Here is a 144179-nt window from a genome sequence, read left to right as displayed (position 1 = left end):
CACAACCAACTTATCTCATCCTCGAACCGTGGTTGTTATTAAGCACATTATTATTATTACTGTTGACTCATAATGTGACCGACACGAATTGGGCCCTTATCCGCGGGCGCGGCTATCGATAGATTTAATATACACTCTGTAGAGGTTAGTACACTGTACCCACACTACGGAACCCATGGCCTCGCACTCCCATTCGGGTGGACCAACGGCGTTTCGACAAAACCGATCTATTGTCATGACACTCTCCCGGCCACTTCGACCCACTCCCAACTGGGCTAGTCCTGGGTGGCCCCATGTCTACCAAAGACACAATGACCACCGTCGTGGCCGAACATCGCTCATGGGGACCGGATCCATAACAATAACAACAACGGGCACACAAGGTTATGTCTGCTTACCGGGCCAGGGTACCGCATGCCCATAATCTTCCCTAGTTGGAGGCACCGGCGAGAGGCACGACAATAGACCCAGTTAGGACCTTCCCATAAAGGTAAGCGTGGTTGCACTGGTCAATTCGATATGGTGGCACCATGACTCAGCCAACAGGTATTCAAGTTCAATCTAATCCAGTTAAACTTGAATGCAAATATGCTGAGACATGATAAAATAACATGATACAATTACAATGCATAAGCATGATATCAAGATAGTCATGAGGGTACAACATAACTAGCCACCATATCAACAATGAATCATTTCCAACTGAGCATGGCATAATGAAGAGCATGAATATTAGCAGTACAACACTACTCATGAGGCCAATCCACCACAAAGCAGGAGTAGGGTTTTACACCGCAAGGTGGCCCGAACCTGGATAAACTGCCATGTTCATCTTGTTCACCGCTCGCACGAACTCGAGGAGGCTTGGCCGTGGGGTGGTGACCTTGGGGCTTGAGCTAGTTGAGATCTTCACACATGCCCTAGAGTTCGAATCTTCTTGGGTCTACAGAGCCCTGAATCCGACACTCGGCTTGTCATTGTGGTTGTGCATAATTAATACTTTGAGTTAAGAACACGGAGCATGAGAGGACTATATGATTTTGTAGGGATATTGTTCTTTAGCATTTTTATTTTGAAAGGCATAATTGTTTGTCAGTATGCCTGATTATTGGTGTATTTATATCAAATTATAGAATATTGCTTTGAATGACTCGTATCTTAATATTAATGCCATGATTATATTATATGATCAAGATTATGCTAGGTAGCATTCCATATCAAAAATTATGTTTTTATCATTTACCTACTCGAGGACGAGCAGGAATTAAGTTTGGGGACGTTGATACGTCTCCGTTGTATCTATAATTTTTGATTGTTAAATGCCAATATTCTACAACTTACACATACTTTTTGAAACATGTTATATTATTTTTGGGATTAACATATTTATCCAATGCCTAGTGTCAATTCCTATTTGTTGCATGTTTTTTGTTTCACCAAAAATCCATATCAAACGAAGTCCAAGCACCGTAAAAATTTAAGGACAATTATTATGGAATATATGTGCTTTTTGGGAAAAAAGAATCAATGTGAGACGATGCTCGAGGGGCCCACAAGCTCAAGGGCAAGCTTCAAAATATCGGATATCGTGTACGTATTGGTTTGGCTTTGATATATGGATGCCGGATATCGGGGGATATATGAGATGATATGTAGATATATCGGAGAAAGCATGTCTAGTTTTTTCATTATTCTTGTTCAAAAATGTATTTTTAGTTAAACAAAACGTATGATGTTAACACTTTAACATAACACTTATGAATTCCTAGTTCATTAACTTGTTACTTAAGAAACTATTATGGAGTGATTCAAAACATCTTTACTTTATGGTTAAAAACAATACGATATGCATTTGTACGAACAATGTGTATGAGTTTGATAATATATGATGAAGTTGTAAATGCATGATCTTATTTCACAGCTTTTAGATAAAGAATTGATGTAATCTATGTATTAGCCTATAGCAGTGAACATATCTGCCCCGATATCGGCCATACTAGTCGATATTTCGGTCCATATCGAATGAGATGTTTGAAAATGATATTTACAAAATAATATTTTATGTTCATATCGGTAGAGCCCCAAAAGTGATATATCGGCCTATATATCGGTCGTATCGGCCAAGATTTAAAAGCTAGCTCAAGTGGCACACCCTCCTACCCTAGGCGCGCCTAGAGGGCTTCTGGCGCCCTTGTAGGTCGATTGGAGATGTCCTTTGCTACCTCTTGAGCATGCGTTGGTTTTTCCCTTGAAGAGGAAAGGGTGATGCAGCATAGCAGCATAAGTATTTCCCTCAGTTTTTGAGAACCAAGGTATTAATCCAGTAGGAGACCATGCGCAAGTCACCTCGTACCTACACAAACAAATAAGAACCTCATAACCAATGGGATAAAGGGGTTGTCAATCCCTTCATGGCCACTTGAAAGAGTGAGATCTGATAGAGATAATAATAGTAAGATAAATATTTTTGGTATTTTTATGATATAGATTGAATGTAAAGATTGCAAAATAAAATAGATTGGAAACTTATATGATGGAGAATAGACCCGGGGACCATAGGATTCACTAGTGGCTTCTCTCAAGATAGCATAAGTATTACAGTGGGTGAACAAATTACTGTCGAGCAATTGATAGAAAAGTGAATAGTTATGAGAATATCTTGGCATGATCATGTATATAGGTATCACATCCGTGACAAGTAGACCGACTCCTGCCTTCATCTACTATTATTACTCCACACGTCGACCGCTATCCAGCATGCATCTAGAGTATTAAGTTCATAAGAACAGAGTAACCTTTAAGCAAGATGACATGATGTAGAGGGATAAACTCATGCAATATGAAATAAACCCCATCTTTTTATCCTCGATGGCAACAATACAATACATGTCATTTCCCCTACTATCACTGGGATCGAGCGTCGCAAGATTGAACCCAAAGCTAAGCACTTCTCCCGTTGCAAGAAAGATCAATCTAGTAGGCCAAACCAAACTGAAAATTCAAAGAGAGTTGCAAAGATAACCAATCATACATAAAAGAATTCAGAGAAGATTCAAATATTTTTCATAGATAATCTTGATCATAAACCCACAATTCACCGGATCTCAACAAACACACCACAAAAGAAGATTACATCAAATAGATCTCCAAGAGAATCGAGGAGAACTTTGTATTGAGATCCAAAGAGAGAGAAGAAGCCATCTAGCTACTAGCTATGGACCCGAAGGTCTGAAGTAAACTACTCACACATCATCGGAGGGGCCATGGAGTTGATGTAGAGGCCCTCTATGATCAATGCCCCCTCCGGTGGAGCTCCGGAAAAGGCCCCAAGATGGGATCTCTTGGGTATAGAAGGTCATAGCGATGGAATTAGGTTTTCATGGTGCTCCTGGATGTTTTCAGGGTACGCAAGTATATATAGGAGGAAGAAGTAGGTTGGTGGAGCCACGAGGGTGGAGGGCGTGCCCCCTGCCTCATGGCCGCCTCATTGGTTGCTTGACGTCCACTCCAAGTCCTATGGATCATGTTTGTTCCAAAAATCACGCTCCCGAAGGTTTCATTCTGTTTGGACTTCGTTGGATATTCCTTTTCTGCGAAACACTGAAATAGGAAAAAAAACAGCAATTTGGGCTGGGCCTCCGGTTAATAGGTTAGTCCCAAAAATAATATAAAAGTGTAAAATAAAGCCCATTAACATCCAAAACAGATAATATAATAGCATGGAACAATCAAAAATTATAGATACGTTGGTGGTGTATCAAGCATCCCCAAGCTTAATTCCTGCTCGTCCTCGAGTAGGTAAATGATAAAAACAGAATTTTTGATGTGGAATGCTTCCTAACATATTTCGCATTGTAATTTTATTTATTGTGGCATGAATGTTCACATTTGAAAGATTCAAGATAAAAGTTTTATACTGACATAAAAATAATAATACTTCAAGCATACTAACTAAGCAATCATGTCTTCTCAAAATAACATGACCAAAGAAAGTTATCCCTACAAAATCATATAATCTGGCTATGCTCTACCTTCATCACATAAAAATATTAAATCATGCACAACCCCGATGACAAGCCAAGCAATTGTTTCATACTGTTGATGTTCTCAAACTTTTTCAACTTTCACGCAATACATGAGCGTGAGCCATGGACATAGCACTATAGGTGGAATAGAATGGTGGTTGTGGAGAAGACAAAAAGGAGAAGATAGTCTCACATCAACTAGGCATATCAATGGGCTATGGAGATGCCCATCAATAGATATCAATGTGAGTGAGTAGGTGTAGGTGTCAAAACCGGCGGATCTCGGGTAGGGGGTCCCGAACTATGCGTCTAGGCCGGATGGTAACAGGAGGCAGGGAACACGATGTTTTACCCAGGTTCGGGCCCTCTTGATGGAGGTAAAACCCTACGTCCTGCTTGATTGATATTGATAATATGGGTAGTACAAGAGTAGATCTACCACGAGATCAGAGAGGCTAAACCCTAGAAGCTAGCCTATGGTATGATTGTATGTTATGGTTGTTGTCCTACGGACTAAAACCCTTCAGTTTATATAGACACCGGAGAGGGTTAGGGTTACACAAGGGCGGTTACAAAGGAGGAGATATCCATATCCGTATTGCCTAGCTTGCCTTCCACGCCAAGTAGAGTCCCATCCGGACACGAGATGAAGTCTTCAATCTTGTATCTTCATACTCTAACAGTCTGGCCAATAGAGATAGTCCGTGTAAGTGCATCTAGTGCCACCCCTAGTTGGTTTTGTAGTATTGACGACAAACCTAGTTGAGGGACTAATGTGTTAGTGAGAATTGCAGGATAACATAGGTAGAAGTCCCTCATTGATTTGGTTTTCCTACCAGAGATGACCCCTAAAAATGTATGAAGACATTGAAGTCAGAGGTGGTATGTGAAGACATTCACATTGAAGACTATGATAAGAGAAGACATTGCGTGAAGACTATGGAGCGCGAAGACTTAACAGTTTCGTCGTTCTGTGTTTTTCTTTGTTGAGTCATAGGAACCACCGTACTGTTAAGTGGGGTCCATGAGAACCAGTCAGAAGGATTGAAGTGATGCTTAACCAAAATCCTATGTCTTCGAGTGAAGACTATGATAGAAAATCTTGTCCAGAGTTGGATAAGTCAGCTTTGCTTGTAGTCCAAGTAAAGTTGCAGTGTGTGTTTGAAATCTGACCATTGGAACACGTGTCAGTTCCTTAGTGACCAAGGGTCATTTCGGACAAACCAGGTCGGGTTGCCCAGAGGCTATAAATAGCCCACCCCCTACAACCATAAACGGTTGGCTACTCAGAGTTAGAGTACGGCTTTTGTCGTTTGAGAGCAACCCACCTCGAAGCCTTTGAGAGAGAATTCCTTGCGAGGATAAAGCCCTAAACACCCAGAGCCAAAGAGTGTTAGGCATCACTTAAGTCTTCCTGTCTGTGTGATCTGAAGACTTATTACACTTGAGGACTGTGAATCCTCCAGCCGGTTAGGCGTCGCGTTCTGAGCATCCAAGAGTCATTGTGGATCGCCGGTGAACGAAGTCTGTGAAGGTTTGGAAGTCTACCTTGAAGACTTACCAGAGTGATTGGGCGAGGACTGGGTGTCCTTAGCTCAAGGGGAATAAGGTGAAGACGAGGTCTTCTGAGTTGAATCTCAGCCTCCCTAACCAGACGTACAGTTGTCACAGCAACTGGAACTGGTCCAACAAATCATTGTCTTCAACGAGTCACTGGTTTCATCCTTCCCTTCCCTTTACTTACTGTTGGTCCTTGTGAAGTCATTGTATGATTGCATTATCTTTTGTCTTCACTGAGTGACTGCTTGTTCTGATTGGCTTCACAATATCTTCCTACCTGATCTTTACTGCCTAGCTGCTATTAGTCATTGTGCTTTCACTTCATTGAATACTTGACTATGGTTTGCCTAGTGTAGTCTACCTTCCGCTGCATGGTAATAGGTTTATTTCTATCGTTTGTCTTCGAAACTTCCATGTTTTGAAGACTTTCATAAAAATCGCCTATTCACCCCCCCTCTAGTCGATCACTAGCACTTTCAATTGGTATCAGAGCAAGGTACTCCCTTGTTCTGTGTGATTCGGTTTAACCACCTGGAGTTTTAGCTATGTCGACTGCAGGGATAATTAAAGTCTCCGCTGCATGCCCCGTCTTCGATGGAACTGAATATCCCTACTGGAAGAATAAGATGCGCATGCATCTTGAAGCCATTGATGTCGACCTATGGTATGTCGTCAAGAATGGCGTTCCCAAGGCTGGTGAAGGTGTCACCGCTGCTGATGTCAAGAAGTTCGTTCAACTGGACTCCACTGCCAAGAACATCATCTGTGGTCATCTGACCAAAGGACAGTATGGCCGCGTGAGTGCTTTGGAAACATCTAAGCTAGTCTGGGACTGGCTCTCCAAGGTCAATGAAGGCGTCTCAACCCAGAGAGATCAGAGAATCAGTGTCCTTCGCAACCTCTTCAACCGCTTCAAGAGAAATGACAATGAGAATGTCCAGCTCACGTTTGATCGACTCACTGACATCACAAATGAGCTTCAAGCTCTCGGCGCCACTGAGATCACCAAGCATGAAGTCGTCAAGACACTCCTGAGATCACTTGACAGCTCGTTTGACACCCTAGCCCTGATGATTCAAGAACGTCCTGACTTCAAGACACTCGATCCGTCTGACATACTTGAGAGGCTCAACACACACGAGTTTCAGCTTTCTGAGAAAAGAGACATCTACGGTCCCAACTATGGGCGAACTCGTGCCTTGAAGGCAAAAGCTGTCTCCTCATCTGAAGAAGAATCTGACAGCAATTCTGATGATCCTGAAGACATTGGAAAGGAGCTTGCTATGCTTGTGAAGAAGTTCCAAAAATTCACCAAGAAGAAAGACTTCAGAAAGTCTTCATGATCAAGCTCAAGGAATGATGAAGCTTCTGCTCATGACTACAAGAAGAGAACATGCCACAAGTGCAAGAAACCTGGCCACTACATCTCTGAGTGTCCGCAGTGGGACAATGAGAACAAGAAGAAGAAGAGCAAGGAGTATGACTCTGACGACAAGAAGAAGAAGAAATACTCAAAGTCTTCTTCCAAGTCTTCCTCAAAGTCTTCATAACACAAGAAGAGCTCATCTGGCAAGGCACGTGCGTTTGTTGGCAAGGAAATGGATTCAGAGGAGGAGTCCGCTTCTGAGGAGGCGGAGGTGGAGTCTGAGGAGGAGTCCGATTCTGGCGTTGCGAGTCTGGCTACAGCATACGTTGCCAAGTCCATCTTCAACACTGAAGACAATGACTTCATCACCGACAGCGATGCAAATGACAAGGACTACTCCGCTCCTACCTACTACTTCATGGCACACAGTGCCAAGGTAAATACACGCACTACTCACTATCAAACATCTAGTGAAGATGACTCTGATTGTGGTTCCAAACCCAGCTACAAAACACTTGCTAAAATTGCAACTGAACAACAGAAAGCTATGGAACATATTCAAAAACTATTAGACAAAAGCGATGATCTGTTAGACGCTGAAATGACTCGATCTCAGTCCTTAATTGAAGACATAAAAAATCTTCACGTTAAGTATGAGGAACTTGAAAGTCGTCATGAAACGCTCTCAACAACTCATGAAAAGCTTTCCTATGATTATCTTCAAAGGAAGCAAGATCTTGAGAAATTGAGAGCGGCTCATGAAGATCTTCAAAAGGAAAACGAGTCACTTCGCGCCGAACAGATCAGTTCAGCTCAGGAAGGATTTGAACCACCATGTCTTAAATGCATCGAGCGTGACAACGCTACTTCTGTTGTTGGGTGTTCTACTGCTGCTACTATTGCAATATCTTCAACTGTTGATGTGGTAACTAACCCCTCTGCTGAGGATACCACTGCTATTGCTGATGAGAATGCTAGGTTGAAGACATTGCTTGAAACAGGGATGTACAAAAGTCTCAAAGGGCATCAGACACTATGTGATGTCCTCAAAAGGCAGATCCTGAACCGAAACCCTAGGAAAGAGGGTGTTGGGTTCGAAAGGAAAATGAATGCTGATGGCTCTTACTGGAAACCTGAGCAGTACCCCAAAACCACATGGGTTTCTGCAAAGGAACCTTCAACGGATCCATCCACCCTATCTGGCTTCACTTGTGCTAATCCCATTGTTATTGATGAATCCTTTGATGCAAACTATAAACTGTTTAAGAATCAGAATGGTGAAGTGTTTGCCAGGTATATTGGTAGTAACTGCAGGAATGGGCCGCCTATGAAGAAAGTCTGGGTGCCGAAAAAGGTGTTTGGAGAATCTTCCTGTGAATGTCGTCATGACACCACAAGTGAAGAAGACAAACCCCAGACCACAGGCTTCATATGGTCCAAAGGCTTCATACAGACAGAGGACTCACCTGAGTCGCACTAACGCAAATGTTTTGCAGGGAAACCTTACTCAGGCCTATGAATATGAGCGTGTTTCATCAAACCGCCATGTTCATAAGACCAAAAACTATTCTGCTTATCCTTATGAGTACTATTGTCCACCTGCAAGACTTTTTGCTAGGGCTCCAAAGCCAAAGTTCTCAGATGCTGCACTTAGACTCATTGCTTCGAAGCCACCCTTGAAGATGTGGGTGGCTAAGAAAGCTTAACTCTCTTTTGCAGGGAAAGGTCTCCAGCCGAAAACCAAAATCGTCTGAAGCCATTGCTGGGGACCTTAAACATCTTGTAGGGCGCAAGATCAAATGCCCAAATGGTCTTATTATGTATTTTGTTCCTGAGTCGCTTGCCACTTGCCCTATCAGTCCTAACCTCGATCTAAGCTTTCATAATCCACTTGCTCGTCAAATGTTTATGCTTCACAATTCACTTCGTGAAGCCTATCCCCCTAACTGCATTGTAGGGTACGACACCAGCTGCTTCAGAATGGATTATTGATAGTGGGTGTACTAATCACATGACTGGCAAGCAAAGCCTTCTCATTGACTCAACCTTACGTCCATCTGACAAAAGTCACATCACATTTGCTAACACTGGTAAAAGCAAGGTATTGGGTCCAGGTAGAGTTGCAATCTCAAAGGATCAACACATGGATAAAGTCGTGCTTGTTGAATCCCTTGGTTTCAAGTTAATGTCTGTCTCAATGCTTTGCGATTTAAACATGATTGTGATGTTTGGAAAATAGCGTTGCCTTATTCTAATGGAATCTGACAAGTCTCTAGTGTTTGAAGGGTATCAGAAAGATGATTTGTACATGGTAGATTTCTCAGCAGGACAACAAATTGCCGTATGTCTTCTAGCAAAAGCTTCTGAATGCTGGCTCTGGCATCGGAGGCTAGGGCATGCTGGCATGAGGAACCTCCACACCCTTGCAAGGAAGAAGCATGTCATAGGCATCGAGGGCGTCAAGTTCAAGAAGGATACTTATGAGGTGCCTCTGAAGCAGGAAAGATGACGAGGGCCAAGCATCCCTCAAAGACAATCATGACAACGACTCAACCCTTCGAACTGCTCCACATGGACCTTTTTGGTCCCACTCATTACTCAACTCTTACTACTACTGCTTATCTCTATGGCTTTGTCATTGTTGATGATTATTCAAGATATACTTGGGTGCATATAATCCTCTACAAGACTGAAGTGCAGGATGTCTTCAGACGCTTCGCCAATCGAGCCATGAACAACTATGGCGTCAAGATCAAGCACATCAGAAGTGACAATGTCACTGAATTCAAGAACACTGGTCTAGACACTTATCTTGATACTTTGGGCATTACACATGAATTCTCAGCTCCGTACACACCGCAGCAGAATGGCGTCGTGGAACGCAAGAACAGAACACTTATTGAGATGGCCCGGATGATGCTTGATGAATACAAGACTCCAAGAAAGTTCTGGCCTGAAGCCATTGATACTGCATGCCATATCATCAACCGTGTTTATCTTCACAAGCTTCTCAACAAGACATCCTATGAGCTCCTTACTGGCAAGAAGCCAAATGTCAGTTACTTCAGAGTATTTGGTGCCAGGTGCTGGATCAAGGATCCACATCACACTTCAAAATTTGCACCAAAAGCACATGAAGGTTTTATCCTTGGATATGGAAAGGATTCGCACTCCTACAGAGTCTTCAACCTTTTTCACTATAAAGTAGTTGAAACAGTGGATGTGCGGTTCGATGAGACTAACGACTCACAAAGAGAGCACCTGCCAAACGTGCTAGATGAAGTTCCATCCAGTGAATTAATCAAACTTATGGGAACTGGAGAAATCATACCATCTGAATCTCAGCCTGAAGAGGAACTTATCATCTCCGCACCTGATCAAACTGAAGACAATGCTCAGCCTGAAGACAATCCTTCTAACGATGACAATGATCAGCAAGAGCAAAATCTTCGTCTCGTACATCCTCGTGTTGCAAATGAAGTATAGATTGAGAGAATAATTGATAGCATCAATGCACCAGGTCCACTCACTCGCTCGAGGACAACACAGCTAGCAAATTTCTGTGGGCAGTTCGCATTCGTCTCAATATCTGAACCCAAGAAAGTTGAAGAAGCCTTCATGGAATGTAACATCCCAAATTTTCAATTTGGAATGTTATACATTAGATCATCATGCATACCTTTTTTTTCTTGCATTTTGGTTGATCCTAGAAATTTCACGCAACTCAAGGACCTTCGGAGAGAGTTGGAGATTTCGTTATTTTCATATTTGACAGTTTTCTCGAATTTGAAAAGAGGATCATTTGATTTATTTATTTTATCTTCAATTATTTTTCCGGTGTCAAAATATATGAGAGAGGGAATAATATGAATTTCCCAAATTTAGGAAAAATGAAGATTTAATAAATAGATCACTTTTGGTTTTTGCCGGAGTTTTGTTTGCGTTTTATTTCGATAGGGAAAAATGCGTGTTTTCAAAAATTGCATTTTAGGTCTGGAGAAAAGTTCATTTTGTTCGGCTCATTTTTAGGAGTCGGGGAAAATTTACTTTAGAATTTTTGGAGTTCGTTTAGTTCTCTTTTTGTTTTTTTTCCTGCACCCTGAACCAGTAAAAAAAACAGTCCCCCGCCAGCCGGGCCAAAGGCCCAGCCAGCCGCCACCCCCAGCCCCCTGCCGCGTGCGCAGCCAGCGCCAGGCAGCCAGGCAACCGCCTCGCCTCTTGCCTCAGGCCGAATCCTTTTAGGATTCTAGGCCGTAGCCTCCCCCTCTTTCCTTTGTTTTGTTTTCCTATTCCTAGTCTATTTCTTGTCCCCTACCCCAAGTAACCCCCTCCCCTCACCTATATAAATACCCCCACACCCCCCCTCCAAAACATCAAATCAAACCTTCTCCTCACATCAAACCCCAAGCCCCACACCACCCCACGCCTCCCCAAGCCGCGCCCCACCCCGCGCTCCTCACCCACGCCACGCCCCTCATCACCACCGCCGCCGCCGCCTTAGCCGCCCCACCCCGCACCACCCCTCACCCGCCGCCGCCGCACCTTGCCCACGTCATCGCCGCCGCCGCCCAACGCCGCCGTTCGCCGGAGCCCCTCGCCGGAACCTCGTCGAGGTAGCCGTGCCTCTCCTTTTCCTCGCCTCGGATCGTTTTCTTCTAATCGTTCCGATTCTTTTCTTCTCTTCCGATTCGTTTCCTTTCCGGTTCTTTTCCTTTTCTTCCGGTTTTGTTTCGGTTTTCTTCCGAAACCCTAGATCGGTTTTCCGTTTCTTTTTCGGCTTCTTTTCCGAAAACCCTAGATCGGTTTTTGTTCTTCTTTCGGACCGTTCATCTCAACGAACGTGATCACCGATTTTTCCCCCGTTAACGACGTCCGTTCGTTTAACCGTTCTTCATTTTCTTTTTCGTCGGATTTATTCCGCGATCGCGATCTCAGATCCGATCTTCGTTCTAGTTTATCTTCTCGCCCGTTTTTTGGAATCAGGTGATTCAAGCGCCTGGAGTTTCGTCTCGAAACCGCCGTTCCATCTAATCAACTTGAACAAGCTTTTGCTACGGTAAACTTTGACCTAGTTTCAACTTGCTAGAACCGAGTTGTTTTCTTCCGCCGTTTGTTTTCCGTCGTTTGTTCGGTTTGTTCTTTCTTTGCAACCGGAGTTCTTAAATTGAACTTTCTAGTTCGTCCTCTCGTTCGAGTTTTACTTGTGCATTAGATGAGTACTTATTGTGTGGTTACTATTGCTTGCTTACGATAGATTGACCAGAGTGTGACGAGTAGATCTATCACAAGTTTTGAGTGCGAATCATCTTCATCAACATTGCAGGCAAGTTCACACTTTGATCATACCTTTTCTACCACCTAGTTTTATTGCATTAGATAAATCCTCACACATTGGATGATTAGGATCTAATTAAATTGTGGGATGGGAAGTAGATGAGGTAGTACCTATTACCTATATTATTATGAGACCTTTGGGAGTTACTTCTACGTTTGCTATTTATGCCATGCTATGCTAGCAGACGTGGATTGGGTGAGTGATATCCATGACAGATGTGAGTTGATAATTTTTATTGGTTTATCTAAGGTGGCCACTTAAACACACATCTGGGTGGATTGAGGCACCTGATGTCTATCAGGACTTGCCTATTTTTTTCAGACCGCCACCCAGGCTCAAAGGGATCATAAGATAATTCATGCTAGAAACTTCCGTGTGCAGCCACATGCTACTATGGGCTCTAGCATAGTTGACTAAGTTGTGCGAACTCTTAAGGGGTGGACTAGCAGATGTAGGGGTTATAGGTGGTATGGTCTACCCCACATGTAAGGTGCTAGCGCTTCTGAAAGACTATGTCTCGGTCATCCGTTTCTCAAACACCTTGTAGTGCGAGAAAACAAACGGAGGCGATCGAGTCATGTGGGGAAAAGTGCGCAAACCTCTGCAGAGTGTACAAACTAATCATGATTAGCCGTGTCCCCGGTTATGGACAACTTGAGTATCTAGTACTTGAATATCATGTGAATCTCAACATGTTACTTCTAATTAATGTTGTTGGGTTTTAATTATTTTTAATTGGGATTGAGAATGCTGTCAACCATTCTCAATGTTTCACAACCACCATGATAGTAATTAAATTTATTCCTTTGTAGTAGGGAAAAATTGGCTTTACGCAAAAACCTTATAACCATAGAGCTTTTCCACCAGCCAAATATGCATGTAGTGATAGCCATTGTTCATCATTCTCTATGGTGTGAATTTGCTAGTACATTCAATGTACTGACCCGTTTCGGGCTGCAACGTCTCATGTTGCAGGTTTCTTATGACGAGTAAGTGGTACGTTAGGGTTACGATTTCTACACTCAACTTTGTCGTTGGTGTTGATGGGAATCCACGACCTTGTTGCTTCCGCTATATGGATTGAGGTAATAGTATTTACGTTACTTTATACATGTGATTTACCTCTGTTATAAATCCTTCGAGTACTGTGTGTGTCAGCATACCGATCTAGGGATGACACGTAAGCACAGAGACTTGACCCATTCGGGTCGGGTCGCTACAAGATGGTATCAGAGCACATGTTTACTGTAGGACGTGACCCTAGAAACTGGCAAGCCCATAGCAAAGATTTTTTTTCTACAACTTTCCCTTTCAAAAAGATCTTTTACCTCTCTTCTCTTCTGAGCTTATTCAAAAATTCTTTTTAGTGAGACCATACCCCTTTCCCCTTTTGACCCCTCGAAGATTCCACTGATGAGACCACTCCAAGAAGTACAAGATATCGGATAACTAAGACCACTTCGGAATGAAGAGTATTTTCCGTGCATCGGAATAATGGAAACTACAATGGTTGAAGGCCGAAGACAAGTAGAATTGCAAGGCTCTGGAGAATTCCCAGATTTGTATAACCTAGGAAGGCTACCCTTATGGAACTTGGCAGACTATGGAAGTTGTCAATACCCGAGATCAAGTTGTTGGAGAAAGACCGGAGCATGTAGAGTTAAGAACTCAAGGATTTGTCAAAGAAAACGCTAAGGCCGGAGATATCAACTATGGAGTGATAACTCATGGAAATGACAAGAGAACAACCACAACTATCCAAGAAGTTATCTCGCGCTGATGCTATTGTCACCATGCTGAGATAAGGATGCGTGTCATCAGAATGGATTTGATGGAAGAAGGTTGATGGAGCACCTATTAGTAAGATGAAGTTTTAACCTTAGCCGGTGTATCACCAGGATCTGGAGTAGTACATAAAGAAGTTTAAGGTGGAGCTCCATGAAAGCATATTAGACAAGTAAGCATTTCGTGAAGAACTTAAGACCAGAAGTTGAAAGCAGCCAAGCTAGAGAAGTAAAACCTTGAGATACAGGAGATTTGTCAGGAACTGAAGGACAGTATGACCATGGCTCATGCCAAGGATGTTGAAACCTAGAAGTTTGGAATGCAATTCCAGAATATTCAAGGATGTCACGAGAGACTTCACGTCAACCGAGTTGATCTGGCAAAAGAACTTGAGAAGACAAGCATGATCGGAAGAAGCCATTGGAGGCATGAACAAGCCTTGAAGAGTTTGGAGACGTTGAAGATTTATTGACCTTTAGAAGACCAAACCCCTGTTATATACCTACGTTAGATGCGACGATTGTGAGCTGTCATTTGTTTGATGTTTTTCGACAGCCACAACAAAAATCTGTCTTTTCAAAACTTTTGTTTGTATTGTGTGCATTCCTCTCTCTTGATCTCTATTATCTCACCCCAAACCCATGGACCCAATAGAGGATGAATGGAGATGAGCTTGTATTTTCTGGACCGATGAGTCAATTGGAGACAGACCGATGGATTCGGAACATGGAGGATCATATGGAGAACAACCCTATAGTCGGAAAGGATATGGCCCAGGATGCTCTTCAATGCTTTGAAAGAGGTGCTGCTACTTGGTGGAGGATGTACCAAACCATGAATGGATGGCAAGGAGTAACCACTTGGAGAGAATTAAAGTTGACTCTACAAAGATATCACCTTGTGTCCCAGAAGTTGAAGTCTTATGGAAAGGATATAAGGAAACCTTGTGCATGCAAGATTTGTGGAGAAATAGGCTACACCCATAAAGCAAACAAGGATGAATGCCCTAACTGTGAAGGAAGTCACCCAGTTGAAGAATGCCCAACTAGGCAGATCACTTGTTTCTTGTGTGAAGGGACTACCCACTATCCTGATCAGTGTCACATTTACCCCATGGTACAAAGAACCATCCAGCAGAAGGAAGAAGCAATGAAAGGAGCTCTTATGGAAAGTTTAGAAGAACCTGTGATGAAGGAAGAAGTGGAGTACACACCCAAAGAGGAACCAATTAAACCCTACACCAAGTCTTGCTATTCATGTGGAGAAGGAGGACACATCTCCCAGAATTGTATGAATGGGAATCTAGTAGAATTCCCGGCTGAGGAAGTAGAGTATGACCCACAGGAAATAGAAGTCCTGATTGGAATGGAAAAGTCCAGAAAGAGAAACCGATTGGATTCCAGGAAGGACCTAAGTCATATCACCTGTTATAGGTGCAAGGAGTCAGGGCACTACCTCCACAGTTGCCCAAAAAGGAAGCCAAGAACCCCAGGAGGCTATATAATCACAAGGAAACCTCGAAACTTGTCAGAAGTAATATGTTTCCGTTGTAATAAAGCAGGGCACTTTGCCAGAGTTTGTCCGAAGGAGAAGGAGACTTGTGATAAGTAGTTGAGTTTGTACCAGAAGAAATATAGTCGTAGTAGTGAGGACATTTTCCTTTATATTGAGGTGGTGAGTTGAGACTTGTAATGGAAAAGCAAGAGATTGTAATCATTGGAGAATGAATAAAGTAGCAACGTTGGTACTGATATGGATTTTATGAGTTGTTGCTCTATGAAGAAGGATTTTGACCATTTTGAGGATAAGAGAAATATGGTCTATGGAAGGTTTGGGCATTTTAAGGGTGGTAGTACCTTGTAAGAACCATTGACCCCTGGAAAAGATAAGGATACTCCACTGAGTGGATTTCGGACAAAATGAATACGAGTTTTGTCTCGATATGTGTGATGCCCCAAGAGTATGTAGGATGAAGTTGGAGACCGTCAGTTGTTTGGACCAAAGGTGATCAAAGGAGTCAGAAGAGAATGTTAAGTTGATTCAAGATAGACTGAAGGTAGCTCAGTCCAGGCAGAAGAGTTATGTAGACTCAAAAACTCAAGGAGGTAGTCTATGAAATTGGAGACAGAACATGTCTTCATGTGTTCCCTCTGCGAGGAGTTAAACGAATTGGAGTTAAGGTAAAAGTTAGCCCCGAGATTTGTAGGACCATACCGAGTTTTGGAGCGTATGAGAGAAGTGGCCTACAAGTTTGAGTTACCGGAAGGACCGTTAGGAGTTCAAGATGTGTTTCACGGTTCCCAGTTGAAGAAGTGCCATGCAGAGATGGCCAATATTCCCGTGTAAGGACGCTTGACCGCAGAAAGGATAATGATGTTCCACGAAGTAGAGTATGGACTTCATAAGTATAAGTTTTTTTCCTCGGTATGAGGGATATCCCACGAGGATGAAGAGATGAAGTACTATTGGATATAAAGGAGGTATGATGTTGGTAATATGGAGCAATGGCAACCCCATGACAAGTCTGAGTACTCATGTCTTGGTTTGGTGCCAATAGAAGTAAGGAAGACAGTACAATTGGATGGATTTAAGAATACTAGGAAGTTGGAACAATGATCAGTTGCCCGATGATAAGTTCAAGGACTACAAGTGATGAGATGGGCTATAACCCACAGGCTCCAGAACCTGCCAAGAAGCAAGCACATACTTGCTGAAGGAAGGACCCTGGAAGAGGATATACCTTTGCCGATAGACGATCTTATAGGAGTTACGCAAAACCTGAGGGTTGGGAAGGAACGGTAGATGTTTGTTTGGCTTGCAGAATCCATGGAATTTTCCGAACTTAGTTCGTCGACAAGAAAAATTCTGCAATGCTTGTGAGGAATGACCAAGTGTTAGTATGCGAGATTCGCTAAACTGTGTACATGGTAATGATTTGGGTGCGGGATGAATTGATCACCATACCGATTTACTCTTATTATTCGCCTTGCTATATGGGATGGTAAATCTGAGTGACTTACCTATAGTAGAGAGACGGCGATATTAAACCTTGTTTAAGCCTTAGAATGGTATAGGTATTTTTTTCCCTTGTACAAGGCAGCTTTGCCAACCGTAGGTTATACGGTGAGGATCAACAAGACCCATTTCCTGCAGGAGAAACCACAAATTGTTGACCACCATGATATATCGATAGTTGTTTAGTTTTGGCGCCAGACCATCAGCTAAGAAGACCCAGTCACAGAATAACCTTACTAAGATGAAAGGACAAAAGAATTGAGGAAAAGGTTATGCCGTTACCGGAAGAGCTCAGAGGAGAAATTTTCTCGAGGATCTGAGAAGACCGACACTGTCAAGAATAAGGATGGAGTATATGAGTTTTGATGGAACAGTAACCATGCTTCTAAGGGTGGTAGCACCCCAGACACCGTGTGAAGATCGATGGATTTTGAGAAGACCCCCAAACCCTAACCTTTTCTTGCTAGCCTCTCCGAATCTCGAGGACGAGATTCCTTTTAAGGGTGGTAGGTTTGTAACATCCCAAATTTTCAATTTGGAATGTTATACATTAGATCATCATGCATACCTTTTTTTTTCTTGCATTTTGGTCGATCCTAGAAATTTCACGCAACTCAAGGACCTTCGGAGAGAGTTGGAGATTTCGTTATTTTCATATTTGAGAGTTTTCTCGAATTTGAATAGAGGATCATTTGATTTATTTATTTTATCTTCAATTATTTTTCCGGTGTCAAAATATATGAGAGAGGGAATAATATGACTTTCCCAACTTTAGGAAAAATGAAGATTTAATAAATAGATCACTTTTGGTTTTTGCCGGAGTTTTGTTTGCGTTTTATTTGGATAGGGAAAAATGCGCGTTTTCAAAAATTGCATTTTAGGTCTGGAGAAAAGTTCATTTTGTTCGGCTCATTTTTAGGAGTCGGGGAAAATTTACTTTAGAATTTTTGGAGTTCGTTTAGTTCTCTTTTTGTTTTTTTCCTGCGCGCTGAACCAGTAAAAAAAAGCCTCCCCGGCCAGCCGGGCCAAAGGCCCAGCCAGCCGCCGCCCCCAGCCCCCTGCCGCGCGCGCCGCCAGCGCCAGGCAGCCAGGCCGCCGCCTCGCCTCTTGCCTCAGGCCGAATCCTTTTAGGATTCTAGGCCGTAGCCTCCCCCTCTTTCCTTTGTTTTGTTTTCCTATTCCTAGTCTATTTCTTGTCCCCTACCCCAAGTAACCCCCTCCCCTCACCTATATAAATACCCCCACACCCCCCCTTCAAAACATCAAATCAAACCTTCTCCTCACATCAAACCCCAAGCCCCACACCACCCCGTGCCTCCCCAAGCTGCGCCCCACCCCGCGCTCCTCACCCACGCCGCGCCCCTCATCACCACCGCCGTCGCCGTCTTAGCCGCCCCACCCCGCGCCACCCCTGACACGCCGCCGCCGCACCTTGCCCACGTCATCGCCGCCGCCGCCCAACGCCGCCGTTCGCCGGAGCCCCTCGCCGGAACCTCGTCGAGGTAGCCGCGCCTCTCCTTTTCCTTGCCTCGGATCGTTTTCTTCTAATCGTTCCGATTCTTTTCTTCTCTTCCGATTCATTTTCTTTTCGGTTCTTTTCCTTTTCTTCCGGTTGTGTTTCAGTTTTCTTCCAAAACCCTAGATCGGTTTTCCGTTTCTTTTTCGGTTTCTTTTCCGAAAACCCTAGATCGGTTTTCGTTCTTCTTTCGGACCGTTCGTCTCAACGAACGTGATCACCGATTTTTCCCTGGTTAACGACGTCCGTTCGTTTAACCATTCTTTGTTTTCTTTTTCGTCGGATTTATTCCGCGATCGCGATCTCAGATCCGATCTTCGTTCTAGTTTATCTTCTCGCTCGTTTTTCGGAATCAGGTGATTCAAGCGCCTGGAGTTTCGTCTCGAAACCGCCGTTCCGTCTAATCAACTTGAACAAGCTTTTGCTACAGTAAACTTTGACCTAGTTTCAACTTGCTAGAACCGAGTTGTTTTCTTCCGCTGTTTGTTTTCCGTCGTTTGTTCGGTTCGTTCTTTCTTTGCAACCGGAGTTCTTAAATTGAACTTTCTGGTTCGTCCTCTCGTTCGAGTTTTACTTGTGCATTAGATGAGTACATATTGTGTGGTTACTATTGCTTGCTTACGATAGATCGACCGGAGTGTGACGAGTAGATCTATCACAAGTTTTGAGTGCGAATCATCTTCATCAACATTGCAGGCAAGTTCACACTTTGATCATACCTTTTCTACCACCCAGTTTTATTGCATTAGATCAATCCTCACACATTGCATGATTAGGATCTAATTAAATTGTGGGATGGGAAGTAGATGAGGTAGTACCTATTACCTATATTATTATGAGACCTTTGGGAGTTACTTCTACGTTTGCTATTTATGCCATGCTATGCTAGTAGACGTGGATTGGGTGAGTGATATCCATGACAGATGTGAGTTGATAATTTTTATTGGTTTATCTAAGGTGGCCACTTAAACACACATCTGGGTGGATTGAGGCACCTGATGTCTATCAGGACTTGCCTGTTTTTTTCGGACCGCCACCCAGGCTCAAAGGGATCATAAGATAATTCATGCTAGAAACTTCCGTGTGCAGCCACATGCTACTATGGGCTCTAGCATAGTTGACTAAGTTGTGCGAACTCCTACGGGGTGGACTAGCAGATGTAGGGGTTATAGGTGGTACGGTCTACCCCACATGTAAGGTGCTAGCGCTTCTGAAAGACTATGTCTCGGTCATCCGTTTCTCAAACACCTTGTATTGCGAGAAAACAAACGGAGGCGATCGAGTCATGTGGGGAAAAGTGCGCAAACCTCTGCAGAGTGTACAAACTAATCATGATTAGCCGTGTCCCCGGTTATGGACAACTTGAGTATCTAGTACTTGAATATCATGTGAATCTCAACATGTTACTTCTAATTAATGTTGTTGGGTTTTAATTATTTTTAATTGGGATTGAGAATGCTGTCAACCATTCTCAATGTTTCACAACCACCATGATAGTAATTAAATTTATTCCTTTGTAGTAGGGAAAAATTGGCTTTACGCAAAAACCTTATAACCATAGAGCTTTTCCACCAGCCAAATATGCATGTAGTGATAGCCATTGTTCATCATTCTCTATGGTGTGAATTTGCCAGTACATTCAATGTACTGACCCGTTTCGGGCTGCAACGTCTCATGTTGCAGGTTTCTTACGACGAGTAAGTGATATGTTAGGGTTACGATTTCTACACTCAACTTTGCTGTTGGTGTTGATGGGAATCCACGACCTTGTTGCTTCCGCTATATGGATTGAGGTAATAGTATTTATGTTACTTTATACATGTGATTTACCTCTGTTATAAATCCTTCGAGTACTGTGTGTGTCAGCATACCGATCCAGGGACGACACGTAAGCATAGAGACTTGACCCATTCGGGTCGGGTCGCTACATGGAACCTGAATGGATTCAAGCTATGCAAGAAGATCTTCAACAGTTTGAGCTGAATAATGTATGGGAACTGGTTAGGCGTCCTGATCCTCGCAAGCACAATATAATAGGCACCAAAAGGATATATCGCAACAAGCAAGATGAGCATGGTCAAGTTGTCAGAAACAAAGCTCGTCTCGTTGCTCAAGGGTACACTCAAGTTGAAGGGATTGACTTCGATGAAACATTTGCTCTTGTGGCTAGACTTGAAGCCATACGCATACTGCTGGCCTATGCAAATCATCATAACATTCTTCTATATCAAATGGATGTGAAGAGCGTTTTTCTCAATGGCAAGATTGAAGAAGAAGTGTATGTTGCACAACCGCCTGGCTTTGAAGATCCAAAACATCCTGACATGGTGTACAAGCTCAACAAGGCACCGTATGGCCTCAAACAAGCCCCTCGGGCTTGGTATGACACATTCAAAGACTTCTTGAAGAGCAAAGGCTTCAAACCTGGTTCCCTTGACCCTACTCTCTTCACGAAGACATATGATGGTGAACTGTTTGTGTGCCAAATATATGTGGATGACATTATCTTCGGCTGCACCAATCAGAAATACAGTGAAGAGTTTGGATATATGATGCAAGAGCAATATCAGATGTCCATGATGGGTGAGCTGAAGTTCTTCCTTGGTCTTCAAATACGTCAGCAACACAACGACATCTTCATATCTCAACAGAAGTACCTCAAAGATTGCCTGAAGAAATTTGGGATGCAAGACTGCAAAGGCTTCACAACGCCAATGCCAGCCAAACATCATCTGGGTCCCGACGACAATGGTAAAGAGTTTGATCAAAAGGTATACCGCTCCATGATTGGTTCTTTACTTTATCTATGTGCATCTAGGCCAGATATTATGCTTAGTGTTTGCATGTGTGCTCGATTCCAAGCGGCACCAAAGGAATCGCATCACTTAGTTGTGAAGCGAATTCTTCGATATTTAGCTTACATCCCAACATTAGGATTATGGTATCCAAAGGGCTCAGAGTTTGATCTGGTTGGATTCTCGGATGCTGATTATGCTGGTGACAAGGTGGATCGCAAGTCTACATCAGGCACATGTCATTTTCTGGGACGATCACTTGTATGTTGGTCTTCAAAGAAGCAGAACTGTGTATCTCTCTCCACTGCTGAATCTGAATACATTGCTGCTGGATCTTGCTGCGCTCAGCTTCTATGGATGAAGCAAACACTCAAAGACTATGGCATTCATCTGAAGCAAGTGCCACTCTACTACGACAACGAAAGCGCCATCAAGATTGCCAACAACCCAGTTCAGCACTCGAAGACAAAGTACATTGAAATTCGCCATCACTTTCTCAGAGATCATGTTGTGAAGGAAGATATTGATATCATACACGTCAACACTGAAGAGCAATTGGCAGATATCTTCACCAAGCCGTTGGATGAGAAGAGGTTTTTCAAGTTACGGTGTGAGCTAAATATCTTGGAATCCTCAAATGTCCTGTGACCAGGCACACATCCTAACACTTATGCATATTGATGACTTAGATGTGCAACACACGAAGTAAAGTATATCTTCAATCGATGAAGACTTACATTCTAAGTGTGAATACATTAATGTGGAATTTCACTTCGGAGCGCCACGATAATTGTGCGTCGTGTTTGGGTCTAATACTTCCTAACGGTGGGTAACGCCGCCACCAAATTTTTCTGTTTGAAGTGTTTCACTCATGGCGTTACGTTTGGTATGTCTTCACATTTGCTTTGGCTTCAATCTCAACTATGTTGATTTGATTGTCTTTCTCATATATATATATGTATGTATATATATATAGTAGTGTTCTGTCCTCTACAGCATTCACTTATAGCTATGCCTTCTTGTTGAATCTTTTGAACTAAGTGAATGTGATCAGACCCTAACCTCTCTATGCTTTCTATCTCAAACTCTATCTCTCCAAATCATATGCATTCTATTGAAACTGTCGAATATCTTCTCTGCGTCCTTGTCAGCAGAAGATATAGAGACAAACATTAAGTCTGTTTTCAATGCTAAATCCTTTCACCTGAAACCCGGAGAAGTGGGAACGACCACCCGACAATCCAGGCGTGCGTGGGAACGTGGAACAACCTTCGATATGTTGCATGATAGCCACGTGCCCTTCAGATGTGAATCGCCAGGGGCACCTGTGTAATAACACTGTGCCGTCCCTGTCCCTATAAATACACGCCTCACCTCAGTCATTATCCTTTCTTCCACTCTCGCACAAACCCTAGCGCCACCGCTAGCCCTCGATGACGCCGGCGACGAAGCGCTTAGCTGCCGCGACCTCACCGACACCGTCTTCACGCCGGCCGCAGACATCGTCTTCTCCGCCGTTGCTGTAGGTGTCCTCCGTCGCCATGTTAGGGCACGGATGATCGAACTGCTCGACCTCCTCTCCCACTCCGTCTAGCAGTTCTTCATGTGGTAAATAAAACCTCCTTTTTACGGCCCCTTTGATCCTATAGATTCATCACTTTCTACCACAAGCAGTTTCTGTTCACACAAGTTGGATCTATTTCATACTGCATCTCATAATATGCCTAGTATGTTCACTTATGCTTCACAAAGTAGTTAGATTCCTCACTTGTACTTATTCGTGGATTCGTACAAATCTAGAACCAACTCTCTATCTATGAGTGAATATCTTCGCACTATGAGGTCAATGTCTTCTAAACTGATTTATCTTCAAAATCTTCTGAGAATGCGTATGACCTCTTCCCATTCCCTCGCACCTTAATGCTGTCACAGGTACATGTCCGTGGGAGAATCCCTTGGTTCTCATAGTCCGCATTCATTTGCATAATTCTTGCAACATCATATAAATTCTCCCGAAGCCAGTTCCTGTTTGACCAGCAGGCGGAAGCCTTTGAAACCTTTGAACGTGTTGAAGCCAGTCAGTTTGAAGTTCATGGCTACAGAGAAATCTACAAGGAAGGAGGCAGACAGCACCATGGAAACACTGCTAAGGACCTGCCACCTGATCTCTATGAGCTATACAAGTCAGATCCAGAAGAAACCTATGGAGAACGCAAGAACCGAATCCAATGGATTCGAAGACATTGGGCAGAGGAATGGTTCAAGTACAGATTCGTCACCGACGAATATGCTGAGAAGAGTGCCATCAAGGGCCCATGGGGAGATATCATATACAAAGGTCTTCAGCCCAAATCATAGTTCGAAACTATTGCTCAAGGCTTTTACCCCTGCATGCTTCGTGGACCTCAGCCTGCTAATGCCGACCCATCCTCTCTGTTATGGTGTCGCGAAGACAATCTCTTCAAGCGCAACTATCAGTTTGCACAGAACTCTGCCAAGGAAAACAAGAAGTCATTGGGATTAGACTTCAACCCAGGCCCCTCTGCGCCACGTGCTGATGGCACACGAGAAGCTCAACCCAATCTGGTTGGTGCTGAATCTGACGAAGCACCTGCACCACCGAAGCCAACGAAGCTGAAGAAGCCTAAAGCTTCAAAGTCTGCCTCAGCACCAAAAATCTTACGGGCGAAGCCACTGGCTACTGCACCTCCTGAAGACAGTGTGCAGTTTGAAGATCTATCACGTATCTCCAAGAAGACTGAGATGAGAAAGAATACTGATCAGGCACTGACTGCTGCTGCTATTCTGCGCAATGACGCCATTGATCTGTCCAGCGATGAAGATCTTGCAGATGACGCTCTTGAGCAACTGATCAAGATCAAGGAAGAAGCAGAGATCTTCAATGATTTGCCTCTCTTTGATGTGGCAATCATCCATAACTTCATTGATGAGTGGTTTGACACGCCCAACCTCAGCTTTGAAGATCTGCAACTTCCAATTGGCCTTAGTGTCGGCTTCACTGGCGCCATTGCTTTTGAGCTAGCTCTAGCTCAGCGCATCGTTGAACTGAAGCAAAAGATCGACTATGAGAAAGCTCAGTTCAAGAAGCACATGGCCAAGTTCAGCATGCAAGATGTGAAAAACTTCAAGATTATGCTGCACGAGCTCAAGGAAGCCTTTCTCAAGAAGCGTTAAGAAGCTAAAGGTTCTCGTGAGCGCATGAAGAGCCTGGCTGACAAGTGTGTGCAAGCTTACAATGAGGCTGAGAAGCGCAAGGCTCTTGGTCGTCCTGGCATCGACCCAAGAATGGCTGCAAGGAAGAAGAAGCCATCAACAGACCAATCTGCACCTTCAAGGCGGGAAGAGCCATGCATAGTCTTTCCAAGCAGCATGACTGGCTCGAAGCCAAAGGTCCGTCAACCGCTTCGGAACTGAAGAAGACGAGGACTGCCGAGGCTGAAGCCAGAAAGAGGAAAAATCCTGATGCTTCTGATGTCGCTCCCTCCAAGAAGAAGCGCAGAACCAAGAAAGATCGGGCTGCTCCCACAGAGCCCCTTGTTGTAGAACCCATCTCTGTTGCTCGCCCTGATTTCTCGCATCAAGAACAACGGATAGTAGTTCATGAGCCTGCTTCCATAGAGGCTCCTGAAGTTGAAGACATTCCAGCAGTTGACCCCACCGCTGCTGAAGACATTGGTCACCATGACAATGTTGAAGATGATGAAGTCCTTCCTCAGATCGAGCACCAATTGGTATCATCGCCTGTGCTCACGCACAGCGAACTCATCAGCATTGGTCATCCTCTGACGCCAACTGCTCAGGATGCATCATGGGCTGATCACCCACAACAACAAGACACCCCGAGTACTCCCCAACAACAATAAGTCACACCATCAGTGCAAGAAGAGGATGACTTTGATGCCCAGCCAAATCCATCTTCACAGGCGTCACCAGTGTTACGCGGGCTTCACAAAGGACCAAGGCCCCAAGTCACTCCCACAATGCACGTGTCCGAATCCGAAGCCAAAATGGCTGAAGATGTTCCGGCGGCATCAGCCGATGAAGAAGAAGCCCCAAGAGTTGCTACACCCCCGTCTCACCAAGATGTTGTTCTCGAGGAGAACGTGACTGACCCTCCAGCTTCTGAAGTGGAGGTTGAGAATCCTGAGGCTGCCACCACTAACACCACTGAAGGCAATGACGTGGTCATGGCTGAAGACACTGTGGAGTCTGCGCCTAACACTGTGCCAGAGGTCAATGAAGCCAATGATGCACCTGCAACAGATGTGTAGCCTGACGCCTCTGTTGATGCCACTGCTCCTGTTCCGCCCCCAAGGCCACACACTATCGAGCAAGCATTCAACTATGGCCAACATATCACTGTCAAATGGCCTTTTCTAACTCCTCCGCCTGCTGCTGGTCCTTAGTTTGACTATCACGTTGAGCACAGGCCTCAGGTTCAGAAGCCAATGCCAAGGTTGCCCAGGTTTCCAGGTACTGCATCTGCACCCGGATCTTTTAATATCAATGGCTTCAAGGCACACAACACCTTCTTTGATAGCGCCAAGAACCCCTACACCAAGGCAAGAATATCTTCTGAATGGTTCTTGAGCTATCAGCAGCGCAGTTATTACTCATGCATTCTGTACAATCAAGGTTGCATTTTCCCACATATGCGTCTTGACACTGAAGCCATAATTGGTCTGCCTTGTTTGGAAGAAGCTCTGGATTGCTTCAGAGAGTCTGGATTGTTGCCGTTTGTCACTGACAAGGAGCACTGGAACAAAGAATTGCTGCTCCAATTCTATGCCACTCTTCATATTCGTGGCTACAACAGAGATCCGAAGACTTGGGTCCTTGAGTGGATGACAGGCAATGTTCATCACGAAGCCAAAGCCTTTGATATCATTGAGCTCACTGGTCTGCCCACTCTAGGAGATCTTTATGAACCTGGTTGTCAGCTTCATAGTGCAGCTATGGAGAGCATTTTTCCCAAGCCTGAACCAAACATGAGTCAGATGCTTAGCATGATGAAGCCTTTGCCTCCAGATGCTGCATATCCTAAGGTGTTCTTTGTTGAAGACCTTGAGTATCTGCCACGCACTATCTATCACATTATAAGGCGAACTCTCTGGCCCATCAAAGGACATTCTCCACATGCAAAGTTGGAAGGTGCAATGAAGACTTTGGTCTTCCATATTCTTCACGGCAAATGCTTCAATGCACAAGACTTCTTCATCCGCGAACTTGCTGCATCAGGATCTGATCTCTTTGGCTTGAAGTTTTATGCTCCATGGATTATGCGGCTGATCAAACTACACTCAACTGTCACCTATCATCCCTCTGCTCGCAATCATTGGATCTTTATGCCTAACGTCGATATGTCAGTTGAAGCCATCTATCCAGAGCCTGCCAAGGAGCCCCTTAGTCTTCAGAATGCTGATAAGCAAAGTTTCTCACAACACATTGACAGAGATCCAGCGGTCGCTCGTGTTTATCCTCTAACTGGTACTACCCGTGCACCTCATCGTGCCCTCACTGAAGCCACTGAAAGCACCATTGCACAATGGCCCAAGAAGCGATCCCGTGTTCTCAATGACCGAGAGCTTCTAGTTGCCCTTCATCAGAAATAGGATAAGCATCATGACTGGCTGAAGTGCCAAATGCAAAGCCTCTTGGTGGACATAAACAAGATTCACAACCTTGCCACCAAAAATGCCTTTGTTGCCCATGAAACCTGTCGGCGTACATGGAAAGGGCTGAAGCTTATGTGTTCTGAAGATGATCTTCAAGAGGATGGCTTCTCTGAACGCTTCAAGTTTGGCTCAACACCTCCAAGAAGGACTATGCTATGGCGTACTCCGTCTCTTGAAGACTCTGAGTTCTCCTCCTCTGCTGCAACAGTGAATGCACGTGTCATCGATGATGAAGACGATGCTACTTCACCACCTTCAGCGCGAATCAACACTGCACCGAGTTCGTCTGCACCGCCAACCAACACCGAAGACCCTGCTGCTTCACCAATTCCTCACGGGGACGAGTAGGTGCTCTATGTCTTCAAACCTTTTTGGTCCTTACTGACAAAAGGGGGAGAAGCATATGAGTTTGATAGTCTTCAAGCGGGTTCATATGAGAAGTAGTTTTATATTTTGCCTAGTGTTTACAACTCTCGCGTCTTGATACATTTGGTTCTTTGAGTTGTAACACTCAAACTCGATGGTCGTCTGCTACTTATTTGCTATTCTGTGATGCGATGATAAATTCCGCATGTGCGACGATAAATTCCGCACTTAGATCATTTTACAAACGTCCATTTTCATTATGCATATCATCATCTTCGTCACGTCATATCTTGCATAATGAATTTTCATCATAAGTTGAAGAGGATCTCCACAAGTACAACCTGCCATGTGCATTTGCATTCCAAAAGCAAATTACTTATAAGCACATCTTCAGGGCGAGCCCTTGCAACTTATGAAGAAAATCCCCTATCCTTTACAATTTCACATATTATATTCCCCATTGAAAACTTCAACTAGTTTGTCATCAATCACCAAAAAGGGGGAGATTGTAAGTGCATCTAGTGCCACCCCTAGTTGGTTTTGGAGTATTGACGACAAACCTAGTTGAGGGACTAATGTGTTTGTGAGAATTGCAGGATAACACAGGTAGAAGTCCCTCATTGATTTGGTTTTTCTACCAGAGATGACCCCTAAAAATGTATGAAGACATTGAAGTCAGAGGTGGTATGTGAAGACATTCACATTGAAGACTATGATAAGAGAAGACATCACGTGAAGACTATGGAGCGCAAAGACTTAGCAGTTTCGTCGTTCTGTGTTTTTCTTTGTTGAGTCAGAGGAACCACCGTACTGTTAAGTGGGGTCCAAGAGAACCAGTCAGAATGACTGAAGTGATGCTTAACCAAAATCCTATGTCTTCGAGTGAAGACTATGAGAGCAAATCTTGTCCAGAGTTGGATAAGTCAGCTTTGCTTGTAGTCCAAGTAAAGTTGCCGTGTGTGTTTGAAATCTGACCATTGGAACACATGTCAGTTCCTTAGTGACCAAGGGTCATTTCGGACAAACCAGGTCGGGTTGCCCAGAGGCTATAAATAGCCCACCCCCTACAACCATAAACAGTTGGCTGCTTAGAGTTAGAGTACGGCTTTTGTCGTTTGAGAGCAACCCACCTCGAAGCCTTTGAGAGAGAATTCCTTGCAAGGATAAAGCCCTAAACACCCAGAGCCAAAGAGTGTTAGGCATCACTTAAGTCTTCCTGTCGGTGTGATCTGAAGACTTATTACACTTGAGGACTGTGAATCCTCCAGCCGGTTAGGCGTCGCGTTTTGAGCATCCAAGAGTCATTGTGGATCGCCGGTGAATGAAGTCTGTGAAGGTTTGGAAGTGATTGGGCGAGGACTGGGTGTCCTTAGCTAAAGGGGAATAAGGTGAAGACGAGGTCTTCTGAGTTGAATCTCAGCCTCCCTAACCAAACGTACAGTTGTCACAGCAACTGGAACTGGTCCAACAAATCATTGTCTTCAATGAGTCACTGGTTTCGTCCTTCCCTTCCCTTTACTTACTGTTGGTCCTCGTGAAGTCATTGTATGATTGCATTATATTTTGTCTTCACTGAGTGACTGCTTGTTCTGATTGGCTTCACAATATCTTCCTACCTGATCTTTACTGCCTAGCTGCTATTAGTCATTGTGCTTTCACTTCATTGAATACTTGACTATGGTTTGCCTAGTGTAGTCTACCTTCCACTTCATGGTAATAGGTTTATTTCTATTGTTTGTCTTCGAAACATCCATGTTTTGAAGACTTTTATAAAAATCGCCTATTCACCCCCCCCCTCTAGTAGATCACTAGCACTTTTAGTCCGGCTATCCGGAGACCCACTAATCTAGGACTCCCTTAGTAGCCCCTGAACCAGGCTTCAATGACGATGAGTCCGGCGCACAGTATTGTCTTCGGCATTGCAAGGCGGGTTCCTTCTCTGAATACATGATAGAAGAACTTGAATAGGAGGATAGTGTCCGACCCTGCAAAATAAGTTCCACACTCCACCGTAGAGAGAATAATATTTTCACAGATCTAATTTACTGGCTTGTTTTGGCAGGGTGACGTTATGTCATGGCCCGGCGATTATTCGAACCGTTTCTTTTAACCAGCCCCGCACATAACGCGAGGCAGTTTTTCGACATGTCTTGTCAAAGCAGAGATCGTGCCCCCTTATTACGGGATTCTCATCAATACGGGCGTGGGTAACCCAACCGTGTTTAGGACTCCTAGATTATAGGCAAGTCCTAAATGGCTACGGAGAGGACGCTTGATATTCACCCTCTTTATAAAGGGACAAGGTTTTCACTTTTTCCGTCTCGTGCTCAACCGAACCCTTCCCTTGCCTCGAGTTCTAACACCCAAAGCCCAGGTTGGGTGCTCCGGATCTTCAATCATGTCCGGATCTAGCCTCCAAGGCCAATGGATGCCCTCCTTCGTTACGGAAGAGGACACTAACAAGTTGAGGGAGGCCAGATACCTGACCGCCAAGGTTTCGCATCGGCTGCCTGCTCGAGGGCAGATCGTCCCTACTCCCGAACCCAACGAGAACGTCGTGTTTGTCTCCCACTTCCTCCGAGGTCTAGGCCTCACTCTGGATCCCTTCGTCCGGGGTTTGATGTTCTATTACAAGATAGATTTCCATGATCTAGCTCCGGACTCCTTTCTCCACATCTTGACATTTATCGTCGTGTGTGAGGCCTTCCTCCGCATTACCCCTCACTTCGGCTTGTGGCTCAAGACCTTTGAAGTGAAGCCGAAGGTGATCGAGGGGCAACATGCAGTGTGCGAAGGTGCATCAATAGGCAAGATGGCAGGAGCTCCATGGCTGAATGGTTCCTTTCTAGAGGTGTCCGAATTATGGCAGCAAGAGTGGTTTTACATCACAGCTCCCAGAAGTGCCAAGTGGGCGGCTGCCCCCGCTTTCCGCTCGGCCCCCTCACCACAACTGATGTCATGGATTAGCAGAGGTCTGAGCTGGGGTCCAGCCAAGGATGTGCCTATACTGCAAAGCCGCATCCGAGATCTCTTCGAGGGAGATTTTAATTTGGTTGCGGTAATACAAGTTATGCTGGTTCGTCAAGTCTAGCCTTGCAAACGCCGGCCCCTTCGCATGTGGGAGTTCAACCCAGAAGGACCGTGTGCCATTCAAAGTTTCCTCGGCCTGACGCACGAGGAGATGTACAAGTTATTCTTCGGACCTCAAATAGAGTGTCCGGATACTACCGAGGATGTGGGCGTGAGTAGTAACCGCGCCGCCGAACAAGTAAGAAATCCTCTAGCCGAACAAATTGTCTTTTATTCATCACGAAGTTATTCCTGAGAGTTCATTCTTTGACCAGGACTGGCTAACAAAGACGAAGATGATTCGGTGTTTGGCCCCCCTCCCCGAGGGTTCAGAAAATCTGGTGTTGGAAAAGATGCTTGACCTCGCACCTTGCCCGGAATCTTCGAAGGAAGATACATGGGGGGATAATACGGGCGGACGCGGGCCCCCATCTCTGCCAGTTCCAACCGAGGGAATGAGCGCCTCCATGAAGGAGGGTGGCCGGGGGAGGAAAAGGACTGCTTCCGAAGATCCGGAAGCCGAGGCCTCCAAACGGGAGAAGAAGTCTCCCACAAAGGGTCCTGCCTCGGGGGTGCTTTTTCCACACAAAGTCCGCGGGGGGATCAACCCTCCAACGAGTCGTAAGTGATCCAAAATACTTTAATAGTAAAGGTATGCTATCTTTTTTCTGAGAAAATAACCACCGCATATATCTTGCAGTTCGGGCCTTAGCCCCTCTCAGCTGAGCTCGTCTTCGAGGGATCTTCTTCCAGAGATGACGGAGAGCGAAACGCCTCCACCAGACTCCTCCGCTCAAGAAGCGGGCGACCCCGAAGTGTCGTCACGGAGGGCCTCTCCGGATCCGGTGAGGCCAGAAGATAATCCCATAGACCCCCGAAGTCCCCAGCGTCCGGCTCCCGAAGAGAGCAGACAAAAGAGTCCGGCACCGTCTGGTTAGCGGTCGGACGTTCTGAGGGAGGTGGTGGGGCGAGTGGCTATCTCAGAAGAACACAGTACACTGATGGGTACGGTGATGGAGAGAATTTCGTCCACCGAACGCGGATTACATGAAGCCTTTATGAGTCTACTGACAGGCTTTGAGGTACGTGAGATAATACGTGATAGTACTGCACATGTTAGGTGTGCCCTGTGTAGATAGTAGCCCCTGAGACTCTGTTTGTCATCGAGAACGGCGGCGAATAGAGGATCATGGTCCCAGGTAATAACCGGACTTCCTTTATGTGCAGGCGGTGGAAGCTCCGGTGGCTAGCCGGACTAGTGAGTTTGCCAAATTAAAATGGCAACTGGATGCGGCAGACGCCGACATCGAGCTTGTTAACAAGAGGCTTGACGAGGCATAGGGTAAGTGTTATTATCTGGTGAATGCCACATAGTAAGAGCAACATGATGCTAGTATCTTTAATATGTTGTGACTGCAGATGGAGCTACCACCGTGGAAACCTTGCGGGCGGAACTTGCCCGAGCCAAGGAACAAGCGAGGATTAGCAATGTGGCTGCTTTGAAGGCGGCCGAAGAGTTGAAAGCCGAGAAGGCCGCACATTGTGTGAGCCAAGATAAAATGGACCAGATGGCCATAGAACTAAAATACACTGCCGACCGTTGCCAGGTCCTTGAAAAAGAAAACCGGGCGATGGCAACGGACCTTGAGAAGGCCATGATGGCGGACAAAGATACCCGCTCTGCTATGAGAGCAAAGAAGGAGGAGCTGCGGGATGCCGGGGATATTGCGGCTGGGAAGCCCTTCATGTCGCAGAGGAAGCTCAGTGATCCACAGTATGCCCCTCTGGATCGGCTGTGGAGTTCAGCAGATGCGTATATGGACTTGGCGGCGAGCACTGCCAATGCGGCCATGTACTTCCAGGGTCAAACAGATCGTGAAGTGGACAAGCTGTTCTCGTCGCAATTCAACATTCCAAAGCGTCCGCTTTCATTGACTGACTAGCTAGCCGAATGGGCCGAACTAAATAGGTTGTTCGGACTGGCCATGAGGTCTATTGTGGATCAGTTATGGCTGGAAGAGCCAAAGCAGAACAACTATTTCAGCTTAGTGCAACATGTCCTTGGTGCGGTGTCGCGCATTGATGCGACGAAGAGGTCGGCATGCATAGAAGGCTCGTGGATGGCCCTTGCCCGTGTTAAAGCATACTGGGCGGAGATGGAAGCTACCGTTATTGCGGCGCAGGGTTCGGCCATAGGCCAAGTGGTTGCCGAGCACTATTTCGAGGATGTTCTCGAGGGTGCTCGTTTGATAGAGGCCCAGTGCTCGAATAATATTATGTTTGAGTGACATGTATTCTCATTGTAGACACAATGTTTTTATGAAATTTTATAAGGCTGTGTTAATACTTTTGCCCGAAAGTAATATGATGCCTCATGTGCGGCCGTTTATGTATACATGTGTATAACCTGAAAGATTGCAGTCGTCGGCTTCAGCCGCCACGCATATAATGTGGAGGTGCTCGCAAAAAACTCTGTTCACACTTTACCCAACGTCTTGGTCCTATTAAGGAGGTGATAGCGCATCGAATGAGGCAACCGGACTATAATGCTTTAACACTTTCACTTAGCCATAGGAATTTGACAGTGGGGCTACTATATAGCCCCTGGTGGCTCGCACACTCCCGATCTCAGGGTGCGTACATGCCTGGCCGGGAAATGGCCCTTCGTTAAGGTGGAGGAATTCTAACATCCCTATAGGTCATCGAGTGGTTGACCAGTCTCACGCTATATCATGACAGTCAGTTTTTGGCTTTCTCTACTGAGGTGCTTGTCCGGATGAACCAGGGCACAATCGCAGTAGTTCTCCTGGTGCAGCCTTAGTCGGTGAAGCGGAACATAAGGCACCAAAACACAGGAGCCGGGAAAACCCAACATTTGACCAAAGACAATGATTCGTATCTGATGCCTATAAGGCCAAACTCGCGATGCCAAACACTCCCTAAGGTATTCGGTCTTTATGGTATAAACCGGGCCTAAATAGTGCCCTTTGTAAGAAGCCCCTTTTGTCCAGGTACGTGCATTATTCTGACGTGGCCACATGCCAAGACGTCAGCATCCTTCTCAATTGTGCTGAGAAGTCGGTGGATGTGTATCAACAAGAGACAGTAAAAAAGGTTTACGCAGGGTCTTAATCTAAAAAGAATCCTTGGAGCAGGTCCCTGCTACACGTCTGCGCCTGTGTCTTCGTTGTGCCGTATCTTGGACGGGTGTAGCACGATGATCATCTGTAAAAGAGAGGAACTTAGGTGAAAAAGTTGTCGTGCAAAAAGATAGTTTTTAAACAAACCATGTATAATTCAAGATGAGTAAAAATTGCCACTTGTATGCGCGCGTTGAGCCCCTTGTGTTTGTAATAGGGGTGTGACCATCGATTCGGTATGAATTACATATAGCTGCGCCGGACTTGTCTAACCTTGTACGAGGTCTTGACGACCTGATAAATGATTTAGTTGGTCGGGCCGTTTTTAGTGTGCGGCTGCCAAGGCAGCCGCACTCTCTTCGGCGCGCAAAGATCGCTTAATACTTCCGTTCACTGTAATGATGCCACGTGGGCCGGGCATCTTGAGTGTGAGGGAAGCATAGTGCGGTATTGCATTAAAGCGAACAAAAGCTTCGCGTCCGAGTAGTGCTTTGGAGCGGAGCGATGTGGAAGGTTAAATGTTCGCTACAGAAGTTATCAGGGAAGCCGAATATAACCTTTAGTAGCAGGGATCCCGTGCAATGAGCCCCTGGGCCTGGCGTTGCTCCTGGCAAATTTTTGTTGGGACTATCCCCATTTCGTAGATTGTGTCCTAGTATATCAGGTTTAGACTGCTGCCACCGTCCATCAGGACTCGTGTGAAGTGGTACTCGTCAATTATTGGGTCTAATACCAGGGCAGCCCATCCTGCACGCCGGATACTTGCTGAGTAATCACGATGGTCAAAAGTGATCGGTTGAGACGACCAGTGGCAGGACTCCGCGATGATAGGCCCTTGGGCATAATTTTCTGGGAGTGCAATTTTGTTTCTCCCCTTGATCACGTGTAACACGTTTACTATTTTGACTTCTGGTGGAAATTTCTTTTGTTCCCCAGGGTCTTGCTTGAGAGGCTCATCCTCGTCTTTGCTTGGTGTATCTTCCCCCTTATGTACGGCGTTGAGCTTGCCGGACTGCTTGAAGACCCAACATTCTCCGTGGGTATGATTAGCGGGTTTACCTGGGGTGCTATGGATCTGACATATTTTGTCCAGAATTTTGTTTAAGCTGGACAGTTCATCTCTGGCGCCTTTAGAGGGCGGCTTTTGCTGACCTGGCCGAGAGATTTTGAATCTGGCGTTTACTGCTATCCTCTTCGTGCTGTCTTCTTTATTCCGGCATTTGTTATTGTTGTTGCGCCATGATTTCCCGTTTCCATCTCTAACTTCAGATGTACTGGGGTCGCTGGTGCTGCATCTGGCTAGCCAGTTGTCCTCACCCGCGCAAAAGCGGGTCATGAGGCTTGTTAACGCTGCCATTGTTCTCGACTTTTCTTGGCCGAGGTGTCTGGCAAGCCATTCATCACGGATGCTATGCTTAAAAGCTGCCAAGGCTTCGGCGTCCGGACAGTCGACGATTTGGTTCTTTTTAGTAAGAAACATGTTCCAAAGTTTTCGGGCTGACTCTCCGGGCTATTGAGTTATATGACTCAAATCGTCCGTGTCCGGAGGTCGGACATAAGTCCCTTGAAAATTTGCCCAAAAAGCGTCTTCAAGCTCTTCCCAGCTTCCAATGGAGTTTTCGGGGAGGCTTTTAAGCCAGTGCCGAGCTGGCCCTTTGAGTTTGAGGGGTAAATACTTTATGGCATGGAGATCATCTCCCCGAGCCATATGGATATGGAGGATATAGTCCTCAATCCAGACCCCAGGGTCTGTTGTTCCGTCGTATGCCTCTATGTTTACAGGTTTGAATCCCTCTGGAAATTCATGGTCCAGCACCTCATCGGTGAAACATAGGGGGTGTCCGGCACCCCTGTATCTGGGTGTACCGCGTTGTTCGGATGTTTGTTGTGTTGCATCGTATGCTGGAGCACGCTTGCGTGGTCCATAGATGGATCTGGTTTCGCCGTCCTTTTGATGCGAGCCCTCGCGTAGACCGCGTATTGGCTTATGTGCGGTGTTGCTTGCCGCTTTATGTTGGCCGTGAGGTCGTCTATCCGGCCAGATGGCTGTTTTAATTTTTGGTTGTGGGGGGTCTACGGCCTCCTCATCGAATTCAGGTAGCAACTTCCACTTTGGGTAGCTCTTGGTGGGGCGATTGCCGTCTTACTTCGCTGCTATGTTGAGTGCTTTACTCCATCTGATTTGGAGTGTGTCCTGTGCAGCCTTGAGCCTTTGCTTGTACTTTTTCAGACTCCTCGCGGTGGCAACAAGCCTTTGACGGGCATTCTGCTGCTCCGGGTGTCTGTCTGGTGTTATGTCGTCCTGACTATTATCTTTGACAGAATTGGTTTGTTCGGTTTGATTCTCTGTGTTGTCGTGGTCTGGCAATGCCTCTCCCTGCTCTAGCGCTGGGTCTGTATGATCGTTGTTTCTGCCGAGGCGGAATTTAGGGCGGCGCTTATGCCGCCGCTTTGACTGCTTCTCGAGGAGACAAGCCTTTGGTGCGTCCTTCTGTTCCTCGTCGTCGTCATTTGGTGTGTCCACCATGTATACATCATATGATGGGTGTCTTTCCAGTGCCCTATAGGCGCTGGTTCATGTTCGTCTCTTGCATCGTCATCCATACCGTCGATGTTTTCGGAGTCGAAGTCGAGCATGTCGATTAAATCATCCACAGTGGCTACCAAGTGGGTGGTGGGTGGGCGTCGAATTTCTTCATCGTCCGCATCCTAATCCTGCTGGCCATAATCAGGCTAGGGCTCTCCTGACAAAGAAAGAGACCTTAGTGAATTCAGAATGTCGCCAAGGGGCGAGTGCTGAAAGATATCCGCAGTGGTGAATTCCATGATCAGCGCCCAATTGGATTCGATTGGCAAGGGCGCGGATGGTTCGGAGTCCGGAAAAGAGTCCGGCTCCTTGGAGTTTGGGCTGCGCAGAGGTTTAGGCTGGTGTTCGGCTCAATCACCGTTGAGACTGCAGTCCCTGAGGCGGTGTCCAACCACCCGTCCTTTACTGGCACAGTTGGCTCCGAGCTAAGGGTCGGATCTGATGCGGGCGTAGCCTCTGGGGTACTGTTCGGCGGCAGAGCTAGGTCATACCCATCGCGACAGTGTGGCGCACTCGGCTACGGCTTGAATCCGTCGAAGATCAAGTCTCCGCGGATGCCGGTCGTGTAGTTCAAACTTCCAAATCTGACCTGATGGCCAGGGGCATAGCTTTGAATCTACTCCAGATGGCCAAGCGAATTAGCCTGCAGTGCAAAGCCACCGAATACAAAGATCTGTCCGGGGAGAAAAGTCTCACCCTGGACCACATCGCTATCGATGATAGTAGGAGCCATCAAGCCTAACAGCGATGACACAGAGGAACTTTCAATGAAAGCACCAATGTCGGTGTCAAAACCGGCGGATCTCGGGTAGGCGGTCCCGAACTATGCGTCTAGGCCGGATGGTAACAGGAGGCAGGTAACACGATGTTTTACCCAGGTTCGGGCCCTCTTGATGGAGGTAAAACCCTACGTCCTGCTTGATTGATATTGATAATATGGGTAGTACAAGAGTAGATCTACCACGAGATCAGAGAGGCTAAACCCTAGAGGCTAGCCTATGGTATGATTGTATGTTATGGTTGTTGTACTATAGACTAAAACCCTTCGGTTTATATAGACACCAGAGAGGGTTAGGGTTACACAAGGTCGGTTACAAAGGACGAGATATCCATATCCGTATTGCCTAGCTTGCCTTCCACACCAAGTAGAGTCCCATCCGAACACGAGATGAAGTCTTCAATCTTGTATCTTCATAGTCTAACAGTCCGGCCAATGGAGATAGTCCGGCTGTCCGGAGACCCCCTAATCCAGGACTCCCTCGGTAGGGATTCCCATGCACTGGATGCACTAGAGCTATAAGTGTATGAAAGCTCAACAAAAGAAACTAAGTGGGTGTGCATCCAACTTGCTTGCTCACGAAGACCTAGGGCAATTTGAGGAAGCCCATCATTGGAATATACAAGCCAAGTTCTATAATATAAAATTCCCACTAGTTTATGAAAGTGACAACATAGGAGATTCTTTTTCATGAAGATCATGGTGCTACTTTGAAGCACAAGTGTGGCAATATGACAAGGATGAAGCATGTCATAACAAATGGAATGGTGGAAAGTTGCATGGCAATATATCTCGGAATGGCTATGGAAATGCCATAATAGGTTGGTATGGTGGCTGTTTTGAGGAAGGTATATGGTGGGTGTATGATACCAGCGAAAAGTGCGCGGTAATAGAGAGGCTAGCAAATGTGGAAGGGTGAGGATGCGTATAATCCATGGACTCAACATTAGTCATAAAGAACTCACATACTTATTGCAAAAATCTATTAGTTATCGAAACAAAGTACTACGCGCATGCTCCTAGGGGGATAAATTGGTAGGAAAAGACCATCGCTCGTCCCCGAACGCCACTCATAAGGAAGAAAAATAATAAATAAATCATGCTCCGACTTCATCACATAACGGTTCACCAAACGTGCATGCTACGGGAATCAAAAACTTCAACACAAGTATTTCTCCATTTCACAACTACTCAACTAGCATGACTCTAATATCACCATCTCCATATCTCCAATCAATTATCAAGTATCAAACTTCTCATGGTATTCAATGCACTTATATGAAAGTTTTTATTATTCCTAAAAGTAAATTACCATGTTGTTCTAAAGGACTCTCAAAATAATATAAGGGCGTGTTTGGTTGCCATAGTGAATAGTAGTTGCACTACATAGACATCTCAACCCAGCCTGGCTATGAAAAAACAGCCTCATATGCGACATCTGTGAGTTGTTTGGTTGCCTGCATATGGACTTCCTGAATTAGGGGATCAACTTTGGCACGTTGTTTGGTTGCCTGCATTGTCTCGGCGCATGCAACTTTACGCTATTTGGTTGCCCGCATGGTGTATGATTAAGAGCTAGCACTTGCACTTAGCACACAGGGTTAAGAGATAGCAGAGAAAGTGGGAGAAAAAATGCAGTGTGCGCCGGACCATGGTGACTGCGGTGGATAGTGGCCATGGCGCCATGTCCGACATGATGAGCATGGAGTCGTGGACGAGTGACCTGTCGGCAGCACGGCAAGCGACACCGTCGATGAACTAGTCACGGTGCTCGTGCAAAGGAAGTGGGCAGAGGAGGAGAATGCAGTGCTCGCGCCATGGTATCGTCCGTGCAGTAGGACGAGAGAGGAGGCCGAGATGATCGACGCCAGAATGACTCAAGTGTAGTGGGACGAGAGAGATAAGGCCAAGATGATCGACCCCTTCGGTGGCAGAGAACAGAAGAGAAGAACTCCGTCAGTCTGCGCGCCATGGCGGCTGAACTGCAGTAGGATCATGGAGAGAAGGCCGAGATGAATGACAGTGACGATGACGCTACCGTAGCAAGATGCGAGAGAGGAGACCGAGAGAAACCACGCCGACTAGAGAAATAATTAAGCAGTGTCTTAAATCCCAGTACACATATCCATATGTACAGCCATGAGAAATATATAGATCCTCTCGTCTACGATTGTCGAAACAGGAAACTTGCAACACGAATGTTGTGTAGAACGGCAAGATTAGGCTATTAGTCAAAGGAAATTTCAAACAATTGATCGTGTGCGATGAATCTGACAAAATTCGTTCAAAACAGCTCCAAACGGGAACAAGAGATTGAGCATGTACGGTCAACGAAACTACAAACCGATTGCCTGGAAGGAACCATAGCATCGATGTGCATCTTTTTCGTGTAGAGCTTACCTCGAATCGAAGCACCGTTGTGTAGATTAGAGCGACATGGAAGAGAGGGGATTAGACAGGAGTTTACTGGAGTTTGAAGAAGACACGAGGTAAACAGCTCGCATCCCTCCCGTTTCTCCTCGTGCACGGGTCCGCTCGCAGCGCTGCCGCTCAGCTTGGCTCTAGAGAAACTGTCGATTCCTGGGTTTCCAGCCAGCCAGGCCAGAGGTGCTTTAAGAAGCATGCGATGCAGGCCCAATAGTATATGCAGGCTACCAAACAGGTCAGATCCTTCCCGCACGGGCCTGGTTGGACCTTATGCGGGCAACCAAAACACGCCCTAAGTGAAGCATGAGAGATCAATTATTTCTATAAAATAAAACCACCACCGCGCTCTAAAAGATATCACTACTAGGGAAAACCTTATACACAGAATCTTAGCAGCAGCGCGGCATAAAAACAGGCGCTGCTGCTAAGTAGTAGCAGCGCGGCTACGGAAAGCTCGCTACTGGTGCAAACTTAGCAGTAGCGCGTGACGCTTAAACCGCGCTGCTACAAAAATCCACTGACAGTAGACAACAACATAAGTTTACCAGTAGCGCGGCGCCAGGGAGCGCGCTGCTGCTAATGCCATAGTAGCAGCGCACTTTTTTGTCACCTCACTGCTGCTAATTTTGAAATTGTGCACAGGGTTGGCCCGTTTAGCAGTACCGTGTGACAGGAAAGCGCGCTGTTGCTACGCTCTTAGCAGCAGCGCACTTTCTCTCACGCGCTACTGCTAAGACGTAGCACCCACCACCTTTTCCACCTCCCCTCCCCATCTCCTCTCCTCCCTTTCCCCTACCTCCCACATCCTCCCTCTCTCACTCTTCTTCTTCCTCAATACTTCTCCCCCCATTACTCTCCCTCTTCTACCTACCTTTCTCTCTCTTCATTACTCCTAGCTATAACTACACCACCTCCATTAATTCATCTCCTTTCTCTTTTTCCTCCCCCTCCACTAGTTGAAGTTGTCTCCTCCCAAATTAGCTAGCTAGGTAGATGTAGAATTTAGTTAAGTGACCTATTTGCCCCCTAACTAGATCTTTCTTTGTCAAGAAGAGCTTTGTGCACTTTTGACCTCCCTACATCATCATCTCCACCGTGTGCTCGATCTCGAGATAGAGGTGTGATTAATATTTCATGCTTTTGCAAAATGGAAATATATGTTCCTATTTTGTATACGCACTTAATTAGCCATTATTATGCATGGGTCCAATGATGTAATATATATATGTTCCTATTTTGTATACACACATAGCCATTATTATGCAAGGGTCCAATGATGTAATATATATGTTCCTATTATGCTGAGGAAAAGAAAAAAGGGAAACTGGGTATAGCAGTAGCGCTTTAGTGAAAAAGAGCTACAGCTAGTCAAGGTAGCAGTAGCGGTTTCTGCAGAAAATCGCTATAGCTGCTCGTAATAGTAGTAGCGCGTTTCGTGTAAACACGCTACTGCTACGTCCTCTTAACCCAAAATTCTCCCTCTCCCTGCTTCATCCCGCCTCTTTTCCCCCAAATCCCCACTCTCTCTTCCCCGGCCCCGTCGCACAGCCGCGCCCGCCCCCGACCCCGCCGCGCCCGACCCCGGCGCGCTCGCCCCCGACCCCGCCGCCCCCTACCCAGGCGCGCTCGCCCCCGGCGCCGGCGCTCGCCCCCGACCCGTCGGCCCTCGCCTCCCTCCTCTGCTTCCTCCCCTCCCAACCTCGGCCGTCGTCGGGCCTGCCTCCTCGCCCTGCACCCTCTGTAAACCACCCCCCTCTCTCTCTGCTAGCTAGGGTTAATTTACTTAGGTTTTAGTTATGTTAATTAGGTTATCTATTTAGTTATGAATTTAGATAGGTTTCAAAATTTGCTGAATTTATATGCAAATTTGAACTGGACATGTGATATGTGGATATGTCATGTTTTGGACATGTCATGTTTTGGTAAATGATCCGAGTTGCCTATGTTACGCCGGAATGTTGATTCATTTCCGTTCCGGTGAATTTCAGGCGCTCGATATGTCCATTTTTTAGCAAAGGTCATGCCGAAATTTCCCGTGAATAAAGGCATGATCTGTGCTACATAGTTGGCATATCGAGTGCTGGCACATAGATTTCTTTTTTATCTCATTTCTCATTTATTCATACTTTTAGAAATAAATGAGGACACTTAATCATAGGAAACATGTCGAACAACGAAGAAACTGGGCCTTCTGACCAAGATGCAGACGAGATGGATTATGAGGGTGAACAAGACTACCTCGACTTTTTGACTGCTAAGCAAGGTTTGCAGGTCCGCCTCGATGATGGTACTGACGCCGACACCGACACCGACGGCGCCGGCACCGATGGCGGCGCCGAGACCGGTGGGGAAGGTACCGCCGGGGAAGATACCGGCGCCGATGCCGGTACCGAAAAGAGGCATAAGAAGCAGAGGATACGAAAACCTAACAAACTAGGGATTGGACGACTTGTGATCACAAAGATGGCACCTGGCAAGTTTGAGCCGTTAGAGCCGGAAGAACCTCGCAAGTGCTATGGGAACCAAGTAGGATGCATCCTACGGGAATGCGCGAGCATCAATGACGATGACTTAAGGAGTAAAGAACATTTGACGCAGTTGCTCCTAACGAAGTTGCACAAGAGATTCAAGTTCCCCGATCGGGATGATAACATAGAACAACCGTGGGATGATCCGAAGATGAAAAAGATTAACAATCACGCCATGGGCATGTTCAGCAATGATTTGGCCTCCTGGAAATCGAGGGTGAAACGAGCTATTGAGGCTGAGGAACCCCTGTCCAAGATTCTGGAGGAAAATCCGACACTTACGGAAGAGGAGTTCGAAAAGTTCAAGGACACTTGCGCTACCGAGGACGCCAAGGCTAAGGCTGCGAAATTCAAGAGCCTTCAGCAAAGGAACACGGGGAAGCATCGCCTCGGAAGCCGTGGCTACCTCGGTAAAAGGCCCATATGGGATAAGGAGGACGCGGAACGTGAAGCCGCGGGTCTCCCAGACCCCTTCGCGAAGTTCACCAACCCCTTGGAGCATGACTTCATCAGGGCCCGCTACAAGTGGGACAAGGAGAAAAAGGTTTTTTACACGGACAAGATCACGAGGAAATTGATTAGACTACTGGAGAAGCAACACCAGCTTGCAGCCGAAAACCCTACTTCTCCGATGAGGCCCAAGTGGGACACCCCTCTCAACCGGGCCTTGAACGAACTTAAGGGAATCCTTTTGGGCTAGCGGCCGCAATATGGTCGTGTGCACGGCGCTGGAGATGGCGCCACGTGGAAGGTGTTTTACAATGAGGGCCCGGAGGCCAAGAAGCAGAAAAAGAAGTTTAGTTAGGCGGACATCGACGCGAAGGTGAAGCTTGCGGTCGAGAAAAAAGCAGTTGAGGACGCGAAAAAAGCAGCCGAGGACAAATATGAGTTGTTACAGCAGGCAGTCAATGCAGCTGTAACTGCCTGCAGAAATGATTTCGCTACTAACTTGGTTCCAGTTATCATCAACTGGACGAAGGAAAATCCAGACAAGACGGTACATGATTTCCCATTGCCCAATTTCAACGGGAGCAACTCCATGAACAACAACATCATCGCACCATCACTTGCCCACGCAACTGGGCCTCCTCTCGCAGCCGCTCCCGCTCATAGCAGCCCGTCCTTAGTCTCTGGCGCGCTCGGTGGGCCTTCGTCTTTGGCTGAGCTCGACGCCATCACGGTAATTACATGTCGCACCACCATATATATATATAATATTCCATTTTTGTTGCCTTTCGGATGTTTTACGCCACAGACATATGTGTTTGCAGGCGAAAGAAACCCCGTGCACCATACTCTACTTGATCAAAGGCCAGAAGGTGGACGTGGGAAAGGGGATGATAATGGACCCCTTGCAACCCACGTTCCACAACCAGCCGATCCCTGCTGGGCACTTCAGGGTTAGCTTGTCCAGTGTGAAATCGGGGCACGAGGATTTGCCTCCTCCAGTACAGCATGTGGGAGCGGACGACGAGACCCCGCCGCGGATTGGAAGCTGCAAGGGTTGGGTGCTGCTATGGCCGAAGAATCTTATTCGTCTGGAGCCGGCCGAGAGCACACCAATAACCACACATCAACAAGCATGTGCGGAGACCACCACCCCGCCTACGCAATTACCAGCTCCTGTAGTGCCGGGTGAGAGCGGCGGACGACATGATGAAGGGGGTGCAATAGTGCTGGCTGATGTAATTTGTCCTGTAGAACAGAGAATGGATGATGAGACGGAGGTCGACCCTATGGATTTCCTCAATACAAACGCGTATGACTGTGACATAGAATTGATGAGTCAACCATATGACGAATCGGGCTATCAGCTTGCTAATGAGGATATGGATGATATGCCCGGGCAGGAAGGTCGTAGCAGGGATTGCAAAAAGTCTCTCTTCATGAAATCCTCACAGGACACGCCTGAAGATGCCGCCTCAACACAGGCTCAACTATCCCAGCGCGAGGGTCGTACAGTACTTAGCCCGGGAACACTGGGGCAGGGGTTAAGGAAGGGTCTAGAAGGTGTGCCCAAGAAAAAGGAGAGAAAGAGATCGGGGAAGATAGCTGCCTCCAAACAAGCCAGAGCACATAGCAGCCAAACGATGCATTCTGAAGAGCGTGTACCCGTGAAAGGTGCGGCCATGTTCCATCTCACGGGCGAGCCGATGCTACCGCCGAAACCGCTGGAGGCACTATCAGGGGATCTCAGGAGACTGCACGACCATGTGCTGTCGACTGAGAAAAGCCTACTAGCCTCAAAGGATCCAGGATATCCGACATACGCGGCTCGTGTGCCTGAGGGGAAGTGCTACGTCGAGACACGGCCCGCGGAGGTGTTCTTCCTGCGGTTTGACCATATCTTTGAGATGTTTCTGACAAGGCGGCTCGATTTTACAATCGTCCGCCTTTTTGCGCTACATATGAGCTCTGTCATGAACAGTGAAGAAGTCTCGCAAATCTGTGTGGCGGATCCGTACTACATGCACGAGTCTTTCTTGAGTCTCGGCGACTTTGAGCGTGAAACTGCTAGGGACTACCTCCAAAACTTCATGGTACAGAATAAGGACCGGGAAATTGTCCTCGTGCCTTATCATCCAAAGTAAGTCAGTTTCGAACAACCCTTTCATACATTTCAATCATTCCTTCTCTCTCTATGGGGAATAATTTGAGGTGTCTTTTCCCCGCAGCAACGGGCGCGCCGTCCTTATCGTTCTTTATCCGCAAGTCTCCCACGCCGTGTATTTTGACCCTTCCAGAGACTACGAGAAAAAAGACTACACCCACATAATGAATATTCTAGATGATGCTCTCCAAGGCTTCAGCTTTAGAGGTGGCCACATGCAGATCAGGAAACAAAGGAACAAGAAGATGGGTTTCGCGCATAAAACTAACTTCTCCTGCATCCAAGTCCCAAAACCAAGCAAGAAGGATGGATTGTACATCCTCCATCTCATGATTCAGTTCAACACGGATCACCAAAAGCTTCGCATGAGAAGCAGAAATGATGATCATATCCACAAGTGGCTAGAATCTCATGGAGAAGCGGATTATAAACTTAGAGATGACTTCTTTCGCATCCAAAGCGACATTGCGACGATCATCATGAAAGAATTCGTCGATGAGAAGGGGATGTTCCACCACGGCCCTATATCGCGAGCTGACGTCCGAACTCGCATAGGCATGCAACGTCTAGACCTCATGCCGTTCAAGAAGCTAGGGTCCATCCTCGATGATATGGAAGGATGGAACTTCTAATGATTTATGATGCCGATGATGATGATATGTGTCGGTTGAACTTGTATACTATTTGTAGCGATGCAACTTTGTGATGTCCATGATCCCTGCCGAACTTGCGTAACGCTACTTTTTTAGTTTGCGTACGATGACCTGCGTACCTCTAGTTAATTAATTTGCATACTGTATATTGCATCTAGTTGCTAACCCTTTCTTTTTCGGTGTTCTCTAGTATATTTTGTTGCATATATATGATTGTACATCCTCTTCATGAACATGCATCTCTAACAGGTACCTAGTTTCTTGATGGCGAGATGGAACTGCTATGTCATGTATAAAGGGAATGTTCCGGGGGTGTACCACGAGTGGCATGAGTGTCAGGCGCAAGTGAATGGGTTCTCGGACGCCAGCCATAAAGGCTTCGAAAGCAGACAAGAAGGAGAAGCTAGTTACTTGAGGTTCACGCTAGCGCGAGAGAGGACTCGTAACCACCATCTCATGTACTGCATAGTTCCGCTCTCACTCATAGTGATAGCTCTTCTTGCGTATACCTTTGTTTAGATGGATGATGTTGTAGTTGCAAGTATTGGAGACTTGCATGTATCGCTATTTTCGAGATGATGACAAGATACCACTTTGTGTTGGATGATGATTATGACGAGACTATTTGTATGTATATGCTATGATTACATTTGTGGTCTCGCAGGCATTTGTATGTGTATCATGATGACATTTGTATGTGCTAAAGATTCTTCTATAAAGCCTGTTCAAATACAAAACAAATATTGCGAAAAAAACAAAAAACTACTAAAATTAGCAGTAGCGAGTGGAGAAAAGTTAGCAGCAGCGTGGTTGTACCAGTAGCGCGCACAGGGGAAGCGCGCTATAGCTATTAGCAGCAGCGAGGTTCCTTTAAGCGCGCTGCTGCAACACTTGTGTAGCAGTAGCACGGGTGGACCAGCGCTACTACTATACGTTAGCTGTAGCGCCTTATTAGTAGCGCCGTCCCCCGCGCTACTAAAAGGCCGAAAACCCGCGTTGCTGCTAGGCTTTTCCCTAGTAGTGTATAAGTGAAGCACTAGAACAAAAACTATATAGCTGAAAAGATATAAGTGAAGCACATAGAGTATTTAACTAATTTCCGATTCATGTGTGTCTCTCTCAGAAGGTGTGTATAGCAAGGATGATTGTGGTAAACTAAAAAGTAAAGACTCAAATCATACAAGACGCTCCAAGCAAAACACATATCAGGTGGTGAATAAAAATATAGCTCCAAGTAAAGTTACCGATGAACGAATACAAAAGAGGGGATGCCTTCCGAGGCATCCCCAAGCTTAGGGTCTTGCCACTCCTTGTTCCATAATCCATCAAATCTTTACCCAAAACTTGAAAACTTCACAACACAAAACTTAACGGAAAATCTCGTGAGCTCCGTTAGCGAAAGAAAACAAAACTCCACTTTAAGGTACTGTAATGAACACATTCTTTATTTATATTGGTGTTAAACCTACTGTATTCCAACTTTTCTGTGGTTTATAAATCCATTACTAGCCATAGATTCATCAAAATAAGCAAACAACACACGAAAAACAGAATCTGTCAAAAACAGACCAGTCTATAGTAATTTGTAACTAACGCAAACTTATCAAACCCAAACAATTCTAAAATAAATTTTTGAACGTGAGTAATTTATCTATTAATCATCTTCAAAAAGTATTAACTAAATAGCACTTTCCAATAAAAAATGGCAGCAATTCTCGTGAGCGCTAAAGTTTCTGTTTTTTTTACAGCAAGATCAAAAATACTTTCCCCAAGTCTTCCCAAAGGTTCTACTTGGCACAAACACTAATTAAACACAACAAACACAACCAAAACAGAGGCTAAATAAATTATTTATTACTAAACAGGAACAAAAAGCAAGGAATAAAAAGAAAATTGGGTTGCGTCCCAACAAGCGCTATCGTTTAACGCCCTAGCTAGGCATAAAAGCGAAGATAGATCTAGGTATTGCCATCTTTGGTAGGCAATCCATAAGTGGCTCTCATAATAGATTCATATCGTAATTTAGTTTTCTTTCTAGGGAAGTGTGCCATGCCTTTCCTTAATGGAAATTGGAATCTAATATTCCCTTCCTTCATATCAATAAATTGCACCAATCGTTCTAAGGAAAGGTCTACCAAGAATAATAGGACATGAAGGATTGCAATCTATATCAAGAACAATGAAATATACGGGCGCATAATTCCTATTTGCAACAATAAGAACATCATTAATTCTTCCCATATGTTTCTTAATGGTTGAATCCGCAAGGTGCAAATCACGCAAAGTTTTTGAGATCATGGAAACACTAGCACCCAAATCACACAAAGCATAGCATTCATGGTCTTTAATTTTTATTTTTATTGTAGGTTCCCACTCATCATAAAGTTTTCTAGGGATAAAAACTTCCAACTCAAGTTTTTCTTCGTAAGATTGCATCAAAGCATCAACGATATGTTTAGTAAAAGCTTTATTTTGACTATAAGCATGAGGAGAATTTAGCATGGATTGTTGCATCAAGGTCTAAAAACTCCGAATCATTGGTGTCAGGACCCCGATTCCAAGTCACATCGATCTAGCCGGTAACACCTCATATCACTTTGCGGCCTCACGCACGGTATCCCACGGGTGTCGCCTTACCATGGCCCGGGACCGTTTGTGCCTTTTGGTTCACGTATATGATAGTGTCACTAGCATCCATATGACAAAGAACCCGGGCCGACATGGCTAGTCGTGAACCCAAAGCGGCACAGACCTATGGAGACAGGCATACATGAATCACATCGAGCTTGTCGGTCATCAGCGAGTGATTCCAGGCTGTAGCACTGGGCTAACAGGACTCCGGGGAAACCTGGGCTATAGCAGGCTAGGCAGGACTCCGGATGTCACCACGTGACATTTCCCCGATGGGGCAGACATAGGAACGACGTGAATCACATGCCGGCCAGTCAAGTGTCCTGAGCAGTAGTGCTGGGCTAGCAGGACTCCGGTGAACCGGGCTGTAGCGGACTACTATGGCTCGAGGAGCACTAGACTACATTTCCCCATAAGAAAGGCTGCCAAGGATAAACAACTAGATTGTCGGATCCCACTCATACCAAGCATTTCAATCATACAGACAATATGCCTGATATGAGTACATACAACATGGCATCACAACAAAACTCTACAACTCAAGTACTTTATTTAAAGGCTCCAGAGAGCCATACATAACATGTTCATATAGATACGGGTCACATGACCCGACACTCAAGTCATACAATAATACAAGCACAAGCGGAAGCAGCTAGTCTGAGTACAGACACTAGAAAGAAAGAAGGCTTCTCGAAGCCTGTCTATCTACATAGGGCCCTCCATGGCCAGGATCACCACCTGGGTGGCTAGTCACTCGTCGACATCAAGGTCTACATAATACCCATCGGAGGGGGCGGTGCTATCGTCTGAAAACCATAAATAAGAAAACATGAGTACAAGGTACTCAGCAAGTCTTACATCAGAACCTAATATACATGCTCATTCTCAAGAAGGTGGTGGGGTTTTTTGCAGCAAGCCAGCTTTAACTCTTGGCTAAGCTATCCTACGGAACTTCACTAGTAAAATAGTTTTCGCACACGAGTCCACTACTCACCAACACAATACTCCACCGGGGATCCTCCCTCGTCATCCTACGAGAGGGCCAGACTCGGTACTCACACTTATCTTGAGTCTTTTAGTACTATGCATTAACTTGTCTATGAACTGTATAGGCAACCAGGTAGTCCTTTACCGCGGACGCGGCTATTCGAATAGTTTTATACCCTGCAGGGGTGTACATCTTCATACACGCTTTCACCACTTACCTCCGTTTACATGACATGTACTCGGCAACCTTCAAGCGGAAGCCCAGCGAGGGTGTCGGCCACGGCCTACCTAAAATAGGTTTATCGCCTATCCAGGTTCCATCCGCAGGGAGTCCGGCCGAGGTTTCAACTTACGGCCCCGAACAATGTGAACAGGGTTCCCGAGGCACCAAACGGGTGACTCGGTACACCGTGCCACGGTGTATCTACCGCAATATAGCCCACCCCTAGGGTCAGCGCTACGCACGGCCACCAACACATAACCTACAAACACCAAAAACTATTTGCAACTCCTGGACAGAGTACTAGGGTATTTAAGAAGCCGAGAGGGTCAATTCAGGATCCCAATGCATGGTAGTAGCTGAATCTTAAATCACACAGACAGATCTCAGTTCTTAGGGACGGCCTCAATCAAACAACCCACCATGTACTCCTACATGGCCTCTCATCGATACCTTCACCAAAACATGTTCCACACATCCCTCACGTTACCGACATAATCATTTCACTCTAGCCCATCACCCAGATGAACCAGACCTGACACAACTCTAAGCATAGCAGGCATAGCAAGGTAGGAATCACATACATGGCTCAATCAACTCCTACACATGCTAGTGGGTTTCATCTAGTTACTGTGGCAATGACAGGTCATGCAGAGGATAAGGGTTCAACTACCGTGGCACACAGCAGTTTGAATCGCGTTGTCTTAATGCAGTAAACAAGAGCAGAAGCGAGAACATGGGTTTGTATCGGAATGATCAATGGGTTGCTTGCCTGTTGTAGAGGTAGTAGGGTACTGCCCTTCAGACGGATACTCGGGGTTATCCTCGGAAGCAGAACCTACCACGAAAGTCATGTGACACTCCAAAAATTTTAATTTGGTTTTTATCAAAAACCTTGTGGTTTTCTTTGAAAAGAGGCCATTTAATTTTTTCTTTCAGAAAACCTTCCTCTTAAAAACATCCTTTGCTTTGGCAAGGATTTTTTTTATTTTTCTTTCAAACTTTGGTGTTTGAATCTTTTAAAACTTCTTCTCTGTTGGTTCCCTCTCAAATTCATTTTTGGAGTTTAATCTTTTTCTTTTAAAAAGAAATCTATGAAAAACTTGGGATTTTCATATCTTGAAAACCACCCATGACTTGGCATTTTTGCCCATGTGGTAAAACCCCTCCAAAACCTCCCCTACACCTTGTGATCAACCTAAGTTCTCTGTCCCAACTAATCCAAACAAGTTTTGGATTTTATTCTAATTATTTTTCCTCTCAAATCAAATCTGAGAATTATTTGGAGCCTGAGGGATTTTCAAAGCAAGTACTCTTTTTCATTTGAGTTTTGACCTCAAACCAACTCTCCTGGATAGTCCTTTGTACCCACAACCGAGAACCATCTTGATCCACTCCTCCTCTTTTCAAATTTTTCAAAATTCAGTCTCTGCAAGTTTGGACCAGATTTGCCAAATTTGATGAAATTCATATCTACACTCCTCCAAAAATTCCACCAAAATTCAGGCAGCCTTCTTGAGCAATGAGAAGCCACTCCACCAAAAATAAGCTCAAGGAAAAATCTCCAGAGGCCAAAAACATTCTGTCGAACACCTGAACTGCACTATCCCTTTGCAAATTCAGAAAGTTCAGAGATTCAGTTATCTTTCTTCCTTCGTCAGATTCGGTCACGCGGCCACAGTGCGCCCTGGCGCGTTGCACGCAGCCTCTTCTCCCTGGCCAGCACCCCGCACGCACGCTTGGCCGATTCCTGGCGTCGGTAGCAGCGAGCCTCGCCGGCGTTGGGAGCTTCTGCGGTGGCTGCACCTCCCGTGGCGGCCAACAAGGGCCCGAGCCCTCTCGCCACGCCACCCGGCGCCACCCAACACCCCCTGGCTCTCCGCGTGTCCCTGCCGTGCCAGCGCACGCCCGTGGCACCGTCGCCGTGGCCCGGCAAGCACGGAACGTGCTCCCTGCCGCCGACGGGCCGCGCCACCCCCGTTCCGTCGAGCTCACCCATAGCACCAAGTCCCAGCCCGTTTAGCGCCTAAATGGGACCGGTGGACCTCAACGACGATGCCCAAGCCCCTAATCCCACTGCACATCCCCGGCACCGCCGTAATCACTCGCCGGAGATCCCCGTTCACGGCAACCGCCTCGGGCCGCCTATAAAAAGGGCCCCCGAGCTCACCCTCGTGCACGCCTCATCCCCACTCCTCACCAACGCCACGCCAGGCCACTAGGGGGACCCCGAGGAGGTCTCCCCCCCCAACTCCGGCCGCCCCGATCCGCCTCGGCCTCCACCACGATTCGCTCCGGTGAGGCCATCTCCGGCGCCCAAACCCCGTCCGTTACCCTCTCTAGCTACCAGGAGCCTAACCCCCTCTTCAATTTGACCTCTGCAGCCCTCTCCGACGAGCCCCTCGACCACCCGAGCCGCCGTCCGCCGGAGCAAAGCTCGCCGTCGACGTGGTACTCGCCGGCGACCACCACCACCACCAACCGACGCGGAACGGCGCCCTGAGCACGGAGGTACCCTCCGATCCCCCTGCCTCGTCGTGGATCGCCACCGGCGACCACCGCGGCTCTCGGGCGCTGACGAGCTTCGCCCCCCCTTTTTGAAGTTCAAACCTGACGAGTGGGACCCCACCGTCAGCCTCTCTGCCCTCTCTGGTTGAATCGTTTTCTGGAAGCGCCTTCGGGCAAAATGCGTTTTCTCTTTGGGCTGGCGTAGTTCTGCCGAAACGTTTTCTGTTTTTATAAGCTAGCCCCTGGAAATCTTCTGTTTCATTACAGATGAGTCCCTGGACAAAAACCCTTATAACTTTTAAACAAAAAAGTATTTTTGATTGATTCTTTTTTTGTTATCTTTGAAATTTTGTCTAGTTTTTTATCATATTTATTTGAAAAATATTTGGTATACTTTCTGTGCACTCCTTGGTATTTACGATAGCGCATATATTTTCTTTATATCATAGATACCGAAGGAGGTGACGGAGCCACGAACTTCACCGAGCTAGGTTCCGACTACTTTGAACCAGGCAAGCATGTTTGAAGTTTTGATATGATGAGTGTCTTGGCATGTTTTGCATTTAGTTAGTTTTATGGCATATTGAGAAGCATATCGATGAACCTTATTTTATGTGATAATGAGGTAAGTGAGTTCGATGATCCATACGTGAATGGATGTGAGGATGAAGGGCCATGTGTTGGCATGAGTATGGGTGAGATGGCAGTGTTGTAGGATGCCAGTCTTACGCCAGACTATGTGACTTCAGTGTCAAACCGTATCGGTCCAGTTCCTCTCATTTCCTTCCCTATACTACCACATGTTTTCCGCAAGGAATATGGTTTAGTAAGTTGCAAACCGCTTTTCTGGTACACACCAAAAGGAGAGGCCGTGATGATGGTTCTATGGCCCTGGATTAAAGCCAGTCATCCGGTCAGGGGGCATGGGTGTTTCCGGTTGGGACCGAGAGGGGGCACCCCTTAGAGCGCGCGTATATAAATTTGATCCCATGCTATTCGAGATTGTGATCTCCCCGTCTCAAAAGTTTTTCTTGGACGATGTCTAAGGTGATTCCTAGCATCGAGAGGTAGGATGGGTGTGTACTGGTTAGCTGTGTTTTCTTCCGAAATACCATAAACGGAACTAGTCCTTCGTGACTACGGAAATCCGTTGGCTGTGGGAAAAAATTTGTACAAACTCTGCAGAGTCATATATTCCTCCAAATCATCTATTCCCTGTCCCAGGTCGATATTATCTTGTCCTAATCAAATGTCAGTTTTGATGGCAGAGACTCCGGTGATTCGTTCGAATGCTAACTCCGGTTAAATGATTATCCCTGTGGATGGACTAACCCATTTATTCTTATGAATTAAATGTTTATTATGAGTATTATTTACCTGTGAATAAAAGCCCTTTCTGCGATGTCGCTCAGACGTCCGACTGTGGCATTTCTTTTCAAGCCCTTTCTGTGATGTCGCCCCGACGTCCAACTGTGGCATTTCTTTCCAAGCCCTTTCTGTGATGTCGCCCCGATGTCCGACTGTGGCATATCTTTTCAAGCCCTTTCTGTGATGTCGCCCCGACGTCCGCCTGTGGCATTTCTTTTAAAGCCCTTTCTATGATGTCGCCCCGACATCCATCTGTGGTATTTCTTTTTAAGCCCTTTATGTGGTGTCGCTAAGACGCCCGACTGTGGCATCATTTCCTTATATTTAGTTGTTCACCTTTCGAGGTGTCGCTTCAGACACCCGATCGGTAGTTATTTATGTTCTGTTGGGATTTCAGGCGGACTACCGCCGTTTCCCTTTTTACTTACCTTGTTATGCTAATTTTTGAAATGTACATTGGTGAATTATTCATGACGCATCCATGCATGCATTTGTTATATCTTACGTCCGAACTGTCTTGCGAGTACTTTCAAAGTACTCACTGGCTTGTTGATTTGGCCAGATGCTGATGAAGGCGATCTCATGGATGAAGAGTTTGATAGCGAGTCTGACACCTAGAGGAGTCCCAGTCAGTCTCGTGCGACCCTGGATTTGGTCACTGTTTTACATCCGCTTCCGCTACCAAATAAATTCATCGAGCCTCACCTCGACGCTCGATGAGATGACAGACTTAGAGTCTTGTATTTCTCTCCCTGCTGTGTTTTTCCACCACCGCCCTATCCTCGAGTCAGTAGTATGCCTCCACACCACTGTGTCATGTCCGCCATTATGTATAATTATTGGCGTGCTTGTAATAATTTGGTTGAGCAACCGTAGTTCGACCCTGTAATATATTTTATGCTACTGGCTTGTTGTAACAAGAATTTGTCTACCAGTGAGGAGGATTTCTCTCATACTGGACTCAAAAGATTGGTTTCTCAATAAATATTTTTATTGGAAAACCGGTCGTGACAAGTCACACCAAACATAATTAACACATGGCAATATACAACAATATGATGCATGCTATGACATGGCAAGATGAACGTGTCTTGGCCTAATGCAAGCTAAAACAGAAAGGGATGAACTCATTTGAATCAAAGATTCAAATATTAGCTCATTAAATATGGCCTTATTAGTGCATTACCTTATTCTGCTTAAACATCAAGTTTAACTTGTTTTGTCATGCATGAAACCATTACAGATGGATAGATTGAATTTTTCTGATCATTTTTCATATATAAATCTTTGCATTTGGAGCTATGGTTGATTTTCTATCATTTTTAGAAGTTTTCGATATTTTCTGGAATTCTCTATATAAAAATAAATCCAGAAATTAGTTATTGCGTCAGCAGTGCGTCAGGGTGACGTCAGTGGTCAACGGGGACGTCCAGGTCAACCTGACCAGTGGGTCCCGTGTGTCAACAGTTATTTAAACTAACTAAATTTAGTTAAAATTAATCTGGGTTAATTAGCAGAGGGGGCCCACTTGTCATAGACACAGGGAAGTCAACCTGGGCCCACCCAGGGGTCAAACAAAGTCAAACTCGTCGGCGTTTAGCTGCCGGCGAGGCCAGACGCGGCGGAGGGCTGCGGGTTTCGTGCTCCGGCAACCAAAACGACGGCAGAGAGCATCTACACATAGCTGGGAGCAAGCCGCATCGAGTGGCGGCAGTGGGTGGAGCTAGGGTGGCCCGAAACGTCGTCGGCGACGACCTTGGCGGCCGCCGGAGTTCGGGCGAGGCCGAAACCAAGGCTGCGTGGCACGGCGAGGCGCGTGGAATGGTGCTACGGGCTCCTGCGGGTGTGGTGAGTGCGTTGGTCGCAATGGTGTGGCCGGTGGGTGGCCGGAGACACGTTGGCGACGAGCTCAGCGGCGGCAGGTGCTCGGGTGAGTGTGGTACGTTGCACAAGGTGCAGGAGGGGGTTAATGGAGAGGGGGAGGACGGAGCTGGGCTCACGGTGGTCACGTAGAAATGGACGGCGCCGTCGGGGACGAGCTGATGCGGTGGCGACGATGAAGAGGATCTCCGGCGATAGCGGAGTCGGGCGAGGTTGTTGCAGAGGCTGCGGGGCAAGAGAGTGCTCGGGGCTCGGCTTGCTCGATGGAGTGGAGGGCGGCAGAGCTTCTGGACACGGTGGCTCGGCGCGGGGACGATAGAGGGCGCGACTACGGCGGTGAGACGGCGGCAGGTGCATCGGCCATGGTGTGGGAGAGCGAGGGAGAGAGGCAGGGGGCGAGTGAGGTGTCCGCGGGGTCGGGGCGGCAACGTGGAGCCAATCCAGCGTCCAGGAGCGTGATGCGGCAAGCTGCTGGCGCCGTGGCGAGCTCGTGCCCGCCGGCGTCAGCTCTCTGCCTGCCTGGCGGGGACGAAGCAGCTGGCTCGCATGGGCCAGCACAGCGCTGGGCCGCCAGGTGGGCCGGCTGATGGGCTACAGCCAAGTAAGTTCTCTCCCTCTCTTCAAATTTTTGTTTTTCTATTTTTATTTATTGTGTAACTTTAGGGCTTTATTAGAAATACTAAAACGTTTCCAAAAATCCTGAAAATAATTGTGGGCTCTGTTTAGAATATTTCCAACAGCCCACACTTATTTCCAGAATTATTTGAGCATTTAAATTATTTTATAGCATTTAAATGCCCAAATTCAATTACTTATGATTTAATTTAATGACCTTCTGTTGACCTAGAAAATTGTGCACCAATTTTGCCAGAGGTTCTAACCCAAGACAAAGAGAGTGAACTTTTTAGAAGGGCATTTCAAGTTCATTGAAAATAATTTTAGTAAACCCTAGTTGTTTCCAGGGGGGTGCTGGGGGTTCTGTCTTCCCCATTTCAAATTTAAGAGGAATTTAAACATCATGCACACTCTAATGCTTGAACTAGCTAGGGTGTGACAACTCACCCCCACTCAAAACAATCTCGTCCCGAGATTTAGGATCCTCCGGAAAGAAGGTGGGGTACTCGAGTCGAAGACGATCCTCCCTTTCCCAAGTGGCTTCTTTCTCGGAATGGTGTGACCATTGAACCTTGAGAAACTTGATATTATGACGTGGAGTGGTACGCTCAGCTTGATCAAGGATACGAACGGGATATTCCCGATGTGAGAGGTTATCTTGTAGATCAACCGTTTCATGGTCCACTCCACGGATAGGACTGCGAAGCAACGCCTGAGTTGAGAAACGTGGAAGACATCGTGAACTCTGGAAAGATGCAAAGGTAGTTCCAATTGGTAGGCAACTTCTCCTCGTTTGGCAAGAATGCGAAAGGGTCCAATGTAACGAGGAGCCAATTTGCCTTTGATACCGAAACGATGGGTTCCCTTTAACGGAGTAACCCGAAGGTAAGCCTTCTCGCTGACTTCATAAGTTATAGGCTTATGTTTACGATCATATTGACTCTTTTGACGAGATTGGGCTGTTTTCAATTTCTCACGAATAACACGAACCTGCTCTTCTGCTTCCTGAATCATATCCGGGCCAAAGAGTTGTCTTTCCCCGGTTTCTGACCAGTTAAGAGGCATTCGACATTTTTGTCCATAGAGAACTTCGAAAGGAGCCTTGCCCAAGCTAGTTTGATAATTATTGTTATAAGCAAACTCCATGAATGGAAGGCATTTCTCCCAATTCATTCCAAACGAGATGACAGAAGCTCGGAGCATATCTTCCAAAATTTGATTGACTCGCTCTACTTGACCACTTGATTGAGGATGGAAGGCGGTACTAAAAGAGAGACGAGTTCCCATAGCATTTTGGAAACTTTCCCAAAATCGAGAGGTGAAGAGACTCCCACGGTCTGAGTTAATTTCCAATGGAACACCATGAAGAGACACTATTCGGGAGATGTATAAATCGGCTAGCTGGCTAGCGGTGATACTCTCACGAACAGGTAGAAAGTGGGCTACTTTGGAAAGTCGGTCGATCACGACGAAGATGGCATTATTCCCTCTCTTGGTACTGGGAAACCCAGTGATGAAATCCATACTGATTTTATCCCATTTCCACTCGGGAATAGCCAAAGGTTGAAGGGTGCCAGCAGGCCGTTGATGCTCTGCTTTAACACGACGACAAACGTTGCAATTAGCAATGTATTGAGTGATTTCTCTCCTCATCCTAGTCCACCAAAACCTCTGGCGTAGGTCTTGATACATTTTAGTACTACCGGGGTGAATGGTGAGAGGGGATTCATGAGCTTCCTTAAGGATCAACTGGCGTAGATGTTGTTTCTTGGGAACCACCAAACGGTTCTCGAAGAAGACAGCACCTCGCTCATCCATGGAGAAACATTTAGCAACTCCGCTAGCGATGTTTTCCTTAATCCGGGATATGCCCTTATCATACCGCTGGGCGGTTATGATTTGATCCATAAGGTTAGGTTTCGCCACCAGGGTGGATAGAAAACCTCGAGGAACAATGTGAAGATTAAGCTTACGAAATTCCTCATGGAGAAGTGGTTGACTTTGTTGTAACATCAGGTTGTTACAATAGGACTTACGACTTAGCGCATCAGCCATGACATTGGCTTTGCCCGGGGTGTAAGTTATTCCTAAGTCGTAATCCGAGATCAACCCGACCCAACGTCTTTGCCGGAGATTCAAATCTGGTTGGGTGAAGATATATTTCAAGCTTTGGTGATCGGTGAAGATCTCGCAACGATTACCGAGAAGGTAATGTCGCCAAGTTTTAAGTGCATGGACTACAGCTGCAACCTCTAGATCATGCGTGGGATAATTTTCCTCATGTGGGTGTAATTGCCGTGAAGCATAGGCAATTACCTGATGATCCTGCATGAGTATGCAACCTAGTCCTTGTCGTGAGGCGTCGCAATAGATAATAAAGTCCTTGGAGAAATCTGGTGGTACCAGTACGGGAGCAGATGTCAGGCATCTTTTCAGTTCCTGAAAGCTGAACTCGCACTGTGGATTCCACTCGAACTTTTTATATTTCTTGAGGAGTTCAGTTAGAGGTTTAGCAACCTTGGAGAAATTCTCGACGAAGCGGCGGCAATAACTCGCTAAGCGAAGGAAGCTCCAAACTTGCTTGACCGTCTCAGGTGGAGTCCAATCAAGGACGGCTTGAACTCGCTCGGGGTTGACAGCAATACCCTTACCAGAGATTACATGGCCTAGATAGGTCACTTCTGGCAACCAAAATTCACACTTGGAGAATTTGGCATAAAGGCGATGCTCTCGAAGTTTCATCAATAGCAGCCTTAGATGTTTGGCATGTTCCTCTTCAGTCTTGGAGTAGATGAGTATGTCATCGAGGTATACTACGACGAATTTATCCAAATACTCCATGAAGACCGAGTTCATTAACCGGGAGAAGGTAGCTGGGGCATTGGTTAAACCGAAGGACATAATGGTGTACTCGTATTGGCCATAACGAGTAACAAAGGCCATTTTCGGAATGTCCCCATTTTTGATTTTGATCTGATGGTAGCCTAACCTCAAATCCATCTTGGAAAAGACTGAGGATCCAGCAAGCTGATCATACAGATCATTGATCCTAGGAAGCGGATACTTGTTCTTGATGGTGACCAAGTTGACAGGTCGGTAATCTACAACCATTCAATCCGTTCCATCCTTCTTCTTGATGAAGAGGACAAGGCAAGCCCAAGGAGAGGAACTAGGACGGATGAAACCCCTTTTCAAGGACTCATCGAGTTGGTTCTTAAGCTCGTCTAGTTCTAAGGGTGCCATCTTGTAGGGTCTTCTAGAAATTGGAACGGTTCTTGGAACAAGGTCTATCACAAACTCGACATCCCTGTCAGGTGGAACACCTGGCAGTTCTTCTGGAAAGACATCCGGAAAGTCTCGGACTACCGGAACATCCTCAAGGTCTGGAAGGGGGTTGGCATTTAGGGAGTAAAGTTGACGCTTGGCCACTCGAGTTAAGACATTGACTGTCTTCCCCGATGAATGAGTAAGTTGAACGGTTCTAGTGGCACAATCAATCTTAGCATAATGGGCTGACATCCAGTCCATACCCAAGATGGTGTTTATGTCCGAGGACTTGAGGGCTATTAAGGATGCAAGGAAGACAGGTCTATCGATAAGAATTTCGTTCCCATGGCTTACTCTAGAAGTTTGCCATTTGGAACCCGGAGTTTGAATTACCATAGAAGTGGGCATGTCATAGAATGTCGTGTTATGCAATCGAGCATAGTTCTTGGATATGAATGAATGAGACGCTCCAGTATCGAAAAGAACAGATGTCGGATGGCAGTTAACAAGGAGCGTACCAAGGATGATGTTAGGATCCTCATGAGCCTCCTCGGCTGAAACATAGTTGACATGGCCATGGGCAATGGTGACCGGATTGGCGTAGAATGTCTTTCCTGCGGCCTTACCACGGCCAACAAACTTTCCAGTTTGATTGGGGTTGTTGTTCTGGGGACACTCTCGGCTATAGTGACCCGGCTCTCCACACTTGAAACAAGACACAACATTGGGGCGTGGAGCAGCATTAGCAGCGGGGCCACCATAGGGCTTGGGCGGTGCAAACTGCTGGTTGGGACGAGGTGCCTCAAAGGATGGCCTTGGGATGAACCTGGGTGGTAGTGCCTTGCTTGGGATCCACACCCGGCGCTTCTGAGCTCCAGAGCCGGATGAAGAGCCAAAATCACGGGAGTGCTTGCGTGAAGCGTCATAATCAGTCTGGCTTGTCTCAGCACTGATGGCCTTATTGACCAACTTCTGAAAGGAGGTGCACTCATGCAGACGAAGATCATGGTGAAGCTCAGGGCTAAGTCCCTTGCGGAACCTTGCCTGCTTCTTAGCGTCAGTAGATACCTCTTCAGGGGCATAACGTGCCAGATTCCCAAATTCACGACTATATGCATCCACAGTCAGTCTTCCTTGGGTGAAATTGCAGAACTCCTCCCTCTTGCGATCCATGAGACCTTCCGGAATGTGATGCTCACGGAAAGCCTCACTGAATTCAGCCCAAGTAGTGATTTGGCCGACCGGGCGCATAGCTTCAAAGTTTTCCCACCAGAGGCTAGCAGGGCCTTCGAGATGGTAGGCAGTGTAGGTAACCTTGTCGGCTTCGGCTACGTTGGCAGAACGTAGCTTGTGGGTGATGTTGCGAAGCTAGTCATCCACGTAGAGGGGCTCGACGGAATAGTTAAACTTTGGTGGGTATAGCTTGATAAAGTCATTGATTGACACCAAGTCATTTCGTGGATGGCGTGCAGTGTTCTACTCAATCCGCTCCAGCAGGCGGTTAGTCTCACGCTTGTTTCTTTCCACCTCCAGCATTACTTCGGCCAGAGAAGGAGGGTGAGGCAGATTTTCACCCCTAGCTGCACTGGCTTCCCCCTGCTCCGGGGTTGCAGGGTTGCTGCGGGTGTTGACCATCCTAGGAGAAAACAAGACAACGGTTTAGATAAGAATGGCTCAAACTTAGCAAGGAAGTGCAGAATGTAATGGATAACACAGAATGCAGAGATGTTCATCCGTATGTCATGGTAATATAAAACTGCCATATATATACCAACGGTCATACACATCATACATAGTTTAGTACAAACCCAGGCTACAGTACAACTATGATGAAAGACGTTACATCTCATCAGAGGCATTCCAAGCTCCTATACATTATTTGTCTACACCTCCGGAATTGATTACACACAAAGTCATATTCCACAAGTCACGTAGGACAGTGAAGATACAACTATTACAATACTAGTGGTACTACTACTAACTCAGACAGCTCCGTAGTAGTCCTCATAGAAGTCACCTCCATAGCCTGGAAGTTCAACGTGATCATCCGGGAACAGACGGTCCTGAGGAGCTTATGGACCATAGGGGCTAGGATGAGGTCTTGGACCAACAAACGGTGGCCTGCGGGGACCACGGGGTGGGGTGATGCCTCCCACATCACGCCAATCCACCATGTCTGGCAAAGCAGATCTCGCAGGATACAGATCCCTTGTATGGCCAGGATCACCACCTGGGTGGCTAGTCACTTGTCGACATCAAGGTCTACATAAAACCCATCATAGGGGGCGGTGTTGTCGTCTGAAAACAATAAATAAGCAAACATGAGTACAAGGTACTCAGCAAGTCTTACATCAGAACCTAATATACATGCTCATTCTCAAGAAGGTGGTGGGGTTTTTTGTAGCAAGCCAGCTTTAACTCTTGGCTAAGCTATCCTACGGAACTTCACTAGTAAAATAGTTTTCGCACACGAGTCCACTACTCACCAACACAATACTCCACCGGGGATCCTCCCTCGTCATCCTACGAGAGGGCCACCCTCGGTACTCACACTTATCTTGAGTCTTTTAGTAGTATCCATTAACTTGTTTGTGAACTGTATAGGCAACCAAGTAGTCCTTTACCGCGGACACGGCTATTCGAATAGTTTTATACCCTGCAGGGGTGTACTTCTTCATACACGCTTTCACCACTTACCGCCGTTTACACGACATGTATTCGGCAACCTTCAAGCGGAAGCCCAGCGCGGGTGTTGGCCACGGCCTACCTAAACACTTAAGTCTCTAGTCCAGGTTTATCGCCTATCCAGGTTCCATCCGCAGGGAGTCCGGCCGAGGTTTCCACTTACGGCCTCGAACTATGTGAACAGGGTTCCCGAGACACCAAACGGGTGACTCGGTACACCGTGCCACGGTGTATCTACCGCAATATAGCCCACCCCTAGGGTCAGCGCTACGCACGGCTGCCAACACATAACCTACAAACACCAGAAACTATTTGCAACTCCTGGACAGAGTACTAGGGTATTTAAGAAGCCGAGAGGGTCAATTCAGGATCCCAATGCATGGTAGTAGCTGAATCTTAAATCACACAGACAGATCTCAGTTCTTAGGGACGGCCTCAATCAAACAACCCACCATGTACTCCTACATGGCCTCTCATCGATACCTTCACCAAAACATGTTCCACACATCCCTCACGTTACCGACATAATCATTTCACTCTAGCCCATCACCCAGATGAACCAGACCTGACACAACTCTAAGCATAGCAGGCATAGCAAGGTAGGAATCACATACATGGCTCAATCAACTCCTACACGTGCTAGTGGGTTTCATCTAGTTACTGTGGCAATGACAGGTCATGCAGAGGATAAGGGTTCAACTACCGTGGGTCACAGCAGTTTGAATCGCGTTGTCTTAATGCAGTAAACAAGAGCAGAAGCGAGAACATGGGTTTGTATCGGAATGATCAATGGGTTGCTTGCCTGTTGTAGAGGTAGTAGGGTACTGCCCTTCAGACGGATACTCGGGGTTATCCTCGGAGGCAGAACCTACCACGAAAGTCACACCAAAAATAATCAACACATGGCAATATGCAACAATATGATGCATGCTATGACATGGCAAGATGAACGTGTCTTGGCCTAATGCAAGCTAAAACAGAAAGGGATGAACTCATTTGAATCAAAGATTCAAATATTAGCTCATTAAATATGGCCTTATTAGTGCATTACCTTATTCTGCTTAAACAGAAAGGTTAACTTGTTTTTTCATGCATGAAACCATCACAGATGGATAGATTGAATTTTTCTGATCATTTTTCATATATAAATCTTTGCATTTGGAGCTATGGTTGATTTTCTATGATTTTTAGAAGTTTTGGATATTTTCTGGAATTCTCTATATAAAAATAAATCCAGAAATTAGTTATTGCTTCAGCAGTGCGTCAGGGTGACGTCAGTGGTCAATGGGGACGTCCAGGTCAACCTGACCAGTGGGTCCCGTGTGTCAGCAGTTATTTAAACTAACTAAATTTAGTTAAAATTAATCTGGGTTAATTAGCAGAGGGGGGCCCACTTGTCATAGATGCAGGGAAGTCAACCTGGGCCCACCCAGGGGTCAAACAAAGTCAAACTTGCCGGCGTTTAGCTGCCGCCGAGGCCAGATGCGGCGGAGGGCTATGGGTTTCGTGCTCCGGCAACCAAAACGACGGCAGAGTGCATCTACGCATAGCTGGGAGCAAGCTGCATCGAGTGGTGGTAGTGGGTGGAGCTAGGGTGGCCGGAAACGTCGCCGGCGACGACCTTGGTGGCCGCCGGAGTTCGGGCAAGGCCGAAACCGAGGCTGCGGGGCACGGTGAGGCGCGTGGAATGGTGCTACGGGCTCCTGCGGGTGCGGTGAGTGCATTGGTCGCAATGGTGTGGCCGGTGGGTGGCTGGAGACACGTCGGCGACGAGCTCGGCGGCGGCGGGTGCTCGGGTGAGCGTGGTATGGTGCACACGGTGCAGGAGGGGGTTAATGGAGAGGGGAAGGACGGAGCTGGGCTCACGGCGGTCACGTAGAAATGGACGACGCTGTCGGGGACGAGCTGATGCAGTGGCGACGACGAAGAGGATCTCCGGCGATGGAGGAGTCAGGCGAGGTTGTTGTAGAGGCTGCGGGGCAAGCGAGCGCTCGGGGCTCGGCTTGCTCGATGGAGTGGAGGGCGGCGGAGCTTCTGGACACGGTGGCTCGGTGCGGGGACGACGGAGGGCGCGACTACGGCGGTGAGACGGCGGCAGGTGCGTCGACCATTGTGCGAGAGAGTGAGGGAGAGAGGCAGGGGCGAGTGAGGTGTCCGCGGGGTCGGGGCGGCGACATGGAGCCTATCCAGCACCCAGGCGCGTGACGCGGCAAGCTGCTAGCGCCGTGGCGAGCTCGCGCCCGCCGGCGTCAGCTCTCTGCCTGCCTGGCAGGGACGAAGTAGCTGGCTGGCATGGGCCAGCACAGCGCTGGGCCGCCAGGTGGGCCGGCTGATGGGCTGCGGCCAGGTAAGTTCTCTCCCTCTCTTTAAATTTCTATTTTTCTATTTTTATTTATTCTGTAACTTTAGGGCTTTACTAGAAATACTAAAATGTTTCCAAAAATCCTAAAAATAATTGTGGGCTCTGTTTAGAATATTTCCAATAGCCCACACTTATTTCCATAATTATTTGAGCATTTAAATTATTTTATAGCATTTAAATGCCTAAATTCAAATACTCATGTTTTAATTTAATGACCTTCTGTTGACCTAGAAAATTGTGCACCAATTTTGCCAGAGGTTCTAACCCAAGACAAAGAGAGTGAACTTTTTAGAAGGGCATTTCAGGTTCATTGAAAATAATTTTAGTAAACCCTAGTTGTTTCCAGGGGGTGCTGGGGGTTCTGTGTTCCCCATTTCAAATTTAATAGGAATTTAAACATGATGCACACTCTAATGATTGAACTAGTTAGGGTGTGACAACTGGGACGCCTTCTAACTGAAGTTGATTCATCTCCAGTCCCATCACTATCAAGATTCATATTGCAAAAGAAAGATTTAATAGGGGACACATCAATCACTTTTAGATCTTCATCCTTATTATCATGAAAACTAGAAGAACACGCTTTTATGAAGCAATCTTTTTTAGCACGCATCCTAGCGGTTTTTTCTTTGCTCTCATCAATGGAAATTCTCATGGCTTTGATAGACTCATTGATATCATGCTTAGGTGGAATAGATCTAAGTTTCAAAGAATCAACATCAAGAGAAATTATATCCATGTTCCTAGCCAACTCATCAATCTTAAGCAATTTTTCTTCAATCAAAGCATTGAAACTCTTTTGCGGACTAATGAATTCTTCAATATTAGAATCAAAATCAGAGGGCATCTTATTATAATTTCCATAAGATTTGTTGTAGGAATTACCATAATTATTAGAGGAATTACTAGGAAATGGCCTAGGATTAAAATTACCTCTATACGCGTTGTTACCAAAATTGTTCCTACCAACAAAATTCACATCCATAGATTCATTGTTATTCTCAATCAAAGTAGACAAATGAATATCATTAGGATCAGTAGGAGCACTCTTATTATCAAACAATTTCATAAATTCATCCATCCTTCCACTCAAAACATTAATCTCTTCAATTGCATGCACCTTTTTACTAGTAGATCTTTCAGTGTGCCATTGAGAATAATTAACCATAATATTATCTAGGAGTTTGGTAGCTTCTCCTAAAGTGATTTCCATAAAAGTGCCTCCCACGGCCGAATCTAAAAGATTTCTAGAAGCAAATTTCAATCCGGCATAATTTTTTTGTATAATCATCCATAAATTTAAACCATGTGTAGGGCAATTACGTATCATTAATTTCATCCTCTCCCAAGATTGTGGAACATGCTCATGATCAAGTTGCTTAAAATTCGTAATATCATTTCTAAGAGAGATGATCTTAGCAGGAGGAAAATACTTATAGATAAAAGCATCTTTGCACTTATTCCATGAATCAATACTATTGTTAGGCAAAGACGAAAACCAAGCTTTAGCACGATCTCTAAGCGAAAACGGAAATAGCTTAAGTTTAACAATATCATTATCCACATCTTTCTTCTTTTGCATATCACACAAATCAACAAAGTTGTTTAGATGGGTAGCGGCATCTTCACTAGGAAGGCCAGAAAACGGATCTTTCATGACAAGATTCAGCAAAGCAGTCTTAATTTCACAAGATTCAGCATCGGTAAGAGGAGCAATCAGAGTGCTAATAAAATCATTATTGTTGGTATTAGAAAAGTCACACAATTTAGTATTATCTTGAGCCATCGTGACAAGCAAGAAATCCAACGCACAAGCAAACAAGAAACAAGCAAAAGAGGCAAACTGGAAAAGAGAAGGGGAACGCAAAACGAGGGCGAATAAAATGGCAAGGGTGAAGTGGGGGAGAGGAAAATGAGAGGCAAATGGAAAATAATGTAATGCGAAGGATAAGAGTTGTGATGGGTACTTCGTATGTCTTGACTTGGCGTACCTCTTGAGCATGTGTTGGTTTTTCCCTTGAAGAGGAAAGAGTGATGCAGCAAAGCAGCGTAAGTATTTCCCCTCGGTTTTTGAGAATCAAGGTATCAATCCAGTAGGAGACAACGCGCAAGTCACCTCGTACCTACACAAACAAATAAGAACCTCGAAACCAATGCGATAAAGGGGTTCTCAATCCCTTCACGACCACTTGCAAGAGTGAGATCTGATAGAGATAATAATAGTAAGATAAATATTTTTGGTATTTTTATGATATAGATTGAATGTAAAGATTGCAAAATAAAATAGATTGGAAACTTATATGATGGAGAATAGACCCGGGACCATAGGTTTCACTAGTGGCTTCTCTCAAGATAGCATAAGTATTACGATGGGTGAACAAATTACTGTCGAGCAATTGATAGAAAAGCGAATAGTTATGAGAATATCTAGGCATGATCATGTATATAGGCATCACTTCCGTGACAAGTAGACCGACTCTTGCCTGCATCTACTACTATTACTCCACACATCGACCGCTATCCAGCATGCATCTAGAGTATTAAGTTCATAAGAACGGAGTAACGTTTTAAGCAAGATGACATGATGTAGAAGGATAAACTCATGCGATATGAAATAAACCCATCTTTTTATCCTCGATGGCAACAATACAATACGTGTCATTTACCCTACTGTCACTAGGATCGAGCACCGCAAGATTCAACCCAAAGCTAAGCACTTCTCCCATTGCAAGAAAGATCAATCTAGTAGGCCAAACCAAACTGAAAATTCGAAGAGACTTGCAAAGATAGCCAAGCATACATAAAAGAATTCAAAGAAGATTCGAATATTGTTCATAGATAATCTTGATCATAAACCCATAATTCATCGGATCTCGACAAACACAGCGCAAAACAAGATTACATCGAATAGATCTCCAAGAGAATCGAGGAGAACTTTGTATTGAGATCCAAAGAGAGAGAAGAAGCCATCTAGTTACTAGATATGGACCCGAAGGTCTGAAGTAAACTACTCACACATCATCGGAGGGGCCATGGAGTTGATGTAGAGCCCTCCGTGATCAATGCCCCCTACGGCGGAGCTCCGGAAAAGGCCCCAAGATGGGATCTCTTGGGTTCAGAAGGCTGCGGCGGTGGAATTAGGTTTTCATTGTGCTCCTGGATGTTTTCGGGGTACATAGGTATATATAGGAGGAAGAAGTAGGTCTGTAGAGCGACGAGGGGCCCATGAGGGTGGAGGGTGCGCCCAGGGGGTTAGGCACACCCCCTGCCTCGTGGCCGCCTCGTTGGTTGCTTGACGTCCACTCCAAGTCATCTGGATCACGTTTGTTCCAAAAATCACGCCCTTGAAGGTTTCATTCCGTTTGGACTCCGTTTGATATTCCTTTTCTACGAAACACTGAAATAGGCAAAAAAACAGCAATTTGGGTTGGGCCTCCGGTTAATAGGTTAGTCCCAAAGATAATATAAAAGTGTAAAATAAAGCCCATTAACATCTAAAACAGATAATATAATAGCATGGAACAATCAAAAATTATAGATACGTTAGAGACGTATCATCCTTTGGCCGCAAGGAAGCTAATATCGGCATAAAAATCCCCTCAAAATTTCAGCCAATCAGAGTTATGGATATCCGGGAATTTAAGAAACGGTTTTCGGCTAGAAATCAGGAATGCAAAACAGAAGAGAAGAGAGGGAGATCCAAACTTGGAGTGGCTCCTGTCCTCTAGGAGCCATGGCAGCCATGGACTAGAGGGGAAACTCTCTTACCATCATGGGGAAGACCATGGAAGAATAATAAGGATGGGGGGCTCTCTCCCCCTCTCACCCGGTGGCGCTGGAGTGCCGCCGGAGCAACCATCATGACGGCAATCTACACCAACAACTTCCACACCATCACCACCGAGTCTCTCCCCCTTTATGCAGCGGTGTAACACCTCTTGTTCCCACTGTAATCTCTAATTAAACATGGTTCTTAATGCTATATATTATTATCCAATGATGTGTGGCAATCCTATGATGTTTGAGTAGACTCGTTTTGTCCTGCGGGTTGATTGATGATCGCAATTGGTTTGAGTTGCATGTTTTATTTTGGTGCTATCCTGTGGTGCCCTCCTTGTTGCGCATGCGGGTGGGATTACCACTGTAGGGTGTTGCAATAAACTCACAATTCACTTATAGTGGGTTGCGTGAGTGACAGTGTCATGGTGGGACGACCATCTATGGGGCCACCAAGCCCATTTATGGTTCGGCTAGGGAGATGCGCTAATGCAGAGAGCAAAATCAACAGAAGGCACAAGGGGTTTTCCTAGGTTCCGGCCACAGTGAGGTGTAAAACCCTACTCCGGCTTTGTATATTGTGTGTGTGAGCACAAGTACAAGGAACGCTTCCCCGACAAGGTGAAGAGGGAGAGTAGCTACGCATGTAAGTTGTGCAAAGGGTCGATCCCTGTAAATGTTGCCTTGTCCCTCCTTTTCTAGCTTAAGGGGTTACCATAGTGGAAAATAGTAATTACATGTTGATTAGATAGCAAACAGTGGTACCATACCTAAATCTACCGGACTAGTAAAAAGCATTAAATGTTTTGTTAGGTGTCGTGTGGAGGAGGAGCCCCGGCAAGGTTGCTGCACCGCTTGCCCAACTACCTCCTATTATCTTGACACGCCTTCTAGACGGGTGTCATTAAAGGATAATCCCCTCCCAGCATGATGCCACGTGCCCGAAAAATCCCGCTCAGCTTCCTGCGGGCTCCTAACCTTGTCGATACTAACTTGATGCCCGATGAGGTGGAGCGCTGGTGGCTAGCGATAGCTTGACGGCCACAGAGCTTGTCGGGCCTTCGCCTTGCCGGCTTGACATTGCTGGCAAGGGTTGCTTTTGGTGCTAATCTTGATACTTCATCTTGTTCTTCTCTCCAATTAGCTTCAACAACCGGGTCTTGAATCCTGGTCTTGGCAATCCTCGGCAAGCCTAGTCCAGCAGAGAAGTTGCTATTGTGTGTGCATAAGTCAGGGTATAAAGTACCAATGCTTTATACACTGACAGGAGCTTCCAGACCTGGCCTAGATGCTTTGTCGAGACTGATGCTGCAAAATTTCTTGTCATGATGATATCTTCCTTCTGACATCTTCTTTGCTTCATTGTTAACTCGGATCTATGTCCATCCTTGGACATCTTCCACCTAATCCTGTCGTTGGGTGGGCAGCTACTGCCTGTGCACAAACCGGGTGTGAGCACACACGCGAGGTGCCATTGGTCCCTGCCCGGACAGGCGTATTGTCACGCATGGTAAAGAATAACTGCCACTTCCGTCATCACTTCTCCTTTTACAGCAGCCCCCACAACGCGCGTTGCATGCGAGGCGTAGGATTGGTGAATATGGGCGGTTGTCGGAGTGGCACGCCGAGCAAGGGATGCAGGGCGCTAGATTACTGAAGTGGGGCGGTTGCTGGAGTTATGTGCCTAGCCAGAAATGTAGGGTCTAGGAATGGCGGGACGGGGCGGTCGCCCTGAAACGTTGAAGTGCCTGCCCCTGCGCCACCCTCCTATAAAGAGGCAGCTCTAGGGAGACGATGCCCATCCACCTCTCCTCATCCCAATCCCCCAGCTACCGCCATTTTCTTCTTTTGTCTTCCCCCCACAATCCACTTCCATCATGGCGAGCGGGAAAGGTCAAGCTCGCGCATCTGTTGTTGTGGCGAGAGCTTCTCCTTGGCACCACGCTTCCGTCTTGGCCCCACTTGTGGATACCCGCACATGTGCTCGAGGAGGGAACGTAGCTCGGGGTCGTGAGAGACGCGGTGCCCGGGTCCGAGGATGCCATAGTGGGGCACTTGTCGTTTCTGAAGCAAATGTGCCCTAAAGGCAATAATAAAGTTTTTATTTATATTTCCTTATATCATGATAAATGTTCATTATTCATGCTAGAATTATATTAATCGGAAACTTGATACATGTGTGAATACATAGACAAAACACGTGGCCCTAGTATGCCTCTACTAGATTAGCTCGTTAATCAAAGATGGTTAAGTTTCCTAACCATAGACATGTGTTGTCATTTGATGAACGGGATCACATCATTAGGAGAATGATGTGATGGACAAGACCCATCCGTTAGCTTAGCATAATGATCCTTAATTTTTATTGCTATTGCTTTCTTCATGACTTATACATGTTCCTTTGACTATGAGATTATGCAAATCCCGAATACCGGAGGAATACCTTGTGTATTATCAAATGTCACAACATAACTGGGTGATAATAAAGATGCTCTATAGGTATCTCCAAAGGTGTTTGTTGGGTCGGCATAGATCGAGATTAGGATTTGTCACTTCGAGTATAGAAGAGGTATCTTTGGGCCCTCTCGGTAATGCACATCGTGATATGCCTTGCAAGCAATGTGACTAATGAGTTACTTGCGGGATGATGTATTATGGAACGAGTAAAGAGACTTGCCTGTAATGATATTGAACTAGTTATGTAGATACCCACGATCTAATCTCAGGCAAGTAACATATCGATGACATAGGGAATGACGTATGTTGTCATTACGGTTTGACCAATAAAGATCTTCATAGAATATGTGGGAACCAATATGAGCATCCAGGTTCTGCTATTGGTTATTGACTGGAGAGGTGTCTCGGTCATGTCTACATAGTTCTCGAACCCGTAGGGTCCCCACGCTTAATGTTCAATGACTATTTGCATTATGAGTTATGTGTTTGTTGGCGGACATGACAAGGAGTCTCAAAATGGTCGAGAGGTAAAGATTGATATATTGGATGATAGTATTCAGACACCGGAAGTGTTTCGGAATGTATCGGGTACATATCGAAGTACCGGGCGGGTACCGGAACCCCCTGAGGAAGATGTGGGTCATATGGGCCATAGGAGGGAGGCAAGCCAACCAACAAGGTGTGGCACGCACCCCCAAGGGAGGGGTTCGAATTGGCATAGGGGAGGGGGTGGCGCCCCACTTTCCTTCTCCTTCTCCCTCTCCTTCCCCGTTTCCCCTTCCGGTAAAAGGAAAGGGAGGGCGAATTGGACTAGGAGCCCAAGTGGGACACCTCCCACTTGGGTCGCGCCTATGACGGACTCCTTCCCTCTCCCTCCTTTATATACGGGGGTGGGAGTGCCTCTAACACACATCAATTGTTCCAAGCCGTGTGCGGTGCCACCTCCACAGTTTGCTCCTCCGTTCATATTGTAGTAGTGCTTAGGCCCTACGCGGATCACTTCACCATCACCATCAACCCAGCTTTGTGCTGATGAACCTCTCCCTCGACACTTTGTTGGATCAAGAGTTCGAGGGACGTCATCGAGCTGAACATGTGCAGAACTCGAAGGTGTTGTAGGTTCGGTACTTGATCGGTTGAATCGAGAAGACATTCGACTACATCAACCGCGTTAAGTGAACGCTTGCGCTTTTGGTCAACAAGGGTACGTGGACACACTCTCCCCCTGTCGTTGCTATGCATATCCTAGATAGATCTTGCGTGATTGTAGGTTGAAATTGCATGCGATGTTCCCCAATAGTGGCATCTGAGCCAGGTCTATGCGTAGATGATATGCACGAGTAGAACACAAAGAGTTGTGGTCAACCATAGTCATACTGCTTACCACCAACGTCTTATTTTGATTTGGCGGTATTGTTGGACGAAGCATCCCGGCCCAACCTTACATGACCATGTTCATGAGACTGGTTCCACCGATAGAAATGCAACTTGTTTTGCATAAAGGTGGCTGGTGGGTGTCTGTTCTCCAACTTTAGTTGAATCAAATTTGACTATAGTCGGTTCTTGTTGAAGGTTAAAAAAGCAAAGTTGACGAAACATTATTGTGGTTTTGATGCGTAGGTAAGAAGGATTCTTACTAGAAGCCCGTAGCAGCACGTAAAACTTGCAACAACAAAGTAGAGGACGTGTAACTTGTTTTTGCAGGGCATGTTGTGATGTGATATGGTCAAGTCATGATGTGATATACGTTATTGTATGATATGATCATGTTTTTTCAAAGTTATCGGCAACTGGTACGAGCCTTATGGTTGTCGCTTTATTGGATGAAGTTGAATCACCATGTAATTGCTTTACTTTATCACTATGCATTAGCGATAATTGTAGAAGCAATAGTTGGCGAGACGACAACGACGCTACAATGAAGATCAAGGTGTCAAGCCGGTGACAATGGAAATCATGACGGCGCTTTGGAGATGGAGATCAAAGGCACAAGATGATGATGCCATATCATGTCACATATTTTGATTACATGTGACGTTTATCTTTTATGCATCTTATTTTGCTTAGTACGGTGGTAGCAATATAATCCCTCACTAAAATTTCAAGGTATAAGTGTTCTCCCTGAGTATGCACTATTGCGACAGTTCGTCGTGCTGAGACACCACGTGATGATCAGGTGTGATAAGCTCTACATTCACATACAATGGGTGCAAGACAGTTTTGCACATGCGGAATACTCATGTTAAACTGGACGAACCTAGCATGTACAGACATGGCCGCGGAACACTGGAGACCAAAAGGTCGAACATGAATCATATAGTAGATATGATCAACATAGAGATGTTCACCATTGAAAACTACTCCATCTCACGTGATGATTGGACATGGTTTAGTTGATATGGATCACGTGATCATTTAGATGACTCGAGGGATGTCTATCTAAGTGGGAGTTCTTAAGTAGTATGCTTAATTGAACTTAATTTATCATGAACTTAGTCCTGATAGTTTTTGCATATCTATGTGGTATATCAATGGCTCGTGCTACCGTTCCCTGAATTTTAATGCGTTCCTAGAGAAAGGTAAGTTGAAAGATGATGGTAGCAACTACATGGACTAGGTCCATAACATGAGGATTATCCTCATTGATGCACAGAAGAATTATGTCCTTGATGCACCGCTAGGTGACAAGCCCCGTCCCGCTAAAGTAGACACTTTGAACGCCTGGCAGACGCGGTCTGATGACTACTCTATAGTTCAGTCTGCCATGCTTTACGGCTTAGAATCGGGAATTCAAAGACGTTTTGAACGTCATGGACCATATGAGATGTTCCAGGAGTTGAACTTAATATTTCAAGCAAATGCCCGAGTTGAGAGATATGAAGTGTCCAACAACTTCTATAGCTGCAAGATGGAGGACAATAGTTCTGTCAGTGAACACATACTCAGAATGTCTGGGTACCATAACCACTTGACTCAGTTGGGAGTTAATCTTCTAGATGATAGTGTTATTGACAGAGTTCTTCAATCACTGCCACCAACCTACAAAGGCTTCATGAAGAACTATAATATGCAAGGGATGGATAAGACAATTCCTGATCTCTTCGCTATGCTCAAAGCTGCGGAGGTAGAAATCAAGAAAGAGCATCAAGTGTTGATGGTTAACAAGACCACTAGTTTCATGAAAAAGGGCAAGGGAAAGAAGGGGAACTTCAAGAAAAATGGCAAGCAAGTTGTCACTCCCAGGAAGAAGCCCAAGTCTGCACCCAAGCCTGAAACTGAGTGCTTCTACTGCAAAGGGACTGGTCACTTGAACCGGAACTGCCCCAAGTATTTGGCGGATAAGAAGGATGGCAAAGTGAACAACGGTATACTTGACATGCATGTTATTGATGTGTACCTTACTAATGCTCATAGTAGCACCTGGGTATTTGATACTGGTTTTGTTGCTCATATTTGCAACTCAAAACAGGGGCTACAGATTAAACGAAGGTTGTCTAAGGACGAGGTGACGATGTGCGTCGGGAATGGTTCCAAGGTCGATGTGATCGTCGTCGGCACACTACCTCTACATCTACCTTCGGGATTCGTTTTAGACCTGAATAATTGTTATTTGGTGCTAGCGTTAAGCATGAACATTATATCTGGATCTTGTTTGATGCGAGACAGTTATTCATTTAAATCAGAGAATAATGGTTGTTCTATTTATACGAGTAATATCTTTTATGGTCGTGCACCCTTGAATAGTGGTCTATTTTTGTTTAATCTCGATCGTGGTGATACACATATTCATAATATTGACGCCAAAAGATGCAAAGTTAATAATGATAGTGCAACATATTTGTTGCACTGCTGTTTAGGTCATATTGGTGTAAAGGGCATGATGAAACTCCATGTGGATGGACCTTTGGAATCACTTGATTATGAATCATTTGATACTTGCGAACCATGCCTCATGGGCAAGATGACTAAGACTCCGTTCTCCCGAACAAAGGAGTGAGCCACTGACTTATTGGAAATAATACATACTGATGTATGCGGTCCGATGAGAGTTGAGGCTCGTGGCGGGTATCATTATTTTCTGACCTTCACAGATGATTTGAGTAGATATGGGTATATCTACTTAATGAAACACAAGTCTGAAACATTTGAAAAGTTCAAAGAATTTTAGAGTGAAGTGGAAAATCATAGTAACAACAAAATAAAGTTTCTACGATCTGATCGCAGTGGCGAATATTTGAGTTACAAGTTTGGTCTTCATTTAAAACAATGTGGAATAGTTTCACAACTCACGCCACCTTAGTTTGATAATGTTTTGAAGAACTTCAAAATGGATCAGTCGAAGAAAGGGTTCTTGCCTATGTTACAAGGTGTGAAGTTGAGTCAGACTCAATGCCCGACCACTTCAGAAGCAAGAGAGAAAATGAAAGTCATTCCCTATGCCTTAGCCATAGTTTCTATCATGTATGCAATGTTGTGTACTAGACCTGATGTGTGCCTTGCTATAAGTTTAGCAGGGATGTACCAAAGTCATCCAGGAGTAGATCACTGGACAGCGGTCAAGAACATTCGGAAGTACCTACAACAGACTAAGGATATGTTTCTCGTTTATGGGGGTGAAAAAGAGCTCGTCGTAAATGGTTTTGTCGATGCTAGCGATACTGATCCGGATGACTCTAAGTCGCATACCGGATACGTATTTATATTGAATGGTGGAACTGTCAGTTGGTGTAGTTCCAAGAAAGTGTCATGGCAAGATCTAGTACATAGCTGCTTCGGAAGCAACAAATGAAGAAGTCTGGAAGAAGGAGTTCATATCCGATCTAGGTGTAATACCTGGTGCATCAGGTCCAATGAAAATCTTTTGTGACAATACTGGAGCAATTTCCTTAGGAAAGGAATCCAGATTTCACAAGAGAACCAAACATATCAAGAGATTCTTCAACTCCATCTGTGATCAAGTCAAGGAGGGAGACATAGAGATTTGCAAAATACATATGGATCTGAATGTGACAGACCCATTGACTAAGCCTCTTTCATGAGAAAAACCAAGACTCCATGGGTGTTAGAATCATTACAATGTAATCTACATTATTGGCTGTAGGGCAAGTGGGAGACTGAAGGAAATATTCCCTAGAGGCAATAATAAAGTTGTTATTTATATTTCCTTATATCATGATAAATGTTTATTATTCATGCTAGAATTGTATTAACTGGAAACTTGATACATGTGTGAATACATAGACAAAACACAGTGTCCCTAGTATGCCTCTACTAGACTAGCTCGTTAATCAAAGAGTGTTAAGTTCCTAACCATAGACATGTGTTGTCATTTGATGAATGGGATCACATCATTAGGAGAATGATGTGACGGACAAGACCAATCCGTTAGCTTAGCATAATGATCGTTAAGTTTTATTGCTATTGCTTTCTTCATGAGTTATACATATTCCTCTGACTATGAGATTATGCAACTCCCGAATACCGGAGGAATACCTTGTGTGCTATCATATGTCACAACGTAACTGGGTGATTATAAAGATGCTCTACAGGTATCTTCGAAGGTGTTTGTTTGGTTGGTATAGATCGAGATTAGGATTTGTCACTCCGAGTATCGGAGAGGTATCTCTGGTCCCTCTCGGTAATGCACACTGTGATAAGCCTTGCAAGCAGTGTGACTAATGAGTTAGTTGCAGGGTGATGTATTACAGAATGAGTAAAGAGACTTTCCGGTAACAAGATTGCACTAGGTATGAAGATACCGACGATCGAATCTCGAGCAAGTAACATACTGATGACAAAGGGAATGACATATGCTATCATTAGGGTTTGACCGATAAAGATCTTCGTAGAATATGTGGGAACCAATATGAGCATCCAGGTTCTACTGTTGGTAATTGAACGGAGAGGTGTCTTGGTCATGTCTACATTGTTCTCGAACCCGTAGGGTTCACACGCTTAACGTTTGATGACAATTTGTATTATGAGTTCTGTCTTTTGGTGACCGAAGATTGTTCGGAGTCCTAGATGAGATCACGGACATGACGAGGAGTCTTGGAATGGTTGAGAGGTAAAGATTGATATATTGGACGATAGTATTCGGACACCAGAAGTGTTTTGGAATGTATCGGTATGTATCAGAGTACCGGGGGGTTACCGGAACCCCCCGGGGGAAGATATCGGCCATATGGGTCATAGGAGGGAGGCAGGCCAGCCCACAAGGGGTGGCTTGCACTCCCCAAGGGAGGAGTCCGAATTGGACTAGGGGAGGGGGTGGCACCCCCCTTTCCTTCTCCTTCTCCCTCTCCTTCCCCCTTTCCACTTACGGTAAAAGGAAAGGGGGCCGAATTGGACTAGGAGCCCAAGTGGGACTCCTCCCACTTGGGGCATGCCTATGCCGGCCTCCTCCCCTCTCCCTCCTTTATGTAATGGGGTGGGGGGCCTCTAACACACATCAATTTTTCCAAGCTGTGCGCCCCTCCACAGTTTGCTCCTCCGGTCATATTGTCGTAGTGCTTAGGTGAAGCCCTGCGCGGATCACTTCACCATCACCGTCACCACGCCGTCGTGTTGATGAAACTCTCCCTCGAGACTTTGCTGGATCAAGAGTTCGAGGGAAGTCATCGAGCTAAAGGTGTGTATAACTCGGAGGTGTCGTAGGTTCGGTACTTGATCGGTTGAATTGAGAAGACGTTCGACTACATCGACCACGTTAAGTAAACGCTTCCGCTTTCGCTCTACGAGGGTAAGTGGACACACTCTCCCCCTCTCATTTATATGCATCTCCTAGATAGATCTTGCGTGATCATAGGATGTTTTTTGAAATTGCATGCTACGTTCCCCAACAGTTTCACCTCCACTCGTTTGCCCCTAGTAGAAGGCCACATGGACGACACGGCGCTTGGGTTCATCATGGAGCTGCGCGACCGGCTAGGAAGCCGGTTGCGGTTCCCTCACCCTTTTGCTTTGGTGATGGAAGACAGTCATCCGTGTGTCTTGTGGCGGTGTGTAGTTGGTTGCTGGAACGACCCTGCCTAGGTGACCATCGAATTCTCCATCAACGGCATCATGTATTTCACGTGCGGGTGGAAATCTTTGTCCACATTCACTGTCTGGGGCAAGGACATCTTTTCCACTTCTGGTCGAATCTGACATGCTCGTCATGAATTTCTTTGGGGCATCAGGGGCTGGCCTAGAATGCTGCGCGGAATGCTTGAGCGGCAGCGATACCGCTTCCTCCATCGAAAGCGACAAGGAGGACAAGGACGACGGTCCTCCAAGTGTGAAGATCGAGGACGACGGCTCTGGCTCTAGCTGAGCGCCAGCAACACCATCATATGGTCCTCCGGGAATGAGCTGCGCCTCACCTAGGCGCCCCTTTTGCCCTGCATTGCAATTGATGTAAACCCTAGTAAAAAGGGCTAAGAAAATTTTATCAAGCATTCCTTAATAAATATATACTATTTATCATGCTCAGATAAATGTGTGCCATTTCCCTTATTTGTTTTTGTCTTTGTATAATATTGATTCCAGACGCTATGTAGTTTAGAAGCTTGCTGGTGTGCACACTTGCCACGACGCTTCGAGGAACTAGTCCTTAGCGGCACGCTGGAAGTGCCGCCACCAGCCAGAAAACTTGCCGGTCTCATCGCAGCTACAAAATCTTACCGAGCGGACTCGAGGCAAAATCAGAGTGTGAATGAATATGACAAGAGTCCCTCGGGCGCAGGTTTCACATACAAACACAAAGCCATCCATGGAAAACTGCAAATGTGTAATAGAGAAATTTTTAATTGAAAATTCCTCAACTTAGCTTTTCTCTGTTGTACTTCTTCTCATATGAAATGATCGTGTGAATGCCAACGCTATTTAAGTGTTACTCCCCCCGCCCCCCTGGGAAACTTGGACGCGAGGAATCCTTTTGTCTTTTGAGAAAAAGAAAGAAGAGAAGAGAGTGGTTTGGAGACCTTGGCAGTTCATCACCTATCTCTAACGAGCCAAAGAGTAATCACAACACCACATGCATTTATACATAAATGAACACATACAAAAGGTTTGCGAAACACTTAGATTTATTCACATATGCAGAGGGTATGCACTAGCTTTATACAAAGCGTTACCAGTCTTGCTGACAAAACTTGTACAAAAGACGCTACCAAGAGCAGAGCCCTGCATCTGCGCCTCATGGGTAGAACTTTTGAAGATGCTCGACGTTCCATGAGTTTTGCACCTTAATGCCATCTTCGTTCTCCAGACGGACTGCACCAAGTCTGGTGACTCATACTACCCGATAAGGGCCCTCCCACTTTGGCATCAACTTGTTTGATCCCTTGGCGACCGGATCCGCTGAAGGACAAGGTCACCTTCCTCAAAGCTTTGGGCATGAACTTTTCGGCTATGGTAGCGGCGCAAAGCTTGCTGGTAGCATGCAACTTGCATAGCTACCCGAAGACGATCCTCCTCAAGGAGCGTTGCATCCTCTTGCCACAACTTCTCTTGCTTTATCTCATCATAGGTAGGCACTCAAGGCGACCCATATGTGAGTTCCATAGGGAGAAGGGTGTTTTACTAGTAGCTCGATTCGATGTTTTTCTGAGTGACCAACGGACCACCGACAACTCGTCAATCCAACCCCTCCCGCACTTGTGCAGCTTGTCGAAGCTTCTTGTTTTAATACCATACAACACTTTAGCATTTATATGTTTTGCCTATCTATTGCTTCTTGGTTGAGCAACCAAGGCATAACAAATCTTGCTTCCAAGGTCTTGGACGCACTATACAAAGGTGCGGCTCATGAACTGCGTGCCGTTGTCAGTGATGATTCTGTTAGGAACCCCTAAACGGCAAACTAGTCCTTTGAAGAACTTGACGGCTAACTATGCTATAACCTTCCTCACAGGCTTTACTTCAGGCCAGTTTGTAAACTTGTCAATGGCAACGTACATGAACTCAAAGCCCCCTATAGCACGGGGGAAGTAGCCGAAGATATCAAGCCCCTAGACCGAAAAAGGCCAGGAGAGAGGGATTGTTTGGAGAGCTTGAGTTGGCTGATGTGTATTCTTTGAATGGAACTGGCATGCTCCACCCTTGGTTACTAGCTGAGTTGCATCCTGTAGGGCTGTGGGCCCATAGAAAACTTGCCGGAAAGCCTTGCCGACAAACGCCCTTTGATCCTATGTGGGAGTCACATATGCCTCCATGTATCTTGATATGTCTCCAACGTATCTATAATTTTTTATTGTTCCATCCTGTTATATTATCATTCTTCGATGTTTTATATTCATTTTATAGCAACTTTATATCATTTTTGGGACTAGGCTGTTCACATAGTGCCGAATGCCTGTTGCTGGTTTTTGCTTGTTTTTTACTATGTAGAAAATCCATGTCAAATGGAGTCCAAACAAAGCAAAACTTTTTGGATATTTTTTCTGCCCAGAAGACAACATGGGAGCCAAGGAAGTGCACGAGGGAAGGCCCATGGGGCCCACCCCCCACCTGTGCACAGCAGAGGCCCCTAGCGCGCCATAATGGGTGGTGCGGGCCATGAAGGTCCTTTCCGTAGCCTCTCGGCTCTATAAATTCCCAAATATTCCAGAAACCTTAGGGGAGTCGACGAAACAAATTCCAGCCGTCGCAAGTTCTGGAACCACGAGATCCAACCTAGAGACCCTTTCTAGCACCTTGCTGGAGAGGAACATGATCACAGAGGGGTTAATCATCCTCATTGGTGCTCCTCTGATGATGCGTGAGTAGTTTACCACAGACCTACGGGTCCGTACGCAATAGCTAGATGGCTTCTACTCTCTTTCTGATTTTCAATACAATGTTGTCCTCGATGTTCTTGGAGATCAATTTAATGTAATGACATTTGTGTTGTGTTTGTTGGGATCCGATGAATTGCGAGTTTATGATTAGTTCTATCTAGGAATATTATTTGAGTATTATCTGATCTCTTATATGCATGATTATTATAGCCTCGTATTTCTTCTCTAAAACTTTTCTTTGGTTTAGCCAACTAGATTGATTTTTCTTGCAATGGGAAGAGGTGCATTGTGATGGGTTCGACCTTGTAGTGTCCTCACCCAGTGACAGAAGGGGTAGTGAGGCACACATGTATCATTGCTATTGAGGATAAAAATATGGGGTCTATTCCTTCATGAATAGATCTTGTCTACATGATGTCATCGTTCTTATTACTTTACTCTATTTCTCCATGAACTTAATACACTAGATGCATGCTGGATAGCGGTCGATGTGTGAAGTAATAGTAGTAGATGTAGGCAGGAGTCGGTCTACTAATCTTGGACGTGATGCCTATATACATTATCATTGCCTTGGATATCGTCATAGTTATTTTCTCTTCTATCAATTTCCCAACAGTAATTTGTTTATCCACCATATGCTATTTTCATGAGAGAGGCCACTAGTGAAATCTACGGCCCCCAGGTCTATTTTCTGCCATATTGTTTTCATATCTATTTTTCCAAAAACCCAAAAATACTTTGCTGCACTTTTTATTTAATTATTTTATTTTTTGTTTTTGGTAGATCTATTTATACAATCTCATACACTTTTATCTATCTTAATACCGAGGAGGGATTGATATAATTTTATCTATTTATAAAATCTCATACAATTTTATCTACCTTACGTGTCGGGTTGCAAGTATTTGTTCTTTGTGTGTACGTACCGTTTATATAGTGTTGCTTGGTTCTCCTACTGGATTGCTAACCTTGGTTTCATAACTGATGTTAATACTTACTGTTTTTGTTTTGCGTCATCCTCTCCTCTTCAGGGAAATACCAACGCGGATACAAGCAATCAGGAAGAATTTCTGCGCCGTTTCCTAGGAGACATCATCAACATCTAGGAGATTCCTAATCAAAAATCTCATCTCCTAGCAATTTATATTATTTGGCATTTCCCTCTCATTTTCATCTCCCCCACTTCACAAAAATATTTGCCTTCTTTTTCACTTTCCTTCTTTTTTGTTTACCTTTTTCTTGTTTGATCTTTTGTTTGCTTGAACTTTTCATCATGAGTGACTTCGGTATGGCACAGAAAAATGATGGAAGAACTCCAAAAATTGGATGTTTTGGCATCCTGGATGCTAAAACTTTTGTTTTGGGACATGGGAACGTTATGGGAAAAGGGACCATCCAGGAATTCTTTAATTGTGTTGGAACTTTGACTTGTGATGCTGCTCCTATTCTTAAAAGGACTAAAACTTATGCTGAAGCTATTTCAGCACTAGTTCTGAAACTTGGAACTATATTTATCCTTACTCATCCTACCTTGCAAAGATTGTTGCATGAGCTACCTGTTATAAAGGACCCGAAAGCTAAAAAGATAGCCACCCTTGTTCTTATGAATGAATTTGATCACATAGTACGGAAAGCTAGGGAAATTTTTGATTTTTATGGTATGAACCGTGAAAACTAGTAATAGATGAGATCCTTTACAATAGTGATTACATGTTTAGACATTTTCTTGGTAATAATCAAATTGTTGATGAGAACCTTAAAAAGGAAATTCCCGTTTTGGATACGATCCAACAAGTTTTCAATGATGTTAATCAAGAATATTCTTGGATCGTAGCCGGGAACCAAAGGGGATACAAAGATGGACAGCTTGATAATGATAAAATTTCTATGAACAACGTATTTCAAGTTATTTTTGAAAAACCTCCTAGCAAAAACACATCTATGAAGGAGAAAACCAAAGATGACAATACTTGAATCTATGCATTATGCCTAGCTAATGGCATGAAACGATAGCTCTTGTTGGGAGGCAACCAAATGAATAAAATTTATTTTCCCCTTTTTATTTATGTTTTTGTGTGCTCACACAATTATTCTAGAGTTATGATTGTGTTTTTTAGGTTCCAATTAGTGTTTGTTCCAAGTGTAGTCTTCTGGATCATGTTCGGTGATAGTTGATTTGATCCTATTGAAAAACATAAACTTTTGCGTCTAGTAACTGAATTGTTAGAAATCACAGAAGCGATAAAAAATTCTTAGTTTTATATAAAAGATTGATTTACAAATTACATACATTTTCCTAATTTTCCAGAATTTTTGGAGTTACATGTAACATCCCAAATTTTCAATTTGGAAAGTTATACATAGATCATTCTTGCATATCATATTATATTGCATTTCGTCTCGCGATCATCGAAATCCTAAGCAACTCAAGGACCCTCGGAGGGAGTTGGGGATTTCCCCCATTTTCAAATTTGGTTTTATCAAATTTTGAAACGAGGATTTTTGGTTTTAATTATTTTTCTCCGAAAATATTTCAAATTAAAATATATGAGAGGAGATAATATGACTTCTCCAAAATAATTGAAATATTGGAGGAAAAATATTAAAATCAATATTTGTTTTTATTTGGATTTTATTTGCAATTTTGTTTGCATTAGAAAAATTGCATGTTTTCAAAATTGCATTTTAGGGCCAAGAAAATGTTGATCTCGTTCTAAATATTTCATTTATACGGTGAAAATTTGTTTTGGCATTTTTAGATTTTTATTTTATTTTCTACGATTTGCTTTGTTCTGGCGGAATTATTTTTAAAAAAAGTGCGCAGGCTAACCGGGCTGAAGCCCAGCCGCTGGCCCGCCTCTCCCGCGCGCCATCTCCTTCCAGGAGACCGGCCATGCCGCAGCCGCCCCGACTCGAGGAGTCCGAGCTGGACTCCCTCCCCCAAGGCACACCCCCTCCTTATATACCCCCCCCCCCGCCGCCACCACCACCCAGCCCCACCGCCCCGCCTCGCCCCACAGCCGAAGCCGCCGCCCAAGCCGCTGCGCCGCCGCCGCATGCCGCTGCCGCGCCGTGCCACCGTCGCCGCCTCGCCGTCGCCGCCGTGCCTTGCCGGACAGACGAGGTAGCTGCCATTTTTTTTAAGAAAACCGATCCGGTTTTTTTAAAGAAAACCCTAACCCTAGTTTTTTTCGGTTATCTGGTTTTTCCCAGTTTTTCATTTTACCGGACGTTCGTCCGTACGTTGGTTTTAATGAACGGTTTTCGATCGTTAGTTACAAATAACGAACGCTCGTTCATTAGCCTGTTCGTCAGTTTTCTTTTATCGAATTTTTCCACGGTTATTTCTGATCGTGATTTCTGATCCGATTTTCGTTCTAGTTTATCTTTTCGCACGTTAGTCGGAATTAGGCGATTCAAGCACCTATATCTTCGTCTCAAGACCCTCTTTTCGCTTAACCAACTTAAGCAAGTTTTTGCTACTGTAAAATTAGACCTAGGTCTAGATTAGTAAACAGATCTTGTTTCTTTTGCCGTTTGAGTTTTGTTGCTTCGTTCGATTTGATTCTTTTTGCAAAGCGGAGTTCTTAAGTTGAACTTTCTGGTTAGATTTTATTATTTGAGTTTTACCCGTGCTTCTTTTCTTGATTGCTTATGTATGCTATTGTTTGTTTGCGATAGAAATTCCCGAAGTGCGAAGCATGTTATTTGGAGTCTCTAGGTGACGCGGATGGTCAGCAAGGCAAGTAACACTTTGATCATACCACTTTATCACCCAATTTTTATGCATTAGTTCCAATCCTCAAAGATTGCATGGTTAGGATGTCATTAACATGTGGGTTGGGAAGTAGTTTCTGAGGTAGAACCTATTACCCTGTTACATTCAAACCCCTGGGAGTTACTTCTACGTGTTTCTTATATTGCTATGCTATGCTCGTAGATGTGGTTTGGGTGAGTGAAATCCATGACTGATGTGAGATTGTTAATTAATGGTTCAACATTAAGGTGGCAACTTAAATACACATCTGGGTGGATTGTGGCACCTGGAGTATCCAGTGTTGCCTGTATTTTTTTGGAAATCCCGGAGTACTCGTGTGATCTTCCTATGGACCGCCACCCAAGCTCAAAGGGAACTGATATGATTCATGCTAGAAACTTCTGTGTGCAGCCACAAGCTATTATGGGCTCTAGCATAGTTGAGTAAGCTATGTGAAGCTCTTGAAGAGGTGGATCAGCAGGTAGTGGGTTGTTGGTTTGGTATGGTCTACCCGGAGTAGAGAGTTAAAGTTTCTGAAAGACTGTGTCTCAGTCATCCGTTTCTCAAACACCATGTAGTGAGAGAAATCCAACAGAGGCGATCGAGTCTTTTGGGAAAAGTGCGCAAACCTCTGCAGAGTGTACAAACTAATCATGGTTAGCCGTGTCCCTGGTTATGGACAATCTTGAGTATCTAGTACTTGGAGTATCTTAAGTATCTCATCACTCTAAATTAATATTGTTGGGTTGTTAATTACTTTAATTGGGATTGAGTTGTAGAAACCTTCTCAATGATGTTTCAACTGCCATGATAGTTAAATTAAAATCTATTCCTTTGTTGTAGGGAAAAATTGGCTTTTCGCAAAAACTATAACCATAGAGCTTTCCACCAGCCAAAGATGCATGTCGTGGTAGCATTACTCTGTTCTTGCTCTACTGTGTTACTTTGCGAGCACATTCCATGTGCTGACCCATTTTCGGGCTGCAACGTATTATGTTGCAGACTTTTCAGACGAGGAGTAAGGTTCGTTAGGTCATTGCCGTGCAGCTCAGCTATGCCGTTGGAGTTGATGGGCTCACTTTATCTTCCAAGCCTTCCGCTGTTATCGTATTAGATGGCCTTAAGCCATATTTATTGTAATAAGTTCTCTTTGGAGACATTCGATGTAATAAGTGTGTGATTTCTACTCTATAAATCGTCGAGTACTGTGTGTGTCAGCATTACCGATCCAGGGATGACACTAAAGCACCGAGACTTGACCGTTTGAGGTCGGGTCGCTACAAGATGGTATCAGAGCACACGTTGAGTGTAGGACACGACCACTAAGATAAAACCATAGATCACTATTCTCTCCTCATTTCTGACTCCACTCCATTTCTACTCTTTAGGATGGCGGACGCAAGGAACAAGTTTGCACAACTGGATGAAGAAGCACCTTTTGGACGACACTTGAAGGAAGTCACTAGGTACCTGAACATAGGAATACCAAGCTTCACCGGGACCTACAATGACACTTTACCAGAAGAGGAGCGATGGATGATTCAAGTTCAAGTTCCAAGAAGAACCTTCATGCCAGTCACTAAGCCCATAGAGTTTTCCTTCGATGCACCAACCTGGAGTTTAGGAAAGAGTATGGCAGCTCACATCACCATGGGACGCATTGGAGAAGTTTGACAAAAGGAGCTTAAGGATACTATCTACCAGATCTGTGGGCGCCGAGATGAGCAATGGGACATGATCAGCACCAGGAAGGATAGATCAATTGCAGCTTTCATCCAGGAACTAAACCAGCACATTCGACGCCAGGAGAATCAGATGTGCGCATGCATGATAGATCTGAAGAAGGCAATGACTAGGATCGCAGAACTGGAGGAAGAACTCAAGGCTACACGTGAAGATTATGAGGAGGAATCGTCGTACTAGTGGAGAAGAATGATGACCTGATTAAGAAGAACGGAATATTCATGGGAGACCCCACACCAGTAGAAGAAGACGAAGAACCCAAGGAGATTTGCCTGGAAGATTACATCATCATCAATGACACCGACTCTGACCTTAGGGATGATGACTTTGAAGACGAAGCTGGAGCAGATATCATGGAGTCTGCAACCGAGGAATATTTTTAGTAGACCACCACATCAGTAGTAGTATTCCACCATGTAAATAGAGTAGTCTGAGCACTTTTGCGATAGTTAGACCGATTGTATGCCTTCATTGATTGATTGAGTGAAAGGATTGTATTTGTCTCATGTGCATATGGGTAGTCCTTTCTCATTAGACCTCATTCTATTCTAATATCTCCCCTCTAAACCCATTAGATGCCTCCGAGACGTGACCCCAGATTTGCCTTCCCACTGGAGCTCACTCAGTTGATCCAGTAGCAGAATACCCTGATGTAGTTGTTAGTTCAGAACCAAGGCAACAACAACAACAATCGACCACCACCACCACCGCCAGTGGACAACTTAGCCCGTTTTCTGAGGTTGCAGCCGCCGGTGTTTTCCAGTAGCACCGAGCCTATAGTAGCTGATGATTGGCTCCGCAGGATTGGAAGGGAGTTAACCATTGCAAGATGTACTGATGCTGAGAAGGTGCATTTTGCCGCACATCAGTTGGATGGACCAGCAGCATCATGGTGGGAGAATTACACTGTCACCTACCCTATAGCCACAATGACATGGGACCAATTTCAGCAAGCCTTCCGTATAGCCCATGTCTCAACTGGAGCCATGAATTTGAAGAAGCGTGAGTTTCGCAACTCACGCCAGGGGAACCGTACTGTGGCTCAGTACGCGGATGAGTTTAGCAAGTTATCTCGCTATGCCCCTAATGATGTGGCCACAGATGCCGCAAAGCAGGAGAAGTTTATGGAAGGGCTGAATGATTAGATGAGTATGCAGTTGATGGTGGCAACATTCACCAACTACCAGTAGTTGGTAGATAAGGCTCTTGTGATTGAAGGGAAGCAGCAGCAGATTGAGAGCCGTAAGAGGAAGTATGGACAAGGCAAGTATAACTCAGGAGCTCAGCAGAAGCCTCGTCTTACCCCGAACTCAGGAGGACTTGTTCATAACCATGGAGGCCACACCCATAATGGAGGAAGTAACCATAATCATACTGGCCCTGGGAATGGGAATGGGAATGGAGCGAGCAACAATCGGAACCGCCCCAATCCAGCCAACCCCACCAAGAGAGACCTAAGACACGTTACTTGTTTCAAGTGCGGGATGACTGGACACTACGCCACGGAGTGCCCTGAAGAGAAGAATGGAAACGGAAATGGGAATGCTGGGAAGAAGCCCAATCCATTCAACAAAGGACAAGTGAACCACGTTAATGTGGAGGAGGTTGAAGAGCAACCAGACGCGGTTATATGTAAGTTTTTGGTTAAGTCATTTACCGCTCTTGTTCTTTTTGATACTGGTGCATTGCATTCATACATATCAAGGGAATTCGTGGATAACTTTAAACTACCAACCCAAACCCTTAGGACCCCTCTGTTAGTAAGCTCACCCAGAGCAGAGTATATGGCTAGTCGATAGTGTGACTAGATATCCTTAACCATTGGCAACCATGTTTTTCCGTCTGACCTAATTATCTTGGATTCACAAGTATTGGATGTGATATTAGGAATGGACTGGATGTCAAAGTACGGAGGAAGCATTGACAGTGTTAGTAAGTCAATTTGTCTCACCACCCCAGAGGGAAAAAGGATCAAGTATATATCTAGGCATGCGCCAAGAAGTAGCAAAGTAAATACCCTCACGGGAGTTGTTCAGGAGGAAGTTCCTGTAGTAAAGGATTACCCAAATGTTTTCCCTGAGGAGTTACTAGGCATGCCACCGGACCGAGATATTGAGTTTTTGATAGAGCTATTGCCAGGCACAGGGCCAATATCCAAGAGACCCTATAGGATGCCCGTGAATGATCTGGAGGAGATTAAGAAACAGATCAAGGAGTTATTGGAGAAAGGTTACATTCAACGGAGTTCATCACCATGGGGATCCCAGTGCTGTTGGTTGAGAAGAAGGATAAATCCCTAAGAATGGTTGTTGATTATTGAGCCTTGAATGAAGTGACGATTAAGAACAAGTACCCATTGCCGATGATTAATGATCTGTTTGACCAGCTGCAAGGAGCTAAGGTGTTTTCGAAGATCGATCTGCGATCAAGATATCATCTATTAAAGATACGAGAGAAGGATATACCAAAGACAACCTTCACGACACGGTACGGGCTATATGAATATACGGTCATGTCATTTGGACTTACTAACTCCCCTGCATATTTCATGAGCATGATGAACAAAGTGTTCATGGAATATTTGAATAAGTTTGTTGTGGTGTTCATTGATGATATAATGGTATATTCGAAGAATGAAGAGGAACACAAGGAGCATTTGCATTTAGTTCTCGAGAAACTCAGGGAACATCAGTTGTATGCCAAGTTCAGCAAATGCGAGTTTTGGTTGAAGGAAGTCGGATTCCTTGGACATGTTACATCAGGAGAAGTTATAGCAGTAGACCCCACCAAGGTTCAGTCAGTCACTGAATGGTTGGCACCCACTTCAGTTAGCGAGATCCGCAGTTTTCTTGGACTCACAGGATACTATCGGAGATTCATTGAGAATTTTTCCAAGATCACGAAGCCCATGACAGAATTATTGAAGAAGGATACCAAGTTTAAATGGACGGAAGATTGTGAGGCAAGTTTCCAAGAGTTGAAGAAACGTTTGACTACAGCCCAGTGCTGACACTGCCAGATATACATAAGGATTTTCAAGTGTATTGCGATGCCTCACGCCTAGGACTTGGAAGCGTGCTTATGCAGGGCGGAAGAGTTGTTTCGTATGCCTCACGACAACTAAAACCACATGAGTTAAATTATGCCACGCATGATTTGGAGCTAGTAGTCGTAGTTCATGCGTTGAAGACTTGGAGACATTACCTTATTGGAAATCATTGTGATGTGTACATGGATCATAAGAGTTTGCAGTACATTTTCACCCAGAAGGAACTGGACCTTAGGCAGAGAAGATGGTTGGATCTTATAAAGGATTATGACATGAAGCTTCACTATCATGCAGGAAAGGCCAATGTCATAGCAGACGCTTTGAGCCGGAAGAGTTATGCTAATACCCTAGAGAGCACAGGATTGCCGAAGGAGTTAGCAGAGGATCTCCAGGAACTTTGCTTGGAGATTGATAGAGGTTTTGTCGCAACAATGGAGGTACAGTCTACATTGGTGGGGAAAATTCGAGAAGCTTAGAAGGATGACAAAGAGATTGCCGAGATAAAGGAGAAAATGAGCAAAGGAAAGGCCAAAGGTTTTCGTGAGGATGCACACGGCACCTTATGGTTTGAGGACCGTGTTTATGTACCCAATAACATCGAGATCAGGAAGTTAATACTTCAGGTGGCTCATGATTCACCATACTCGACACGCCCTAGAAACACCAAGATGTATTTGGATTTGAAGGAACGTTTCTGGTGGACAGGGATGAAGGATATCACCGAGTATGTGGCCGTATGTGATGTATGTCAGAGAGTGAAGGCAGAGCATCAAAAGCCAGCAGGATTGCTACAGCCTATGCCGATACCCGAATGGAAGTGGGATAAACTTGGCATGGATTTTATCACTGGACTACCCAGGACCAAATCAGGATATGATTCAATATGGGTAGTAGTTGACCGTTTGACCAAAGTAGCACACTTTATCCCAGTAAAAACAACTTATACCAGTGCAAAGTTGGCGAAGATATGTATGACCAGGATCATATGTCTGCATGGAGTTCCGAGGACCATCGTATCAGGCAGGGGAACCCAGTTTACCTCAAAGTTTTGGCATCAGCTGCACCAGACTTTGGGAACGAGATTGGACTTCAGTACAACATTTCACCCGCAGACGGATGGACAGACCGAGAGAGTCAACCAGATTCTGGAGGATATGTTGAGAGCCTGTGTGCTAGATTATGGGTCTAGTTGGGATGACAATCTGCCTTACGCAGAGTTCTCATACAACAATAGTTACCAAGCCAGTTTGAAAATGGCACCGTTTGAAGCCCTGTACGTCCGAGGGTGCAGAACACCGTTGATGTGGGATGAAGTTGGAGACCGATAGTTGTTTGGACCAGACTTGATCAAAGAGTCTGAAGAGAAGGTTAAACTGATTCAGGATAGACTGAAGATAGCTCAGTCCAGATAGAAGAGTTATGCGGATTCGAAACACAAGGTGGTAACCTATGAAATTGGAGACAAAACATATCCGCGAGTATCACTTTTGCGAGGAGTGAAACATTTTGGAGTTAAGGGAAAGTTAGCCCCGAGATTTGTCGGACCGTATCGTGTTTTGGAACAGATGGGAGAAGTTGCCTACAAGTTGGAGTTACCTGACGGACTGTCAGGAGTTCACGATGTGTTTCACGTTTCCCAGTTGAAGAAGTGCCATGCTGAGATGGCCGAAATACCGCTAAGAGATACCGTACCCTTGGAGGCGATTCAGTTGGACAATGACTTGACTTATGAGGAGAAGCTAGTCAAGATTTTGGAGTTTGCTAGTCGAGTCACCCGCAGCAAGGTTATTAAGTTTTGCAAAGTTCAGTGGAGCCACCATACCAAGGATGAAGCCACATGGGAACGAGAGGATGATCTCCGCAAAGACCACCCACACCTATTTTCTAGCCAACCCGAATCTCGAGGGCGAGATTCATCTTAAGGGGGGTAGGTTTGTAACATCCCAAATTTTCAATTTGGAATGTTATACATAGATCATTCTTGCATATCATATTTTATTGCATTTCGTCTCGCGATCCTCGAAATACTAAGCAACGCAAGGACCCTCGGAGAGAGTTGGGGATTTCCTCGGTTTTCAAATTTAATTTTATCAAATTTTGAAACAAGGATTTTTGGTTTTAATTATTTTTCTTCGAAAATATTTCAAATTAAAATATATGAGAGGAGATAATATGACTTCTCCAAAGTAATTGAAATATTGGAGGAAAAATATTAAAACCAATATTTGTTTTTATTAGGATTTTATTTGCAATTTTGTTTGCATTAGAAAAATTGCATGTTTTCAAACTTGCATTTTAGGGCCAAGAAAATGTTCATCTCGTTCTAAATATTTCACTTAGACGGTGAAAATTTGTTTTGGCATTTTTAGATTTTTATTTTATTTTCTAGGGTATTTTTTTGTTCCGGCGGATTTTTTTTTAAAAAAAAGTGCGCAGGCTAACTGGGCCGAAGCCTAGCCGCCAGCCCGCCTCTCCCGCGCGCCTCTCCTTCCAGGAGACCGGCCGCGCCGTCGCTGCCCCGACTTGAGGAGTCCGAGCCGGACTCCCTCCCCGCTGCCTTTGCCCCTCCCCCAAGGCACACCCCTCCTTATATACTCCCCCCCGCCGCCACCACCACCCACCACCACCGCCCCGCCTCGTCCCGCAGCCGAAGCCGCCGCAACCGCCGCCCAAGCCGCCGCGCCGCCGCCGCCTGCCGCTGCCGCGCCGTGTCGCCGTGCCTCGCCGGACCGATGAGATAGCCGCTGGTTTTTTTTAAGAAAACCGATCCGGTTTTTTAGAGAAAACCCTAACCCTAATTTTTTTCGGTTCGCCGGTTTTTCTTTTTAGCGGATGTTCATCCGTACGTTCGTTTTAACGAACGGTTTTCACTCGCTAGTTACAGATAACGAACGCTTGTTCGTTAGCCTGTTCGTCAGTTTTCTTTCATCGGATTTTTCCGCGGTTATTTCTGATCGCGATTTCTGATCCGATTTTCGTTCAAGTTTATCTTTTCGCTTGTTAGCCAGAATCAGGCGATTCAAGCGCCTAGATCTTTGTCCTTAGACCCTCTTTCCGCTTAACCAACTTAAACAAGTTTTTGCTACAGTAAAATTTTACCTAGCTCCAGATTAGTAAACGGATCTTGTTTCTTTCGCCGTTTGAATTTTGTTGCTCCGTTCGATTTGATTCTTTTTGCAAACCGGAGTTCTTAAGTTGAACTTTCTGGTTAGATCTTCTTATTTGAGTTTTACCCGTGCTTCTTTGGTTGATTGCTTATGTATGCTATTCTTTGTTTGCGATAGAATTCCCGGAGTGCGAAGCGTGTTACTTGGAGTATCTAGGTTACGTGGATCGTCAGCAAGGCAAGTAACACTTTGATCATGCCCCTTTATCACCCAGTTTTTATGCATTAGTTCCAATCCACAAACATTGCATGGTTAGGATGTCATTAACATGTGGGTTGGGAAGTAGTTGCTGAGGTAGAACCTATTACCCTGTTACTTTCAAACCCCTTGGAGTTACTTCTATGTATTGCTTATATTGCTATGATATGCTCATAGACGTGGTTTGGGCGAGTGAAATCCATGACAGATGTGAGATTGTTAATTAATGGTTCCACTTAAGGTGGCAACTTAAATAAACATCTGGGTGGATTGAGGCACCTGGAGTACCCAGTGTTGCCTGTATTTTTTTGGAAATCTCGGAGTACCCGTGTGATCTTCCTATGGACCGCCACCCAGGATCAAAGGGAACTGAGATGATTCATGCTAGAAACTTCCGTGTGCAGCCACAAGCTATTATGGGCTCTAGCATAGTTGAGTAAGTTACGTGAAGCTCTTGAAGAGGTGGATCAGCAGGTAGTGGGTTGTAGGTTTGGTATGGTCTGCCCGGAGTAGAGAGTTAATGTTTCTGAAAGACTGTGTCTCGGTCATCCGTTTCTCAAACACCATGTAGTGCGAGAAATCAAACGGAGGCATCGAGTCTTGTGGGGAAAAGTGCGCAAACCTCTGCAGAGTGTACAAACTAATCATGGTTAGCCGTGTCCCCGGTTATGGACAATCTTGAGTACCTAGTACTTGGAATATCTTAAGTATCTCATCACTCTAAATTAATATTATTGGGTTGTTAATTACTTTAATTGGGATTGAGTTGGAGAAACCTTCTCAATGATGTTTCAACTACCATGATAGTTAAATTAAAATATATTCCTTTATTGTAGGAAAAAATGGCTTTTTGCAAAAACTATAACCATAGAGCTTTCCACCAGCCAAACATGCATGTAGTTGTAGCATTATTCTATTCTTGCTCTACTATGTTACTTTGCCACCATATTCCATGTGCTGACCCGTTTTCGGCCAGCAACATATTATGTTACAGACTTTTCAGACGAGGAGTAAGGTTCATTAGGTCCTTGCTCTGCAGCTCAGCTATGCCATTGGACTTGATGCACTCACTTTATCTTCCAAGCCTTCCGCTGTTACCGTATTAGATGGCCTTCAGCCATATTTATTGTAATAAGTTCTCTTTGGAGACATTCGATGTAATAAGCATGTGATTGCTACTCTGTTATAAATCCTCGGGTACTGCGTGTGTCAGCATTACCGATCCAGGGATGACACTGAAGCACAGAGACTTGACCGTTTGAGATCGGGTCTCTACATTACAGAAGTATGGTCTAAGTCCAGATTACTACAAACTATTTTGTTTTTGATAGATTCAGTTTTCTTTGCATCGTGTGCTTATTTTGATGAATTTATGGATTGTATTGGAGGGTATAAGCATGGTAAAGTTAGAATACAGTAAGTATTGCAATAATAAAATATGAATGAGTTTGCAACAGTACTTAAAGTGGTGATTAATTTTATAATACTAACGGATCTCAAGAAGGTTTTGATACGTTTTGTGATATTGAAGGTTTGAAGTTTTGGGTGATATAACGATGGATGAAGGAAGAAGGAGCGAAAAGAGCCTAAGCTTGGGGATGCCCGTACCACCCTAAGGAAATATTTAAGGAGAACCAAGGAACTAGCTTGGGGATGCCTCGGAAGGCATCCCCTCTTTCTTCTAACAAGCATCAGTAATTTTACTTGGAGCTATATTTTTACTCGTCACATAGCATGAGTTTTGCTTGCAGCATCTTGTATTATATGAGTCTTTGCTTGTTTTTGTTTTTAGTTTGTCGCAATCATCCTTGCTAGACACACATATTTGAGAGAGACAAAGTGATGCTATGATTCATTAGATTTGCTCTATGTGTTTCACTTAAATTTTTTAAGCTATGGAATCATTCTAGTGCTTCGCTTATATCTTTTTTAGCACAGTGGTGCTTTAATATTTTTGAAGAAATTCCCTCATGCTTCACTTATATTATTTTGAGAGATAATTTTTTATGCTCATGATCTTCACAAAAACTTATTTGAGAGCTTGTCATAAGCAATGGTAATATATTAATCTAGTCCCAAAGTGATGGATATCCAAGAGGGATATAATAAAAACTTTCATAAAGATCATTGGACAAAATAAACTTGATTCTTTCTAATGTTTTTGGATATGATGATAGTAATATGTGAGTTATGTTGGTGAGTAATTATGCTTTAGCAAGAATATTGGTTTTAATGTTTGTCATTCCCTATGCAAGCACGAAATCCAATAGTTATGCAATGAAATTACACCCTACTTGTGGTGCATTATTCGGTGTTAGTTATGCTCAATGCTCGTTTATGTGAATCGTTTCTTGGTTGGTCACATCTCAATCTATTTGCTAGCGTTTCCTTGTATTAAGTGGGAGTACTACTTTTGCATCCAAAATCCATAAACCCAGATGTGCCAAATGATTCGACCATACCTACCTATATGTGGTATTTCCATGCAGTTCCAACTAAATTTGTATGGCGGTAATAGGGATGCCCAGTCCCAAAATGAAGAAGAAATTTACTTTATGTTGTCAAATAATAAATTCCTTGGAAAGTGTTGGTATGGAAGGCACCCGTGGATACTGCTAGCCATGGATTGTGAAAGAATGGTGGAAAAAGGAATAAACTTTGGTTTATGTTTGGGAACCGTCTCTGATGTGTCTAGCATGGAAAGTATTGGGAAATACTTAGTCGTTTTCGTTGATGGGAAGAGCATGCCTCTCAAAAAATTTATCTATCAATTTAAGCTTTGAGCTCTGGCACCTCTACGAATCTCTGCTTCCCTCTAAGAAGGGCCTATCTATTTACTTTATGCAATTTTTATTTTTATTTGAGTCTCCATCTTATCTTATAAAGCACCAACTAGGTAGCACTATGATCATATTTGTGCATTGGATGTAGCTAATATTCGAGTGTGTTTCGTGAATGGATCAATGATTGAGCATGATGGGCTAGGGATAACTTTCTTTAGTGTTGATGTTTTGAAAGAGATGGTTTCTTGTTGATATGCTTGAGTATTGAAATCTTCATGTCAAATATAGACTATTGCTTTCAATGATCTAAAAGTCAAAATGTCCAAGCTAAAAAAGAAAAGAATATGTGATGAACATGTTCATCAACATTCCACATCAAACTTCTAGTTTTATCATAATTAAGCCTAGCGATGCTAATACATCTCCAATGTATCTATAATTTTTTATTGTCCCACGCTATTATATTATGATTCTTGGATGTTTTATATTCATTTTATAGCAACTTTATATCCTTTTTTGGGACTAACCTATTGACATAGTGCCCAGTGCCAGTTGTTATTTTTTGCTTGTTTTTTACTTCACGGAATATCCTTATCAAACTGAGTCCAAACGCAACAAAACTTTTTGGAGATTTTTGTCCGCCCAGGAGACGACTTGGGAGCCAAGGAAGTGCACGAGGGGAGGCCCATGGGGCCCACCACCCAACTGGGTGCGCCAGAGACACCTAGCAAGCCCTGATGGGTGGTAGGGCCCATGAAGGTCCTTTCCACCGCCTCTCATCTCTATAAATTCCCAAATATTCCAGAAACCCTAGGGGCGTCAACGAACCGCAATTCCAGCCCCCGCAAGTTCCACAACCAGGAGATCCAATCTAGAGGCCCTTTCCGGCACCTTGCCTTAGGGGAAAACGATCACGGAGGGGATCGTGATCCTCATTGGTGCTCCTCCGATGATGTGTGAGTAGTTTACCATAGACCTACTGGTCCATAGGCAGTAGCTAGATGGCTTCTTCTCTATTCTTGATTCTCAATAGAATATTCTCCTCAATGTTCCTGGAGATCTATTTGATGTAATGATTTTTTGTGGTGTGTTTTCCGGGATCTCATGAATTGCGGGTTTCTGATCCATCCTATCTATGAATATTATTTGAGTCTTCTTTGATCTCTTATATGCATGATTATTATAGCCTTAGGTTTCTTCTCTGAAACTTCGGTTTGGTTTGGCCAACTAGATTGATTTTTCTTGCAATGGGAAGAGGTGCTTTGTGATGTGTTCGATCTTGCGGTGTCCTCACCTAGTGACAAAAGGGGTAGCGAGGCACGCATGTATCGTTGCTATTAAGGATAAAAGGATGGTATCTATTCCTACATGAATAGATCTTGTCTACATCATGTCATCATTCTTATTGCATTACTCCGTTTCTCCATGAACTTAATACACTAGATGCATGCTGGCTAGCGGTCGATGTTTGGAGTAATAGTAGTAGATGGAGGCAGGAGTCGGTCTACTAATCTTGGACGCGATGCCTATATACATGATCATTTCCTTGGATATCACCATAATTACTTGTTCTTCTATCAATTGCCCAACAGAATTTGTTTACCCACCGTATGCTATTTTCATCAGAGAAGCCACTAGTGAAATCTACGGCCCCCGGGTCTATTTTCAATCATATTGTTTTGAGATCAATTATTCCAAAATCCCAAAAATAACTTATTGCGGTTTTTCTTTACTTATTTTATGTTGTGTTTTGCTAGATCTATGTATCCAATCTCATACAATTTAATCTATCTTAATACCGAGGAGGGATTGAAACCCATCTTACGCGTAGGGTTGCAAGTATTTGTTCTTTGTGTGCAGTTACCATTTACATAGTGTTGCTTGGTTCTCGTAATGGATTTATAACCTTGGTTTCATAACAGAGTGTCACAACCCCAGCTCAGGCCTTGCCTGCCTTTGCATTAGCCTTCATGCATCATGTCTAAATTTTATGAAACTTTGAAATGGGGGCTGATAAACCCTAGCAGCAAATGAAATTCAACTAGGGTCCAAATAAAATCATTTTCACTGAACCCAAAATGCCCTCCTAAAATGTTCTTAACCTTTGCCTTGGTCTAGAACCTAGGTGTAACATCCCAAATTTTCAATTTGGAATGTTATACATTAGATCATCAATGCATATCATATTTTATTTTGCTTTTTGTTTGATCCTAGGAATTTCGACGCAACTCAAGGACCCACGGAGAGAGTTGGGAGATTCTTTATTTTCATATTTGAGTTTTCTCAAATTTTGAGAATAGGATCATTTGATTTTTATTATTTTATCATCAATTATTTCTATTACAAAAATATGAGAGAGCGAATAAAATGACTTTCCCAAAATAAAGAAATATTGAGGATTTAATAATAAAATCAAATAAGATTTTATTTCGAAGTTTTTCGTTATTTTATTTGAATTTAGGAAAAATGTGCGTTTTTCAAAATTGCATTTAGGCCCCAAATAAATGATCACCTTGTGCTGCTTGATTTTAGAAGCCAGGGAAAATTTATTTCGGGATTTTTGGAGTCCGTTTAGTATTTCCTTTTATTTTTCTTATGCGTGTAATTATTTAAAAAAAATCGCACTAACCTACGGGCCGTGTCCGACCGGGAGTCCGGCCCGCGTAGGCTTTATAATCCGGGGGGAGCCCAGCCGAAGCTAGCCCGCCCGCGCCCCCGAAACCCTAGCGCACCGCCCGCCGCCGCCGCCGCCGCCGCCTGCCGCGCCGTCGCCGGAGCCGCCGCCCTCCGCCTCGCCGACCCGCCGCCTGAGGTCGCCTTGAAATCCGTGCCGCCATTTTTTTCGAAAAATCGTTTGTTTTTTCCGTCGGTTTTTCGTCGGTTTTTTTAGTTTCGTTTTTTTTAATAGATCGGTTTTTCCGATTTATTTAATTAGCGAGCGTTCGTCCATTCGTTCATTCTAGCGAACGTTCGTCGTTTTTCTTTTTCTTGGATTAAATCCGCGATTTTTCTGATCGCGATTTCTGATCCGATTTTCGTTTTAGTATAACTTTTCGCTCGTTTATCGGAATCAGGCGATTCAAGCGCCTGGAGTTTCGTCTCGAAATCCTCTATCCGTTTAACCAACTTAAACAAGTTTTTGCTACTGTAAAATTTGACTTAGATCCAGATTAGTAGAATGAAGTTGTTTTCTTTCGCCGTTTGACTTTCGTTGCTTTGTTCGATTTGATTCTTTTTGCAAACCGGAGTTCTTGAGTTGAACCTTCTGGTTAGATCTCTTATTCGAGTTCTACCTGTGCATTACATGAGTACTTATTGTGTGCTTGTTTGTTTGCGATATAGTACCCAGAGTGCGCCGCTTGTTACTTCGAATCGCTAGGTTTCGCGGATCATCAGCAAGGCAAGTAACACTTTGATCATACCTTTTCTACTACCCAGTTTTAATGCAGTAGATCAAATCCTCAAACATTGCATGATTAGGATCTAATTAAATTGTGGGATGGGAAGTAGTTGAGGTAGTACCTATTACCTGTTTATTTTCAAACCTTTGGGAGTTACTTCTATGTTTTCTTATTATGCCATGCTATGCTAGTAGACGTGGATTGGGTGAGTGATATCCATGACAGATGTGAGTTTGTTAATTAATGGTTTATCTAAGGTGGCAACTTAAACACACATCTGGGTGGATTGAGGCACCTGGGTAATCCAGGATTTGCCTGTTTTCTTTTGGACCGCCACCCAGGCTCAAAGGGATCATGAGATTATTCATACTAGAAACTTCCGTGTGCAACCACAAGCTATTATGGGCTCTAGCATAGTTGACTAAGTCGTGCGAACTCTTACAGTGGTAGACTAGCAGATGTAGGGGATGTAGGTGGTACGGTCTACCCGATCGTAAGGTGCTAGCGCTTCTGAAAGACTATGTCTCGGTCATCTGTTTCTCAAACACCATGTAGTGCGAGAAACCAAACGGAGGCGATCGAGTCTTGTGGGGAAAAGTGCGCAAACCTCTGCAGAAGGTATTAAACTAATCATGGTTAGCCGTGTCCCCGGTTATGGACATCTTGAGTATCTACTACCTGGATTATCATGTGAATCTCAACATGTTACTTTAAATTAATTTTGTTGGGTTTTTTGATAATGATGATGTTTAATCGGGATTGAGGATGCTGTCAACCATTCTCAATGTTTAAGAACTACCATGATAGTTAAATTAATTTTATTCCTTTGTAGTAGGGAAAAATTGGCTTTACGCAAAACTGTAACCATAGAGCTTTCCACCAGCCAAATATGCATATAGTATAGTTGTTTCATTCCATTACTCTCTGTGTGTTACCTTGCCAGCATATTCCATGTGCTGACCCGTTTCGGGCTGCAACGTTAATGTTGCAGACTTTTCAGACGACGATTAAGGAGTTTTTAGGTCGTGGTTCTATACTCAGTGATGCCGTTGGAGTTGATGGATTCACTTATCTTCCAAGCCTTCCGCTGTTATCGTTATTAGATGGCCTTAAGCTATATTTATTGCAATAAGTTCTCTATTGAGACACTCGATGTAATAAGTGTGTGATTGCTACTCTGTTATAAATCCTCCGAGTACTGTGTGGTGTCAGCATTACTGATCCAGGGATGACACCGGAGCACAGAGATCAGACCGTTTGAGGTCTGGTCGCTACAGAGATGGTATCAGAGCACATGCTGACTGTAGGACACGACCACTAAGCTAAAGACCTAGATCACTATTCATTCTCTTCTTTTCTGAACTCTCATCTTTTCTACTCTTTAGGATGGTGGATGCAAGGAACAAGTTCACGCAACTGGATGACGATACACCTTTTGGACGTTACTTGAAGGAAGTCACTAGATACCTGAACATAGGAGTACCAAGCTTCACCAGAACCTACAACGCCACTTTACCTGAAGAAGAGCGCTGGATGATTCAAGTTCAATTTCCAGGAAGGACGTTCATGCCAGTCACTAAGCCCATAGAGTTTTCTTTTGATGCACCAACTTGGAGTCTAGGAAAGAGCATGGCAGCTCACATCGCCATGGGACGCATTGGAGAAGTCTACTGCAATGATCTCAAGGATACTATCTACCAGATTTGTGGCCGCCGAGATGAGCACTGGGAGATGATCAGCACCAGAAGGGATAGATCCATTGCAGCTTTTATGTAGGAGTTAAACCAGCACATTCAACTTCAGGAGAACCAGATGTGCGCCGACATGATAGATCTGAAGAAGGCAAGGACAAGAATCAAGGAACTGGAGGAACAACTCAAGGCTACACGTGAAGATTATGAAGAGGAAATTGAATTACTAGTGGATAAGAATGCCGACCTAACAATGAAGCTAGCAATATTTATGGGAGGCCCTACACCAGTAGATGAAGATGAGGAACCCAAGGAGATTCGCCCAGAAGACTACATCATCATCGACGACACCGACTCCGACCCAGATGATAGTGAGGATGACTATGTTGATGAAGCCGGAGCAGATATCATGGAGTCTGGAACTGAAGAATATTTCTAGTAGACCACCTCATCAGTAGTAGTAGTCCACCATGTAAATACAGTAGTCCGAGCAGTTTTGCGATAGTTAGATCGATTGTATGCCCTTGTTTGATTGAATGAAGTGAATTGTTTGCTTTTGCCTCATGTGCATATGGGTAGTGTTTTCTCTTTAGACCCCCTCTATTCTTATCTCTCATCTTTTCTAAACCCTCAGATGCCTCCGAGACATGACCCCGGATTTACCTTTCCACCGGAGCTCACCCAGTTGATCCAGCAGCAAAACACATTGATGAAGTTGCTAGTCCAGAATCAGAATCAGGGGAACAACAACAACAACCCACCACCACCACCTGTTGATCACTTAGCCCATTTCCTTAGGCTGAATCCACTGGTGTTTTCCAGTAGCACCGAGCCGATAGTAGCAGATGATTGGCTCGGCAAGACAGCTAGAGAGTTGACCACAATAGGATGCACGGATGCGGAGAAGGTGAAGTTTGCCGCACATCACCTTTAAGGACCCGCAGCAACATGGTGGGAGAATTTCACAGCCACTTTCCCTGTCGACATTGTCACATGTGACCAGTTTCAGCAGGCTTTTCGCACTGCCCATGTTTCAGCAGTAGCTATGGCCATGAAGAAGCATGAGTTTCTCAACTTGCGCCAAGGAGGAAGGACAGTTGGCCAGTATGTGGAGGACTTTAGTAAATTAGCACGTTATGCCCCAGATGACGTTGCTACGGATGCAGCTAAGCAGGAGAAGTTTTTGGAAGGACTGAATGATGAGTTGAGCATGTAGTTGATGGTAGCAACCTGCAACAACTACCAGGAGTTGGTAGACCGTGCTCTTATGATTGAAGGCAAGCAGCAACAAATTGAGAATCGCAAGAGGAAGTATGGACCAATTTAGGAACTCAGCAGAAGCCACGTTTTACCCCTAGATCGGGAGGACATTTTCAGCATACCCATGGAGGAGGTAGCTCGCACAATCACAATGGCCCCAGGAATGGTAATGGGAATGGAGGAAGCAACGGCCAGAATCGCACCAACCCATCAACCCCAGCCAAGAAATACCTGAGCCAAGTCACTTGCTTCAAGTGTTCGAAGACCGGACATTATGCCTATGAATGTCCTAAATTACAAAATGGAAATAGCAATGGAAGCTCTGGGAAGAAGCCGAACCCTTTCAACAGGGGACAGGTGAACCACATTAGCGTGGAGGAGGTTGAAGCTCAGCCTGATGCAGTAATAGGTAAGTTTTTGGTTAAGTCATTTACTGCACTCGTTCTTTTTGATACGGGTGCATCGCATTCATACATCTCAAGGGGATTTGTGGATAAGTATAACCTGTCAACCCAAGCCCTTAGGTCACCCATGTTAGTAACCTCGCCTGGAGCAGAATATATGGCTAGTCGATGGTGTGATCGGTTTCCATTAAGGATTGGTAACTATGTTTTTGCCTCAAACCTAATAGTATTGGAATCCCAAGGATTGGATGTGATATTAGGCATGGATTGGTTATCAAAGTATGAAGAGAATATTGAATGTGCTAGTAAGTCAATTTTGCTTACCACACCAGAAGGGAGAAAGATCAAGTATGTATCCCGACATGTGCCAAAGAGGACTCAAGTAAATTGCTTAACAGGAGTTGTGCAGGAGTAAGTACCAGTGGTAAGGGATTTCCCTGAAGTATTTCCAGAAGAGTTGCCAGGCATGCCACCGGATAGAGATATTGAGTTTTTGATTGAGCTATTGCCAGGCACAGGGCCAATATCAAAGAGACCATACAGGATGTCTGCAAAGGATTTGGTGGAAATTAAGAAGCAGATTAAGGAGTTACTGGATAAAGGATATATTCGCCCAAGTTATTCGCCTTGGGGATCGCCAGTAATTCTAGCGGATAAGAAGGATGGATCGTTAAGGATGGTTGTTGATTATCGAGGATTGAATGAAGTAACGATCAAGAACAAGTACCCACTACCAATGATCAATGATCTGTTTGATCGATTGCAAGGAGCTAAGGTATTTTCCAAGATCGATCTGCGATCAGGGTACCACTAGTTGAAGATCCGAGAACAGGATATTCCTAAGACAGCTTTTACCACCAGGTATGGGTTGTACGAGTATACCATTATGTCATTTGGTCTGACTAACGCACCTGCATATTTTATGAACATGATGAACAAAGTGTTTATGGAGTTCTTGGATAAGTTCGTCATGGTGTTCATTGATGACATCCTAGTTTACTCGAAGAATGAAGAGGAGCAAAAGGAACATTTGCGATTGGTACTTGAGAAGCTCAGAGAACATCAGTTGTATGCCAAGTTCAGCAAATGTGAGTTTTGGTTGAAGGAAGTAGGATTCCTCAGACACGTTATATCCGGAGAAGGAATAACAGTTGATCCCACTAAAGTTGATACCATGACCAAGTGGGAAGCACCAACCACGGTTGGAGAGATACGGAGTTTTCTTGGACTCGCAGGATACTACCGGAGATTTATTGAGAATTTCTCAAAGATTGCGAAGCCTATGACGGAGTTGTTGAAGAAAGATACCAAGTTCATATGGACGGAGGAATGTGAGGCTAGTTTCCAGGAGTTGAAGAAACATTTGGTTACTTCACCAGTGTTGATTTTGCCAGATCAGACCAAGGATTATGAGGTGTATTGCGACGCTTCACGTCGAGGACTTGGAGCAGTGCTTATGCAGGAAGGGAGAGTTGTTTCATATGCCTCCAAACAACTGAAACCTCATGAGTTGAATTATGTTACACATGAGTTGGAATTAGCAGCCGTAGTGCATGCATTGAAAACATGGAGACATTTCCTCATTAGAAACCATTGTGAGGTGTACACGGACCATATGAGTTTGAAATACATTTTCACATAGAAGGAGTTAAACCTCAGATAAAGGAGATGGTTGGAGCTCATAAAGGATTATGATATGAGATTGCATTGCCATCCCGGAAAGGCTAATGTAGTAGCTGACGCATTAAGCCATAAGATCCATATCAATACATTAATGACGGGAGAAATACCTAGGAAGTTAGCAGAAAATCTTCGTGAACTATGTTTGGAAATAGTTCCGGGAGGCTATGTAGCAGCATTGGAGATTCAGTCAACTTTGATGGATAGAATCAGAGAAGCTCAAAAGACTGACAAGGAGATTGCCTCTATAAAGGAGAAAATAAGCGAAGGAAAGGCTAAGGGATTTCATGAAGATGAGCATGACACCCTATGGTTTCAAGACCGTATTTACGTGCCCAATGACCCGGAGATTAGGAAGCTAATTCTGCAAGAGGCACACGATTCACCATATTCGATTCACCAAAGAAATACCAAGATGTATTTGGATTTGAAAGATATTTTCTGGTGGACCGGAATGAAGAAGGATACTGCGGAGTATGTAGCAGTTTGTGATGTGTGTCAGAGAGTAAAGGCAGAGCATCAGAAGCCAGCAGGATTGTTACAACCATTGCCGATACCCGAATGGAAGTGGGATAAGTTAGGCATGGATTCTATCACGGGATTACCCAGGACTCGCTCAGGCTATGACTCGATTTGGGTTGTAGTTGATTGATTGACGAAAGTAGCTCATTTCATCCCAGTAAAGACCATGTACACCAGTGCTAAGTTGGCAAAGATATACATGACCAGAATTGTATGTTTGCATCGAGTTCCGAGGAGTACCGTATCAGATAGAGGAACCCAGCTTACCTCAAAGTTCTAGAAGCAGTTGCATGAAACTTTTGGTACTAGGCTAGAATTCAGTACATCTTTTCATCCACAGACAGATGGACAGACCGAGAGAGTCAATCAGATTTTGGAGGATATGTTGAGAGCTTGTGCGCTAGATTACGGATCTAGTTGGGACGACAATTTGCCATACGCAGAGTTCTCTTACAACAACAGTTACCAAACCAGTTTAAAGATGGCCCCTTTCGAAGCTTTGTATGGAAGGAGGTGCGGGACACCGTTGTCGTGGGACGAAGTTGGAGACCGCCAGTTGTTTGGACCTGACTTGATTAAAGAGTCTGAATAGAAGGTGAAATTGATTCGTGATAGGCTCAAGGTAGCTCAGTCCAGACAGAAGAGTTATGCAGATTCTAAACGCAAGGAGACTGTTTACGAAGTTGGAGATAGAGCTTAGCTTCGAGTATCCCCACTTCGGGGAACAAAGAGTTTTGGGGTTAAAGGAAAGTTAGCGCCACGATTTGTAGGACCATATCGAGTTTTGGAGCGTATGGGAGAAGTGGCCTACAAGTTGGAATTGCCCGAAGGATTGTCAGGAGTTCATGATGTGTTCCACGTTTCTCAGTTGAAGAAGTGTCACGCGGAGATGGCTGACATACCCTTGAGAGACACAGTGCCATTGGAAGCAATTCAGTTGGATAACAATTTGACCTATACGGAGGATGAAGCCACCTGGGAACGAGAGGAAGATTTGTTCAAGGACCACCCTCACCTATTTTCTAGCCAACCCGAATCTCGAGGGCGAGATTCATCTTAAGGGGGGTAGGTTTGTAACATCCCAAATTTTCAATTTGGAATGTTATACATTAGATCATCAATGCATATCATATTTTATTTTGCTTTTGGTTTGATCCTAGGAATTTCTATGCAACTCAAGGACCCGCGGAGAGAGTTGGGAGATTCTATATTTTCATATTTGAGTTTTCTCAAATTTTGAGAATAGGATCATTTGATTTTTATTATTTTATCATCAATTATTTCTATTACAAAAATATGAGAGAGGGAATAAAATGACTTTCCCAAAATAAAGAAATATTGAGGATTTAATAATAAAATCAAATAAGATTTTATTTCGGAGTTTTTCGTTATTTTATTTGAATTTAGGAAAAATGTGCGTTTTTTCAAAATTGCATTTAGGCCCCAAATAAATGTTCACCTTGTGCGGCTTGATTTTACAAACCCGGGAAAATTTATTTCGGGATTTTGGGAGTCCGTTTAGTATTTCTGTTTATTTTTCTTCTGCGCGTAATTATTTAAAAAAAATCGCACCGACCTACGGCCGTGTCCGACCGGGACTCCAGCCGGCGGAGACTTTATAAGCCCCGGGGGGGGGGGAGCCCAACCGAAGCCAGCCCGCCCGCGCCCCTGAAACCCTAGCGCGCCGCCCGCCCACTGCATCGTTGCCGGAGCCGCCGCCCGCCGCCTCGCCGACCCGCCGCCCGAGGTCGCTTCGAAATCTGTGCCGTCGTTTTTTTTAAAAACCGTTTGGTTTTTCGTCGGTTTTTCGTCGGTTTTTTTACTTTCGGTTTTTCTAAATAGATTGGTTTTTGCGATTTATTTAATTAGCGAGTGTTTGTCTGTTCGTTCGTTCTAGCGAACGTTCGTCATTTTTCTTTTTCTCGGATTAAATCCGTGATTTTTCTGATCGCGATTTCTGATTCGATTTTCGTTTTAGTATAACTTTTTGCTCGTTTATCGGAATCAGGCGATTCAAGTGCCTCGATTTTCGTCTCGAAACCCTCTATCTATTTAACCAACTTAAACAAGTTTGTGCTATAGTAAAATTTGACTTATATCCAGATTAGTAAAACGAAGTTGTTTTCTTTCGCACTTTTGTTGCTTCGTTCGATTTGATTCTTTTTGCAAACCGGATTTCTTAAGTTGAACCTTTTGGTTAGATCTCTTATTCGAATTCTACCTGTGCATTAGATGAGTACTTATTGTGTGCTTATTTGTTTGCGATAGAGTATCCGGAGTGCGCCGCTTGTTACTTCGAATCGCTAGGTTTTGCGGATCATTAGCAAGGCAAGTAACACTTTGATCATACCTTTTCTACTACCTAGTTTTAATGCATTAGATCAAATCCTCAAACATTGCATGATTAGGATCTAATTAAATTGTGGGATGGGAAGTAGTTGAGGTAGTACCTATTACCTATTTATTTTCAAACCTTTGGGAGTTACTTTTACGTTTGCTTATTATGCCATGCTATGCTAGTAGACGTGGATTGGGTGAGTGATATCCATGACAGATGTGAGTTTGTTAATTAATGGTTTATCTAAGGTGGCAACTTAAACACACATCTGGGTGGATTGAGGCGCCTGGGTAATCCAGGATTTGCCTGTTTTCTTTTGGACTGCCACCGAGGCTCAAAGGGATCATGAGATTATTCATACTAGAAACTTCCGTGTGCAGCCACAAGCTATTATGTGCTCTAGCATACTTGACTAAGTCGTGCGAACTCTTACAGTGGTAGACTAGCAGATGTAGGGGATGTAGGTGGTACGGTCTACCCGATCGTAAGGTGCTAGCGCTTCTGAAAGACTATGTCTCCGTCATCCGTTTCTCAAACACCATGTAGTGCGAGAAACCAAACGGAGGCGATCGAGTCTTGTGGGGAAAAGTGCGCAAACCTCTGCAGAGTGTATTAAACTAATCATGGTTAGCCGTTTCCCCGGTTATGGACATCTTGAGTATCTAGTACCTGGATTATCATGTGAATCTCAACATGTTACTTTAAATTAATTTTGTTGGCTTTTCTCATAATGATGATGTTTAATTGGGATTGAGGATGTTGTCAACCATTCTCAATGTTTAAGAACTACCATGATAGTTAAATTAATTTTATTCCTTCGTAGTAGGGAAAAATTGGCTTTACGCAAAACTGTAACCATAAAGCTTTCCACCAGCCAAATATGCATATAGTATAGTTGTTTCATTCCATTACTCTCTGTGTGTTACCGTGCCAGCATATTCCATGTGCTGACCCGTTTCGGGCTGCAACGTTAATGTTGCAGACTTTTCAGACGATGATTAAGGAGTTTTTAGGTCGTGGTTCTATACTCAGTGATGCCGTTGGAGTTGATGGACTCACTTATCTTCCAAGCCTTCCGCTGTTATCGTTATTAGATGGCCTTAAGCCATATTTATTGTAATAAGTTCTCTATTGAGACACTCGATGTAATAAGTGTGTGATTGCTACTCTGTTATAAATCCTCCGAGTACTGTGTGGGGTCAGCATTACTGATCCAGGGATGAAACACCGGAGCACAGAGATCAGACCGTTTGAGGTCTGGTCGCTACACTAGGACAAAAATGGTGCATACTTTTCTAGGACAACAGAGGGTCAATGAATTAAATCATATAGTATTTGCATTTGGGCAATTAAATGCTATAAAATATTTTAAATGTCCAAATAATCATAAACAGAAATGTTTACTGTTGGATATATTCCAAACAGTGGATTTGAGCAGTCTCATGAATTTTGAGTTAGTTTTAGTTTTTAAATTAAAGCCCTAAAGTTACAGAAGAATTAGAAAACAGAAATAAAAGAGAGAGAGAGAGAGAACTACCAGGCTAACCTACCTGTAGCCAGCTCAGCTCGCTGGCCCAGCTAACCTGGTGCCTGCTGTCGTCTTCCTCCCCGAGCCAGTAGGCAGGGCGTGTGGCCTCGTGCGCGCACATGTGCGCGCCACTTCCTGCTTCCTGTTGCTGCCCTGGTGCGCCTCGAGACTCCACGACACCCCCCGGACCCTCTGCACCTCCCCCCTCTCTCGCTGGACCTCCTCCCCCTCCTCTGCATCTTCCCGCGGCGCCACCGAACGCTGCCGTCACCGCCTCTTGCTGTTGCCACGGCAACGGCCTCCCCCTCAACCCCTCGCCATGCCTGCGAGCTCCGTCTCGACGTCCCCAACCTCCTCAACGAGCCACGAGGCCCCGAATGCGCCGCAACACCGCCACCGCCGCCATTTCCCTCGTCGGCCACCGAAGATCACCGCCGTCGATTCACCGCCTCCGGAGCATCCCCGAGCCCAGTAACCATCCCTACGGATCCGCTGTGAGATCCTACTGCTTCTCCTTTGCTTGCCCCTCCGTTCCCGTCCCCTAGCTCCGTCTTCGACCACGGCTGAAGCTCGCCGCCGCCGTGCCTCGTCCCCGTCGTGGCCAAAGCCACAGTGGCTCAGAGCCGAGCACACTGCCGTGCTCAGGGCAGCTCCAGGAGTCCGTAGCCACCAGTAGCTCCCCCTCCCGTGATTCCTAGCGCTAACCCGCACCAACCCTGAGCTCCAGCCACTGCAAAGCTCATCGCCAGTGCCGCTACAGCCCGCCTCAGCTCCAGCCACCACCACCATCGTACGAGCCTTGCTGCGGGCGTTCTAACGCGCCCGGCCGCGCGACCTCTCGTCGCTGGAGTTGGCCAGAGGAGCTACCTCGCCATGCCCTGTTTACGCCGGTGGTTAAACGCCGTTTAGAGCGGACGTGGAGCATTATGTTAGGTGCTAATCACCCCGTTAATTAACTCGTAGTGCATGATAGGTGGGACCCGCCCTGTTAACTATTTTAGTTTATTTTTAAACTTATTTAGTTAGCCCTTTTAGACTGACATATGGGTCCCACTGGTCAGGTTTGACCTGGACGGTGGTCCTTTAACCTGGTGACGTCACTCAAATGTCATGCTGACGCAGTAAAGTATTTTCTGGATTAAAATTAATTTAGGAAATTTAGAAAATGCCCAAAACTTCTAAAATTCATAGAAATTCAACCATAACTCCAAATGAAATAATTTATATATGAAACATTATCAGAAAAATCCAATCTATCCATCTGTACTATTTTCATGCATGCTAGAACAACTTATGGCTGATGTTTAGGACAAATCATATAAAGGGCATTTAAACCTTCACAAATGGAGTTTGAATATGAAACTAGGGATCAAACCAACTTCATTTAACTTGTTGCTAGTTGCATTAGCTCAATAAACAACATATTGCCATGTCATGTTCATGCTTCATATTGTTGCATTGCATTGATTGTGTTTCTTCTCTATTGCTGGTGTTTGTCCCCTCTCAGTGGACGTAGTTCCGACGATGAGTTCTATGACATCGATGAAGAACTATACTATCTTCAGAAGTGTCAGGCAGGCAAAACCCCCTTGTTCATTCCGATACAATCCCACTATCCCGCTCCTGCTCTCTTTTACTTCATTAGGACAACAACGTTTCAACGGTTACATGCTGCGGTAGTTGAACCCCTTTCCTCTGCATGACTTGTCATTGCCACAGTAAATAGATGAAACCCACTAGCATGAGTAGGAGTTGTTTGAGCCCTGATGTGTCTACTCATTCATGCTTTTTTGTCATGCCTGCTACTTCTAAGAGTTGAGTCAGGTCTGATTCATCGGGGATGAATTGGAATGTGGTGAACATGTCCTACTGTTGAGAGCTAAGTGTGTGAACATGATTTGGTAAAGGTAGCGGTGAGAGGCCATGTAGGAGTAATGGTGGGTCGTCTCATTGCAGCCGTCCTCAGGAACCGAGTTCTGTGTTTGTGATCCATGAACAGTTACTACCATGCATTGGAATCCTTAAGTGCCCCTCTCGACTTATTGATCAACCTGATCTCTGTCCAGGAGTTGCAACTAGTTTCTGGTGTTTGTAGGTTGTGTTAGTAGTCTACTAAGTGGCACCCGGTACAGCTGGGCTTGGGACAGACTAGGCACCATGGCATGGTGTACCAAGCGTAGATGGGCTGGGGAACCCTGCACACATCGTTTGGGGCCGTTAGTGTCGGCGTTCTGGGAACGGGGGTCCCCAGACTTGCCTGCCTGCGTCCTGCGGCGTGGCTCAAAGGGGGGCCCAGCGCGGCCCATCTTCACCAACACAAACCCAAGACCCTCGCGAGGGGCCAAGCCTCGCGGGGCGGACGACGCGGAACTTCCTCAAGCGCGGCCTCATCAGGCTGGCTCACGAGGAGGTGGAGAGATCAAGGCGGGGTACCTCACGAGGTGCCCGTGACGCAAGCCATGACGACCGGGGGCGCCAGGCGGGTGCCAGCCCGCGCAGCGTCCTCCCTTCCTCTTTGGTGCAAAGGGGGCAAGCGCAGCCGCGGAGTACCGAGGCATCAGGCAATGGTTTCCATTTCGGTGCAACGAGACCAAGACCAGAAGGACTACGAGACGGAGGTCACCGTGGAGCCCAAGACGGCGTCATCACCAGAGCTTTGCGCAGGCGAAGACAACTTTTGTCAGGATAGTTGATACTAACTGTCCCCCTTCAAATTAGCCTGCCATTGTTGGCTCTCTTCCCACTCGATATTTGGGAAGAGGACCAGGGCCTCTATAAATAGGACCAGCCACCCACAGAGCAAGGGGGTGGGAAGAGACAAGTGGACAGGCAAGGGAAGGAGAGAGAGAGACGGAAAGAGAGAGAGGGAGAAAGGTGACTAAGCTCCTCCCAGCAGTTCATCACCCCAGCCAAGAACAGACCCTCGCGAGGCTGTTCTTCCTTGTATTGTTCATCATCATCAGCCCAAGAGGCAATCCACCACACCACAAATTGGAGTAGGGTATTACACCACAACGGTGGCCCGAACCAGTATAAACCTTGTGTCTCTTGTGTTGTTCTTTCCTTAGTTCAGATCCCAGCAAGGCGGAGGGGTGCAGGAATGTAGGAGGCGAAATCTCCGCATGCACCCCAGTGTTCGAACCTCAAGGGTCTGCCGGAACCCGAAATCCGACATTTGGCGCGCCAGGTAGGGGTGTGCCAGGATTCATCTTCCACCACCCCGTTCTCCCCCGACCATCACGCCCATGTCTGACGCTCGTCGGGCCGGCGTCGAGCGCCGGGCTGCACTCGCTTCCCGCGTCGCCCAGACGGCCCCTGTCGGCGGGCATCCTCGCCGTTCCCCATCACCTGCCGTCAACGCCGCCACCGGCTCGGCGGGGGACGAGCAGCAAGTATCGTCCTAGCATCAGTCCGTGCGGCAAGACGGCCGCACCGCGAATCCCTCGCTCACCCCAGCTGGTTCTTCGTCCCGGCACTCCGCGCGCCCATGGAGGCTCGGGCTGCACTCATCGCGGCGAACGAGCTCCTGCGGTACCGTCCCATCGACAACGTCTACGAAGAATGGCTCGACCGCGTCCCCGAGCTCGTCCGCGCCGCAGGGGGCTCTCCTGCGCCGTCCGTTCCACTGCACCGCACCCCGCCCCGCGCGGGCAGTAAAGCTCCGGCGGCGCCCCAGCCGCCTCCTCCTCAAGAAGGCGCCATGGCTCTAAGGCGCGTGGCCCCTGGGCGGAATCCGCTCCGTCAGGCGCCAGTGCAGCAAGAGCAGAGCTGTCAAGAAGTCCCTCGCCCGCAGGAAGCTGCCGGGGTGCTCCCTGCTCCAGCACGTCGCGGCCATGCTCCTGCTCCCGCGCGTCAAGACCCCGCGCTGCTCCCAGCTGCAGCGCGTGGGGACATGCAATACCAAGTTCCCCGTCATCCAAGGCCTCCCGTGGCTACAGCAGGCTGTCGCGCCTTCACCGCCGAGCTACGCAACGTCGCGTGCCCCGGCAAGTTCAAGCCAGACCTGCCTCCTTGCTACGACGGCACGGCTGACCCTACGGAGTTCCTCCAGCTCTACGAGCTGGGCATCGAAGTTGCCAACGGAGACGAGAAGGTCATGGCGAACTGGTTTCCCATGGCGCTCAAGGACGGGGCCCGCACGTGGCTCCTGAACCTGGCTCCAGGCACAATCTCCTCCTGGGACGAGATGCGCACCCGCTTCATCGCCAACTTCCAAGGCACTCGTGACCGGCCACCCGCCGTGAGCAACATGCGCCGCATCAAGCAACAGCCCGGGGAGACCCTGCAGAAATACATCCAGCGCTTCAACAACGCGCGCCTCAAGATTCCCAAGGTGACTGAGGAGGCCATCATCTCGGCCTTCTCCGACGGCGTGCGCGACGTCAAGATGAAGGAGGAGCTGGCGATGCATGAAGACCTGTGCACTTCCCTGGAGCTGTTCAACATGGCAACCAAGTGCGCCAGGGCCGAGGAAGGGCGTCTCTCCCTCCTCTAGCTGCCTGCCGCAGACCCAGAAGAGAAGAAGCCCAAGGCCAAGGATGTGAAGCGGAAGGGGGCTGCCGTGCTCGCGGCAGAACCAGACACCAAGTGGGGCAGAGATCAGCCCGAACCTTCTAAGGGCAGCCGGTACTGTGTGTACCACGACCTCCACACCCAAAACACCAACGAATGTTAAGAGCTCCGAGCCGTGCGAGAAGGAAGGATCGTCCGTCGCCCTGACCATAGTGACTGGGGCTATGGCCGAGGAGGAGGAAGGAACGCAGGACGCTGGTAAGACCGTGGCCCGCGCCAAGGGTGGCGCGATCAACCTCGCGAGGACCGCTGGCAAGACCCGCCTCGCGAGGGAGGCTGGAGAGATCAGCCTCGCGAGGAAGACTGGAGGGATCAGCCTCGCGAGGATCGCCCGCAAGGCAACGTAGGCCTCCCACCGCTACCGCCGCAGCCAAGGAGAAACGAAGACCGCCACCAGGACGAGGGCGCTGGGGGCTTCTAGGAGCCGCGCGCGATCGCCTGCATCCTGGGTGGGGCACAAGCCCCAGCCTCTCAGCGCATCTTCAAGCAGTTCGCCCGCGAAGTGAATGAAGTCCTCCCCAGGCTCGAAGCCACGCGCCCTCTCAGGTGGTCGGCGTGCGCCATCACGTTCAGCTCAGCAGAGCAGCTCAAGTGTGCGGCTATAGCCGGAGTCCTCCCGATGCTTTGTTCCCCAATCATCAGCAACGTGGTGGTCACCAAGACCCTCATCGATGGCGGGGCAGGGCTCAACGTCCTGTCCGTGGAAACATTCAACAACCTCCAAGTGCCCTACAGCCAGCTTCAGCCAACCAAGCCTTTCTTCGGTATCATCGACGGCTCCACGGTCCCGATCGGGCAGGTCCACCTCCCTGTCACCTTCGGGGCACGTGACAACTACCGCACCGAGCTCATCGACTTCGACGTCGCTCACATTCGCCTGCCGTACAACGCCATCCTCGGGTAGCCAGCGCTGGCCAAGTTCATGGCCGTAACCCACCATGGCTACAACGTCCTCAAGATGCCAGGAAGTGGCAGAGTCATCGCGGTGCCCTGTGAAGAGAAGGAGGCGGTGTGTTCCCTGGAACGAGCCTTTCAGGCCGTGTCACTAGAAGACCCGGATCGCGGAAGCAGGAGGCTTCCCGAGACCGCCCCCAAGAAGAAGAAGACATCATCCGGCCCGGCTCCTCGGGAGGCAGGCCCCTCTGGGCCCGTGCCTGCCCAGGGGGAACCTCCTACCATCGCATAGGAAAGCGCGCCCGGCGCCCTCCTCGAGCAGGGCTTGGGGGCTCTCCCCTGGAGGGCCATCGACCTGGCTAGGGTCACGAGGGAGGCGCTTGGGCACCACATGGAGGCGTGTTTTGAAGCACGTTTCCCTCAAGAAGGAGTAAGGCAAGGAGAGCCAGACCCTCAGGAGTTCGTCAGCAAGGCCATTCAGGAGAAACAGGAGTTAAGAGTCATGAAAGGCGGCTGCCGTCTACCAGCAGTGGCTCCCCATCCAGGCGAGGATGGCGGGCTGCGCGTCTGCATCGACATACCAGGGCTCAACCGAGTCGCCTCTCTAGAGCGCCTCTGGCCCTCGCGAGTGGGGCGCTGCGGAGTTCCACCCCACAGCTATGTTCGCATGCCTTACGTCTTGCCGAACGCGACTGCCACGTACCAGTGCCTCATGAGGGGCATCATGGAGGCACAAGAGGCCAGGCATTCCGCAGCCCTGGCGGAGATGGCGATGGTCCGGCGGGAGCCGCCAGCACCTCCGGAGCCTCCCGAGGCCCCCGGGCCTGGGGGCTCGTGAGGATTGGCTTCCGCAGCCCACCAAGTCTGCTACACCAACACCCCTTCGTCCTCAACATCATCAGGTGACGTCTTTCGAGTTTTATTTCCAGCTAGGAGCGCCCCCCCAGGGCTGCATTATTCCCAGGCCGCGTGGGTCCTTCCCTGCGGCATGTACCCCTTTTATTTCATGTTGTTAGCTTACCTTATTGGGGGCGCCCCTCGGGCTGCATGATCCCCAAGTCGCTCGGGCCAGACCCAGCAGCTTGTATCCCATTTGCGTTTATTCCCGGTTATGCGTTATACCCACCATGCTAGATTATTTGATGCCGGTCCACGGCACATCTTCTTCTCCATGCCGACCACTTGCATGTTAAAGGGGGGGTACCTGAGCATCGCTACTAAGGGCTCTTACTAGCTCTCCAGCCCTCATCCTCTAGCCTTGTCCACGACATCGCGAACTGGCATACCAGCGATGGCTAAGACCAGCTCGAGGGCCGGTACCCGAGGACGTAGAGTGCCGACATCTAACCGAATTTGCAGGGACACATCACAAGATAAGGCCTAGTGCCAGGCGCAACCCACCTAGAGGTAGGGCCCCGTGAGTCCCGCGCTGGCTCACGGGTGCCCAGATACACCACGCCAGGCCCTACCGTGCCAGCCCCGTGTCAGGGCGGGGCTGTACACGCCCCGGGGGCTCCTCCCGGAGGGGGCCCCCTCCCACGTACCAGTGGAAGCACCATGCTCCGTGCTAGCTGACGACATTGCCGAGGTCCGGCTATGCCCGTACGCATACGGAAGCGCTATGCTCTGCGCTGGTGATAAACAACTGAGGGTGGCCCCGGGGCCGCATCAACCTCACGGAGCCCAGAGCTCAGTGTCTAGCCTCATCGCAACGCCTCCCCTCGGGAGTGCCGCGCGAGGGGGATGGGCACGGGGGCTGCGCCTAGGTCACGCCCAGACGCAAGCCACCCAGCCGGGCCCCCCGGGGCCTGGTTTGTCACGCGTCCCTCCCCGAGCGGAGCCAAGGTACGAAGGCCGTTTGAGCGTCAAGGGGGACTCCTGAGCATCGCGACTCAGGAGCCTAACTGGTCACGTAGCCCCTCACTCCTTGGCCCCGTCCTGGTTTCCAGTTGAGACTAACGCTGGGTGAGGTATGCGCGCTGCCGGGCTCTGCAGACGTAGAATGGTAGATCCACCCACTTCACACCTCCCTACTTGTTGTTCGTGCGCCAAGGGGGACTCCTGAGCATCGCGACTCAGGAGCCTAACTTGTCACGTAGCCCCTCACTCCTTGGCCCCGTCCTGGTTTCCGGTCGGGACTAACGCTGGGTGAGGTACGCGTGGGGCCGGGCCCTGCCGGCGTAGAACATAAGCAAGTAGGAAGGAAAAGCGCAAATTTCGAGGAATTCAAAAGCAAATATTACAGTCCACACTGTTATCTCAATGCCAAACGCAAGTTTAAACGCCTCCCCGAGGCATGATACATGTGCAGGAATTAAAGGCAGGACTGGAGCCACGACAGAGTCACTTGTTGTCGAAGGAGCAGCGCGGAACGGGTTCGCCTTACGGAGCAGTGGGGTCGGCTGCGCCTTGCTTCGGCTTGGTGCTCAAGGCCCGGAACTTCCCCAGCAGCGCCACCGAGCGACCCTTCACGACCTCGGCAGCGGCAGCGGCATGCTTGCCGCTTACTGGCTCCAGCAGGCTGTCGAGGTCGACGCCGGGATCGCGTAGGTAGATGTGGGTGAGGACCCGCGTCAGTGCTGCAGAAGACAGGACACGCGCCTCGGCTTTAGCCATGGGGCCAAGGCCAAGGGCGACATCTTCGAGAGCACGAACCAGGAATGGAAGAAGCTTGGTGGGGCTGTCCTCGGCGCCAGCCAGCGGGCTCTCCAGGCCGCTGTCGTAAAGCGTCCTCAGCGAGGAGCGAGCCTTCACCTCCATCTCCGTGAAGGCCACGCGGTCCTCAGCAAGAACCAGGGCCTTGTCGTCCAGCTCGGCCTTCCTCGCCCCCAACTCCTGCTCCAGCGTGCCTAGCGGTCGCGGCGCTTCCTGAGCTTGGCCTCCCTCTCCTTGACGGCCGCCTCGCGAGCCTTCACGCCTTCTTCCTGCTCTTGGCGAAGACGGGCCTCTTTCACGAGCTGGTCCTGCAGGCCTTGCAGCTCATCCTCTAGCGCCTTGCAGCTACCACGGGCGTCGACCACCTCCCCCAGGGCTGCGTCACGAGCAGCCTTCGCCTCAAGAATGACTTGTTTCTCCTCATCGCAAGCCGTCGAGGCCTAGACCAGCGCCGCCCGAATCGAAGCGTCGAAGTGAACCCATCCTGAAGCCAGCTCCAAGCGCCCGGCCACCAAGCGAGGGTCGGCGCCAAGAAGATCCTGCCGCAGTCGGTCCAGCTCAGCAGCAGCATGGTCCAGAACGGCAGAAGGAGTCAGAGAGACAGTAGCTGATGGAGTAGAAGGAGAAGGCGGCAGCGCGGCCACAGCGTCCTGAGGCGGAGTCTCCTGCGCCCCAACGGCTGAAGTGGCGGCGGTAGGCAAGGACACCTCGGGAGTCACATGGGCCGTGGGGGCTGAGCTCGCCCCGGCCGGCTCAGCCTGGCCTCACGAGGACGACTGGGCAGGAGAAGCCCGTGCGTCGCGGTCACCCTCCTTCGCGGGCAGAGGCGCTGCCATGGGTGGAACCTCAGGAGCTCCCTTCGGCTTCTTTGCTGCGGGCGCCAGCCTATCCAAGAGATGCGGACATCAAGCCTCAGAAGCAGGACAAGAAATAAAGACAAGGATCAAATGCTTACGGGTTGTTGCAAGTGAGCTTGAGCGGCCTCTGGCCAAATTTGAAGCCTGAAAGCCGGCTGGAAGGGTCAACCTCGGGAAGCTTGGAAGTGGAAGGTGCGTCTGCGGTCCGCCTCGGGGCCGGGGTAGACCCGCGGGAGATCAGCCCGGTCCTGTCCTTCTTCGGGATCGGGGGCGAGCTCCCGCCGTCCTGCTCGCCGTCATCCTCGTCGTCATCCTCGTCGTCATCACTCGTAGAGAGGCAGAGAACGCGGGACCTGCGCCGGGAGAGGGGAGCCCTCGACTCTCCGTCAGTCCCCGCGGAGTTAGGCCCTCTTTCCCGCTCCCCTCCTTCCTCCTCTTTGCTAGAATCGTCGGAGGGCACGTCCACCGGTTCCTCGGGAGTTTCCATGGGCACGGGCCCATCCCTGTTGAAGACGGGCATGGACTCCACTACCTGCTCCCAGTCATCGCGGAGGAACAAGGGCGTAGGTGCGCCCTCCAACCTTGCCACATCGCCCCCGACCAGAGATTGGAGGACCGCAGCCAGATCTCCATCGGCCCAGGCCGTGGGGCTCGGATGGGGCCTCCACATCGGAAGTGAGTACCGCCGAAGCGGAGCCAGCTGGTGCTCCAGGAATTCCCTCAGCAGCGACGCACCAGTCAGCTTCGCCGCCGCCATGTTGGCCGGCCTCAGATCCGCATCCATCTTCTCTAGCACCAGCTTCGCACGGGGGTCCACGAGTTCAGCTCGACCCCAATCGCTGGAGCTCGTGGGCTGCTCTGTGGGCAAGATCGGCTAAGGGTGGATGCGCCCAGCATCCACCAAGACCCACTTGCTCCTGAAGCCCTCAATCCTTTTCCTGGGGTTCGAGATGGCAATGGCGCCACCGTACGCGATGAAGCTCGCACACGCGGAAGCAGGACCGCAAGAGGTCCGGAGGTAGAAGTAGTGGCGCAGCAAGGCCACTAAAGGCTGCACTCCTACGTGAGCCTCGCAGTAATAGGCGAAGATTGCCAGGAGAAGGACGGAGTTGGGGTGGAGATGCAGAGCCTGTAGCTTGTAATGGCAGAGGACAGAGAAGAACTCAGAGAAGGGAGGCACCAGGCCGGCGGCAATGGCACTTACGAAGAACGGATAAAAGGTGCTCCCTTGGCCTTCCGGGGTGGCGGAGCCGGCCTTGAGCGCCTTCGCCCCATTGATGCCCTGCGCCGCCGCCATCCGGCGCAACCGGGCAAGGCTCGCCTCCGACACGTTTGGCGAGTCGAGGGCAGACGAGTACCAAGCTTCGGCCGGTGACTGACGAGGCGCCATGGCTTCCTAGGTCACGCGGTCGGAGTAGATCTGGAGATTTTGGAGGAAGGAAGGAGAGGCGTAATAAAGGGGATCTGAGAAGCAACCGGAGAAAGCAAAAAGCGAAGCCTGGGCAGATGCCGCTCCCTTATCAACTCGCGCGGTTGCTAAGGCGCCCATGTCCAGTCAACCGCCACGCGGCGCCAAAGGCCGCAGGCTGTTAGGGCCTGCGGCGCTTCGCTCTTGCCCTTTCGCCTCCCTGCACGGCCAAGTCCGGGCGCGCCTTGGGCCCGGGGGCTACTGTCGGCATTCTGGGAACGGGGGTCCCCAGACTTGCCTGCCTGCGGCCTGCAGCATGGCTCAAGGGGGGGCCCAGCATGGCCCATCTTCATCAACACAGACCCAAGACCCTCGCGGGGCGGACGACACGGAGCTTCCTCAGGCGCGGCCTCATCAGGCTGGCTCGCGAGGAGGCGGAGAGATCAAGGCAGGGTACCTCACGAGGTGCCCATGCCACAAGCCATGACGACCAAGGGCACCAGGCGGGTGCCAGCCCGCGCAGTGTCCTCCTTTCCTCTTTGGTGCAAAGGGGGCAAGTGCAGCCGCGGAGTACCGAGGCATCAGGCAAAGGTTGCCATTTTGGTGCAACGAGACCAGGACTAGGAAGACTGCAAGACGGAGGTCATCGTGGAGCCTAGGACGGCGTCACCACCAGAGCTTTGTGTAGGCGAAGACTACTTTTGTCAGGGTAGCGAGTACTAGCTGTCCCCCTTCAAATTAGCCCGCCATTATTGGCTCCCTTCCCGCTTGATATTTGGGAAGAGGACCAGGGCCTCTATAAATAGGACTAGCCACCCACAGAAGAGAGGGGTTCGGAGGGGTTAAGAGGAGAGGTTCGATAGGAGGTTGAATCGGAGAAAGACAATCAGAGAGAGAGAGAGAAGGGTGGTTGAACTCCTCCCAGCAGTTCATCGCCCCAGCCAAGAACAGACCCTCACGAGGCTGTTCTTCCTTGTATCATTCATCATCATCAGCCCAAGAGGCAATCCACCATGCCTCAAACTGGAGTAGGGTATTACAAAACAACGGTGGCCTGAACCAGTATAAACCCTGTGTCTCTTGTGTTGTTCTTTCCATAGCTTAGATCTTAGCGAGGCGGAGGGGTGCAGGTAGGTAGGGAGCGAAATATCCGCGTGCACCCCAGTGTTTGAACCTCAAGGGTCTGCCGGAACCCGAAATCCGACACGGACCCATGTAGTTCTCAAGGTCATATGCTCAGTTGATGATGGTAATGCAGTTGTTGTGGCTGCCGGCGGCGGGCAAGAAGATCTGTGGCGGCGAAAGACAGTTTGGAGAGTGGATCCCTGCTGTGGTGAATCCTTCCATCGTTTGAGCAGCTGAGATGGGGTGGAACACAGCGCAACAGGAACAGAAGTAATTGTGTAAGGGCTTGTTTGAATTTGAGGATTCTAACAATGCAGGGAGAGGAAATAGAAAGGAATAGGATAGGAATGCATGTGCAAAACAGAGAATTTAAAATCACTGGATTTCTGCCAATCTGGATGTTTGCTTCACAAGAATTGGAAGATCACAGGATGCTAAGAAGCATGGTGAGATTAAGTCAAACAACAAGAAAATGTACGGTTATAATGCTATTATGCTACTATCTCTTAGTCTTGTGCTTCATGAATAGGAATTTGAAAAGGAGGACAAGTGGAAATTAAAATTCCTACAGTTTTTCTACCAAGGAGACACTAAAGGAACAAATCCTATAGTTTTCCTTTGCTCCATTCCTTTGAACCAAATGCATGAATAGTAGTACCATAGGAAACTTTACAATTCCTATGTTTTTCCATCACTTTTCCTTTAAAGCATTGGCGATTCTACTAGGCAGGCTTCAGCAAGGAAATGCCAACACTCAAAAAAAATTGTGCTAATTCTACTACTTTGGACCCAAGCCACTGCCCTACTAGCTCAACTCCCTGGCCCATCGACAAATGCACAGCTCAAATGCGTAGAGATAAATAATGATGTCGTTCAAGAGAGTGCATCACGCATAGCTAAGTTGCCTAGTACCTCACTGCTTGTCATATAGTAGGATAAAATAATCATATTTCATGGTACTACGTGTGCTTAGTGGACAATATATATAGCATGTAGGGTAAAAATGAGATGCAACAAGTGTACAACCTCTTTGGCAAAGCCATGTCGATCTCAGCGTGATTGGGTCAGTCGGTGAGGATGCTCCAGTTGACCTGGCTGTCGGAGGAGGGGAAGAAGATCTTAGGCATCTGGAGATGGAGCCCGGGGTACTGCTCCGCTGTGATGGAGGGTTTCATTGTTGGAGCAGCTCCGGTGAGTTGTATGATACCAAGGCTGAAGCAGGACAAGAGAGACAATGTTAACCTACGTGGAATTCTAATAGCATCTCCAATAAATGATGTAAAATATATGACCACAAAGTGCTAGATGTAAATTATATCAGCCGCTCATCTCCGAACTTAACTGTCGAAACTGAATTTTGCTCTCGAAACTGAATTTTACTGTTGATACTAAACGCACTAGTAGCAGAAAAGTAGTAGCAGCAGCACGTGCGAGAGCAGCAGCTCCTACTGATGTGGACGTCGCCGCCAAGGGAGCGACACCATGGAGCAAGTGGCTGGTGACGCCACCGTGGATGGACCCGCGCCATGTCGCATGGGGACCGGGCGCCGGCAGCACCGTGAGATCGAATCAAGAAGAAAATGGCGATTAGTGTACAACCTCTCTGGTGGCGCTGATCAGGCCTCATATTAATCCGAGGAAACGGTGATGATGATGCTCTTCAAGTGGTATAGGTGAAGACGGCGGTGTGGGAATGGAGGTGGCGCGAAAGACGAGGGGAACATTGGGGCAGCACCTTGGAGGTGGAGGACGGGGTGGCTAAACCAGTGGGACGATGAGATGGACGATGGATCCTCATCCGGTACGATGGATGAGGGACGTCGAGGTGTTGTTGTGGACGACGTCATCGGGGAAGTGGCTCCGGCTGGGTGGCGGACGGAGGAGGGTGTGGGGCTTCGCGGGTTTTCGCGGCCTCGGTGTACGAATGGGTGAGCGGAATGGATGGGAGTGGGGAACCATGGTTTAGGGACGTGCTTGTCCAAAATGTGGGGTAAGTTATGAAAGTACCCGCACTGATTTGAGCTAGGTGGTTCTTTCGGTTCAGGGGTATCACGGGCATTTCATGTGTCGGTATTTCGCAGGAGGTGGGAGTTTTTGCTTGCGTTGTAATTTTGGGATAGCAAGGCGCGGGTTGAGATGGAGGGAGTTTTTGGAGCACAACGAGACAAAGATATATCTTAAATATTTCGAGGTAACAAGGCACGGGTTAAAGAGGCAGGAGTTTCGCTACACGATAAACAGAGATGCTAGCTTGAAATTTCGGCATAACAAGGCACGGCTTGAAATTTCGGGAGAACAAGCTTAACGTGTACCCAAAAAAATACAATTCGCACCTCTTCACTAGAGAGAGCCATGTACCGTTTTACCATATTACTAGAAATGCATTCAAATACAACAACAAAAAACTAAAAAAATCGGGACAACAAACATAACATGTACGGTACTAAAACAATTTGTACTTCCCTCAACAATAAAAAAAACAATGTGTGTTGTCTAGCATATGGACTAAATTTGAGTAAATTTTCCCTGTTTGAATGGGATTCTACAACCATCGAAATATTATCTTCACAACAAATGACATGAACATAGGAGAAGTAAATTCCTATATAAATATGAACGACATGTACATACGATCTCAAATTCAGATATATGTATCCATTTTATGTTGAATTCAAATCATAGTACACGTATGCTCTAGGTAGATGTCCGGAATCTAAACCATGTATGATACTACGTACAATGTGTTTAGCACGCACAACACACACACACAAGCACCATTTAGACCAGTAAGGTACACGTGCATTGCACGCATGAGATGGCAACCAAATTATGAATAATTACCACATTATAGCATGTAAGCTCTGTCTCATATATGCATGATGTAGATGTTCATTTAATTCTTATAGTTCATTTCATTCAAAATCATCTAGTTTTTATAGGAAATCTAATCTATTTTAAGATTCATGGAATTGTGTGTTATAAAGCATAATGTAAAAACAAATAATAGCAAATCATGTAGAAAAACATTTGGGCAATTCTGATACGGAGGATTCTAGAACAAAGAAGAAGTTCTTGTGTTTTGAGGTTTGTGCATTATGCTTAAGTTCAACCATGGAGTCTTATAGATTGTACATGTGGCAAAATCTGGTGGAATCTACATGATATCCAATGGCTCGTAGTGCTCAAATTTGCCATATTTGCACCATCGGATTGCACCATCCTTCAAAGTTAAAGTTATCCGCACACTATATAAAAATATAAAATATAATATATAGGTGTATAGAAATAGATATGTGATGCGAAAGCCACCCATCATCTCCAATTAGAATAGTGTGTCCATGCACGGATGCAATGTGGCCAAAGGATGTCTGCCATCTGTATCTCAAATTCAAATCCGTTTGACCTTGTTCAATGTGTATACAATACAACATGCTCGTTTCGAAACCACACTGCGCATATCTCAGTTATATTCATGCATGCATGGTTTTCAAACATCATGATCTCTTATTCAAATATTTTAATTCAACTTTACATTGATTAAGACCTCACCTAGTCTTTTACACCCACACGGTCGTCTTTTCTTTATAATTGTACCACTAACTTTCTCTTGTGCATGCATGCACACACACTACCAGTCGGCATTATCCATCGCATACATGCAATCTTTTTCTTCAGGTTGGTCTCCCATCCATGCACACACACACACACCTCCCCCTCTCCATCAAATCGGGCATTCTTTATCTCTCACTGCATGCACAACGAATGATGTTCCTCTATGTGTGTGTATATATAGCTAGGTCTTTCACAGTTTTCCACACAGACCAATCAATCTATATATCTAGTGAGGTCTCACACTCTTTCACACGTCCACATCGATCAATCTATAGCTCTCAATATAGGATTACATAGCTAATACACCCACATTAATTATATATCCAACGTCCCCCTCCCATCAGCCATGTCTTCCGCTTCATCTCTCAGACGCGCGCACAATGGCGATGATAGGGGCAGCAAGGGCCCTGCCCCCCTTAACATCACTATATATCGAGGCTAATATGAATGTGATCATCAGACAATTACTAGTAAAATGGTTTAAGTTGATGAGTTGGCCCTCCACATAAAGGATTAGCAATCCTTGGCCCCCTAGCTCATTTATTTTTCATGGCTCCGCCACTATGCGCAATAGTGCAAGTTCACGCGCCCTCCCTTTAAATATTGATCTCGCACTTGTGCAGTCCTTCATAGTCTCCCTCCACTTGGCCAATCGCACCATCTTCTAGTCCCTCACCGGAATTTGCCACATGTACAATCTAGCAGACTCCATGGTTGAACTTAAGCATAATGCACAAACCTCAAAACACAAGTGCTTCTCCTTTGTTCTATAATATTCCATATAATTACCACCTAAACTATTTTCCTAGTTGAATTGCCATTATTTGTTTTTACTCTATGCTTTACAACGCACAATTACATGAATCATAAAATAGATTAAGGGCTTCTTTGATTCAAAGGATTCTCAAAGGAATTTTGGAGGATTCTAACCCTTAGGAATTTTTCCTATCTTGGTTGTTTGATTCGTAGGATTGTAAACCATAAGAATTTTTCCATAGGATTCATTTGCACTAGATTTCATAGGACACATCCCATCCACTCACACCTCTTTGAAAGAATCATGTGTTTTTTCTATGCACAATCAAACACTCGTACAATCCTGTAGGATTCAAGACGATTTCCACTCTAATCCCATGTTTTTCCTATTCCCGCATTTTGGAAATCCTACGAATCAAAGAGGCCCTAGCTTTTTTATAAAAACTAATTGATTTTGATTGAAATGAACTATAAGAATTAAACGAACGTCTACATCAGGCATATATGACTCAAAGCTTACATGCTATAGTGTGGTATTTATTCATAATTTGGTTGCCAAATTTGATGCGTGCAATGCGCGTGTACCTTACTAGTACTTCGAGTATGTGCAAAACATGTAAATTAGAATTCCAATGGCATGCTACACAATGTCTCTCTTATAGTTTATGAAGCCACGTGGCACATGTGGAGGCGTTGTCGCGACCTCCTTGTGTGGATTGATCACAGTGACGTGCTGCTGGTTCCAGAAGAATGTACTCGTCCTCTCTGAGGCACACTGGCGGTACATGCACGAAGCGAAGATGTGCACGCACACCACACACATACGCATTCCCTCGCACGCACACACGGGTACATGGGGGGATGCATTTTTGTACGAAGATCCACCCCATGTGATAATTTGACGCGTGTAAAGTCCTTCACTTCATTGACGGTCAATTAATACAGCGCATGCAAATTGAGTGGACGTGGGGGAGGAAGAAAGGCATTACTACTCCACTGCGTGCATGTGACTAGTTAAATCATGGGTTGCTACTTCCATTGGTCTCCTTCGTATTTTGTGCCAATTTTTGACCATATTTTCAAGTAACATAGTATTTATGCATGTCATAAAAAGTGGCACAAAAAAGGGGGCCAATAAACCAGGTCACAGGCAGCATGATAATTTTTTGCTAGGGCTACCGTTGGTTGCCTTTGTATTTAAATATGGATGGAGTGGAGTAGTACTATCTTTATCTTAGCCTCGTAGGGCTCTCCCAGCGCCTAGGCTCACCTCCTCGCCTCGCCCACCGGATCCTGCCATGGATAGACCCTTTGATCCCAGGATTTCACGGGCTGCCCTCTCGCTGCGTCCCGCAACACTGCCGCCTTTGAGCGAAACCCACATGTGTTTTAGAGGGGATCCATTACTCTGGAATCACAGATCGGTGGCGCCGGACGACATGCCAGGGCTGCGTTTCAGATGGTGGGCAACAAGGGCAAATCAGGTTGAGGAAGTGTCGCATCGATTGGAGAGATGTTCCAAGGTGTTGCGCCTGGCGCAACACAAGGCGTAGGGGCAAGCCGATCTCAAGGGAGAGATGCTGAGGGATGTCAGCATCTGGCAGCGTCGTGTTGATTTCAAGCTAGGGCTAATGGCATGAGCAGCCGGAGCAACTATTCAAATGGGCGATAGGAGAAGCCAAATCCCGGGACCAGTTGCGGCAGCACCGCTGGGCATGCATCGTAGGCGAAGTGAGTTGCCGTCCTTCCTCGCCAGTGATGCAGTAACCTAGTAGTCGATTGCTGTTGTAGTGAACTTGCAACGAAATGTGGGATTGCAGCCTTGACAATCACTCCATCTATATGTATTGTATTCCCGTGAAAATACTTGGTCGTTTGGAAAATCATGGTAATTGATTTATCACTAGTTTTAGAATTCTTGGTCGCGACAATCAACCGAAGCCACCATGGCGTAATACTTTACAGTCGGTCGCACCAACAGACGGTCGGTCGGACTCCCGTCTCACCGAAGGGACATGCATCGTCTTTGTCTGACATGTACGACCAGTTACATCACTGACTTGTGCGACCGCATTTGAACTTCAATTATTCTATTTTTTTAATGATATATTTTTTATGTTAAACAATTTATTTTATATAAGTTACATTGACGACCTAGATATACGTGCAAGCCTTAAACTGAGATTGAGGGAGTACTTGAAATTATGTTCCACTAAACTCATCGGGAGCCTTGTTCCCATCACATTCCAAAGTACTAGTGCTACAATTAAGTGAAAGCCTGCTCACACCTACCAGTACGTATCAAACCTGAACGTATTCCAAAAATGGCGAATAGAGGTCCACCTGTCTCAAACCTGCACACATTCATGTTGTCTCCAATTGGTAGTCTAGATGCATTCATTACTTTGCTCCATCATTTGATATCGAGCCTTTCATCCTTTAGAGAAATCGAGTATGGATTTGGAAAGCCACCCACGGATCTAGCCGTAAGCTAACCATACTCATATGACCTTCAGTATACATCTGGTCAGGCTCAACATCCTTTGGGAGCTTCTATTGAAGAACGTAATAGTAACAGAGTTAGCAATGTAGTTTACTTAAGAAGAATGTATGCAACCATAATTAACAAAATCCTACCATGTTATTTGCACTGATGTTACCCTCATGCAACTCGTGGACAAGTGGCATGTATCCACTATAATGTTGTCCAATTTCATATTTGATCTTAAAAGTTTCAACATCGTTAATAAATGAGATGAGAGAATTTTTCTCCTCCGAAGTTTGCTGGGAGCGATAACTATAGTAGATCTTGTCTACAACCTTCTGTGTATTTCTTGGAGTAAAGAAATAAGTTGTTAATTATAAATAAACAAGTTTATTATGGATGATTAACAACTATAAATATAAATTACTCAACATTTTTTTAACAAACTCACATGGAGGTAGAACCGGAAACATGTCAACATCCACCCAAATGTCGATATTATCTTCACGGTTATCTTCAAGACCAAGATCGAAGGTTATTTCCATATCCTCCTAAAATCCATAGGCCTTCCATAGTCCTCTCCAATTTGATCACCCAAAATTTGAGTGATTTTACTACATTGTAGAGCTTAACCGCAAAAGTGAAACCATGTTTTGTCCTTAGGTGAGCTTTCTTCATCTCCATACCCTCCCTATCTTCGAAACTGAGCTTGTCTAAGACATACGGTCTTGCAGAGCAGCAGATGCACTAGTCAAATTGTAAAAAAAACAGGAAGTAAATGTTAAAGCAAAAAACCACAAGTCATGCTTAATTACAAAAAAACACTTCTTGTCGATACATACCATAAAAAAATTGAAGGTCTCCTTCAGCATGAGGGTGAAACACCTACCATTTTCAAGGTGAGGCCTGTCGCACATATCCCCAACGATTCTACAGTAATTGCACTCAGTGATCTGGTCCTGTCAGACATTTCCTGTGTTCATGTATTGAAAGATTAAAAATCAATAGAAAATACCAGGAACTCAGCACACGAATCACTATACAGCATGGGTTGATTTTGGTCTTTCGAGTCATCCCTGAAAACTCTCATCTCACGTGGTGTATATGGTTAATTAGCACTTGCTCTCTGTTATTGTGACTGTCGATGATGGTCTCTCATCCCTTGTTTCCCGAGTGTATTATAGATTTTGTGGAGCACACGTGATAGAGGCGAGGGTGTCCCGATATTTTGATGAGATGATAATTATAGATTTGGTGGAGCTGACTTTGACGATCCGACTACAAAGGTGCAAGATGTTGCACCTTAGCAATTGCTAAACCAACCTCCTGATGTTACGAACGATGCTGGAAGCATGATCAGCCTGACCACGAAGGTCTATTCCTGCATGCAATTGAAGCACAAGCAAAAAATCTAATAAAGCAATATGAACATTGTGAATATATATGAAGTATTGATAAAAGTGGGGATCCAAAAGCGGCCTTGGTCTATTCGTTGGACACAAGCGAAGTACACGAAGTTGCAATGGCTAGCTTTTAACTAAACAAATCCCAAGGAAAAGTTACTAGATTTATCTACTTATATAGGAACAAGGGGTGGCGTCCAAGGGGATGGTCCCAAGGCAGCCTAAAACTAACTCTATTTCGTACAAGTCCCATGGGCCGAAGTGGAGGTGATGCAACACCTTTGGACTTGTAGTTTGACTCGGATTCTACTGCAGCGTCAGGTTGTTTTGTCATATCTCAATGCTCTGGACGGTTTTGAAGGTAAATCCAATAGGGTTAGAAAGTGCACGAAATAGACTTTCCAGCAAAGAAAGGATCATCTGATTTTGAGTACGGATGAAAAGAGTTCTTAGTGTTTTGAGTTAGGTATGTCTATGTAGTCTGAATCTGAGACCAGAACGTGAAAGACTTGGACTCTATCTTATCTTGGGCTAAAAGTGATGTGAGAGGACATCTTGAACAACATGTAAACAATCTCCTTTTCCCGTATGTTCATATGTGGATTGTACGAGTGTCTAGTAGTTCTGCAATTAGGCAAGAAACAAAAGGAGGTGAAGTACTTTTGTTCTATATAGCATAAATACCTTATTGCATTAGTTCTATTGGAAATCACCTCAAATAAATACGCATCTGCAATATTTGTGATCATATCCAAGGTAGCCATCTCCTCATCAACACGGGAAGAAGGAGAAGCGACCCTCACAACAAAAGTCAGGATTCTTCCTCTCTCTCATATCGATCGTCGGTGATGGTTGCATCCACCTTCCCTCATGCATTACCAAGGTTTATCAAGAACAGACGAGGATAAGCACCCCCTGGACAATAGTCGGGATTCTTCCTCTCTGATATATCGACCGTCGGTGATGGTCGCATCCCCCTTCACTCGTGCATTACCAAGGCCTGTCATGAGGAGAAGAGAAGGAAGTGACACCCACAACAACAGTTGGGATTCTTCCTCTCTCTAAGTCTCACAAGGAGCCCCAACAGACTGAAAGTCAACCCTTTACATATATGGGGTAATGACATAAAAAATGGCCTATGTTTAGCCATAATGTTGTTTAATTCATGTTTCAGCAAATCACGAGCACTTGACATTTACTACTTTATAGCACAAGTCATGCTGAAATACATGAAAAAAATCCGGCATGACCTTTGGTAAAATACGACATATCGAGGGCCTAAAATTTGCTTGAACGGAAATAAATCAACATTCCGGCTAAGCATAAGCCACTCAGAGGTGATCCCTGCAAATTCATGCACTTGTTTAAGTAGACAAGCAATACATGTCCAAATATAATCATACACATGTCCAAAAATATCATCATACACATGTCTAAGGAGAAGAGAAGGAGGAGGTGGAATACTAGCTCACCGACTCGGCAGTAGAAGATGTAGACGAAGCTCCAATGACGATCACTCCAGGGAGATGTGACACTAGAAAGACTGCACATCCACCGAGTGAAAATTTTAGATATCAATATTCTCATATAGCATTCTTTGATGACAAAGGGATAATGACATAAAAATAATTAAATTTTCTAATACACTTATATATTGAGAAAAATTGTACTAGAAATTTCTACACCTAATTTTTTTTACTAAAAATTTCAATTAATAAATTTGATAGCTATATATTTCTCATATAGAATTCCAATACATTTCTATACTGAAAACTTTGTCAGGACCCCGATTCCAAGTCACATAGATCTAGCCGGTAACACCTCATATCACATTGCGGCCTCACGCACGATATCCCCACGGTGTCGCCTTACCATGGCCCGGGACCGTTAGCACCTTTTGTCTCACGTATATGATAGTGTCGCTAGCATCCATATGACAGAGAACCCGGGCCGACATGGCTAGTCATGAACCCAAAGCGGCACTGACCTATGGAGACAGGCATACATGAATCACATCGAGCATGTCGGTCATCAGCGAGTGAATCCGGGCTGTAGCACTGGGCTAACAGGACTCCGAGGAACCCAGGCTGTAGTAGGCTAGGCAGGACTCCGGATGTCACCGCGTGACATTTCCCCGAAGGGACAGACATAGGAATGAAGTGAAACACATGCCGGCCAGTCAAGTGTCCTGAGCAGTAGTGCTGGGCTAGCAGGACTCCGGTGAACCGGGCTGTAGCGGACTATGGCTCGAGGAACACTAGACTACATTTCCCCATAAGAAAGGCTGCCAAGGATAAACAACTAGATTGTCGGATCCCACACATACCAAGCATTTCAATCATACACACAATATGCTCGATATGTGCAAATACAACATGGCATCACAACAAAACTCTACAACTCAAGTACCTTATTTAAAGGCTCCAGAGAGCCATACATAACATGTTCATACAGGTAGGGGTCACATGACCCGACACTCAAGTCATACAAGCATACAAGCACAAGCGGAAGCAAATAGTCTGAGTACAGACACTAGAAAGAAAGAAGGCCTCTCGAAGCATGTCTATCTACATAGGGCCCTCCATGGCCAGGATTACCACCTGGGTGGCTAGTCACTCGTCGACATCAAGGTCTACATAAAACCCATCGGAGGGGGCGGTGTTGTCGTTTGAAAACAGTAATTAAGCAAACATGAGTACAAATGTACTCAGCAAGTCTTACATTAGAACCTACTATACATGCTCATTCTCAAGAAGGTGGTGGAGTTATTGCAGCAAGCCAGCTTTGACTCTTGGCTAAGCTATCCTACGAGACTCCACTAGTAAAATAGTTTTCACACACGAGTCCACTAACCACCAACACAATACTCCACCGGGGATCCTCCCTCGTCATCCTACGAGAGGGCCATCCTCGGTACTCACACTTATCTTGAGTCTTTTAGTAGTATCCATTAACTTATCTATGAACTGTATAGGCAACCAAGTAGTCCTTTACCGCGGATGTGGCTATTCGAATAGTTTTATACCCTGCAGGGGTGTACTTCATCACACATGTTTCCACTACTTAGCATTTGCACACGGCATGTGCTCGGCAGACTTCAAGTGAAAACCGACGTGGGTGTAGACCACGACCTGACTAACCGCACAAGTCTCTAGTCCAGGTTTATCGCCTATACAGGTTCCATCCGCAAGGAAATCCGGCCGGAGTGTCCTCAACGGCCCCAAACGATGTGTGCAGGGTTTCTGAGACACCAAACGGGCGACTTGGTACACAGTGCCATGATGTATCTACCGCATCATAGCCCACCCCTAGGGTCAGCGCTACGCACGGCCGCCAACACATAACCTACAAACACCAAAAACTAGTTGCAACTCCTCGACAGAGGACGAGAGGGGTCCGTAAGTCGAGCGGAGTCATATTTCAGGGCCCAATGTGTGGTAGTAGCTGAATCTTAAATCATGCATACAGATCTCAGTTCTTATGGACGGCCTCAATGAAACAACCCACCATGTACTCCTACATGGCCTCTCATCGATACATTTACCAAAACATGTTCAACACATCCCTCACATTACCGACATAATCATTTCACTCTAGCCCATCACCCAGATGAACCAGACCTGACACAACTCTAAGCATAGCAGGCATAGCAAGGTAGGAATCACATACATGGCTCAATCAACTCCTACACATGCTAGTGGGTTTCATCTAGTTACTGTGGCAATGACAGGTCATGCAGAGGATAAGGGTTCAACTACTGTAGCACACAGCAGTTTGAATCGCGTTGTCTTAATGCAGTAAACAAGAGCAGAAGCGAGAACATGGGTTTGTATCGGAATGATCAATGGTTGCTTGCCTGATGGAGTGGTAGTAGGGTACTTCCCTTCAGTTGGATACTCGGAGATATCCTCGGAGGCAGAACCTACCACGAAGGACACACAGAACATAATCAACGCATGACAATATGCAGCAATATGATGCACGCTATGACCTGGCAAAATGTTGTGTCCTGCCTAATGCAATGTGAAACAAGTTGAAATGGGTCCATTTGAATCAAAGATTCAAATGAAGGTTAAAGTTCTTATGCATAAAAAGTGTATTAGCTTGTTTCACCTAAACAGCAAGGTTAAAGTGGTTTGTCAGTCATGAAACCATTATAGATGGATAGATTGAATTTTTCTGATCATTTTTCATATATAATTTGTTTGATTCGGAACTATGGTTGATTTTCTATGATTTTTAGAAGTTTTGGCTATTTTCTGGAATTTCCTATATAAATATAAGTCCAGAAAAAGAATAATTACGTCAGCACTGTGTCACTGTGACGTCAGCGAGTCAAAGGCGCCAGAGCCAGTCAAACCTGACTGGTGGGCCCTGTCTGTTAGTGACTCAGCTAACTAACAGGATTAAGTTAGTACTAATTAACTGTCAGTGGGGCCTGGGCCCACATGTGAGTGACCGAAACTAACTAAAATTAGTTAACACTAATCCTAAACTAATTATTAGGCCGGCCCCACCTATCATAGGCTCAGGGGCAAAGTTAACCTGGGCCCACACGTCAGTCCACGGTCAAAATGTGGTCAACTCACCGGCGGCTTGACGCCGGCAACGACAGACGCGGTGGAGGGGGTCGGGTTTTGCCCACAGTCAACCAAATCGACTGAAGTTTGGTCCTACGAGTAGCTGGGGGCAAGCCGCGGCGCTTGGTTGCAGTGGGTGGAGCTAGGGTGGCCGGAAACGTCACCGACGACGAGTTTGGCGGCGGCCTGAGCTCGGGTGAGCTCGGAACCGAGGCTGCGGGGCACGGTGTGGCACATGGTAAGGTGCGTTAGGCTCCTGGAAACATGGTGAGGTTAGTGGACTAAGTGGTGTGGCCGTGGCATGGCCGGAGCCTCGTCGACGACGAGCTCCATGGTGACGCATGCGGCGAACTCGAGGCGGCGCGTACGGTGCACGAGAGCTACAACGGAGAGGGGGAGAAGGGTCAGTGGCTCACTGCGGGTGCAGGGGAGCGAACAGCGAGCTCGGGGAAGAGCTGGAGCGAGCGAGGCGGCGAGGGGAATCTCCGGCGACCGAGGTTGAAGACGAGCTCAGTGTAGACGCTCGGGGGCCTCCGGCGGGGCGTGGCTCGGTGGAACGGTCGAGGAGGGAGTGGCGGAGCTTCAGGACACGGCGGGGCGGTGCGAGGACGACGGTGGACACGGTTACGGCGACGGAACGATGGCGGCTGTGGCGGCCATGGCGGAGGGGAGCGAGGGAGAGAGGCAGGGGGAATGGCCGTGTCCAGGGGGTTCGGTGCGCGACGTGGAGGCGTTCGCGGCGTCGAGGCGGTGGCCAGGTGAAGCAGAGAAGCAAGGAGGTGGCGTGGAGAGCTCCCGTGCTCGCCGTCGCGCACCTGCTCGCCTTGCTGGCTAGGCGAAGCAGCTGCGTGGAGCGGCTGCTGGGCCGGTCCAGCTAGGTGGGCCGACTGGGGGGCTAGGTGGGCTGCGCCAGGTAAGTTCCTTTCTTTCTCTTTCTTTTCTGTTTGCTTTTATTTATTTCCTGCTATGTGTATTGAAATAGAAAAAATACTATTTCATTTCCAAAAACTCTGGAAATATTTAGAGGCACATTTGGGAATATTCTCAACTGCCTAAAAATGCTTCCAAGATTATTTGAGCACTTTAAAATATTTATAGCATTTAAAATGCCCAAATTCAAATACATATGGCTTGTTCAAAAATCCAGAATGGCTCCATAAATTGCAATACCATTTTTGGCAGAGGTTTTAGTCAAGCCCAAAAATGGTGGGCTTTTATGAAGGGCATTTTGGGTTCATTGAAATTCCAATTGTTGGAAATTAGCATTTCCAGGGGGGTGTTGGGGTTGATTAGGCCCCATTTCAAGTTTGAAAGAAATTTAAACATGATGCACATGTTCATCCAACCCTAATGCATGACTAAGAGTAGGGATGTGACAACTCACCCCCACTCAAAAGAATCTCGTCCCGAGATTTAGGATCCTTTGGGAAGAAGGTGGGGTACTTGAGTCGAAGACGATCCTCCCTTTCCCAAGTGGCTTGTTTCTCAGAATGGTGTGACCATTGAACCTTGAGAAACTTGATACTATGGCGTTGAGTGGTACGCTCGGCTTGATCAAGGATACGAACGAGATATTCCTGATATGAGAGGTTATCTTGTAGATAAAGCGTTTCGTGGTCCAGTCCACGGATAGGATCCGCGAAGAAACGCCTGAGTTGAGAAATGTGGAAGACATCGTGAACTCTGGAAAGATGTGAAGGTAGTTCCAATTGGTAGGCAACTTCTCCTCGTTTGGCAAGAATGCGAAATGGTCCAATGTAACGAGGAGCCAATTTGCCTTTGATACCGAAACGATGGGTTCCCTTTAACGGAGTAACCCGAAGGTAAGCCTTCTCGCCGACTTCATAAGTCATCAGCTTATGTTTACGATCATATTGGCTCTTTTGTCGTGGTTGGGCTATTTTCAATTTCTCACGAATAACGCGAACCTCCTCTGCTTCCTGAATCATATCCGGGCCAAAGAGTTGTCTTTCCCCGGTTTCTGACCAGTTAAGAGGCGTTCGACATTTTCGTCCATAGAGAACTTCGAAAGGAGCTTCGCCCAAGCTATCTTGATAACTATTGTTATAAGCAAACTCCGCGAATGGAAGGCATTTCTCCCAACCCATTCCGAATGAGATGACAAAAGCTCGGAGCATATCTTCCAAAATTTGATTGACTCGCTCTACTTGACCACTTGATTGAGGATGGAAGGCGGTGCTAAAAGAGAGACGAGTTCCCATAGCATTTTGGAAACTTTCCCAAAATCGAGAGGTGAAGAGACTCCCACGGTCTGAGTTAATTTCCAATGGGACACCATGAAGAGACACTATTCGGGAGATGTATAAATTTGCTAGCTGGCTAGCGGTGATACTCTCACGAACATGTAGGAAATAGGCTACTTTGGAAAGACGGTCGGTCACGACGAAGATGGCATTATTCCCTCTCCTGGTCCTGGGAAACCCAGTAATGAAATCCATACTGATTTTATCCCATTTCCACTCAGGAATAGCCAAAGGTTGAAGGGTGCCAGCAGACCGTTGGTGCTCTGCTTTAACACGATGACAGACGTTGCAACTAGCAATGTATTGAGCAATTTCTCTCTTCATCCTAGTCCACCAAAACCTCTGGCATAGGTGTTGATACATTTTAGTACTAGCGGGATGAATGGTGAGAGGGGATTCATGAGCTTCCTTAAATATCAACTAGCGTAGATGTTGTTTCTTGGGAGCCACCAAGCGGTTCTCGAAGAAGACAACACCTCGCTCATCCATGGAAAAACATTTAGCAACTCCGCTAGCAATGTTTTCCTTAATCCGGAATATGCCCTTATCATGCTTCTGGGCAGCTATGATTTGATCCGTAAGGTTAGGCTTCGCCACCAGGGTGGATAGAAATCCTCGGGGAACAATGTGAAGATTAAGCTTACGAAATTCCTCATGGAGAAGTGGTTGACTTTGTTGTAACATCAGGTTGTTACAATAAGATTTTCGACTTAGCGCATCAGCCATGACATTGGCTTTGCCCGGGGTGTAAGTTATTCCTAAGTCGTAATCCAAGATCAACTCAACCCAACGTCATTGCCTGAGATTCAAATCCGGTTGGGTGAAGATATATTTCAAACTTTGGTGATCGGTGAAGATCTCGCAACGATTACCGAGGAGGTAATGTCGCCAAGTTTTAAGTGCATGGACTACAGCTGCAAGCTCTAGATCATGTGTGAGATAATTTTCCTCATGTGGGTGTAATTGCCGTGAAGCATAGGCAATTACCTGACGATCTTGCATGAGTATGCAACCTAGTCCTTGTCGCGAGGCGTCGCAATAGATAATAAAGTCCTTGGAGAAATCTGGTGGTACCAGTACGGGAGCAGATGTCAGGCGTCTTTTCAGTTCCTGAAAGCTGAACTCGCACTGTGGGGTCCACTCGAACTTTTTATCTTTCTTGAGGAGTTCAGTTAGGGGTTTAGCAACCTTGGAGAAATTCTCGACGAAGCGGCGGCAGTAGCTCGCTAAACCAAGAAAGCTCCGAAGTTGCTTGACCGTCTCAGGTGGACTCCAATAAAGGACGGCTTCAACTCGCTCGGGATTGACAACAATACCCTTACCAGAGATTACATGGCCTAGATAGGTCACTTCTGGCAACCAAAATTCACACTTGGAGAATTTGGCATAAAGGCTATGCTCTCGAAGTTTCGTCAATACCAGCCTTAGATGTTCGGCATGTTCCTCTTCATTCTTGGAGTAGATGAGTATGTCATCGAGGTATACTATGATGAATTTATCCAAATACTCCATGAAGACCGATTCATTAACCGAGAGAAGGTGGTTGGGGCATTGGTTAAACCGAAGGACATAACGGTGTACTCGTATTGGCCATAGCGAGTAACAAAGGCCGTTTTGGAAATGTCCCCATTTCTGATTTTGATTTGATGGTAGCCCAACCTCAAATCCATGTTGGAAAAGACTGAGGATCCAGCGAGCTGGTCATACAGATCGTTGATCCTGGGAAGCGGATAATTGTTCTTGATAGTGACCAAGTTGACAGGTCGGTAATCTACAACCATCCGATCCGTTCCATCCTTCTTCTTGACGAAGAGGACGGGGCAAGCCCAAGGAGAGGAACTAGGATGGATGAAACCCTTTTTCAAGGACTCATCGAGTTGGTTCTTAAGCTTGGCTAGTTCTAAGGGTGCCATCTTATAGGGTCTTCTAGAAATTGGAATGGTTCCTGGAACAAGGTCTATTACAAACTCGACATCCCTGTCAGGTGGAACACCTGGCAGTTCTTCTGGAAAGACATCCGGAAAGTCCCAGACTACCGGAATATCTTCAGGGTCTGGAAGGGGGTTGGCATTTAGGGAGTAAAGCTGGCGCTTGGCCACTCGAGTTAAGACATTGACTGTCTTGCCCGATGGGTGAGTAAGTTGAACGGTTCTAGTGGCACAATCAATCTTAGCGTAATGAGCTGACATCCAGTCCATACCCAAGATGATGTTTATGTCCGAGGACTTGAGAGCTATTAAGGATGCAAGGAAGACAAGTCTATCGACAAGAATTTCGTTCCCATGGCTTACTCTAGAAGTTTGCCATTTGGAACCCGGAGTTTGAATTACCATGGAAGTGGGCATGTCACAGAATGTCGTGTTATGCAATCGAGCATAGTTCTCGGATATGAATGAATGAGATGCTCCAGTATCGAAAAGAACAGATGCCGGATGGCAATTAACAAGGAGCGTACCAAGGACGACGTTAGGATCCTCATGAGCCTCCTCGGCTGAGACATAGTTGACATGGCCACGTGCAGTGGTGACCGGCTTGGCGTAGAATGTCTTTCCCGCTGGCTTACCACGGCCAACGGACTTTCCAGACTGATTGGGGTTGTTGTTCTGGGGACACTCTCGACTATAGTGACCCGGCTCTCCACACTTGAAACATGTCACAACATTGGGGCGTGGAGCAGCATTAGCAGCGGGGCCACCATAGGGCTTGGACGGTGCAAACTGCTGGTTGGGACGAGGCGCCTCAAAGGATGGCCTCGGAATGAACCTGGGTGGCAGTGCCGTGCTTGGAATCCACACCCGGCGCTTCTGAGATCCAGAGCCGGATGAAGAGCCAAAATCACGAGAGTGCTTGCGTGAAGCGTCATAGTCAGACTGGCCTGTCTCAGCACTGATGGCTTTATTGACCAACTTCTGAAAGGAGGTGCACTCGTGCAGACGAAGATCGCGGCGAAGCTCAGGGCTAAGTCCCTTGCGGAACCTTGCCTGCTTCTTAGCGTCGGTGGATACCTCTTCAGGAGCATATCGTGCCAGATTCCCAAATTCACGACTATATGCATCCACAGTCAGTCTTCCTTGGGTGAAATTGCAGAACTCTTCCCTCTTGCGATCTATGAGACCTTCCGGGATGTGATGCTCACGGAAAGCCTCACTGAATTCAGCCCAAGTAGTGATTTGGCCGACCGGGCGCATAGCTTCAAAATTTTCCCACCAAAGACTAGCAGGGCCTTCGAGGTGATAGGCAGCATAAGTAACCTTATCAGCTTCGGCTACGTTGGCAGAACGTAGCTTGTGGGTGATGCTGCGAAGCCAGTCATCCGCGTCGAGGGGCTCGACGGAATGGTTAAACTTTGGTGGGTACAACTTGATGAAGTCATTGATTGACACCAAGTCATTTCGCTGATGGCGTGCAGTGTTCTGCTCAATCCGCTCCAGCAAGCGGTTAGTCTCACGCTTGTTTCTTTCCGCCTCCAGCATCACTTCGGCCAGAGAAGGCGGGTGAGGCAGATTTTCACCCCTAACTGCACTGGCTTCCCCCTGCTCCGGGGCAGCAGGGTTGCTGCGGGTGTTGACCATCCTAGGAGAAAACAAGACAACGGTTTAGATAAGGATGGCACAACTTAGCAAGGAAGTGCAGAATGTAATGGATAACACGGAATGCAGAGATGTTCATCCGTATGTCATGGTAATATAGAACTGCCATATATATACCAACGGTCATACACACCATACATAGTTTAGTACAAGCCCAGGCTACAGTACAACTATGATGAAAGACGTTACATCTCATCGGAGGCATTCCAAGCTCCTATACATTATTTGTCTACACCTCCGGAATTGATTACACACTAAGTCATATTCCACAAGTCACGCAGGACAGTGGAGATACAACTATTACAATACTAGTGATACTACTACTAACTCAGACAGCTCCGTAGTAGTCCTCATAGAAGTCACCTCCATAGCCTGGAAGTTCAACGTGATCATCCGGGAACAGACGGTCCTGAGGAGCTTGTGGACCAAAGGGGCTAGGATGAGGTCTTGGACCAACAAACGGTGGCCTGCGGGGACCACGGGGTGGGGTGATGCCTCCCACATCACGCCAATCCACCATGTCTGGCAGAGCAGATCTCACAGGATACAGATCCCTCGTATCCATACATCCAGCTTGCACAGCAGGTGCAAACCGAGTCAAAGTGGCCCAATGATCAGCACGGGTGTTGAAAAGCTCCAGTCTCAAGGCCCGATTCTCTCGGTCCTTATCCTCGAGCATCTCGGCAGTGGTGCGAGTTAGTGAGTCCTCACGTGTGGAGTCAGCATAGATAGCCTGGAGATACCCTTGCGCTCCCGGGAGTGAAGCTGGCATATAACGGAAGTCGGTGTTCCGAAGCAGGCCAGTCCGGACTCGCATGATGGTCATCATGGAATAGGCAGCATCCTGCACAGCCATCTCAACAGTAACCCCGAGTCCATAGGAACAGTGGAGGGGCTCGGTAGATCCAGGATAAGAAGGAAATATCCTGACGGTGCAGAAATATTGGCTTTGATTAAAGTCTCGGAATTGCTCTTCGACAGTGTATTCGGGATACCAACGGTAACCCGTCTCGATCATTACCCGGACTAACATAGCAGTATGACCGGGCACATCGAGGCACCGGGTCAGGCGAACCACTTGGTTTTGAGCATGAGTGGCCATCTGAAAGCACAACCACAATGCAAAGACATTAGAATTTCTAGGGAAAATTGGACAGCATAACAGCTGTAAATGCTCAGAAAAAGATTTGAGACATCCACAACAGTTTGCAATACCACTCAACAACATCATATCAAGGTTCTGATTCAACTGGCAACATACTAAAAGTAGTAGAAACTGTACTGAGGCTTGTAACAACAATCCTATAAGCTACTACGGATTAGTAACACGTGAACCTGATAGAAGAAGAGAGCCTAGTCCTTAACCCACGTTGAATGAGAAGAGAATGACTCAGATCAAAGGGCATAAGGTAAAGGAGTAAAAGAGCCTTACGTTCCCTCCCACAATCAATTCCCCTACATATAACTAAAGCATTTCTAGACTCGACATCGACCAGTTTGGCTCAACGAACCTACAGGCAGTCCGGCTCTGATGCCAACGCTGTCAGGACCCCGATTCCAAGTCACATCGATCTAGCCGGTAACACCTCATATCACATTGCGGCCTCACGCACGGTATCCCCACGGGTGTCGCCTTACCATGGCCCGGGACCGTTTGCGCCTTTTGGCTCACGTATATGATAGTGTCGCTAGCATCCATATGACAGAGAACCCGGGCTGACATGGCTAGTCGTGAACCCAAAGCGGCACAGACCTATGGAGACAGGCATACATGAATCACATCGAGCATGTCGGTCATCAGCGTGTGAATCCGGGCTGTAGCACTGGGCTAACAGGACTCCGGGGAACCCGGGCTGTAGCAGGCTAGGCAGGACTCCGGATGTCACCGCGTGACATTTCCCCGAAGGGACAGACATAGGAACGAAATGAAACACATGCCGGCCAGTCAAGTGTCCTGAGCAGTAGTGCTGGGCTAGCAGGACTCCGGTGAACCGGGCTGTAGCGGACTACTATGGCTCGAAGAACACTAGACTACATTTCCCCATAAGAACGGCTGCCAAGGATAAACAATTAGATTGTCGGATCCCACACATACCAAGCATTTCAATCATACACACAATATGCTCGATATGTGTAAATACAACATGGCATCACAACAAAACTCTACAACTCAAGTACTTTATTTAAAGGCTCCAGAGAGCCATACATAACATGTTCATACAGGTAGGGGTCACATGACCCGACCCTCAAGTCATACAAGAATACAAGCACATGCGGAAGCAAATAGTCTGAGTACAGACACTAGAAAGAAAGAAGGCTTCTCGAAGCCTGTCTATCTACATAGGGCCCTCCATGGCCAGGATCACCACCTGGGTGGCAAGTCACTCATCGACGTCGAGATCTACATAAAACCCATCGGAGGGGGCGGTGTTGTCGTCTGAAAACAGTAATTAAGCAAACATGAGTACAAAGGTACTCAGCAAGTCTTACATCAGAACCTACTATACATGCTCATTCTCAAGAAGGTGGTGGAGTTATTGCAGCAAGCCAGCTTTGACTCTTGGCTAAGCTATCCTACGAGACTCCACTAGTAAAATAGTTTTCGCACACGAGTCCACTAACCACCAACACAATACTCCACCGGGGATCCTCCCTCGTCATCCTACGAGAGGGCCATCCTCGGTACTCACACTTATCTTGAGTCTTTTAGTAGTATCCATTAACTTGTCTATGAACTGTATAGGCAACCAAGTAGTCCTTTACCGCGGACGCGACTATTCGAATAGTTTTATACCCTGCAGGGGTGTACTTCATCACACATGTTTCCACCACTTAGCGTCTGCACACGACATGTGCTCGGCAGACTTCAAGCGAAAACCGACGTGGGTGTAGACCACGACCTGACTAACCGCACAAGTCTCTAGTCTAGGTTTATCGCCTATTCAGGTTCCATCCGCAAGGAAATCTGGCCGGGGTGTCCTCAACGGCCCCAAACGATGTGTGCAGGGTTCCCGAGACACCAAACGGGCGACTCGGTACACCGTGCCACGGTGTATCTACCGCATCATAGCCCACCCCTAGGGTCAGCGCTACGCACGGCCGCCAACACATAACCTACAAACACCAGAAACTAGTTGCAACTCCTGGACAGAGGACGAGAGGGGTCAGTAAGTCGAGCGGGGTCATATTTCAGGGCCCAATGTGTGGTAGTAGCTGAATCTTAAATCACGCATACAGATCTCAGTTCTTATGGACGGCCTCAATGAAACAACCCACCATGTACTCCTACATGGCCTCTCATCGATACCTTTACCAAAACATGTTCAACACATCCCTCACATTACCGACATAATCATTTCACTCTAGCCCATCACCCAGATGAACCAGACCTGACACAACTCTAAGCATAGCAGGCATAGCAAGGTAGGAATCACATACATGGCTCAATCAAGTCCTACACATGCTAGTGGGTTTCATCTAGTTACTGTGGCAATGACAAGTCATGCAGAGGATAAGGGTTCAACTACCGTAGCACACAGCAGTTTGAATCGCGTTGTCTTAACGCAGTAAACAAGAGCAGAAGCGAGAACATGGGTTTGTATCGGAATGATCAATGGTTGCTTGCCTGATGGAGTGGTAGTAGGGTACTGCGCTTCAGTTGGATACTCGGAGATATCCTCGGAGGCAGAACCTACCACGAAGGACACACAGAACATAATCAATGCATGACAATATGCAACAATATGATGCATGCTATGACATGGCAAAATGATGTGTCCTGCCTAATGCAATGTGAAACAAGTTGAAATGGGTCCATTTGAATCAAAGATTCAAATGAAGGTTAAAGTTCTTATGCATAAAAAGTGTATTAGCTTGTTTCACCTAAACAACAAGGATAAAGTGGTTTGTCATGCATGAAACCATTATAGATGGATAGATTGAATTTTTCTGATCATTTTTCATATATAATTTGTTTGATTTGGAACTATGGTTGATTTTCTATGATTTTTAGAAGTTTTGGCTATTTTCTGGAATTTTCTATATAAAAATAAGTCCAAAAAAAGAATAATTACGTTAGCACTACGTCACTGTGACATCAGTGAGTCAAAGGCGCAAGAGCTAGTCAAACCTGACTGGTGGGCCCTGTCTATCAGTGACTCAACTAACTAACATGATTAAGTTAGTACTAATTAACTTTCTGTGGGGCCTGGGCCCACATGTCAGTGACCTAAACTAACTAAAATTAGTTAACACTAATCCTAAACTAATTAATAGGCCGGCTCCACCTGTCATGGGCTCAGGGGGGAAGTCAACCTGGGCCCACACGTCAGTCCACAGTCAAAACGTGGTCAACTCGCCGGCGGCTTGACGCCGGCGACGACAGACGCGGCAGAGGGGCTCGGGTTTTGCCCACAGTCGACCAAATCGACTGCGGTTTGGTCCTACGAGTAGCTGGGGGCAGGCCGCGGCGCTTGGTGGTAGTGGGTGGAGCTAGGGTGGCCGGAAACGTCGCCAGTGATGAGTTTGGCGGCGGCCGGAGCTCGGGTGAGCTCGGAACCGAGGCTGCGGGGCACGGTGTGGCGCGTGGTAAGGTGCGTTAGGCTCCTGGAAATGTGGTGAGGTTAGTGGACTAAGTGGCGTGGCCGTGGCATGGTCGGAGCCTCATCGATGACGAGCTGCACGGCGGCGCGTGTGGCAAACTCGAGGCGGCGCGTATGGTGCACGAGAGCTAGAACGGAGAGGGGAGAAGGGTCAGTGGCTCACTGCGGTTGCAGGGGAGCGAACGGCGAGCTCGGGGAAGAGCTGGAGCGAGCAGGGCGGCGAGGGGGATCTCCGGCGAGAGGTTGAAGACGAGCTCGGTGAAGACGCTCAGGGGCCTCCGGCGGGGCGTGGCTCGGTGGAACGGTCGAGGAGGTAGTGGCAGAGCTTCAGGACACGGCGGGGCAGTGCGAGGACGACGGTGGACACGGTTACTGCGGCGTAACGGCGGCGGCTGCGTCGGCCATGGCGGAGGGGAGCGAGGGAGAGAGGCAGGGGGAATGGGCGTGTCCAGGGGGCTCGGTGCGCGACGTGGAGGCGTTCACGGCGTCGAGGCTGTGGCCAGGTGAAGCAGAGAAGTAGGGAGGTGGGGTGGCGAGCTCTTGTGCTCGCCGTCGAGCAGCTGCTCGCCTCGCTGGCTAGGCGAAACAGCTGCGTGGAGCGGCTGCTGGGTCGGGCCAGCTAGGTGGGCCGGGCTGGTGGGCTGCCAGGTAAGCTCTAACTCTCTCTCTCTCTTTTCTGTTTTGCTTTTATTTATTTCCTGATATGTGTATTGAAATAGAAAAAATACTATTTCATTTCCAAAAACTTTGGAAATATTCAGAGGCACATTTGGGAATATTCTCAACTGCCTAAAAATGCTTCCAAGATTATTTGAGCACTTTAAAATATTTATAGCATTTAAAATGCCCAAATTCAAATACATATGGCTTGTTCAAAAATCCAGAATGGCTCCATAAATTGCAAGACCATTTTTGGCAGAGGTTTTAGTCAAGACCAAAAATGGTGGGCTTTTATGAAGGGCATTTTGGGTTCATTGAAATTCTAATTGTTGGAAATTAGCATTTTCAGGGGGGGTGTTGGGGTTGATTAGGCCCCATTTCAAGTTTAAAAGAAATTTAAACATGATGCACATGTTCATCCAACCCTAATGCATGACTAAGAGCAGGGATGTGACAATCATTCTATACCTAAAATTTCTGTTACAAAATGTTTTTAATAAAGAAAATTCTATACCTACCTTTTTTACTAAAAATTTCTATACCTAAATATTTTTACAAAAAAATTCTATTACTAAATTTGATACCTAAAATTTCTCATATTGCATTCCAAAACATTTCTATACCTAAAAATATCTATAACTAGTTTTTTACTAAAAATTTCTATACCTATTTTTTTACTAAAAAATATATTACTAGATTTGATACCTAAAAATTTATCATATATGATTCCAATACGTTTCTATACCTAAAACTTTCTGATATAGCATTCCAATATATACATTTCCATTGGTAGACAAAGGAGAGAGGAGGAGGAGGAGGGTTGATGGAGGAGGAGGAGGAGGAGGAGGGAGGATGATGACAGAGGGAGGAGAGAGGAGGGCGGCTGGAGGAGGTGGGGAGGGCAGCCGGAACAAGAGGGAGCAGGGAGAAGGGGGCTGGAGGAGGACGGAGAGAGGAGGGTGGCGAGGTGAGGAGGGATGGAGGGAGATGCCTCGGGGTGATGGCGGTGACGGCGACATCAGAGAGAGGGAACGAGAGAGTGTGAGAGGAGAGTGAGGGAGAGAGGAAATGAGTGTGCAGGGTGGATAAGGTGCACATAGTAGTAGGGGGGTAGGTAACCCATGCTGCTGCTAAGTGGGGCTAGGTAGCTGGGTGTTGATGCAACAGACCCCAGGTATGTTGCCAAGACTGTTGACGGGCTCAAGAGCAAGATCGCAGCATCCAGAACAAGGCCAAGCATGAGAAGATCAGCTCTTTGAGGAACCAAAGGGCGGATCAAGAACACCAAGTCAAGCTAAAGGAGCAAGACACCACTAAGGAAAAACCTCCCTTGCCAGGCAGGCGAGCCCGGTGGGGGCGAGGTTGCCCCGAAGACAAGTATCAAGAATGGCCCGATAGGCCTGTCGGGCACGCTGAGCGCGGACT

The sequence above is a fragment of the Triticum aestivum genome, chromosome 3A (assembly GCF_018294505.1).
Source record: "Triticum aestivum cultivar Chinese Spring chromosome 3A, IWGSC CS RefSeq v2.1, whole genome shotgun sequence".
NCBI lineage: Eukaryota > Viridiplantae > Streptophyta > Magnoliopsida > Poales > Poaceae > Triticum > Triticum aestivum.
The sequence above is the reverse complement of the archived record's forward strand: the minus strand, read 5'-3'. Positions refer to the sequence as shown.